This window comes from Callorhinchus milii, unplaced genomic scaffold (genome assembly GCF_018977255.1).
Source record: "Callorhinchus milii isolate IMCB2004 unplaced genomic scaffold, IMCB_Cmil_1.0 Scaffold1, whole genome shotgun sequence".
NCBI classification, from domain to species: Eukaryota; Metazoa; Chordata; class Chondrichthyes; order Chimaeriformes; family Callorhinchidae; genus Callorhinchus; species Callorhinchus milii.
The window spans coordinates 55,237,104-55,381,282 of NW_024704742.1; the positions used below are offsets into that span (position 1 = coordinate 55,237,104).

Here is a 144,179-nt window from a genome sequence, read left to right on the forward strand (position 1 = left end):
CTAGGGGCGTGAGATGGAGTACTCATGGAATTTAATAAAACTGCATGGTTTGCCATTGAAAGCATTGTCTGTAAAGCTTACAGTTGCTTCTCTAGCTAGGACCACCGTGCCCCCTTTGACCAGTCTGTCAATTCATGCTGTACTTATCATCCAGGCTGGCTGGTCTGTTATCAACAGTGCCCCAGAGTACTACGGTCCCGCCTGGCTCAGGAACCAGACAAGCGATGGCAGCACAGAGGGGTGAATTGACTCTGACATTTCATTGCCAAGCACATCACCTTGGAGCCAGTTTAACTCCAAGGAGACCACACTTCCCTCGACCCCAAAGAGGATTATTTAATCAAGCTTATTGATTACTTAATTAATGATTACAGTAACCTAAATGGTGCAATATCTGACTTTATACAGTACTTATCTACCATTAAGGAATCAACAAACACAGTAAGACTCCCCAAGTGGAATTGGACATGGTAATCTATATATTTTGAGGATTTTTAGGAGTTGTTCTCTTTTTTGTAGTCTAAACAAGGAATTCAGGCAAAACATGAATCACTCCAGTGGACAGTTGGGAGGAGTAAGTTGGCCTAAAATGTTGCACTGAAATATTTCAAATGTGCTCATTATAACCAGCAGCAGGAAATGTGAGTTACAGAGATATAAAGAGATTGAAAGAGATACAAAGACATGCAGGCACAGATCCAGAGATTCTGAGATTGGAGAAAAAGAGATGGAGAGAAACCCAGAGAAACTGAGAGGAAGTGACACTGAGCAACAAAGATACTCACGTAGAGAGGCACTATGTTTGGGGGAGAAAAAAGGGCAGTAGGCAATGCTTTACCACAAATGGCTGCTGTAGCTGAGTCCATAGCAGCCCTTCAAAGGGAATTAAATACATTAACAACAACGAGCATTCCTACAGCCCCCGCACATGGGGCAGCTTCTCGGAGCGCTTAACACTGGCAGAACCAGACCAGAGCTGGGGGGGGAGTGACGGTAAGCACGGTCAAAGAGGAAGGTCTTCAGGCCCAATCTGCAAATGGGGAAGGAGGGGGGAAAAGCAGAAGGAGAGCGTTCCCAAGCTTTCGGGGCAGGATAGCTGCAAACGACGGACAAGGGGAGCCAGACAGGGAGAGAGGTGGCGAGCGACCCAGAGAAACTGAGAGACGAGGGACAAGGTGGAGCCGGTGGAGCGGGTTCGGGGGAGTTATGGGGGTGTCAGAGGGCGTGAAAGGAATTTGAAGTGAAAGCCTATGCAGTGAAGGTGTGAGTTAACACCTGCACTGATGGCGGTGATGATCTCCAGCCTCACCTCAGACACGAGCCTTGGTGACACGTGACACCCGGTGCGTTTGCGGATTGGCGGGACGCGCAGGCGCGGTGCAGGCGGCGGCGGCGGCGGCGGAGGAGCGCGCAGGCGCAGTGCTGTCGGCGGAGGCGGAGGAGCGCGCAGGCGCAGTGCTGTCGGCGGTTGGCGGTTGCCGAGGGCGGAGCGCGCTCACGCTGGACGGGCGTCGAGAAAATACCGGCGCCTGGAGCGGCCCCGCGGACAGGACAGCGCGGAGACTCCCACCGAGTGAGAGAGGGAGAGGGAGGGAGGGAGGCCGGCCGGTGCATGTGGTGTGTCAGGTCGGGTGGGCCCGGCCCGGCCCGCGCGGCCCGGCATCAGCTTTGGGGTGAAGAAGGGGGTTGAAGGAGAAACCATCCGCCAAGTGAAGGGGGCGGGAACCGCGTAACGCAGCAGCTGACAGCGCTGTATCCCGAAGCGCTCAGGAGCTAGTCCCTCTGTGAAGTGACCACTGGCCACTCGCTGCTCGTGGACGGAAGGGGGCGCAGGCGGTTGCCCCCTGAGCCCCGGCGGTTGCCCCCTGAGCCCCGGCGGTTGCCCCCTGAGCCCCGGCGGTTGCCCCCTGGGTGTGGGTGGCTGCCCACAGGGTTCCAGTGGTTGCTATTGGGGTTCAGGCGGTTGCCCCCTGAGCCCCGGCGGTTGCCCCCTGAGCCCCGGCGGTTGCCCCCTGGGTGTGGGTGGCTGCCCACAGGGTTCCAGTGGTTGCTATTGGGGTTCAGGAGGTTGCCCACTGGGCCCAGGCGGTTGCTCCTGGGTATAGTCTGTTGCCAGGTGAACCCGTGCCATTGCCCTCAGGGCCTCAACCCACCACCTTCTCCCTCGATCCCCTCCACACCCAACTGCTGACCACTGGACTGCCCCCCTCTGCCTCCTGCTGGCAGATACATGCAGCCTGTCCCTCTCCCCCGGCGCCTCCCCCGTAAAACTTCTGTATTCGTCCTCCTCAAAAAAATTACTTGATCCAATTTCGCCAACTCCTGGCCCATTTCAGACTCGCCCTTCCTCTCTAAAGCCCTGGATTGCGTTGCTCCCACCCAGCTTCACTCACACCTTTCCGTCCACTCCCTGCTCGAGCCCCTAAAGCTGGTTTCCTCTGTGCCCACAGAACTGAGACTGCACTCAGTTACAAATGTTTTCTTTCTTTCTGCCATCAAGGCTCCTTCTGCCTCTCTGCTGTGTTCAACATAGACCTCCGCTATCACTTTCCTCCCTTATCCAATCAATGGGACCCCATTCACCTACTTGAGAGAGTCCTACTTGACCCACTGTTATCACTTTGTCTCCTCCAATGGCTTCTCCAACCTGTGCATTGTCAACTGCAATTCTATCCTCAGACCCCTTCTTTTTCTCATTTACATGTTCCCTCTTGGTGATATCATCCGCACACATGGGATCAACTTCCATATGTATGTGGATTTTAGGCCAACTTTTATTTTTCCACCTCTTGCTGCAACCCAAAATCCACCAATGTTCTGTCCACCTTCAATCAGGTTGGGAAGACATAAAACCCACTCCTCCTCCCCCATTCATTTTCGTGCTTTGCTGTGTTTTTAAAAATGTTTTTGAAGAGATGTAAAAGTGACTTTATTTAAATTTCCCAGCCATTATATTTAAAATAGGAATGAGCTGAATTTGATTTGTTCCAGGTGTCATTGTGTGCAACATCAGTACAATTAATGCTTCCTGACACTCTGTTTATACAACACATTTGATGGTAGGAACAAACTTTTGTGTATATTTTTGGTTCAGCCTAAGTGGTATATAGTATATTTGAGTTCCTCCATGGAGTTCTAGCGTATTGGTTAGAGACTTGCTTCGCAAGCGAGAGTAACTGGGTTTGATTCCTGGCGAAACCTTAGGCAGGTTTCCTTACTTCACCTGCCTCTGTTTACCCAGCAGTATGTAGGAACCCGTTTGTTAGACGATTGGCGGATCACATTTCCAGGGGTAATAATCCCTTCAAAAGAATAAATAAATAAAAATAGTAATTTGGTCAATCAATCTACGACTGTTTGTGGGACACTGTTGTGTGCAATTGGCTGTTGCATTTTCCCCACAAGATATACAGTCAATTCACTTTCCAGGTATATTCTGTGAAGTGCTTTGAGACGTCTCAACGATGTGATAAGGCGCTATATCAAGTGCAAGAATTATTACGTAACTTGTAGAAGGACAACAGAAAGGTATAATTTATTAGAAAATATAATACATTGCCATCCAGTGGTAAGATAGAGTATTACAACTTATTTTGCCCTATTTTTAACAGAAGAGTATAATAACAATTGCATTTATATAAAGCCTTTCACGTTGCGAGGACACTCCGAGGTACTGGACAGTTGAGGCTTTTCAGCGCAGGTGGAGTTGTACTCTCCCCCCTACCTCTCCAACCTCCTGAGCTCCTACCATCCTGTTCGCTCCCTCCACTCAGCGGGCTCTGGCTTGCTTCACGTCCCCCGCCTTGCTCGCCCCACTAACAGCAGACGGACCTTACGCCACTCTGCACCCACCCTCTGGAACTCCATCCCACAGTCCCTCCATCTCGCCCCCTCCCTCGCCACCTTCAAGACCCACCTCAAGACCCTCCTCTTCGACCGTGCTTTCGATCTCCCCGCTTCCCACCCTGCCCCCCCCCCCCTCCTCCCCCACCCTGACCCTCAGCTCGGGTCTGAAACTCTGTCCAGCGACTTGGGACGTCCTCCCGACGTGAAAGGTGCTATACAAATGTAATTTTGTTGTTGTTGTTGTGCTGGCAGGATGAAAGATAACCGAAGGCGTGGACAAAGAGACGGATCTTGAAGGAGGTGAGGGAAAGGGCAAGGCGATAGAACTACAGGATGGAGTTCCAGAGAGTAGGGGTGGATAGGCTGAAAACCTACCTCCTGATAGTGGGGCAGGTAGGACGAGGGACATGAAGCAAGCCAGTGCTTGAGGAATGGAGGGAGTGGGCAGGTTGATTAGATTTCAAAATTATAAAAATTGCAGAGGTAGAATTGAGCAAGACTGGAGGGATTTAAAAGTGAGACAAGGTTCTTGAACTCAGTCCTCTGAGGGATGGGAAGCTATTGGAGCTGGGCAAGGATGGGGATTGTATACTTGCGGAGCCTAGTGCATGAGAGGACATGAACTGCAAAGTTCTGGATGGTCTGCAGCTTGTGGAGGGAAGAGTTGGGAAGTCCAGCAAGCAGAGAGTTGACATAATATACCCTGGATATGTTGAATGTATAGAGAAGCCTTTCGGTAGCCAAAGTCGAGAAGTAATGGCAGTGATGGGCAATATGTGGAGTCCTGTAACTGAGTGGTTAGAGCACTTGCCTCACAAGCGAGAGGACTTGGGTTCTGTTCCCGGGCAGGGCGAAATGGTAGGCAAGTTTCCTTACTCCACACGCTTCTGTTTACCTAGCAGTAAGTAGGAACCCGGTTGTTAGTCGATTGGCAGATCGCTTTTCAGGGGGTAATAAAAAAAGTCACTCAATCCACGACTGTTTATGGGATACTGCTGCCATGTATTGCCCACACAATACAGTCAATTCACTTTATAGTGTATTCTGTGAAGTGCAAAGACGTGATAAGACACTATATCAAATGCAAGGATTATTACTATGATTATTATTATGTTGCAGAGGTGGAGGAAAGCTGAACAGGGCAGAGAACGGATGTGGAAATTAAACGGCAGTTGAGAGTTGAAGGTTCCACACTGGCGCTGTGAGGTGGAGGCTGCATTCGTGTAGATTGATGTTATTGGTTCCTGAGGTGAGATGACTACTGCATTATGAAACTGTTTTAGGCACATAAATATAAAAACAGTCAAAACTTTTTCATCCACATTTATGACAGGATTTTCAGTAATGGACAGACATTTACCTCAGCAACCAGACTATTACCAAGAAATATGATAAACTATCTGGTTCAAATAGCTGCTAGCTTTAACAGCCAAATAGTTACTAACATTGCTCTTTGCTGTTTCTTAACCCTGAGCACCCTGAGGGCAAAACATTGTATCACAGGTTTTTCTGATTCTGAAGGATGTTTCGTTACTGTAGTACGTCTCTGCTCGACCTCCTGGCATGATGGATGAACACTACTTATTCTTTGCTCGTCATTAAACTTGTTTGGACCACCTGCCGAACATTGCATTTGGAGAAAATGGTATTCAACCACTTTCCTTGCAGATCTGTTTCTTCATGCATTGTTAGTTGAGTGCATGATTTTTTGTGGTGAACACTGCTGTCATCCTGATGTTCCACTTCAATAATGAATACCTTTCATTTCCTCTACAATATTAATTTTCTGATCAGCATGTCTGGATTCTTCTTGCCGTTTCAAAAAAATCATTTTCTCCATGCTAAGATTTTAATAATAATAATAATCCTTGCGTTTGATATGGCGCCTTATCAAGTCTTCGAGATGTCTCAAATTGCTTCACAGAGTATATTGTAAAGTGAATTGACTGTGTATTTTGTGAACAAAATGCGGCAGCCATTTACGCACAGCAGTGTCTCACAAACAGTCATGGATTGAGTGACAATTTATTATTTTTTTTAAGGAATTATTACCCCCAGAAAAGTGATCCGCCAATCCACTAACAACCGGGTTCCGACTTACTGCTAGGTAAACAGGCGTGTGGAGTAAGGAAGCTTGGCCAACATTTCACCCTCCCGGGAATTGAACCCAAGTCTCTCCTTGCGAGGCGTGTGTTCCAACCACTACAGGACTCCACAATCCTAGTCAAGTAGAAATAGGAATCTCGAATTAGATACTCCCGACCTAAACTGTGATTATTGCTGCCGAGCTCTGCTTAGTTGGTTTAACTCCCAAGGGTTGTGATTTATTGGTGCTACTAATCAGAAAATTCTGCAGTAGCTGAATGCTTTGGTTGACAAATAGAACCATAGACATATACAGCACAGAAGGTGTCTATTTGGTCCATCGTGCCTGCACCTGGCTCTTCTGCACCTCTCCTTAATCCCATTCTCCAGCCTGTTCACTGTATACTTCTTTATTTCTCCTTTTCAGAGAAACTGCATAAAGTATTTTAACAATTAGGGCCTGGACAACTATGTTGCAAGAATAAACGATTTGAAGAAAAGAATATTTCAGAAAATCATGATTTTGTGCTACAAGTTCTTAGAGAGCAGCTACAATTTTGATTTCGTCTCTTATTCCTCTACAAATTTTGTTGAGTCAGCCTGACTTGGTTAGTAGCACTTTTGCTTCTGAGTAAGAAGTTTGTGGGTTAAAGCTGCACATCTCATATTGTTTATGGCAGGGTGGTCCAATCTTTTGGGCAGGATCCCCTACTTGCGGGCTGCATAAGCAATATTTTGTGTTTCCCTTCCAAAAACATTTACACAGCACCTTGTTCATGTTGGACATCTTGACACTGTCGGCTGGGCACCTTAGCTGGAGGTGGGAGCCGAGAGAGGTGGGATGGGGAAGGGAAAAGGTGACAGAAAGCGTGGTCATAGAGTTAGCTTGTAATGTGCCTTAAAAGAGGGGAGGGAGGGATTCTGAGGGACTTCAGGAATGGAACTCCAGAGAGAGGGCACGTTACTCTGTGTCTGCCCTCGATCCCCCTTGGTGGGAAACTGATCGTCGGTCCTGTTAGTGAACCACGAAACACTGCCTTCAATTCCCCTTTCTCTCTCGGCTCTCCCCCCTCTCCCTCATTCTTCTTCTCCCTCAATCACTCTCTCTACCCTCTCTTACGTACTCTTTCACACACACTCTCTTCTCTCACACGTTCTCTCAATTTCTCTCTCACTCCCCTTCTCACACCCTCTCACATTCTCTCTTCCCTCTCCCACTCCATCTCCCCTTCTCAATCACTCTCTCCCTCTATCCCTCTCTCTCAATCTCTCTTCCTTCCCCCCTCACATAATCTCTCTCTCACTCCCCTTTCTTACCTCTCTTTCACACACATACTACACACATACTATCTCCCCACTCTTCCTCCCCCCTCACTCTCACACTCACACTCTTTCCCACCCCCCCACTCTCACATTCCCCCTCTCTCAATCTCTGCTCTCTTCCTCTCTTGCTTCCGCCCCCCATCACAGTCTCTTTCTCCTCCTTTCTTACTTCTCTTTCACACTCATACTATCTCCCCCTTCCCCATCCCTCCTCCACTCCTCCCCCACTAGAGACTGTAAGCTCAAAATCCTGACACAGGACACACCTGCTTTAACATATAACCTTCTGAGTCAAAAATACTACCGACTGAGTCAGTCTTAAATATTATAAAATCATTTAAATTATTAGAGGTTCTTTGTTTTGTTGGGTACACACATGTGTAATGTTCTGCTATTCTAAATAAGTGAAACTTAAGTCTGAAACAATGTTTTTTGCAATCGCTATGTGCAGAATTCTACCAGTTAATTTAAATATAAATAATATTTGTATGTGTTTGTATGGTAAACCACCGCATTGCACAGGATTGGTATTCTGAAACAAAAGTGGTCACATTTCCCAATATGTTAAGTTTACTCTCTACAGGTTATTTTTGTCTCATGCCCCCTTGTGAGGCTCATTGGAAGGAAAAAAACAGCAAGCTCTATGGACCAAATTACCTGTTGCTATGCTGTAATACTCTATGATTTTACAGGTTAAAATTTATACTTTCAAATATTTGGAATGAACGATCAGAATTGTAATTTATATTGAGCATTTCACAGATGGAGAAATAAACCCTATGTCTGTGGGTTCGGATCTGATCCAACTCCCCCCCAACAATTTTTTTTTGAAAAACTGAACCAGTTTCTGGGAAAATCAATGATCCGTAGAGAGGAGCAGTTGAGTGCATAATAAAAAAAGCGAAGTTGTTCCGGGTGTGAATGTGAATAACCGGCAGAGCGATGCTGGTGGTCGCAGTGTTTGATCTCCGGGTGGTGGAGGCGGTGGCACTACCCGGAAGTTTGCCTCAGGTTCAGCCTGAAATGGTGGCGGGCGGCGGCGGCGGCTACTGCGCCTGCGTGCACCGCCCCCCCCACCCCCCCCTCTTCCGGTTCCGTCTCTATGGTTTCAGTAACGGCTCCATTAGCGGAGGCGAGGAGTTACTGGTCACGGTTGTGGGGTTAACGCGGGAGAAGCCCCGCAAAGCCCGGCAACTGGAGGCCGCTCGGCCGCGACCGTTACTGGCTCTCAGTCACACACACAGAGAGAGAGGGCGGCGGCGAGTGACGGACGAGCTGTGACCGGGGATCCATTCCTCTCGATGTTGGCGGCTGCGCTGCCCCCGTTACGCAGGTACCAGTTGGGCTGAGGGAGGGAGTCCGGGGGCCCGCGGGGCCGCTTCTCAACGGCTTTGTCGGTCCGCCTTCTGTGCGAGGGCCCGGGTTTGTCGGCGGGAGGGCGGGTTCGCTGTCGCCCAGTGCTCCCGCCGCCGCCGCTCAGGCGGGAGCCGCGCTTTGGCCTCGGCCCCACACGGGCGGTTTGGGGAAAGGTCTTGTTCTGCTTTCCGCGCCCTCCCGCTCCAAACTGTCCCAAACTCCACCGTGTTGGGAAAAACATACTTCCTTCCATTGGATTCTTTCCCGTGACAATTCATCCTTCGATGCTTAATAATAATAATAATAATAATAATAAACCCTGCATTTGATACAGCGCTTTTCACCTCTTCGAGACGTCTCAAAGTGCTTTTTGTGAACTTTCATTTTACTGCGCTCTGATTTAGTCCGAAGCCAATGGTGTGAATTGAACGTCTCGTACTTGTTTTTACGATTGAGAGTCGGGTTGTCAACGACGACCGAAACCCCGGCCCCGGAATGTTGATTAATTTTTACTTGTTTTTTAAAACAAACCGCGAGTTAAAAGTTTACGGGATATGTAACGTAGCATCACGTCGGGATGTGTGAAGGATATTTGCGTAGTAATAGTAAACCCTGCATTTGATATCGCGCTTTTCACCTCTTCGAGACGTCTCAAAGTGCTTTTTGTGAACTTTCATGTGACTCTGGTCTGGTTCAGTTAGAAGACGTCTCAAAGCACTTCGCAGAATACACTGTGAAGTGAATTGACCGTATATTTGTGGGCGAAACGCAGCAGCCAATTGCACACAGCAATGTCCCACAAACAGTCATGGATTGAAGTGACCAGTTTAATTGTTTTGTTTTTCTTGAAGGATTATTATTATTATTAATACTACATGATAAATGCAGTGGCAAAACATCATTATAATAGGGTATTGTCACCCCTGAAAACCGGGAAACTTTTTCATGATTGTATAAACATGATGTGAATTATGTTCCCCCCCCCCACCCCCCGCTGTTCAAGCAAGGTGGTTTAGAATCTGCTCTTTCGTTTTACAATTTGATCTTAGCAACTACTGGAAATCCATTTGCTGTTTGTAAATAATACTTAATATTGCATTTCCTTTTTAAGAAGAGATTAGTATGTGAAACCTGCAGGTATAAAAACGTTTGAGAAGATGCGATACTTAAAAAAAAAGGAGAGTTCATTGATTCGGATGATTTAGTAATAGTATCCGTGAAGATATGTATTTAACGCAGCAAAATTGCTAATTAAAGAATATGAAGGTTGAGAAAGAAACCTGGAAAGCAACTTACATGTGACTACTGAATGTATAATTTTTTCAACTCCTCATATTATAATAAGAATAATCCTTGCATTTGATACAGCGCCTTATCATGTCTTCGCAATGTCTCAATGCGCATCACACAATATTCTGTAAAGTGAATTGGCTGTATATTTTGGGGGCAAAACCCACAAGATACTCTTTGAGTTTTCAGCATATGAAAATGCTGGTCAATGAAAAGTTTTATAATAGATTCCAATTTTTAATATCTAATGCAGAATGTTTCTGATGGTATTAGAATATGCTGTAATGATATTGTACTCGCCTGTTAAATATAAAAACTGAAATACTGACTTTGATATTTAGTGAACAAAGATGGCGACAGGAGGCGCTCCCTTGTTTGAAGAAGGCATTGAAGGGCAAGACTTGCCCAACCGTACTGTGAACAGTGGAAGTCTCGATGATCGACTTAATAACAGGGTAAGATAGAATTATTTTATTAGGGGTTTAAAAAAATTTAGGTTAATGTTAAATTAGTGAAACTTTTATGAATCTGTAGTGATGTAGAAATTGTATTAGGCTACTTATTTTTTTCAGGACTTTAAATCTACTGAATTGAAATATCTAAATAAATGCAATCTGTTTAATGTTTTAGGTTGATGGCCTTTTGTCAGAACTGAACTGACAAAAGGTTATCGACCTGAAATGTTAACTCACTTTCCTCTCTTCATAGATGCTGCCTGACCTGCTGAGTTCTCCCAGCAACTTCTATGTTTATTTTAGGACAATACTCCAATGTTACAGTATGTTGCTTGTTGGCATATTCTCTTTCTTTGCAACATCAAGGTCTTGATAAAATCTGTACGTAGAACATGATGAATAATTGTAAAACTTGCCAGTCAGAATCACTAAAATCAATTTCAGTTCTATTGTGCTCCAGGTAGCTCAACTCTCTTAGTTTGGACTTTAGCTTGTAGGGTGGAGGACATGTCTTGCTGCTCCATGTCTTGAAGAATTAGAAGGATCTTTTAGCTGTAACCAATACTTTCAGTTGCTGAAGATCAGCTTGACTTTGTTAGGCATGTCTCATCTGAATCTGTGGCATCCCGTTAACTCCATGGGACACATCGTGGCGCATTTGAGAGCTTCTCTCATGACTCGTAAGTGGAATTATGTTTTGGAACATTGCTCTGGACATAATATGCAGTAGATCCTTTTATTACATAGTGGTGAAGAGAGCCCCATAAACTCTCAAACAGAGCTTGGATGGGGCACAATCGTTGACCTGTGCAATGCACAGAGCTTCCTGCGCATGGCCAGCTTTCTGTGCGACAAAATGGCGATTTTCTGGGTTCAGGTCACTGCTGATATCACTTCTTCCACGTTCATAATGTGCAGGGAATTACTTCAGTAGAGACCCAATCATCTTTTTTAGTATTGAGAAGTTAAAATGATCTACTTCTGTGTGGTTAGATCGCCACTGACTTATTTAAGTGAACTGGCCGGCTTATTGACCGCATTTTCACGCCAGTTTTATTCAAAAGCAATCCTGAATTCTAACTAAACATAATGAAGTTTCACTGTTATTAGTAGTAACTGAGTATTTTTATAACTGAAATAATTAACTTAAAAGAGTTTATTTCAGTAGAGTTTGTAATGTTGAATATTCTTCAGCTGCAATGAATTTTTTGTTGTAGCAAGAATTTTTCTTTTTGAATCCTGCAATCCTGTCTGCGGAGACGAGGTGCAAGAGCAAGGTATAAATCCTTTACTGAACTGCTGCAGCTCAGTCATTGTGTAACAATCTTATCCACTAATGGCTATTATGAATATTCCAGGGTCTGTTGCTCTGAAATGGAAAATTGATCTGTTTAAAGTTTTCGTATCTTATGTTTTAACTCTGTTTGCAATTTCAAAAAGTATAAAATACTTTTAATGGAGTTCTTCAAATAATCTCAGGTGTCTTTTTCTAAAGGAAATTGAAACATTTCATAATATGTTTTTGATTTTTCTAAATATCAATGGTGCTACCATTTTAAAAATCCAGCGTGTTGTAAAGGGCCAAGGTCAAAGAGATGGAACATATATGTCCTATTTTTCACAGGATTGGGGTCTTCAGTATAAGAAAGCGAATCGATCATCTGAGAAGAACAAGAAAAAGCTAAGTGCAGGCAGTGAAAGCCGACTTACAAATGATATCTCTCCTGAATCCTCTCCCGGGGTTGGGCGCCGTAGGACAAAAACTCCAAAGACTTATCCACCCACAAAGCATCCATCTCAGTTTTCTGTTCCGGACTCTGCAGAGTTTGAGAGGCTCAAGCAGCGAATAAACTTCAGTGATTTAGATGAGGTATGTAAATGTAAGCTTTTTTTGGAGGTTTTATTTTGGTAGTTATTTTATCAACTGTTCGAAATGTTAGTGACTGATATCGTTTAAACAATTTGTGTATTTTAAATTATTTTAAAAAATGAATATATGATATAGTAAACTTATTTGTACAATGGGGTTTTCCAATTGAATTCCTAGTTTTGAGAAGTTGAACTAGCCTAAGGCTTAGTTGGGGTCTTGCCAGTTTGAGTTTGCTTTCACTTTGAGAATCAAGGTAGTAAAAAGATAGATTGTGCTAGATTGATGCAAATTCTTTTCTAAAAATGAAAAAAAGAAGGAATTATGCATGCAATAATCAGAATTAACATTCAATAATTTTTATTAATGGAAATGTGTTCTATTAAGGTAGTAATAAAGCTACAGAAATGTCAGAAGTAACATTTTTTGCCATGAGTTGAAAACCTACAAAATCATCTTTCCTGAAAAGTAATGCGTTTGCACGTACCTAAGTAGTTAAGACCAGTTACTGTATTAATTCAGTAATATTGTCAGCTTGTATCTACAGTGTAGAAATGGGAGGTGTGCTGCACTTGCCCAATCGTGCTCAGGTGACTTGTATTCCTTGGCCCAAGACAATTGGGAATGCTGCCAGGAGCTTTACAAATAAAATTAGCATCAGATTTTGGAAGCTGTTAAAATAACGTTGCTATAAAAAAANTTACAATGATTGACTTGTGCCAAAATTTTGAAAAAGTTATTCAGGATAGATTATAATGAATAGATTAAAAAACAGATTGTATTTCATTGCCTTCTTGTGGGTACATATTTTAGGTATTGTGTTCGCAGGGCTCATCGGGCTGACAAGAGTGAATTTCATGAAAGTGACTTTGCTTGGCATGATTTTCAGTCATGGATGTTGATTGGAAGGTGTCCAAACCTGTAAACTTCAGTAACCATCTGGGAATTGATAAGTTGGTTCTGACTTGGACTTTCCACAGTTGGAAAGTTTACATATCTTCTTGTAATTCCATAATTTCTTGTGTAAATGTGTGTAATGATTTACACCCATCACACCATCGATTTTAGGATCCTCACACTTGTTTTCAAATCCCTTCATGCCCTGGTATCTCCCTACCTCTCTGACCTGCTTACCCCCCAACCCACTACCTGCTGCATCCGCTTAACAGGTTCCAGCCTTCTGCGTGTCCTTCATGCCCTCCGTTCCACCATCAGTAACTGCACTTTCAACCACTACGCCCTGAAATTCTGGAACACTCTTCCTGTATCCCTCTGTCTTGCCCCATCCTTCCTTCTTTAGCGAGCTGTATTGCCCTGCGACAATTGGGAAGAACATTTTTAAAGTTTCAGCAACTGAAACTCTTTCAACACGTGGTCATTGACAGTCTTAGAGTGTAGCAAGACAGTAATACAGGATAGAAGATGGCAAAAAACACACAAAATATTTGTTACAAGCAACGATTCATTGAAATCGTGTACATTTTTGAAGTCTATTATATGCAGACTGAAGGAGGAAATAAGTTTTCAGGCGAGCAGTTTTTAGTCCAGTGGATTTGCATGGTTTTGACCTAACCACTGCTGAATACCCAGTTGATTATCATTCCGGAAATATTCAAAAAGCAAAATGCCAACTCTGCAGCTCATGTCCTCTCCCGCATTAGGCCCCATCACCCTCACCCGGTTCCACTGGCTTCTCATCCCCCAGAGGATAGTTCAAAATCCTTGTCCTCAAATTCAAAGCTCTCCACAAGCTTCTCCTTCCTACCTCTACGACCTGCTAACCCCATATCAACTTCTCCGCTACCTCCGCTCAGTAGACTGTGGCCTGTTCCACCATCGGAGGTCAGGCTTTAGCTTCTCTGCCTCCACGCTTTGAAACTCCATCCCACATTCCTTTTACCTCACTCCCTCCCTTGCCTCCTTCAAGGTGCGTCTCAAAAACCTCTTCGGGCACCCTCCATGATCCCAACCCCCAGCATGGGTCCAAATCGGTGACTGTCCAGCGTCTTGGGATGTCCTCCTGACATGAAAGGCGCTATACAAGTGTAATTTTGCATTGTATGCTAAATCTTAAAACTGCTAACTGTTCTCTTCATGTGAAATTTGTGAAGAAACCATTGGTGAAGGGTTTATACATCCACAAAATATGCAGTCAATTCACTTTACAGTATATTCTGTGAAGCGCTTTGAGTTGTGTAGAAGATTCTATATCAAATTGAAGGATTATTATTATTCATTGCTTCAAAGTGTACATGGTACAAAATCTACATTTAACCAGAAATCTAAATTAATTTTATAATAATAACCCTTGTATTTAATATAGAGTCTTATCGTGTCGTTGAGACGTCTCAAAGTGCTTCACAGAATATATTATCTGTATTTTGTGAGCAATTATAATTTAAATTGACTAATTTAAGGGAACACTTGATTAATTCTGTTCAATAACTCTTAGATTACTTGATGACTGACTCGGCTATAAAGGAAACAATAGAAATGCAGATACATCATATTATAGTTTTTTTTAACACTGAATGCATATTGATTGTAACATTTGTTGGTTAGCGGAGCATTGGGAGTGATTCTCATGGTCGAGCGACTGCTGCTAACAACCAACGTCCACCTGTTGAAAATAGGAAGCCATTCAACTTTCTCCAACAGCAGATTAACAGCAATAAAAGCAAAGCACCCATGTTAAGTCCACGAAGCAGAGAAACGAGAACTACTGCTCAAAGACTGGATTTGTTTGTTTCTGTAACCAAGGATTCATTGCAAATTGATCAGCTCTCGCTTGCAGATGAAAGAGGAGAACCTGCTATAGAGAGCAGTCAGGTATGATATTTCAGTGGTTTAATTAAAAGTTTAATCTTAGTTTCTCTTGGCTAATAATAATAATCCTTGCATTTGTGATAGTTTGTTATTTGTGCATTTGCCCACAAATATACAATCAATTCACTTTGCAGCATATTCTGAAACATTTTGAGACGTCTAGAAGACGTGAAAAGCGCTATACCAAATGCAAGGATTATTAGTGCAGTGCTTTTCATTTCATGACTGTAAATGTAGGTAAACGAGGCAACCTAAGTAATGTAAATAGTGTATATTTTCTTTTGACTGGGTGATGAAGTAATACAAATAAATTAGTTTGATTAAAACATTAATTCTACAGTTGTAAAGTGTCTCAGAATAAATTGTGAATTATTGAATATCATAATCCTTGTATTTGAAACTGCCTATAAAGTCAATGTTTCTAAGTGCTTCACAGGTATTTGCTGTAAAAGTGCAATGACTATGTGTTTGTAGGTGAATGCCAACCAGTTTGTGCACAGCAATATCCTACATACAGTGATTATAAGTAAATTACTTTTTTGTAGGGGGGTGTTGGCCAGGACACTTGGAGAAACTTTCTTCAGTTTTCAACCAGTGTGGTCCACCTGGATAGGCAGATGAGACTAGTTTAAAATCTGAAGAACAAAATTTCTGGCGATGCATTGCTCTCCAGCACTTCATCAATTGGCACCAGGCTTACATCAGCATCGTGAGGTTACAGTACAGGTTCACACTCCAGTGAACTTGTACTATGACCTCAAAACCCTGATATAGGGCTGGTGCCAGTTGGTGCTTAATTCTGGGTGTATTTCTGCTGTGGATTCATAACTCTGGGGGGACTCTGCCCAATCTTATTTCATTGAGCAGACAGCAGAGAGATTGCTTTCAGTGTGAGATGGATTAACTCTTAGAGTGCAGAGAAGAAAAGTCTAATTCACTGTCCTACACAAAAAAAACACAGGAAGTTAATTTGTAAATGTCATTTCAGGCAACAATGTGAATAAGATCTATCATTGATGCATACCTCCTTTCATTTTTGGAAATGATTTGATAAGCTAATTCACTGGTGCAAGCTTTAGCAGAATGAGTTTTTTTCCACTTTACATTAACTTAAATTCCGTGAGTGTAACTTTGGGGAGAACTGAAAACCAAAAATCTAGGAGCTTTGTAAAAAGAGATTAACATTTGGAAGAACAGATGTACTGAAAGGCATCTGATGCTCAATTTTACTCTGAATCTTTTCTATGAAATGTTTGCTGAAATAAGTACTCACAAAGCTCCAAAACACATTTTAAACTAAATTCGTAAAGTAGACACATCAAAGGTGATGCGGGAACTCTTGAGTAAATGTTCATTAATAATTGTAAAGCAGTGATACCACTTTACATGTATTCCTTTTGTACAACAACAAAATTACATTTCTGAAACTCCAAGATGGCTGTGAAACTATGTGCCTTACAAGGATAAAGTTTCTATCCTCTTGTATTTGGTAATTATCAGCATAAGATGTTTTTATGAAGCATTGTTCCCTTGCATTTTCTATTCTCTTCTCTCTTTTGCACCCAAGCTTATCAAATTTCCACAGTATTTCCTTATAGGGGTTAACTTATTCTTCAGGGAGGACAAGATGCACAACTTAGTTTGGCAGTTTCTGATTGTAAGATAATAGATTTAATTTAGCATTTGTACAACTGTGTGCCAACTATGCCCTGCTAATTGAGGTGGTCGAGACCGAATCCATGTCGGCTTTCAAGAGGTAACTGGTGGGCTATCTAAAAAGGAATAATTTGCAGGTATATATATATAATGAACAATAAATAATTCTTACGTTTGGAATTGCACCTTTGACGTCGGAAGGACATCCCAAACCGCTTCTCTGGATATTCTCTAAAGTGCAGAGATTGTGTGTGTAGGTGAATGCGGCAGTCCATTTGAACACAGCAATGTCCCACAAATATCCATGAAGTGAATGATCAATCTTATTTGGGAGATTGTTGGTCCAAATTGCAGAAAAGGCATGTAAATTGCGCTGAATGGATGTCTCTTTCAAAGCCAGTATAGATGTGGTGGGCTGAATCGCCATCTTCTGTGCTGTAAATTTAAATTCAAGTGTGCATATATATATATTTTTAATAAATAAATCAGTGATGTGGAACAGACTGCAGCTGAGTGTCTTTGTCAAGCTGTTTCTTAGATAATGTATGGCAATTGATTTAGGGTTGACTGTAATTCAGTCAGTCACAGATATCTAGTAGAAAGAGGCAGGTGGTTAAGGTAATTGTTCCTTGACATCAATGTGTTAGAAGATTGACCATGATGAATAAAACCAACAAAAAATATCACACAACTCCTTTTAAGATATACTTATGTTTGGATTTTGACAAATAGATTGTAAGCAGACTTATTCAGATTCGTGATTATATCTGCAAAGCTCGTTCCATGCGAGATGATCTTATGGAGAAAAATGAAAGATCTGCTAATGTGGAGCGTCTGTCTCAGCTGATAGAACATCTAAAAGAACAGGAAAAGTCTTACATGAAATTTTTGCAGAAGATGCTGGTATGTTTGCTTTTTAAAAAATGTGTATACTTTTCACAATGAAGGCAAAGAGTTCCCACATTGCCTGTACAGCCTGATTTCACCTATTTGTATATGGGTTACAGCTTTTTGTAGCCTCCATTTCCCTTTTCACCACTTGATGTTGGTGGCTCTTGTTGGGTACAATTTCACAGATACTCAGGTGGCTATTCTGTGAATATAGACTTTTAGCAGGTCATTTAACCATGGGATATATTACAACTTAAATGTGATATGATTGCTATCCACATCCACTTATCCATTTCCAGCATTGGTTACTATTAATAATAGTCATCCTTAAATTTGATCTTGTGCCTCTCACATCAGGAGGACATCTCAAAGCACGAGAGGAAGTGCTGTAAAGTGTAGTGACTGGACAAACCACGGCAGCCAATTGTGCATAGCATTGTCCCTCAAACAGACATGGATTGGGTGACCAAATTATCTTTTTTTTAAGGGATTATTAGTCCCAGAAATGTGATCCGCCAGTCGACTAAACAAGTTGGTTCTACTTGCTGCAAGGTAAGCAGAGGTGTGTGGAGTAAGGAAACTTGCCCAACATTTCGCCCTGCTGGAAATCAAACCCAGGTCATCTTGCTTACCAGGTGTTTTAGCCACTAAATTACAGGACACCTGGAATTTAAATCTGACAATTAAAAAACATCCATTACTAATTGAGGTCAATACTATTGTGGATAAACAGTGTGGATAATTAGATATGTAAAATGCAAATTGGTGGCAGTCCTAACTTAAAAAAAATTCTGCCATCAGGAGTTATACTTTCACTTAATACTTAATACATTCAGTGCCCCCCCCCTCTCTCTCTCATCTCTCTATCTTTTATTCTAAATAATAATGAAGTATCCCAAATTAGGGGTAATCTATCCTAAATTAGGGGTAATCTAAATCCAGTGCCTAGTGGGTGCAAATTCACAGCAACATTCTGCTTTCAGCGAAGTAGTTGATTGGTGATCTTGCTGAAAGTCCATGAGAATGAATGGCATAGGAAATGGGGAAAATGCCATTGAAGTAAAATAATTCAGTAGCAGATGTTATTGTTCTGTGTCATTGATAACTAAAATCATTAAATTTATTGCATGAATCTGCTAACTTGATTTTTCAATTTAAAATGTTTCAGGCGAGAGAGAATGAAGAAGATGAAGTCGGCACAACAGATTCAGCTGTTGGTTCTGGATCTGTGGCTGATAGCACATCTCTGAATATAGATGTACAATCTGAAGCATCAGATGCCACGGTAAGTTCTAATGTATTTATTGATAAGCTCCATAAATAACTGGTTTTAAAATACTTGAAGTTAATAGACAATTATAAAATGCAGACTAAATTTTAGTACTAGGTTGTAAGCATTGAGACGACAGGTTACGCTGAAATATTTTCTTCACCTTTTGTTTTTGTTGTGAAGGAAGTGTGTTTAAAGTTAGACCAGATTTTGTGTAAAAGCTGTTTTTTTAAAGCTTTCGTTAGTGATTTAATTATTCACGAATGTCTTAACTAAACTGTTTGATAAAGGAGGCATCTCATAGTCTGAGAGTTCGGCCCCGCATTGAGGACAATCTAGGAAATACAGCCTCACAAGCACAGGGTTCTTCAGTTACTTCAACTCCAAAAAGGGAAACTGACAGGCTTGGTCTGAATGACAGGCGATTCTGGCATAATAGGATTAATGGCCAAGAGCATGGAATTTCCTCCAAGGTACCATTTCATTGCATAGTCTGTGAAACTTCTAATGCATTAATCGTTTCAAATCTTACAGTTAACCCTCTCCTGATCCTTCCTTACTTTGAACATTTTACACTGTTTCTGCCATTAGAGAATGTAAAATTGCATGTTAAAATTAAGAGTGAAAGAGTTGGGTTGAACTAATTTAATATATAAACACTTGGAATTTAAAGGATGGCAAAAATGTACCAGCTGAAATAAATGTTATATCATTTATTTCAAGTTCTCGTTTTACACTGAGAATTTGTCAATATTACAGTCTTCACGCACACCCTACTACATCAAGTATGAACACTTGTACATTGTTTATTACTAAAAGAGAAGATGAGGGAGATGGTCGTGCTGTGTAAACATGGGTACTAAAGTTTTGCAATTGGGATTCTGATTTAAATTGGATTTGAGGTGTGTGAAATTTCCTCTGGAGCCAATCTTTGTCAAAAAAATTGCTTCTTGGAGAAAAAGAAGATCTGTGTCCATTGCTTAATTTCCCCTGTCCTCAGCATTTTATTACAAACATGTCACACCTCCACCAACTAACCTATTCTGCAATTATACATAAAGTGAATTATTGATTCATAACTCATTTTGTTCATATTTGGATCAAATATTGTGCTCTATGTGATATTTATCACTTCAATGCATTCCTTTGCCTTTGCCTTTCCCCCTCCCCTTCCCGTGATGTTCTCAATTGTGAAGCCTGAGAAGCTGGCCAGTTAATTTGAGGATTTTTTTGAGTCAGATTTTCCTAAAAACTGGTATCCTCCGAGCCAGCAAGTGAAGACTGAGCAAGAAGCACAGTCGTTCTCAAACTTCACCATTGAGAAACTTGTGTAGGGAAGCTATTTCCTTTTCAGTGTGCATTGTATGGACCACAAGTTTTGGCTGTAGTTGATTTCAAGGATGTTTTCCTTTCTTGGCACTTTGACCTCAGAGATGAGGCTTCAAGTTCATGAAAAAACTACCACTGCAAAGTACTTCTCCTTTGACCATATCTTTGCCTCTAGGGTATTGAGAAAATTGTTTCATCTTGTAGCAAATCTACATTTACGACACTTGCCCCTTTGTCTGTATTTAATTAACTAATTTAGGTGTCTGACTGAGTGACACTTTGGTCAGCTTTGATGGGTTCTTTTTCCTTGGAGCTCTTTACTCATAAATTGTGAAAAAGACTTTCTGCATTGAAACTGAAGCTTTAGGAAATCAACCCTTTTATGTAGCACTGAAGAGGTCACATAAGTGACATAACAAATAATGGTAAACATCTTAAAAGGCTTGTGTTTTTAAAAGTATTTCCATAGATAACTGAGTGAGCTATATCTCATGGTTACTTACCAGCATTGCTATTTGAGAGGCATAGTAGCCTCCCTATATTCTTGTCTCAAAGTGAGTGTCTGAATTTAATTCAGACTTCAGTTCCAGACTTGTTTCATTTCCTTCACTGGTAAATCAGAAAATTAATGTTTACTATCAGATCTGTGATCCTTTCTCTTTTGATTCTTCACAGCACTTCAAATCTGAGAGCAAATCAAGGATTCTTCTCGTTTATGCCCTATGGTACAGGGGTTGTCGTTAAACATGTTGAACAAAGTAGCTTATTGATTAGTGATTTTTGTTCATTGTTGTGTTGCAGACAACCATTTATTTTGTAAGAAATTAAACAATACAGTATTCTGGTACAAAGTTGTGGTTCATTTATTTGCAAATATTTTACAAATTGCATATTACGTTTTTCGATAAACTGCAGACTGTATTGACTAGTTCATTTATGTTTTTTACAGACAGATGATCAGCGTCATGATGCAAAAGAAGAGTTGGAGAACTTGAAAAAGCAACATGAACTTCTGAAAAGAATGTTGCAACAACAAGAGCAACTAAGGGCACTTCAGGGCAGACAGGCAGCACTTCTGGCACTGCAAAACAAAGCCGAGCAGACCATAGCTGGAATGGATGAGTCTGGTATGCAGAATCAGATTCCAACGTTTAAGTCATTTGGTTAATAAGCTTTCTATAATGAAAACTGGCAATTATGAGAGAAAGCCATAAAAGAGGATTTTGTGGTGGGAAATTTACCAAAAACATGCATTTAAAAATGCTCTTTGTGTGGGTACTGTCTTGGAGTGTCTTAACATGTCGAGGTTGATGTCAAGCCGGGGAGAGTGGGTAGGTGACGATCACAATTGAATACAGTGCTTCATACAGTTCTGTGCCAGCTCCTGAGTTCTTTTGACTGATTTAACAATGCACTAAGTTCCCTCTTGATGCAAGATGAAATCTGAAATGTGGGAGACACTGCTGGAATAGTTTGGATGAGGGAAGAGTTATTTATTTAAACCAAATAATTTTCTTTATCGAGCCCCAGTTTGGAAATTTAAGCTCCTAGATTAAACTAACACTCCAGTGCATTGCTGGAGAAACTGTTGTTGGAGGTGTTCTTCAGACAAACCGTTCAACCCATCTCCCTGTTCAAGTGGATGTTAAAGATCCTATGACATTGAGGCACCAATATTTAAGATAAATTGGTCATTCACTTAGCTGTTTGTGCAGCGTGTGCAAATTAGCTGCTGTATTTGCCTATGAATAAGATCTTGAATACACTTAAAAATTAGTCCCTATATCAAATGCAAGAATAATTATTATGTTGTGCTTGGTTTAATAAGAGGATCAATCAATACATTTCAGTCAGTTGTTAACTGCAATATTATTCAAATGCTGCTGGTTGCCAAATTGAAAAATGCCAACCTTAGTCACAATTTACTTTTTTGGGGTTGTAGTTACATATGTTGTGGCTAGTAACACTAAGTTTCTTTCAGTTCCGTAATATACCACACCAACCTGCATTTATATAACGCCCTTCCCACAGGATAGTGTCACAGTACGCTTAATAGTAGACGGAATTTGACGCTGAGCCAGAGAAAAGGGAAGTGACTAGACACGGTTGAAGAGGGAGAGCTTCAGCTGCAATCTGAAGTCTGGCAAGGAAGGGATAAGACAGAGGGATTGAGACAGAGTTCCAAAGATTTGGGGGAGCAGTGGCTGAAAGCATAGCTGCTGATGGTGAAGTGGTGGGAATGGGGCAGTTGCAGGCTGGAGCCAGTTGAGCAAAGTGGGCGGGTAGAGGAGTGGGGTTTCAGCGGGTTGGAGGGGTAGGGAGATGCTGGAGCATTAAGTGATTTGTACATGAATGAGGTTCTTGAAACAAAACTGTTCTGTCATGGAGAGCCAGTGGAGCCTGGCAAGAACAGGGTATTGGGGGTTTGGAGCCTGGTATGGATGAGAACAGATGCAGCAGAGTTTTCAATCATTAGGATTTTAAGAATGGTAGAGTTGGGGAAACCGGCAAGGAGGCCATTGGAAAAATGTATATCAGCAAAAAAATACTGAGGAATTAGTTGGAGGAAAATAACATTTTGATGGAAAAAAATTATTGAACCTGGAAATTATTTCAGTCAGGTACAGTTTTAAAAAATATTCACTGTTAGACTGAGTAGATTTAGAGAAGTGCTTATTGTCTAGGGGTGACACTGCTCCAGTATTATGTAGAGATTTGCTGAACACCCACACCAGTCCAGACAAGACCTTGCCAAACTTAGTACCTTGGTTCCTTAGCTACTGATCCATGATACCCATGGTGCAGCCATAAATGAAGAAAAATTCAATAAAGAAAAATGTATTTCATTGGCCAACCAAAAAGGTTGGCCCTGCTGCTCTGTTGTGCATATCTTCTTGTTTCTCACGTAGATACAAATTAATATTTTTCTTTTTCCAATAGTTGTAACTGAAACAACTGGAAGTGTTTCAGGACTAAGTATAACTTCAGAACTCAATGAAGAGTTGAATGATTTGATCCAACGGTTTCACAATCAGCTTCGCAACTCACAGGTACAGACATTTTTAACGCAGCTGTCTGGGTATGAATTTGTAACAACTTTCAAAGTTTGATTTGCAGCATTTTGGATGTTGCTGTATAATACTTCCATTTGATATGGCTCCTAATCACATCAAAACTTCTCAAAGCACCAAAATGCAGTTATATAGGAAAATGCTGCTGCTCATTTTCACCATCATTGGCCCACAAACCATGTAGTTTGGTGAGGAAGAAGTATTTGTCAGGAAACTGGAGGAATTTCCTATTCTTTAAAGCCTAATAATTGCAGCAGAAAGTACTGATCGTAAGGTAACATCTCTGAAGTCGAACATTTATGATAATATAGCATTTCCTCATTATGATACTGGAGTGTCCTCCTAGACAATGTCCTCCTAGACAATGAATTTAAGTGCTGATTTGGAGCTCAAATCCACAATCCCCTGACCCGGAGGCGGGACTGCTATCAGTTGACCCAATCCAAATGCATGCTAAACCTTCTATAATATTTCTGGCTGATTGCTGCGCTTTATTCACTTGAGGCTTGAATTCATTTGGGTGTGTTGACACCCCATTCCCCTTTACACAGCCTCAAAATCTTTCTGATGGATGGATGTAACAACTGTTTGGCTGTTTTCCAGTATTTCATAGCTTCTCAAAAGCTTGCTCCAAATTTAGCACAAATATTTGATGTGACTAATTGAAAAATGATCCTATTTACAGGAATGTCCAAGTTCAGTTCTCCCAGAAGCAGAGGTCATTCTGGTTCTGTTCAGGATTAGCAAAGCTGAAGAGCTCCTTTATGGGGTTGATGGAGGAAACAATTAGGGCCTGATCAAAAATGCGAATAAGTTAGGAATAAATCAAATCGTTCAAATCGAGATTTAACATCTGTCTGATTTCACTTTTAGCCATCGGAGCTCTCTAATTGTATCTCCTTTTTTGGATATCTCTACCAGAGGGAAGAGTTGACCACTATCTCACTTGTCACTCCCCCTCATATTAAGCACCTCAGTCTTCTCAAGAGCCTTAACCTCAGATCCTTCCTATTCCTAGAAAATATAGACCAAGCAAAAAGCATGTGAAGGGTATTGACTAGTTTAATTTCTGCCTCTGTATGTTCTTGTGTTTTCTGTTTAGGGAAAACTTTTCTCTTTACCAATTTGGTTATGATTTATCATCAACGGCAAGATAATCAAATTGCTTTTACATCTACTGACTGTGAAAAGCCAGTCGGATCCCTGGAGCGTTTCCTTTATGACTCATCAATGCAGCGTATCGGGAGCTCATTTTCATATTTATAATTTCAATTTAATAATGCTATATTTGGATAAACTTTTATGGTTTAAGGAAATTTTATAAAAGCTTTTCCCAATGGAATTTTCCAAATGTTAACTTTTTTTAGTCGCAGCCCGTCCCTGACAACAGGAGACGAGCGGAATCTCTGTCTTTGACGCAAGAAGTTTCCAGGAGCAGAGATTCCTTAACTTCAGAACATTTGTCTGAAGAAAAAGCCCAACTGGTCAATAAGCTGAAAGTTTTGCAAGAGAAAAAAGAAAGAATGGATAAACTACTGGATGAGTTGCATACACTAAGAGACCAGCATCTTAACAATTCCAGTAAGTGCTTGGACAAAATCTTCAGTGTAGTGGCTTGTATGTCGATATTAGAATGACATTGCATTTACCTTTCAGCAGGAAAGTGAGGTTGCTGTTGGCTTAAGGCTGAGCTCAAAGCTTAAACAGTTTTTTCTTGTTGTCTTCAGGGGCACAATGTAAATGGAGATGTCCAGCCGTTATTGTCAGACTCTTGCAAGCAATGTTGGGTTATGTTAGTAACCACAATGTAGAGGTCTGAGTAGCTGACTTTACTGATTATATAATTGTAACTTGATTTTTTTACATCAAAGAGGGAAAATGGGGCTTCGGGAGAGGATCTAAACTTTTGAGGTGGGTAGGAGAGGAGGAAGCAGAACAGAATAAGGGACAATCGGATGGATTTGAAGTGGAAAGGTTGTGGTTAACAGAACTGACATTAAAGAGGGGGGAAGAAGTCATTTTTGAGATTGACTACAGACTTCCAGTCAATAATGAGTAACTCTGGAGTATCATATTCAAATGAAAATAAAGTGTATAAGGAATCAAATGTAATTGGTAATCTTGACTTCAATTTACACGGGATAAATTGGGTGGTCTATACTGCCAGTGAAAATATGTCTATTGTCATATCTATTAACTTAACATTTTTTGATAATGGACTGAATGATATTTATACTGGATGTGGGGAAGGACAACCTGAAAGCTTTTTAATAAATATATTCAAGGAAAACAATTGTTAGGCAAATTGTAAAACCTTGAAAGGGGAGTCATGCTTTAAACCCTTATAGAGGGAGGTACATAGTATCATCAAATTGTACATACTGGGTTTTAGGGTTGTTTCCAGCTTCTTATGACGACCTCATGCCCTGGAAAATGGTCATTTTGCTTTTTGAGGCACTGATGGGACCAGCGCTAACTTTTTTGGGGCTGAGTAAATGTGTTTCATGCTCATGGGTTTCAATGACGTGCCTTAAGTCAAATTTTACAGCATCAATTTATGTAAGAGCAAAAGATAAACCTGTGAACTGATGAAGCATTATAGGACGTTCTGAATGAGAACAATGAAGTAGCAATAAAAATGTGGAATAATAAGAGGCTATTAGAATGTTTTTATGGAAGGTAGTTGATGTCTGACAAAGTAATAGACTTCTTCAAATAATTGACTTGGTGCACAGGGCACCTCAGCAGATATTATAAAGTTAAAATTTAGGAAAACCTGTGGTAAAGTGCTGCTCAGCTAATTGATTGACAAGGAATAGAATGGGGTGGGGGAGGTAACAAAGTGGATCAGAAATTGTCTGATGAGAGGATGGAAAGAATAGCTATATGTGGAATTCTACCAGTATTAAAGGAGATGGCAAGCAGAGTACTTAAGGTGTTGTTGTTAGGGCTTCTATTGTTTAGATTATACCTTAGAGCAAGGTGGGTAGCCCACCATTAAAAGTAGATGTGCAAAGTAAACATCCAGTCATTATTGAGTTTATTCCAGCGATCCTAAATTTTGGTCGTTGTTCATTTGTTTTCTAGTTCCATCAAGTGGCCCTGTTGCATCTGGCTCATCTCAGAGAAGCATCGATCAAAGCACAGCTGCAGCACCAACTGGAACAGTTGCTTTAATCAATAGAGAACCCAACAGCATGGCCTCTTCAGTCTGTGTTTTGGATTCCATAGCCTCACATCATGAGAGTGACGAGGAGGAAAATCCTAACCCCAGGGAGAAACTGAAGTATGACTTAGAGCATAATTTAGTTAAAACCCATTGAATGCATCAAAAGTTTTGCAGTTACTATCTCTGGTCAGAATACACTCACTTGTGTTGCTATGGCCCTTCTTATACACAATGAGTTGCAGTGAATAGTTCAATTGAGGACTCTTCAGTGTAAAATCTATTTATTATGATTTGCTTCCTGATGACAAATCTCACATGGACAAGTATTCCTGTGTGAGAACTGTTTGAATTTACTTTTGTGGTTTTGTTACATTCAGAATTTATTTCAGGGTAAGTAATGTGGACAACTTCTTAGTTTCTGGTGCTTTCTATCCTTTCCCAGCACCAAAGAAATTGTCCAATTATGTCTTCTAGTGCTGCAACTAGAGCTAAACTTTACAATGCTAATACTATTCTGAGAATAACAAATAACCATAAGATTTTATTTCTGCTTCAAAGAGCTCAACATTCATACAGTATAGATTTAAAACATAATATTTTCTGTTAGGAATCTAGAACTTCAAAACTCATACATTTTAATAACTAGAAGTCCAAGTTATTTTTGGTGCCTTGTTCCTCTTTCTGATTTCTCTCCTCTTAATAGAATCCAAAAGTCAGGAGCTATTGTTGAATTTGCTCAAGATCTTGGTTTGGCTACTGTTGGAATATTGTGCACAGTTTTCGTTACCCCATGACAGGAAAATATAAATGCAACAGAAAAGGCAAAGCATAAATTTATGAGCTTGTAACTAATGATGAGGGCCATCAAGGATGAGAAGAGATTTTAAGTTTATGGAGATTCATTGAAAAGTTAGGGCTGTTTTCACTGGAGCTGAGAAGGTTAAGATGTGACCTAATGGATGCCTTTGTGATTATGAAGGGGTATGATAGAGTAAATAGTAAGAGGTTATTTCTATTGGTCGGTGAGTTAAAAACTAGATGACACAAATCATTTTTTTTAAATTAAAAGATTCAAAACAATTTCTTTACTCAGAAGGTGGTAAGACAAGCATTATCGACCCAAACTGGAGTAGAAGTAGATTTCATAAGTTGTTTGAAAAGGGATTGGATACATTCATGAAGAAGAATATTAAAAGGTAATGGGAGCAAACAGGAGAGTAGGAATGGATTGGTTCATATGGAGAAAATCTCTCAACAAAATTACATTTATATCGCGCCTTTCATGTCAGAAGGATGTCACAAAATGCTGGGAAGTAAGTGTTTACAATCAAGCAAGGTGGAGGGCAAAAAAAATTCTTAATAATAATAATCAGTCTTGAGAGGCTGAATCATTTCATTCTTCTCTGTCATAAAATGCCTGGCCTCTTCTCAATTGGAGCTAATATTAGCAACTCAGTAGAGTGGCAGATCACAGGTGCAGATCCACACCCAGTACCTCTGGTGGAGCTTTAGTCTACACAGATGTGCCATCCTACTGAAGTCTAAAAATATGTTGCAGCTGCTATCCTAAAATTATATTTGAAATATGCCTTGCATTGCTATCTAAGGTGTTTGCAAGGGAAGAGATGTGAGCAAGGTGATCAAATGAGTATCAGTGACTAGCAGTATGTCACTGTCTTGAGACTTCAGAGGACCCCTAACTAAAAAGCTTTTATGGCTAAGATCAGTAACAGCCAAAGCAGCTTGCCTTTTGATGAAAGTGGCTGTGTACAGTCAATTACCTTTTAAAGTTTAAATTATTAAAATGTGTTTATAAGTAATCAATCCATATTTACTTTTGTGTATAGTGTATGAGTGCTCTGCATTGCAGATTTTGAAAAAGAGCAGTAAAATTTGAACAGGTGTGCTTGACAGGTGGAGGCATGGGAATGCAAGCATGGTAAAATGTGTAAACCTAGACCCCAAATTAACAGTGTACAGGTAAAAATGATGAATTGAGTTCATAAAAATATTAAGTGTTTTGGTTTCTTGTCATTAAAGTGATATTGGCCATTGTACTTAATATTTTACGTGGATCAGAAATTTAAAACTGGTAATTTAGAGGAATTGCAGCATATCTGCGGCATTATGGCAATATCTACAGTTTCTCCACAATTTCAAACGGGTTCTGCTCACATTGTTATACTTTTTAACAAAAAAAATATTGTAACACGATATCAGGCGTTTGAGAGAGAATAACTTGCAAATCTACCTATCAAACTTCGTAGTTGTTAAATCAATATTGAGTAAAGAGTTTCCACTCACTAAATTTAAAATAGTTTTTCTTTAATTTGTGATCGAGTCCAATTGCACCATGATGAGTTATATAAAAATTATTTACTCAGGAAATTGAAAGAAGTTCACAAACGGCTAAATGAGTTGCGTGAATTGGTTGATTACTACCAGCAGACTTCAGATATGATGACTGATGCTGTTAATGAAAACACAAAAGAGGATGAAGATGATGAGACTGAGGAAGAATCTATGTACTACTCCGATCAGGAAAATCCAGAAACTGTTACGAACATCAGGTGGGCAAAACTAAAATTGAGTTTGAATCTGATTATTGGATACGTGTTGCTACTCATTCAATTGGTCTACCTTGGAAAAGCAACTTTGATGGGACAGAAGAAATGGAGGGACAATCTATTGCTAGCTATTTTGTGATTAAACTTGCTTCACCAGTGAGTTTAATCATAAATAAAATGTGCTGCACGATTAGGTGTCTTGATTTAAGTTGTTGTAGTATCACCATCATCGTCTCTCTACTGTATCTTGTGATTGAGCTCAGCTCAAATTAACCCAGATGCTCTTGGAGGTTGTGAATCTGACCAAGAAGAGAAGAGCTTGTGCACACCTACTAAGAATGTTTGATAACAATAATCCTTGCATTTCATATTAGTACCTTTCATGTCAGGAACATGTCTCAAAGCGCTTTAAAATATACCCTGTAAAGTGTAGTGGCTGGGTATTCTGGAGGCGAATACTACAGCCAATTAGCAATGACCCACAAACAATCGTGAAGAGTTCATGATTGTTTGTGGGACATTGCTGAAGGGCAAATTGGCTTTATGGGACATTGCCATTGGCCAATGTCACACCAGGTGAAACTCTCCTCAGTTTAACCTCTCTGAAGGATGTCACCTCTGGTAATGTAATACATACCCCTGCACTGCATTGGAATCTCAACCTAGACTTGTGAAGCTTCAACATGGGGCTTGAACCCTTTCATATCTTGGAGGCAGGAGTGCAGTTGACTGAGCCAGGCTGAAACCTGGCAGTGAAGAATTTGTTGGTCACTATTCTTAAAACTTGTTACAAAAAGTATCTTCCATTTCTACAAAACAAGTTTTGTAAAGAGTGTTTAGTGGAGCCACACTGTAGACCTAAATTAGAAGGCGGAGCGTTTACATTGCTGCTATATCTATCCATGATCTGGTTATTTCTGACCTACTTGGATCATGATCACTCATCGGGCTTTATGATCGAAGCCTCCAAACTGATAAACCAACTATATTGCCACTAGGATCTATGCCTACTACAGCATAAGCCTTTTTGTGAATTGAAATATTGGAACATGAGAGACATTTGAATTGATCCCCTCAGGTCACTGGATGTATTCTGTTGGCAGGATTAAAGCCTTCAGTACTTAATATATTTTGATTAGTATTTTTGACTTCATCTTAATTAATTGTAATGATTATGTCAATATGAGCAGTTATTGAAGACTACATTTTACATTCACATTTTAAGAACTAGTTTAACTTTTTCAGAAACCCACAAAGATGTGATAACTGGTCTGAAACCAATACTGCTTCCAGGTTGCCAGCAGTTCACGGAACCAATAACCATGATGATCGATTCCTGAACACCGACTGTGAAATCAACAATAGGCCAATAAATGTACGGAGCCTGAATGTCCCACCTGCATCAGGTAAACCTCATATAATCTCATCTTGAATGTAACATCAGTGGTTACTGGATGCTGTTTTAACACAAACTAAATAAGTAATTCTGTTGTGAAAAGGTTTACTTTATTTTTAAAGGGTTCTGAGTAAACTTTCAATGTTGTTCTTGAGCCTTGTTTTTACTGTGATTGTCTATATTGAGTCTTTACTGAATAACTTGCATATTGATGTGTTGCAATATTACAAGAATGTTTCTACTAATTATACAGATTCTCACTATAATGATAGTGAAAAAGATGATGACGACGATGAAGAAGAAGAAGATAGAGATGTTAATGAAGCACAAGAAGAGATTCAAGGGGAACTTGCAAGTGAGGGAACTGTATCAAGTCGGCGAAGTAGTTATGTTGAAGAAAATGGACAGGATCTTGAAATTCAACAGAAAATAAACAGACTAAATGCTGCTAAGCAGAAGCTGAGGCAATTGCAGGAACTTGTTGCTATGGTACAGGTAAATATCTATTTCAAGTCTGATCTTGTAACTTTTTAAGTTGTTGCTCATCTAGATATATACAAAGTATTGATAATCTGTAAGTGGAAAAGTATTTGTTATTGTACTTTTGCCCTGATCGTGTCTAAAGATGAGCATTCTGTATATATTTACAGTTCGTTGAACAGTCATTATAGCTATGATGATTATTTTCCTTCCCTCACATCACACACGTGTAGTACTTTTTCAACCGGGATTCTAAATAGTCACCAGGAGGGGATCCCTGGCTGAGACTGATTGTGACACCTAGATTGTTATTTTGTAGGGACATATTAACAATGCAGGTTGAGGAATGAACCCAGCAACTTTCTGAACTTTGTAAACATCTTGTGAAAACCTCTTGAGATAAAGAATATAATTAAAAGCAGGCAGCACAAATTTTTACAACAATTTACATTTATACAGTGCCTTTCGCAGTGGGAGAACTTTCTAAAGCGCTTAAAGGAAGGTCGTGTGTAACCAATCATATCAAATTATTTGAAGAACAGATAAAGTAGATAAGGGAATGCAGTGAATGTATAAATAGATTTTCAGAAGACCTTTGATAAGGTGCCACGTTGCTGTTTGTGGTCAAAATAACTGGCCGGTCGTATAGCTTCTCCTTGCTACCTACATTTTCTCTTTGCAGGAAGCTCCAGATGCTACTGGTGTTAATATCCCTAATGTATCTGGGCTTTCCTTAACTGGCGAAGATCAGAATAGTCAGCAACCAAACAACGCTAGAACAAATTCATCTAGAAGTCCAAAAGAAGTGACACTGGATGAAAAAGATAGGTAAGGGATTATTGCATGCTGGTTGCTTATGCTTGTCAGTCTTTTGAATGGAACTACCAATTTGGTGGTTAGATTTACCATAGAGGAGTAATTTGGTGGTGTGGACTTGAACTAAGAATAGCTGGATTGCGAATGATTAAGTTACTAGTCTGTTCTTATTGGCAGGCAGGAAAGCTTAATGTAACTGGACTCGAATTGAATCTAACTCTTGAGTTCAAAGGAACATGTTTCAAGAAATTGCACAATACAGCCCAGCCCTGTACCTGTGTGAAACAATTCATTATTTTCTTAATCGGCCTTGTAGCTCAGTGGTCAGAGTGCTTGCCTTGCAAGCGAGACACCTGGGTTCAATTCCAGGCAGGGCGAAACCTCGGGCAAGTTTCCTTACTCCACACACCTAATAATAATTGTTCCAAAACAAAGCAATAATAAATTGGTCATTTTCAATCCACGACTGTTTGTGAGACGCTGCTGTGCGCGATTGGCTGCTGCGTTTCACCCACAAATATACGGTCAATTCACTTCACAGCATATTCTATGAAGCGTTTTGAGAAGTCTAGAAGACGTAAAAAGCTCCATATCAAATGCAAGGATTATTATTGTGTTGGATCTCGTTTCATTATAATTCATTGTGAAATTATTTCTGATGCAAAGATTTCTACAATGTTCATTCTAATTGCAAAATTCTGGTTATTTCAATTGATCAAATGAGAATAAATCAACAATCTTAGAACATTTTTATATTTTTAATTGATATACTTCTGGTACAGATGAAATCTCCCCTGTGCTGCATCTTTCCTGATTGTCTTGAGGGAATTGCAGCTATCCGTCCATGTCTAAACACTGCACAGTGCAACGCATGGGAATGTTACTGCATTGACACTTGTCTCAAATTAGTTAACATACAACTTTTTCTTATTCTAATAATCCCTTTATTGAGGGGCCATCTTATTACTTTGTACAATTCTATGGTGTGACATTGTCCTGGCTCAGGGTAACTTGAAAATTTTGTATTGAGGTAACTTCTAGAGTTTGTTTCTCAACTGTAAGGGTGTGTTGAATTAAGAATAATTCTTCTCAATATGGATTTGTTATGTAACAGAGAGAAATTCTATGAAGCTAAACTTCAACAACAGCAGAAAGAACTGAAGCAGTTGCAAGAAGAAAGAAAACGGTTGATGGAGATTCAAGAGAAGATTCAACAACTGCAGAGATCATGTCCTGACCTACAGGTGGTTGGAAGCTTTAATTAATTTTAAAATGCACTATATTCAGAAGGACATTTTGGTCACTATTATATGAGTATGGTAATTTTTTTTTCACCCGACTACATTTAATTATTTTTTCTATATCATTTGATAAAATATTCCATTCTTGACTGCTGTTAAGATGTGTGCAAAAAAAGGATTTAAATATATGTTCCCTCTCAGGTTAAAAGAATAAAGTAAAATCATGTAAATTGATAATGCCACTAATTATTGGATTTTAGTGTGTAAGAATGTCATACTTAAACATTATGTAATCATTGGTATGCCAATGATGTGGTCAGATGGTTTCAAAACACATGCATGTTTCTGCTTTATAATAACTTGGCGGTTGTAATCGCTTTAAAGTATGATGGAGATTGTTGTTATATATGATTGTACACTATGTATGATTGTACTTTTTTAATGTATGCAGTTATCAACATCGAGTATAGGAAACCTGTCGAAAATAAAAGTGCCGGTGGTTACGTCTACTCCTGCAGCCAATGGACAAGGTGCAACAGCAAAGGCTTTGCCTGATCCAATTGCTGCACCGCCTCCTGACAATGAGGTAATCTCTAAATTTAAATGTGTTCTTAGATTTTGGTTTGTAAGTTGCATCTGCATTTAGGAGTTAAAATCGGACACCTTTTCAGGTATATATCATATTGTAATATTAGATTGCTCTGCTTCTTGAAATGTTGGTACATAGCCTGTTATTGTTATTCTCAAAATGTATGGCCCTGTAATTTTGTTTGTACATAATAGCTGTGGTCTGAGATGCGCCGACACCAAATCCTTCGTGAAGAGTTGCGCCAAAGAAGAAAGCAACTTGAAGCCTTGATGGCTGAGCATCAACGTCAAAAAACACTGACTGAAACCACTTCCATCACTGCCGCATCTATAAAAAGTGATGGGGCGGAAACACAGGGAACTCAGCAACTCAGCAGGACTGAAAGGTTAGAGGCAAATTTATTTGATTAAGCCTTTAACCTTCGTCACATCCATGTTTCCTAGAATTGTGTTGATTAGACTTGTAACAATTGTTAATCGTAAGGATGTTTAGATGTTCAGTGTCTCTTGACTAATAGTAACACGTAAAACTTTAAAAACTATTCTATGAATTCTGTTCCTTGCTGTATCTAGATAGCTCTTGGAACTATTTATTTTTATTAATTGCTTACAATATAATAGGTCTTTCTAATAAAATGCCCTCAAAATGAGTTGTTCACAAATTGTGCAAATTAGCTGCCATGTTTGCTTCCAATATACAGTCCCTATACTTTACAGTGATGCATACAGCACATTTTCATTAAATAAAGGTGAGCGCGCTTCTTAATGAGTTAACGTGGTGATTATTAATTCAGGCCTCTATTAATGTTGGCAGGACCACAGCTACTTGGGGCGGTTCAACTCAAGGTGCACTGGATGATGATGATGATGAAGAGGAAGAAAACATTGGTGGTGGTGGTGATGATGATGACGACGACTATCCATCTGATGAAATTGTACAAGCAGAAGAAGAAGAAGAACTTGAGACAAGTTCTCATGAAACATACACAGTTTATCCAAGTCCAACTAGAAGTCAAGGAGCACGTAATTCGAGAGGTTTTAGGCACAGGTAAAATAATACTGTGGATTCCTCCAGTTGTTTCCCAGAGATTTGTTTTTTTTATATTACTAGAATTTATATTATTGATATGATTGTACATGATATAGATACACACATTTACTTAATGTTTAAGTATGGCATTCGGCTAAATACTAAAATCCAGTAATTAGTGACATTGATTTACATGATTTTACTTTATTCTTTTAACCTGCGAGGGAACATTTATTTACATACATTTTTTGCACATATCTCAACAGTAGTCAAGAATTGAATATTTTATCAAATGATGTTTTATCAAAGCAATTTTGCTTTAAATTTGTTTCACAATTTAGACTATTATTTTCTCCTTTCTACCTCATTCCAATACCAAAATCGCAAGACTTTTGTGGTATGTACTTGATTGCAGCTTTTAAACCAGTTTTCATTGACATTTAACTGGTGGCTAAATACTTGCTGTGCTTTCCCTTCTCATCCCACACACTCTTCTGTAGGTTAAAGAATAAACAACCATATTCTGCAGATGGGAACTATCGTTCTTTTCCAAAACATAAACAACGGAATGTTAGCATGCGACGTCAAGAGAATCTGCGGTGGGCAGCAGATCTCTCCTATGTAGAGGAACGAGAACACTGGCAGGAACAAGTAAATCAATTGACCAGACAGCTGGAATTCAGTACAAACATGTGTCACACCCTAATGCAGGACCAGCAGGTAAGTTGCTGTACTGGGGGATTGTGTGTAACCATGCCTTCTTCATTCTGTTAGAACCGTAGAAACATACTCCCTTTTCCAGGGTGTTCTGCTGATAATCCATTTAATCATTCAATGACAAAAAACTGTTTTGAAGGTTTGATTGAAAATTGCTAAAGTTCAGTTAAAAGCATTTCTTTGTGATGGCACGAATCCCAACCTTGAATTGCTTTAGACAGGCATTCCTGTCTAAAGCTCCTGTGGAGTCCTGTAGCTCAGTTAGAGCACTCGCCTCGCAAGCGGCAGGGTGAAACCTTGGGCAAGTTTCCTTACGCCACACACCTGACAATAATTCCTCAAGAAAAAAAACAATAATAAATCACGACCATTTGTGGGACACTGCTGTACGAAATTGGCTGCCGTATTTTGCCCGCAAATATACAGTCAATTCACTTTACAGTCTATTCTGTGAAGTGCTTTGAGACATCTAGAAGACGTGAAAAGCGCTATATCAAATGCAAGGATTATTATTCCAAACTACAGTTAGAAAAGAGCCTGTATCATTGCTTCATAAAGCCAGAAAAGGCTGTCTGGCCACAGAACTGTTTGTGAAATTCATTAAGTTTAAAAAAAAATCAATTAAAAAAATTACTACGCCAGTTTTCCCCTGTACTGTCGTTTGTTCCTGTAACGGAAAATAATGTCTGATCAAAGAATTGATGTGCTATTTAGCAATTATTTTCTTTCATGCTGGCTAAATTCCAGCAGTACACAAACACGCAGTCTGAGGTCCCCAAACTTTGACTCTTGACCAATTTGTGGCTAATTCTCAAAAATAGAATCTCCGACAATACAGCAGTACCCCAGCATTGCACTCATGTCACCTTGGACTGTAAGCTCAACCCAAAATAAGGAGACTCCTATTCAAAGTAAATGGCCGTTGCACTCGACAGTTTGTGAAAATGTCTTGTTTGTATCTAAAAGATACACAAGCTAGCAACATAAAAGAGCTGCCAATTATTTTCTTCTGAGCATCTGTAAGTGCCCGATGCTGTATAATTGTTTGCTGAAAGTTGCCATCGAAAGTTTTATCATCTGAACCTTTTTTGTTGACTTTCTCTTGACTCCATGAGATTCAAACAAAATGTTCAATTTACAAAGGGGTACCATTTTAAAAGTTAATTCATTTTACTGACCCTTGATCATATTGCAGTTTAGTATTGTATACATCTGAAAATAATTTTCTTTATTTTTATACAGGCACTTTCTTACCTTCTGCAGACTTTCCTAACTGGTCCTTACAATATAATGCCTAGTAATGTTGGCTCACCACAAGTGCACATCATAATGCACCAGTTAAATCAGTGTTACACACAATTGGCTTGGCAACAGAACAATGTGCAAAGGTGTGTTTATGGTCTTAGATAAGTTGTGCAGAAATATATCTTAACTTTTGCTACTACTTGAAAAATTTGTAACATGGCAATTAGTTTAGAAAAGTAAGACAATTAGCATGTTTTGTAGAAAAACTGATTTGTATTAAAGTAAGCAGTGGCATTTTATAAAAGTTTTGTTTTGCACAGAAGTTTAGTGTGGGTTTCTGATACTTTATTCCTACTGGGAACGAGGAGAGTTGTCCAGCTTTGTGCGCCATTATCCAAGACTCATGTTACTCAAATCCTTATCACATGTACATAGTTAAAATATTAATGAGGACCTTCTGAATTGCTGTTTAGCTAGTAAGGGAGCCTTTTGCTGCTTTTTCATCCCTAGTTTGCCTTCAGAGTTATTGTAATACTTTTGGACTCTCGCATATGTTGCTGGTTTCCATCAGAAACACTTTTTTGGGGATGTCTACTACCCAAATAATACAGCAAAAAAGACCCAGAAGCAAAGCCACCTGATATTCAGACACATCTCGCAGCGTCTAGTACTGAGTAATGAAAATCACAAAAATAAATTATGAGTAGTGGTTGTCTCATGGCATTGCTATACTTATGAGCTAAATGTCAATTAATTTGCACAAATACAGCACATTGTTACAAGGGTCTTCTGGAAGTCCTAATGCAAGGTGAATTACTTAAAAACAATGGACACCTCTATGCTGCAATATAAAACCAACATTACTCATCACATTCATTCTTTAAATTCTTTATGATGTTGAAAAGGAGCTTCTTCCTTTACCTAACATCGACATTAATAGCTAACTCAAATGTCTGTAGAGGAAGGAAAAGAAGAATCAATTAACTATTGTTCCCTTAAAAATGCTTTTATATTACATTGCCTACAGAGGAAAATCTGTCTGCAATCCATGATGAAAAGCAAACAAAGTTCCCACTGTCACATCACAGACTCAGTCACTGTCACATTGCCAGAGTGAGTTGTCTCCATCTCCAGAATGAAAGAGTTGGCGCTGGAGTGAAAGGATGTGCATAATGCATTGTACATGTGCAAAAAACAGTTTATTTTCTGGATTGGTGCTCGGATTGCAAAACTGGAGGGAAAAAAAGGATGGGAGCAAATTGCTTAATATTCAGACACATCTCCTGGCCTTTTTAGTATTTGGTACCAATGATTGGGGAAAATTAAGTTCTGAACATTTGGTGCCTGCTTAATGTGTCTGATCTCCCCATGGTGCAAGCATCCTCTTGGAAGTGCAAGGCAAAGTCTGCAAATGGAAAAAGCGGCATTAGATTGTTGCTTCTCCCTTTGGCAGCAGACTGTGCTGCAGGACTTTGAGATATAGAACGATGATCAAAAGGCAGTGTTAAATGGGAAAGCAAACTTATTTTAGGAGGTTTATAAGGGTAGGGAGAGACCTAGCAAGGCAAAGTAGTTTTAGAAGATTTCCAGTGGATAAGGGAATGGATTAGGTGGCTGAATGTTCAATCACTACTAGTGGAGTGAAGAGGATGGGGAGCAAGCAATAGACAAGTGACAGAATTGCAGAGTATGTGGCTGGAGAAGATTGCAGGGGCATGGTGGGATCGAGTCTGTTTGAAGACCAGGACAAAATCTTAAATTTGGTTAGCGTTTTGGCAGAACCTTTTGCAGGAGAACTTGAGCTGCAGAGTTCTGGATCAGTTGAAGCGTCTGGAAAGTGGAGTTGGGGAAATGTACTTGGTGATGTGCATTGGATGGATGCAGTTCTTATATTTTTATAATTATTTTGCTGAAGATGAATCTCACCTAAGCACTGATCCAGTCTGAGGCTTGATGGTAAATGCTAAAAAAAATGTTATAATTCATCCCAACAGGCTGAAGCAAATGCTGAATGATCTCATGCATCAACAGCAGCAAGATAAGAAGCCTGGAAACCAAAGAGATAGCACAGTGCCACCACCTTCTCCCAGTGATTTTGTCTTTTCTGCATTCAATTACCCTCATAATCCTTTAAATCCTTTGTGCATGCCTGGATTTGCAAATTACTCTCCTTTGACTCCAGGTAAATGTTATGTAGAAATAGCTTTTTGAGATAGTGCAAATAAGATTGTGTAAGCAAAATGTTTAATATTAGTGGAATAGAATAGAGAATTAAAATGTGTTCAGAAGAACATAAGATATTTAAGGGCCAGAAAAGACCTTCAAGGTGAACAAGTTCATACTGTTTTTGATTGTTTTATCACAACTGAATGCGGGAAAAGGAGAGGATTTTTTTTACACACAGTTGATGGAACATTTAATGAGCCTCAAAAATGTTTACTGAAACTAATTCCATAATGTTTTAGCACTCTATTGCTCATGGTAGACGGATTTCTAAGTGAGATATATTTAGAGTAAGATCCGCAAGTGCAACTATTTTAGTATGACCTGAATGAAGAGCAAAGTGCTGTGTGACCAGAAATCTTATCCTCATCAATGAGTATTGCTTTTCCACTTTTCTTTAAGGTACAGAATGGTTTTGCAACTTACTGAAAACTTTTTTTTGCTGTTATAGGTTTCAACTTTAACCCTGTATTCCCTCCTGGGTTCCGTGAACCATCTCAAAATGTCAATGCCCAAGCCAGTGAGCAGCAACCACCTCTATCTGAACATGTCACCTCTGGAAAAACAGATTACTTGGCATTCCCCAAACCATTTGAAAGTAATTCTCCAAACTGCAGAGAGAACATATGGTACACATTATTTGACTTTGCATTGTATTTTGCTGCTTTGGCTTTGTGAAAGTATTCTATATTGTATTGGACTGTATTTGTAGTTTGATGGATGGGGTAAAGATCAGTCACTTATATAGAGAATGGTTGTACTGGAAATAATAGTTGGAAATACAAAACCTGATGCTGGAGAAGGCCAATTTCTTCTTTCTTAACAACCACAAAACACAGATTAAGTCTTAAAGAAATTTCTGTGCACCTTTGTCGCGCCATATAACATTCTCTCAGTGCTCATAAAGTGCATTAACTACTGTATTATGTTTCTATTCGGATAATTATCCAGTTCCTAATATAGATGCAAAACTTGAATATCCAAACTTCATTTTTTTTAAAATCAGGGTACAAGAAGAAGCCAAAGACGAAGCAGAGCGGAGTGAATTGGCATGGCTAACTGATACAAGTGAAAGACAGCCATCCAGACAAACCGAAGCATGCACATCTGTACCACAGTTGAATTTAAGCAATTCAAAGCAACATGTCCACGGCAAGAATAGGAGGAATTTTGAAGAGGAATCACTAGAAAGTTTTAGTAGTATGCCAGATCCAGTTGATCCCACCACTGTAACTAAAACATTTAAATCCAGAAAAGCCTCTGCACAGGCCAGTCTAGCTTCGAAAGATAAAACTCCAAAAGGAAAAACTAAGAAGTCTATACTCAGTGGCACATGAGCCAGGATATTCGCACAGGTATTACTCCTGCTTTTGGTAAGTTTGTTTTGATATGTACCTTTAAAGAATTTTTACTAAGATTGTGTATTTGGTGATTAGAATATTTTAATAGATTTTGATTCTAGTTTAATATAGCAGCTTGAAATTAGAAATATATAAGTGCTTCCTTTCGTTTCTACACTATCCTGAAAATGCCCTATGCTTCGGCAAACCTTGTGGGGCGTTATGTTCTCTGTGTGATTTTTCAGATGAACACGTGCAAGTACCAGTTGAGCACTACCAATTGCCTTAATTGTTCTCACATACTATTAAGGACAAGCCATGCATTGGAGAGGTATTTCATTTTCACCCAGAGCCAGAAAATAATTTGTCACTCCCTAGGTGTCTGGCTGCAAGTAATCCCTCGTTTGAACCATTTGCTCCTTTTTTAAAATATATATATATATATATTTCTGAAATAGTTTTATGAAACAAAGTGATTGCTATGGTTTGTTGTTTTCACTATTGGTATTGAGAGTTGCAAAATAACATGCAAAAAGCTAAACCCAGAATAATAGTTTCAAAAGTGAAACAGTAGCAGGACAAGAGAACCCAAGAAGTTTAATAGTATTCTAGGTTTTATACATAGAGGCATAGAATACAGAAGCACATCAATAATGCAAAGTTTTGTACAAATTACTGGTTTGGCCACAACTGACGTTTTGGGCGCTTCATTTCAGAAAATATGTTAAGATTTTGGAGGGGCCTCGTCTGTTTTTCATTAGAGCATAGAAGGTTGAGAGGAGACGTGATAGAGCTGTAAACAATTACGAGGGGTTCTGACAGAATGAATAGGGAGAATGTATTTCCATTCAGAGGGGAGTCAGTCATTCGGGGTCATAGTTATACAATAGTCACAAGGAGAGCATAGATTAAATAAATGTGGAATGCCAAGTAAGGTGGTAGAGGCAGAGTCCATTGTGAGTTTCATGAGAAGTAAGGTATACACAGTAGAGAGGCTTGAACAGTTATGGGGAGCAGGGCAGTGAGATTGGTGCAGATTTGATAGACTGAATTTCTTGTATTCACAGTTGTGAATGTGATATTTAGGACTCACACCAGGATACCTTTTTAAAATGTATTTTTAAAATCTGAGAGTAATCAATAGCTCGAACATGTTACCTTGAACGATGCTTGAGGCCACATCACTGGTCTCGTTTAAGAAACTTCTAGTTTCTGTCGTGGAAACATGGTAGAATTGTTTTTTGTTTTGGCCAGTCTGGAGTCTGACACATGAAAAAACCCATCAAAGAGTTCCACTATACATGTAAATTTCCATGTGAAATAGAATAGAACAGGCACTGGAGAATTTTGTAGAGTAATTGGTAGAAGTTGGCAAGAGTCGATGCTTTGAGACCCCAGGTATTGGTTTTGGTACTGCTGGTATTCAACCAGCTAAAACCACATTGTTTATCCAGTTGGTAATTGAGAACACTGATTGGCAATCATCCAGCGACTTGTCCAGTATCATTCTTACCTATTAAGGCTTTGATGTCCCTCCCAAGTCCTGCTGACGATCGAGCCTGGTTGGTCTGTTATTGTCCCTCAAGCATGGCATACCTGCTTGAACCAGATTAATGCAGCCACCACTGAGGGTCTGAAATGATATACTGCAATACTGTAGTGGACATATTGATTTCTGAAAATGTTACGGATGGAAAGACAACATTCAGCTCAACTAGTCTGTGCAGTGCTGATACTTCACAATAATAATACTACTTGCATTTTATGCCACTTATAAAGCAAAGAAAATCTAGGTACATGTGGTAAACTAACTCAGTCTCCAGTGCATGCTTCCTTGGATAAATATACTCTTAAATTTAATATTGGGTTTAAAATTTGTATTTATCTAACAACTACCTCAGTCTTCCTTGACTTGTTACCATAGGTCTCCTAAATTGTTAATTCCCTCGCTTCATGGTTTGTAGAAAATGTCTGGAAATTGAATGCAGATGGGCTTCAACATCTCAAATTGGGACTTGAAATCAATGTTTTGCAAACATTCCTATCCACTCTTCAAAATATTATAGAATAATACAGGGTGAAAATGGACCATTCGGCTTAACTAGGCTGTGCCACTGCTAATACTACACATTGCAACTATTAAATCATAGAAAATCTAGGTACCTCTTTGCTCTTGTTTAATACAAATGTATTGGTTGGTTTACAGTTATGATAAGACATGTAAACTACAATGTCTAGAAAATACACTTTTAACAGACCAATCTTGCAATGTACATTGAAAGATTATTAAGCCTTTACTGGAGAGGTGTAGGCCAGAATACATAAGTTATTAGACATGGGGGGATATTTTTGAACTTATTATTGAGCTTATTTGTATTTTATCTATTAGGTTTTGAAACTAGAAGTGCCTCCAGTACTAATGAAACCTGCAAAGATAAGGTCTGTCATTCCACTCAGACAGAAGAATTTCTGAAACTTAGAATTCCAAAGACAACTTATGAACCGCAAGAAAAGTCAAAACGAAAGAAATCAGTTGATCTTTCCTCTGGTATGTTGTTGGGACACAAGAGTACTTTAAAATGTTCTTTTTACATGTATTCTGAATTGTGTCTTGTTATCATTATTAAGCATTAAAGAATATTTCATACCTATACCATAGAAGAATTTATGTAGCTAATCTGGAAGCATGCATATACGGATAAAATGAAACATTTGGAGCACCCAACTTGATTCTGAAGATTTTAGCTTGATTAGTTTTTACTCAAAAAGAAGCCAGGTAAAGAGTGGGAAAAGTCGCCTCCTGTGCTATGATTTTATCATAGATTCAAAATGTTTCTAGGTGCAAGTGGTGATCTCCAAAGAAAGAATCCGAACACCAAATTTGAGGATAGTTCCTACTAGACTGATGATGTTAATTGGTTTCTTGAAGTTCTATGTAATTTCCTCCTTGTAAATGTTGAAACCTAAATTGGACACCTCAGTTTCAGATTACATATCTGCCATTACATTGCCATTTTCCCCTCTTTTATCACCACCCTGGATTGCACGCCTGCTGTTCTGTTTGATTGTTTGAATGACATCAAGTCCTAAAGAGCTGCAACTTCCTACGGCTTAAACTGGCACAAGACTGAAACCTTTTGGGGTCTCACCAGCAACTGATTTTTCTGATTCCATCAACCGCCTTATTTGTTTGTTTGGGTGTAAAATCTCTATGCCTTATATTCAACCCTGAAGATACTGATGCCTTGTTTCTGAGCTGGTTATTTTTCAAGATCCTCATTCTAGCTGTTTAATCCCTGAAATAGGCTTTATGAATCCCAGGCTTTATGAAATTTTCTCCAGCCCTGCATTCCAGCTCACATCTTCTGCTCTTTTGACTCCATCTTATTGATCATTTTTCTGCTCTACCATCAGAGCTGAATCTCTCAGTTGCCATACCCCTAAACTGCAGAACTCATTTTTCCAAAACGGCTTTTCCTGCTCTCTTTGCTTTTAATAATCTCGTTAAAATCTAATTCTGCAGTCACCTAAGAATTGCTCACACATCAATCTCTGTCCCTACTGTTTATTGTTGAGTGCTTCAAGGTGTTCCTTTATATGAAAGCTGCTATAATACAAGTTGTGAGGTAATACTGCAGAGTGACTTTTTCCTTATCCTAATGTTACTTAACTGCTTTAGTTAGAAGGTCTTAGTATTATTTACAGAATATTCAAAAAATTGCCTTGATAACCATGACCTTCTTTCCTGCCACCTCTTTCCCCCTCCCAGCCCCCAGCACGTGTAGAAATCTCCAGACCAAAGAAATTGAATGATTCAGGGTAATACTCCAAACTGGAGAAAACAAAATAGATTCATGAATGCAAAATAAATTTCTTAAGCAACGTGATTCAACGTAAATAAATTCAACATAATTACAAAATAATATTGTTTCATTGATCATTAGTACTAGATTACTTTCTCATACTGGTGGTGCCTTGAACATTTTATAAGACTAATTTTCCAGTTTATATAAAATAACAGAATTTAGTGCTGGAAAAATTAAAGTATGTATAAATGCTAAATGTGCGCATTTCTTAATTAATGTTAAATAAAGTGTCCTTAAAGTTAACGTCTCATTTGCATTTCGACATTTTTATGATTTATAAATATATCCTTGCATTTGATACAGGGCCTTGTACATTGGGAGGATATCTCAAAGTGTTTCATATAATCTAATGTAACATGTAGTGATTGATTTTATAGGCAAATTATTTCTATAGTTTTATCTTTCGGGGAAGTGCGAGGAGGTTTTCCATCAGCCACAAACTACCAGTTTGTCAATAGGAACACAAATTAATGGTTTTCAGTTAAAGAAGTATTTTATTCTCACATGTAGTTTTACTTCCATTGATATAATGATAATTAGAAGAGGTTTGCATGCTGACTTGTGCACTGAAATGTGATATTCAGCATATATTTCAGTGCAGTAATAGATGCTACCTGCACATTTAAATGTAGATTGGCCAATAAATGGCAATATGGGAGCTTTTGTAACTTTTTAGCAAATATAATTACTACTTACAGAAGGGGAAGAGAAAAGACAAATGCATTCAGGAGAGGAGATTTATAATTTAGCAGTGTATTGAAATATTCATTCCCATGCACGAATAAACAAATCTGGTACAAAACATTTAACAAACATGAAAATAGCTAATTAATGCTCGACTTGCTGAAGTAAAACTGATGAATTATCCATGATTCATTTCATGAGGAAATAACATTTCTAGTAAATGAAGGAATTTGAAAACTGGTTACATTTAGGATCTTAAAACCTGTAACATTTTAATAATGCTTTGCTGCTCCATTATTTAAAATGAGTATTACATAACTCCACTATTTTTAATTTTGTGTGCATGTAATATTTCTTAACTTTGTTGAGCTTCATTTCTCACTAACTCCTTTTCTGCAGTACAGTAGATACATTTTCCAGTACAGTGTAGAGTGTTTAGTTTAAATCACTACTTGTCTGTCTGTCCTCCTTTCCTACAGCACATGCTAGGGGAACACTGCTCGAATCTAACAGAAATGCATGCACTGACGCACCAGGTAATGTACTGAACTGTGGACATTTATTAGCTCTTTCTGTTGTGTTGTCTTTATATTTTTTTCTTAATTTACCAATTTCCAGATTTTTCACAAAGCAACAGTTTTGATCTATTTGCAGCTGATTATTTTTCTCAATTTACTACACAAATTGTGAAAATTGTAAAATTTGCAATTACACCAAGTTGAACTAAAATAAGGTATTTGATAAAGCTGCAAAATCAGTGGTTAACACCTAATGTTATTGACCTGGTCTAGCTTCTACAGAAAGTTTTGTCAATTAGCAGGAAGAGTTTAGTGGAGGGCGGAGAGAAGAGGATACTTTTCGATATTGCTGAACCATGTCTTCTGAGTTTACAAATCTACAACAAAATTAAATTTTTCTAGTACTTTTCATATCAGAAAGAATTCACATGGTGCTGAATGAACAGCATTATGTGCACAGAGACCTATGATCACTAAGCCCTACCTTTAAATTAGAGGGATAATGTGGAATATTACTTCATTGGAAGGGGGACAATTGAATACAATTTACACGTTTCTAGCACCTTTCATGGCCTGAGGATGTCTCACAGTGCTTGACAATTCTGCCTGGGCACACTGGAGCTGAGAGTGGGAGCTGAAGGGAGCAAGAAGGAAAAAGATATCAGAAAGTGTGGTCAGAGAGGTTTTTCTTCAGCTGTATATTGAAAGAGGGGAGGAAGGGAGCAAGTTAAATGTTTAAATCTCGTTGAATAATTGAAACATGAAATATCTTCTCATACCAGTTAATGTATTGGAGGTCTATTATTTGTATTGAATAAGAAAGAAAGCTGGTAAAGACGATTATGAACATAGATACTTTGGAAGATGACAAATTCCTAGATTTAACCAAATTGATGCTAATTTGTTTGAATCCTGCTTTCTGTGTTACAGAAACTGGCAGTGACTTTTCACTCTTTGAAGCTCTGCGTGATACCATCTATTCTGAGGTCGCAACTCTCATTTCTCAGAATGAATCACGACCCCATTTTCTCATAGAACTTTTCCATGAACTTCAGTTGCTGAATTCAGATTATCTTCGACAACGGGCTCTTTATGCTTTACAGGTACTGAAGCCTAAATGTTAAATTACAATAAGATTTTGTTTTTGTTCATTTTTTTAAAAACATTGTCATTCAATGCAGGATATAGTAACTAGACATCTTTCAGAGAAGAACTTCAAGGAAGGAAAGCACAATTTATCACACGCCTCAGCTGTATGGATGGCATCAAATTCAGAGTTGACTCCAAGTGAAAGTTTGGTTTCAAGTGATGAGGTAAATATCTGTTAATACATAAAAGGCAGGAAACCATATCAACTATTACTATAAATTAATGCCCGCTCTCTGTCTCCCCCCTCTCTCCCCCACCCCTCCATCTCTCACTGTCAATCTGTCTCCACTCCCCCACTCCACCTTGCCATTTTTCTCTCTGTTGCTCTCCCCTTTTCCAACTTTGTGTCTCTCCTTCCCCCCTATCTCTGTCTGTGTGCCTACAATCTGTCTCTGTTGTCCGTGACTTGTTTGAATCTCCCTATCTCTGTCTGGGCTTCACCGTTCACTAATGACATCATCTGCTTGACGACAACAACACCTTGCACTTATATAGCGCCCTCCACGCAGGGTAGTGTCTCAGAGCGCTTCACAGTGGTGGACCCTGATTCCGAGCCGGGTGGGGAGGTGGCCGTAAGCACGGTCGAAGAGGAAGGTTTTCAGGCAGGACTTGAAAAAGGGAAGAGAGGGGGCAAGTCGGAGGGATTGAGGGAGAGTGTTCCAGAGTTTTGTGGCATAGTGGCTGAAAGCACGACCTCCCGATTGCGGGGTCGAGAGACGAGCAGGAGGCCGGTGCAAATCATGTGGAGGTGCTGGGTCGTGGATTGGGGAGTGAGAAGGTCGGAGAGATAGGGGGGTGCCAGGGAGTGAAGGGATTTGACCACATTTGACTCCTATTAGTGAGCACCATTATTACTTAGCACAGTGTTACTAAGTCCTGCCGATAGATATTATTTTCCAACTAAAAATAACTGAAGTTGCAGTGATTGTGGCAAACACTGCAGCTTTTTAATTTTTTTAGGAAATTCCAGGGTCTACTTTAAATACGAAGCAGACCCACACGCACTTTGGGTGTTTTTTCTTTTATGATTCTATTTCCACTGCATCTCTTTTACTTGTTCCTGTGCAATTCCTTATTTTGGAATCTTAAAATTCTATTAATGCAGAGTACTGATGTAAGTACAAGTTGTGTTCAGTTTTACCAACTCTTTTTAACATTAGGAAGCCTCCAGAAAAACTCCTGACAACCAGGTTATAGATGTTCAGCAAAAGGAAGATGCAGAATATATAGAATCCTTGGAAAATGCCAGCACATTGTCTACTTCTTCCAACTTGGAGCCTTTTGCTAATGATGATCTAGGTAAGTTTTCCTGACAGGTGAATATTAAGTATTTTAACAAGTATAGATAATTACGTAAAGTAGTGCGCTTTAAACACCAGCGCACTACATTTGAAGGCCTGGAGGTCTGCCAAACACCCAAGGTCACCACCTCTTACTTCTTGCGGCTGCAACCGCACACAAAAGCCGAGGGACTCGCACAGACACACACTCAGTTTAAAAAGAGACATTCTCACAGATACCAAGTGACAGGTTCACAGACAGAGAGAGGGACACGGACAATGACCAAAGTGGTGTCTTGTGGTGAGCAAAGCCCATTTCCCGCTCATGCTGCACACAGGCGCATCTAGAGCCACTTCACCCACAGTAGCATCGTCGAGCAAACAACTGGCAGCGCGCAGAGGCCCGGGGGCGCAAGCGACTGTTTTTACAGCTTTTTTTACAACTGAAGACAACTTGTAGTGGCGGGGGTGTTTTTTTTAGCAGATTCTGTGGAAAAATTGCAGCCCACTTCTCTGTTGGCCCAGGTTGTACCTAACGTAGGGCTGGTCATGTTTTTTGAAGATTCTATATTTGAAAATAACCCTGATGAGTTTTTTGTAACTAATCGATACTGTTCTAGAAATGAGGACCAAGTTGTTTTGTAAAATTTTCAGTTTTTCTCCTGAGAATTTCTGCTTGCATACTGTATCAATGCCATGTGACCTCATTTCTAAAGGTAAACTGCTTGTAGAAATGAAATTGACTGCAACCGTTTCATTTTTAGCCTTCAAAAACAGCATTTTTGTGTTCTGCCAATTTATTATTTTTATTATCACCTGTGTTCAGGTTTGAGTTGTATGTGTTTTGTCTGAAATTTATATAAAGGCAGAGGTATAAAGTTTTATTTCTGCCTTTTTCTATAGCTTGTGCTTTTTACAAATACAGGTAATACTGTCATTCATTTAGACAAAGCATTGTCTAGGATGAGGGAGTATGAGCGCCTGAAAATTGAGGCTGAAAATAACCAGAATCCAGAAGTTTCTACCGACACCCTGGAGGGTGCTGCAGGTAACCTAGAAAGGAAAGTTATTAATATCATGCTGCTTAAAATTAGGTAGGTGTGTACCCTAGTATGGAGATTAAAAGGACAGCTGGTACTTTTTTAACTAATTTATTGTATTTTAACAGAATCTGGAAAGCTAAGTTTATGAAGAAGTCATTATGTCTTAACTGAATCTGGGAGTGTACAAGACTAGAAAAGACGATTGCATTCCTTTTGGCTGGTTCTGAAGTTTGATAAATACCTGATGACAGGGTGGCACATTTAGCAGCCCACTGCTGCAGACGCCCTGGGGGATGATTTTATCCGGCCTACGAACACAGTCACTGTGTCCGCAGCCAGGCTTGGTCTGATCCAGCGGGAAACAAAGCGACACGAGATGGCAGTCAGCAGCAGAACCTGTCAATCATTCAAATAGCAGAGAGACATACAGACAGCGATAGACACACACACACACAGGTACAGACACACATATACAGTGAGAGATACAGATATAATAATAATAATCGTTGCATTTGATATAGCGCCGTATCATGTCTTCGAGACTTCTCAAAGCGCTTCACAGAATATACTGTAAAGTGAATTGACTATATTTTTGTGAGTGAAACGCGGCAGCCAAGATGCATATAGATACAGAGAGACAGACACCTCATCACTGGCTGTATTGTTTTAAAATTTGTATGAATTTTTACATTGCCTATTTAAAGTTTGCATTGTAACCAAAATACAGTGAAATTAAGTAATATGTTACACTATTTAAACTATAGGATTTCTATATGATTCTTAATGCTTATGTTTCTGGAAAGGAAGCACAAAAATATTGCTTATGCGGCCTGTGGACATTTCTAAAATCCAGCATCCGCCCTCAACAGCCAAAAGGCTGGACCAACTCGCCTTATGATATATGCCCCTCCATTGTTTCTAGGTTCAAAAATCGGTGGTGGCAATTTAGAATGTATTGGCCTCCACGGTCTTGTTTGATGCTCTTTTATATATTTACCATCTTCCCTATAAAACCTTCACTGCTTAATTCCTGTGTTTGTGCAGTAATCTGGAGTTTATTAGCAGGAAATGACCTTGTTAGAATATATTTTAAAAAAAAACATTCTTTTTCATTATATTTTCAGGTATGGAATCGACTGCAAATGGCTGTACAGCAAATTGCATTACTGATGCTGCTGATGTTCCTTGCCCTCGCATAGACACACAGCAACTGGACAGGCAAATAAAGGCCATCATGACAGAAGTGATCCCATTTTTAAAGGTGAACTGCACTTAGAAATAAAATAGCTTGCAACCATGTGGTGTGTATTTTTGTACATTCATTTCCTAAACTGCTTTCTATCAATGTGTATACCTTGAAGTTAACAATTTACTCTGGTGACAATTTCTTCAAACAATCCAGCCCCATTTATAACTTGGTATTTGGGGTTTATAAAATCAGAGCTGTTTTAACAAGTCTGCAAAATAAAAATGGCTCCCGTTCTGCTTCAGGAATGTCAGGTGGCTGTTAACATTGTTTCCTGCACAGGAAGCCAGCAGGTCAGTCAGCCATAACTGCTCTTGAAATCTTTTTAGTGGCTACTTACAAATAATGTACAGCACGGAAATTGACAACACAACAACCAGTGTATGCCAGTGTTTGTACTCCATATGAGTCTCCTTGTTCCTTCCCATATTCTTCTACTCCCCTCTTCTGCATGTGAAAGTCTAGCTTCTTCTTGAATGCATCTATACTACCTGATTCAACCACTGCTTCAGGCAGCAAGTTCCTTAGTCTCACTGCCGCCTTCCTGAAGTAGTTCCTCCTAAATTCTCTTTTTGATCCCCTAGTCGCCAACTTATATTTGTGTCCCGTTATTATGGACTACCAACCAGTGGAAACAGTCTATTTACATTCACGTTATCAAAACCTTTTATAATTTTAAACATTTTTGTTCGGCCCCCACTTAGTGTCTCTTCTCTAGCAAAAAAGGGCCCAACCTATTTGGTCTAACCTGACAGCAATAACCTGTCAGCCTTGGTATCATCTTCGTGCACCAACAACAGAACAGAATTACATTTACATAGCGCATTTCACATTGGGAGGACGCCCCAAGACACTGGACAGTTAGAGTTTCGGACCCGACCTGGGGGTTTAGGATCGGGGAGGGTGAAGGGCAGAGGGGAAGTAGAGTGATCAAAAAAACAGTCGAAGAGGCGGATTTTGAAGGAGGCAAGGGAGGGGGTGAGGCGGAGGGACTGCAGGATGGAGTTCCAGAGAGTGGGGGCAGAGTGGCAGAAAGCCTGTTCGGTGGGGCAAGCGAGGCAGGGGATGTGAAGCAGCCCATTGAGCAGAGGGAGCGAGCAGGATGGTAGGAGGTCGCAGAGGTAGGGGGCAGCCACTATTCTTTCCATTGCTACTATATTCTTACAGTGTGGAGACAAAANTTGGACACTTAATGCCAGAAGTGCACTAGTGTACTAAGTGTACTTCTAGTACACTTCCACAACTGTCTAAACTGTAAACCGACTTGTGCTATGATGATGCAATTGGTTTGAACTATAAATGCAAATTTTCTCATATTGACTTTTGTTTCCAAACTTTCAATGGGTAATATTTCATGTTTTACAAATATTAGCTAGTGTCAGCAAATCTGCTAGCTCTGAATCAAATAGTGTATTACAAATCCTTTTTCCATTTCTATAAAGACATTTTATTTGTATCCTTAAATAAAAGGCCAAAATCTTTTGTTTTGGACATCACCAAAGGTGATGAGAGAAGGTGAGAAAAATACGAAAGACAGAAAACTGAAGGATTAAGCAGTTCCATGAATTTGAAGTCTTGGATTAGAATGAATTAGAACAGATTTTTCCATAAATTGGATTGCAATGTTGTGAGCAAAGAGGAAGAGAATATAAACAACATATTTGAAGGAAGATGAGAAAGATTCTGAAATATGAACTATGAAAGAAGGATTGCCATCTTTTTATTATAACCTATCCAGAAGTGTGAGATTTGGATAGATTTGGCCTATATAGAGAGTTGGCATTGAGAGGAACAACAGATTTGGCATGAAACTGGGTCTTTTTGAGGTAGTTTATCAATCAACGGGACATGGGCATTCTGTGAGATTATACAGCATAATAGGTTTAAAAAAAACTAATAAATTAAGAAGGGAGTATCAAACGTAATGAATTTATAGTAGTTGTTGATTGGTCTTTTAAAGAAATTACCTTTGAAGAGCTCAAAGTGATGAGACTTTCATTGCCCTATCAAAGGAAGTAATTAATATTGAGGTTTAGTAACTCGACCGTGCCTTTGGTCTCCCTCCCACCTCTCCGCCTTCCCTCACCCCTACACCACCCCTCCCCCATGCTCTGGCACCGACACCTGACTGTTCAGCTCTTTGGGACGTCCTCCCGAAGTGAAAGGCGTTCTAAAATGTAATTTGGTGGTGTTGTGTTTCACTGCAAGAGGATTGAGGATCACATGATTTGAGGGAAGTCAATTGTTGAGTGGAATCAGCTATTTAACTTTTGAGTCATCATTGACACTACTTTATTATATTTTGATATTTACTTATATTTGTGTTTTGTCTTTCATAGAGTACGAGAAATTACAGGACAAAAGGAGTTCATTGAGTGCATTGAACATATGCTGATGAAAGCTATATATTCTAATCCAAATTTCATGTTCTCTTTCCAAACGGTTCTATATTGTTAGCCTTCAGATATATATCCAGCACCTTGTTAAATGTTCAGTCTTAACTTCAATGGCCGCTAGTGGTGTTATATCCTGTTATCGTTGGGTTATAAATAGGTGTTAATCATCAAAAGACAGGTGCCCATGTGCTTATTTGAGCGCAGTCCTCCAATAATAATCCAAATCAAGGAAACAAATTACTTGAAGATGAAACCAAAGGTATAACCATAAATCTCATTATCCAAGCATTTTGATGTCTTGTATCTACTTATGATTGTTTCTCTCTTTCAGCAACACATGGATGATTTATGCTCCCCGCAGCTGCTAATTGCGATCAGGAGGATGGTTCTCACCCTTACGCAGCAGAATGATGAAAGCAAGGAATTTGTCAAGTTCTTTCATAAACAACTTGGTGCTATACTGCAGGTTAGGGCTTTATTTGGCCATTTGTATTCATTATTTATTTGTAGAATCTTGTAGTGTATTGGTTAGGGCACTTGTCTTGCACGCGAGAGAACCTGAATTCGATACATTAGGCAAGTTTCCTCACTCCACACGTCTGTTTACCTAGCAGTAAGTAGAAACCAGTTGTTAGTCGATTGGCGGTTCACTTTTTCGGGGGTAATAATCCCTTCCAAAAAACATAATTTGTACACTCAATCCATGACTTTTTATGGGACACTGTTGTGCTCAATTGGCTGTTGTGTTGTGCCCACAACATACATAGTCAATTCACTTTGCAATATATTCTGTCAAGAGCTTTGAGAAATCTAGAAGTGGAAGACGAGAGGAGAAACTGACAGCATAGCTGGACACAACCAGGACTGCAGAGATGGCATCAATGAAGACATGCCATCCGCAGTCTTGAGAGGAGAAGGCTGGCAACATGGACCAAGAGGAAATGGACCAGAAAACGAGTCTGAACCTCCCAATTGTTCATTCACTAGCTTTTCTCAGTGTTTGGAATAAGCGTGACAGACATTTTGTCAAGAAAGGACTGGACATGCAGAAGGTGAACAATTCTAGAGTGTCCAACAGACAGGCGATCAAGATCATGTCTCCAAACAGCATTGCTTTTTAAGCATTAATGCGCAAGCCATAGGGACATGATAAACAAATACTGTACATAGTTTGTAAAGCATCCATGTAAAGTGTATCTTTGAAACATTCTATGTCCAAATTATACATACAGTTGTTTGATATGCTTAATTTCTTTCAATCATAACTTGATAATGAGGTCAACTCATTTATGTGGTCAACATTACTCAAGTCTTTTTGCTGATTTTATTAGTGGGATTCCATTTCATTTAAAACTGCTTCACTTTACAAATATTTTCAAGATATTCATAGGCGCTACAGTATAATAATCCTTGCTTTATTACGTCATTGAGATTTCTCAAAGCACTTTTCAGGATTTACTGTATTTGTATGAAAAACGGCAGCTAACTTGTACACAGCAATGTCCATAAACAGCCATGAAGTGATTGACTTTTTTTTCCCCCTCTGAGGGCTTGTTGACCACGATACTGGGAGAAACCTTGTTTTGAATAGTGACACTGAATCTTTAATATCCACCTGAAGTTCGGTTTAATATCTCATCTTAAGAATGGCATGTCAAAAATGCTGTGGTCCCTTATCTGTGAGCTCAAGCCTTATTTTTTTGGCTTGAAAGTAATTACCCATGAAGTGCTTTGAGACTTTTGTGCTATAAAAATGCAATTTTTTTTCTTCATAGTGTACTTTTAACAAGTTTAAGATACAAAACCTCAATGCACAGAAGTATAACAGTATAGGCATTTATATTTCATAAAGCTATAAACCAATTATAAACATCTACACCAATTTATTGAGCTGATTTATGTGTTAACTACCAAATGACAGTGCACCAAATAATAATACTTGCATTTGATATAACACTTCTCACGTCTTCTAGATGTCTCAAAGTGCTTCACAGAACATACTTAAAATGAATTGACTGTATATTTGTGGGCGAAACTCAGCAGCCAATTGCTCACAGCAGTGTCCCACAAACAAGCATGGATTGAAGCAACCAATTTATTTATTTTTTTCCTTGAGGGATTATTATCAGTCATGTGGAGTAAGGAAATTTACCCAAAGTTTCGCCCTGCCGGGAGTCGAACTCAAGTCTCTCACTTGCGAGGTGAGTCCTCTAACCATTGAGCTACAGAACTCCACGTGAAGTCCTTCATGACGAACAAGAAGAAAGCCTAATTAGACTTTGCACTGGAGGGTTCCTAGTGGAGCCACTCTACCCAATTTCGGAACAGGAGGGAAGAATATTGGAAGAGAGAAAATGTCAGTGTTTCATAATTGAAATGTACTGGTACATGTAGCTATGTTAATAGTTTGATTGAACTGAGTTGTATTCAAACAGTCAGGACATACACCTGAAGCTTTTGCATTTGTCTATTCAGGATTCTTTGACAAAGTTTTCTGGTAGAAAACTAAAGGAATGTGGTGAAGATCTGCTTGTGGAGATTTCGGAGATCCTGTTCAATGAGCTTGCTTTCTTTAGACTTATGCAAGACTTGGATAACAGCAGTTTGGCCGCAAAACAAAGATGCAAAAGAAAGCTGAAGGAGGTGGCATCTTTTAAACATTCTTTTACATCTGAGGTTTGTATTAATCATTGTATTTTCCAGCTGTTAATCATTTACAATCCAACTGCATATTTCCAAAACTTTCAGCAACCTCCTGTATGTACCCTAAGGGCATCCATCAAGGGAAGGCTATCTGTTGTTTGATAGATTTCATCTGTGAATGTCCCCATACCAAACTCTGGTTAGAACCTCCCAAATTGTTTTCCTTGAAGGCCAATTGAAAAGTGCAGCCGCAAATGTTCTGCAATATCTGCTACAAACAGTCCACTCCGCTATAAAGACACGCACACTGTTTCTGTAAGAGTGTGTGCGCGTCTCTGTGTGTCTTGAGAGAGTGTGTGTGTGTGTGCGTATGTGTGTGTCTGAGAGTGTTTGCGTGTCTATCAGAGTGTGTGTGTATCTGTGTGTGTCTGTGTCTGAGAGTGTGCGTGTGTCTCTTGTGTGTCAATGTGCGTGTGTCTGAGAGCATGCGTGTGTATGTGTGTCCCTGTGTGTCTCCGAGAGAGTGTCTGTCTAAGAGTGTGTGTCTAAGCCTCTCCGCTTTACTCAATCTTCACAGACCTGCCCTTGCCTGGTTCGATTCCAATCTATCTCACCGTCTCCACTTTGTTGCCTCTAACGGTTTCTCCTCCAGCCCCGCACTGTCACATCTGGCGTCCCCCAGGGCTCTGTCCTTGTCCCTCTCTTTAATATCTACAGTGGTGACATCATCCACAGCCATCGGGTCAACTTACATATGTATGTGGATGACACCCAACTCTATCTTTCTGCCTCCACCCTCAACTCCAGGACCACTGCTGTCCTGACAGACTGTCTGTCGGACATCAAGTCCCGGATGAGGGCAAATTTCCTACAGTTGAATGTGAACAAAACTGAGGCCCTCCTGATTGCCTCACGTCAGCGCCTCAGCACCTCAGGCTCTGGCAACATCAACCTCCATGGTTGCTCACTACAACTTACCAAGCCAGTCAGGAACCGAGGTGTCTTGTTCGACCCTCAATTGTCTTTTCTCCCCACATTCAAGCCATGACCGCTCTGCCTTCCCTCACCTCCGGAACATCGCCCGACTCCGCAACTACCGCACCCCTCAGGCCGCTGAAACATGTTCATGCCTTCATCAGCTCCAGGCTCGACTATGCAAACGCCCTGCTTGTCGGCCTTCCCAACTCCTCCCTCCACAGGCTGCAGATAATCCAGAACTCTGCAGCCCGTGTCCTCTCCTGCACCAAACTCCATGACCCCATCTCCCCCACTCTTGCCCGACTCCATTGGCTCCCTGTCCTTCAGAGGATCCAGTTCAAGATCCTGGTCCTCGCATACAAAGCCCTCCATTGCCTCGCCTCACCTTACCTCTGCGACCTCCTACCAACCCGCCTGCTCCCTCCGCTCAGCCGCTCCGGTCTGTTCCACCTCCCCTGACCCACCCGCCCCAGCATTGGCGAGAGAGTCTTCAGCCACTCTGCCCCCAACCTCTGGAATTCCATCCCCCAATCACTCCGCCTCGCTCCTTCCGTAACCTCCTTCAAGTTCCGCCTCAAGACCCTCCTCTTCGACCATGCCATCGGCCACCCACCTTCCCCCCTCCCTTCTTCCTCCCCTGACCCCAGGTTGGGTCTGAAATGCTGTACACTTTCCAGCACCTTGGGATATCCTCCTGACGTGAAAGGCGCTATACAAATTAATCTTGTTGGTGTGTGTGTCTTGTGTGCCTGTGAGTGTGTGTGTGTGTGCCTGTGTGAGTGCCTGCGCGCGTGCCTCTGCATGTTTCTGTGTGCATCTCTGTGCGTGCGCGTCTCTATGTGCCTGTGAATGCGTATGTCTATGTGCTTGTGAGTGTGTGTGTTCGTGTCTCCCTCCCCCGTTTATAATTTGACAGGCAGTATATATGTGTGTGTATGTATATATATATAGACAAACAGTAAAGTTTAACAATCTGAATTCAGCAACAACTCCACACCGGGGTGGCGTGGCATATTCAAACCATATGACCATATAAAAATACAATATAACGACACAGATATATAAATCAAATAAATTAGAAACAACAGCATACTCAGGAATTGCTCATTACTCCAGACAAAACAATAAGCCCGAGAACAGCGGCGATCAGCCTCTGGAAATTCCTCAGGGATAACTGATGCTGTAATACAAAACTTAATAGGTACTGGATCCCGGTAAACCCTCGGACACAACCAATCCTATAAGAACAATACATAATTACAGAACTATCACTCAGAATCACAGAGAGTGGGTCCAGCAAACTCAACAGAAACAATCAGCTCTTAGCCCACCACCTCACTCATGCTGCCTAACCTGACTTCTGCATTTCAAATGGACCAATTACCACTACTGTTATTACTTCTCTGCCTAGCAAACATATTACGTGCTACTACTACTCTTACTTTTTTTAATGGTCACTTACTGGAGGTAAATTGCTTCACCCCTATACACCCCTTCACAAATATACAGTCAATTCACTTTACAGTGTGTTCTGTGAAGCACTTTGGGACGTCCTCCCGACGTGAAAAGCGCTATATCAAATGCAAGGATTATTATTATTATACACATAGATACAGTAGAATTGATATCAATTCCACTGTGAAGTGCGCTGATCCTCTACACAACTCCCAATTATTTCAAAGTTACATCTTTTATTTGTTTCTAACTCCACTTCCCCTTGTCACAGTGATAGCCCCCTCCCTTCACTGGCTCCTTTGCACAGAGAGAGATGTGGACTTCTTCTGGGCAGCCTTCCACAGTCTGTTCGTTTCTCAGCCTTGAGATAGGCAGGTGTCTGAGGCTGTGGCCTTTTATTTCTGTGGTCCATTGTTCTTACATCTATGCTCAAGGAATCGATTGTTCATTATCTCAGAGGAGTGAACATCTTCCCAGGAATATATGAAATGTAATCGGAAGCTAACCTCAACCCATCCAGCAAAGCTACTTTTAACCCCCAATTATTTTGGAACATTCAGTTGCTGCTATCAATATATTAATGTATCTGAGGTGATAGTGTATATTTCAACACCCCTCTCCCGAGGGGCCATCCAGGTTTGTTAAAGAAAGCATTTTTTTCCAAAAATCTAATGTGTTATTTTTTCAGGTTTATTTTTAGCAATAAGGTGAAAAACTATAGATTGACAGTAAAAATGTATCTTTCAGTAGCACCAATCAATTCCCCTCAATTTTCTGCAAAATTTGTCGAATTTCCCCACAATTTTTGACAAATATTTCCATAATTTTGGATTGTCCCTGATCATGACTTGGTTCACTGCAGCAATGGTGGCTGCCTGGTTAATATACCCAGCTTAAGCAGATTGTCATTCCAGGGACCAGACACCTGGAAAAAGGATCATGGTCATGATGGAACACATTGCAACCGCATTCTGCCTCAAGAACCCTCCTCTGTGCCTGCGCTATATCCGAGGCAAATAATATCGCAATTTTTTTATTAGTGTAATTGGACTGAAAAGCACTTATCAGAAAAAGTGTAAAAGTTGTCTTTCTGCAAAATGAATCTCCGAACGTAAAGTGCATCTTCTGCAGGGAATCTGATGTGCAACCCATTGACTAATTAGAACTTGTTACTGACTTGATCACCTTGTAATCGAGTTCTTGTAGGTCAGTTTTTGATTAATAACGAAACTTCTGTAGACCGAATTATCAGTCATGAGAGTAAATATTGTTTGGGAGCAAAAGCATAGACAATGTATGTGATTTTTTGATGAATTAAAATTGCTGAGTACTGGACTCCTGACTAGAAAATTGGAACATGAATTCCAGTCTTAACTAGCCTCAAAACTCTTGGAAGATGAATGGTATCCCCTACTCATGCTTTCTGATGGGTCGTCAAGGGATGGTCATGGAAGACATATATACAAAGAAAACAGCAGGAGATTGCTGTTTGACAAATTGACTTGACATTATTATTTAGCTTTGGTTTGAATTTACTTATCGCAGCTTTATTATAAAATTCATCCTCTAGGAAAAACATTTCAAGAGCGATGTGTCCTCTGTAGAAGAGTTTGAAGATGAAGACAAAGTAAGTTGTTGTAAAAGCCTGTAGAATATCAATACTTGATGTGAAAAGGTTTTCTAAAATGTGACTATTATTGATAATTGTGGGGATGATGAGAAATTTGAAAGTGTAATGTATTGATTTACACTGGTGTTGATTATCACATTGTTGAAATTTGCCCCCTGCTAATAACTGAAGACATTGACTGGTTCGGATATGGACTAGTTAGTGGAGTACCAGTTTTATTTTATGAAAAAATTCACTAAATTCTGACTTTGTAGGATAAGGATGAAAGTGAAGCTGCTATCTCAGAAGAGCCTACAACAAATGAATGTACTGAAGCTAGGATTGAAATAAAATGTGACCTGTCTGACCGAGAGGATGATGAAGACAGTGAAGGGATGCCTGCAGCATGCGTCTCCATAAGTAAGAGTTTGTTTTCTTTTTCTTCTCTACTCTTCTGTTTGCCACTTTGGAATGGTTTGACAGCATTTTTTCATAAATGGTTCTGACGACAACTCCAAATGAGAGAACGCGATGGACATCTTTCCTCTCCACTGAAGAAACACTCAGTGGATCCCTCCATGCTTTCCAGCTAATTCCATGCTTTCCAACTAACTAACCCATCTCCAACCTGCTTTTCCTTTCCATCGTGACCTCCCAGCTCCATTCCTTCACTCACTCTTGATTCTGTCCTATCTGACATCACCAAGGGTACCTTGGTCAAAATCATTAACAATGTTCTCTCCACCTGCGACCAGGCTTCCTCTGCCTCCTTGTGCTCCTCACACATTTTGCTGCCTTTATTACCTCGACCACTGTACCTTTCACCATCGCTGTTCCTCTTTGATCTGTCTCCATTGCTCTGCCCATTCATAGTTTCATTCTTGCCTATCCGAGTCTTTACTTTGTCTTCTCCAATGACTTCTGCGTGGCATCCCTCGGAACTGTCTTCTCCTTTTCCCCGTCTATATGCTCCTCTTGGTGATCACAAAAGGAAAAGTCATGGATACACAGTGAAAATGTTTTTTTGGGGATTGAACATGAACTACGTAGCTCAAAGATATTGAAGCCAGCTGGAAAAAAACAATCATTATTTATTAAGGTTATACAGCTTCAATGGTCATCAAAAAGGGGATTTTTTTTACTTCTATATATGTCGACATATCATTGTCTATCTGCATATAAAAATAAGATTTAAATCATTTTTCTGCGAAGAAACCTCTAGCCAGCTTTATCCTTGAAAAATATCCTGTACGGAACCTTTACTTGAAAAGGCTGCAGGGAGGACAGCAAAAGCAGACTATTTCCTATTCATTAAAAAATGAAGCCTGAATTAGATGTAAGGATTAGTTAAGGCATCTTCTGCAAATAGAGCTAACATTGATTTGAACCACTAGAGTCATATTCAGAGTAGGTCCAGTAATCCATTAATCAATCTTGTAATGGTCCAGATAGGCTACCAACGAAGGCTGATATCAGGATCTGGATAAAATGGCTTGGTAGGTATGGTAGTTGTGAATATAAGCAGGTTGCTTATATTAATGAAACTGATGTTATCAATTTTTCTTCAGTATTATATATTTTAATCTGAATTTTTTGAGGGAAAAGAGCTTCAATTTTAGAAGCTGACCTGCTTTTAATTCTTTAATAATCATCAGGTCTCTCTAAGGCCGAGACTCAAGCGCTGACTAATTATGGCAGTGGAGAAGATGAGAATGAGGATGACGAAATCGAGGATTTTGATGCTGGAACCGTGGATGTTCAAACTTCACTACAAGCTAGTAATGAAGCTGCTGATGAAAACTATAATGAGCAGGTATTAATCTTCATTAACATTATTAATATCATTGGCAAGCAACAGATGCTTTTGCTGCTTTTCCACAGCTGGGAAATTGTTTTCTCCATGAGTGTTTCACAACTTTACATAAATTTAGATTCAAAATGGATTCAAATGAAAATAAATAGTTACTATGATGATAAATTTTATTCAGAATGACTATCTTCACTATGCTTTTATGTGTGTCTCACTATTAGAATTATTTGGGAGATATTTCAGTACTTGTCATTTTTAATTGATAACTTGAAAAGTCACCAATGCTTTTGCTTTGAATGAAAATTGATGGCTTTCATTCTAAGTTATTTGGATCTCAGAATATTAAGCCTGTTACACTTTTTCAGCTGCTGCTTGTAAATAATTCTAGTGCTTTACAGATAAACAGTATAGGGCTTACTTGGATTTATAGGTAAATACAACAGCCAGTTTCCTCCTAGGATGGCAATTCAAATATTGCTACCAGCAAGGAGCTGACTGAGCTCAAATCCCATTACACAGAGGATACAGTTCAAGATCCTGGTCCTCACCTTCATAACCTTGCTTCCTCCCTATTTCTGCGACCTCCTTACCCTCTACCGTCCTGCTTGCTGCCTCCGCACAGCAGGCTACAGCCTGCTTCACGTTCCCCACCTCGCTCGCACCACTATTGGTGGACGGGCCTTCTGCCACTCTGCCCTCACCCCCTGGAACTCCATCCCGCAGTCCTTCTGCCTCGCCCCATCCCTTGCCTCCTTCAAGACCCATCTCAAGACCTTCCTCTGACCATGCTTTCGATCTCCCTGCTTCCCCCGTCCCCCCGCCCTCCACCCTCCCTGATCCTGACCCGCAGCTCGTGTCCGAAACTCTGTCCAGCGCCTTGGGACATCCTTCTGATGTGAAAGGCACTATGCAAATGTAATTTTGTTGTTGTTGAAGCAAGCTCATGCCACAGTAGTCTCAAAAATTTACTTTTCTTAGCCTTCTGGATGTGATTACTTAGTTCATGTTGCAGTAACATAAGTACTCTTAACAGCTTCTGTATTTAAGCAAGAATATAGTGTAACTTCGGTTTGTATACTTTTTTTCTTTATAGGGCAATCATGTTGAAGTTGGTAAGAATGATGTGGTCAGTCAGACAGAGAAAACAAATACAGATGTAGTTAAAGGTAAACCTTTTCAGAATTTCTCTTTTAATACAATTTTTTGGATGTAGATTTTTTTAAAATCCTGGATTAATTTTGTTCAGTTCATCTACCTAAGCAAAAAGGACTAAAACTATAGAACTGTTTTTCTCTCCTTTACAGCTGAAAATGAGAATGATACAACTTTAAGTCTCGCTTCTGAGTGTGAGGAAAGCACCACAACTAGTGCTGATAATGAAAACACTACAGGGGGATTAAAACCTTCTTTACCTTTATGTGAAAGTGTTAACACTTTAACATCAATGCAGATGTCTCTAGAAAATGACTTGGAGGGAACACCAGAGAGTTCATTGGCTGGCAGCCCTGACACAGACTCTCCTGTACTAGTTAATGACTACGTAAGTCCAGATCATCCAATATTGAGCATGTTTTATAGAGTTTTTCACATGGAAGTTTATGAGTGCTTAAAACTTGCATTCTTTTGAACTCTTTAAGAACCACACTCACTCTGGCTTGTAAATAAATGAAGGGAATCAATAAGCTACTTCTTCCCTCTCTTAAAGGGTTCTAAAAAGCATAGGACACAGAAATTTACACTGATATTAGAATTGGGATGTTGGATGGTTGATCGGTTCAGTATTTAAATACCCTTGTTATGCATGGTTAATAATAAAATTACATGACTAACTTTACTGTCTGAATAATCGACAAATATCAAACATTAAATTGATTACATATTTTCAGCTGCGAACCTAAAGATTTGTAAGATAATTATTGTTTTAAACATGGTAGTGTTGCATGAAGGAGTACTATATGGTGCCATGCAATGGTGAGATGTCAGTTCTTGTTCCTCCATGCTGCCAATCCCTAATTTCAGTCTGGCTACTATGGGAAAGTACTAGGTGGAAACTGTGAACCTCACTAAGAGGGTACACAGATCAACCAACAGCATAGACTGGCCATGAGCTTACCTATTTTTTGTATAATAATAATAATACTTGCATATGATATAGCGCCTTATCATGTCATTGAGACTTCTCAAACCTCTTCGCAGAATATAATGTAAAGTGCATTTTGTGGGTGAAATTTATAGTCAATGTTATGAGACCAGAAAATGGGAGAAAAATAAAATAATTATAAATGATAAATCACATCTTCACTTTTAATAGGAAGCTGGATCTGGAAATCTGAGCCAGAAATCAGATGAGGATGACTTTGTTAAAGTTGAAAACTTGCCTCTTAGACTTTCAGTGCTTTCAGAGGTAAGAGCTCATTTAAACACATTGTAAAGTTTCCCATTTGTTGGAAATAACTGATTTGTTGTTTTAAATGTAGGTATTTCAAATTTATTTTGATCTCTCACAGGCTGAATTGATGAGGAGAATTTCAGAAGAGGAACAGAATAATAATTTAACTTGTGCTCTGCTGGATGCAGAGGTAGATGGAGCACAAGAGCTTGCAGGCAACTTGGAAGCTCTAAAGGAACCAGGTGTGAGAATGCCTTTCAATATTATCTCTTTTGTAAAATTATACAGCAATTCAGCTTCTCTATCTTGCCAGTTTATAAAAACTTGTTTTGTCGACTTTAAGCTGAAGGAAGTTGAAACTCATCCAGGACTTGTTCAGACTTGCCTATTGTGTCAGATATCAGTTGACCTCCTGCATACTGTTGATACTATTCCCAGATTTGTGGATGATATCACCAAGTGGGAGCTGTAGATATAGGGAATTGTTGATCAAGCCCTAAGGTACACCGCCACAGGTGTAGGGGTTGGATGAGAAGCCATTGGCGGAAACAAAGTGGAGGTGGTAGGACAAGCAGTAATGCAGATGACTTCCATTTCCACTCTTTATTTGAAGTCCACTGATGGACCTGTCCTCTTCCCTATCAGACATCAAGGCCTGGATGAGCTGCAATTTCTTGCTACTTAATTTGATTAAGATGGAAGCCATCCGCCCTACCAATCAAAAAGAAAGTTAGTCATTTTTGGAAAGGAATTTTTCTTTGAAAAGAACAGGAATTTGGAAGATCTTTTGGGTGGTGTTGCTGCTGTAAAAATGTTTCTGCACTTTGGGATTAGGGAATAGGTCTACAGCTATCAAGGCCAGTGTTGTGCTGAAGTGGATTAAACAAAGCTGTTTTTGTTCTTGTTTATTGTGAATTACCTTCAGCATTAACCCATTTTTTTCCCTTTTGTTACAGAAAATGGAGCCAGAAGTGCATAACTGAGTATTCTCTGAAATTCATCAACTTCTTGTTTATTTGACTGTATGAAATGTGATTTCTCTTTTATGGCTAAAGAGTTATTTTTTTTAAATAGCCTTTTGCTAGAATTGTTGCTCCTTTATAGATTGTGTTAAGTCTGACCAGGATTTCTTGGTCGGCTCTTGTGCAAGCTACTATGTAAAGAACATTTAATTATTTTCTAGGTCAATAGCCTAATTAATGTTATTAAAGCAACTTTTTTAATGAAAAGCTGAAGTCCCACGACAACACTATGATTTGATCTTTAGACTGCCTGTGATGCAATTCATTTTCACTTCTCGGTACCTTTTAGATGCATTGGGAAGATCAGCTTGTTTCTGAGGCAATTGATCTTTCATGTAGTCCCAGCTGTGAACCAAGACCTAGGTTTTATTGTGCCTGCTCTCAAAGTGGAGATATTGTTTTGTAACAGTTTATTGCATGTAAATAGTTTTACTGTCAACACTGTGCTTTTATGCAGATAAGTAACCATATAACCATAGCAAACCTATGGCTTATGTTGACTTCAGCATAGCTATGTATACTGCACATCAACATGATGATTCAAATTTTAACATGGACAGTTGCATTCCAGTATAAATAAGACCCTCTGTGGTTGCTGAAATGTCCACTTCACGTACTGTCCATTTAATAAAGCTTGCAATCAACCAAATGCCTCTGCAGATCTAAAGTGGTGTTCAATTGACAGTCAGGTATATTAAAGGAAAAGCTTGCTGCTCCTTCGTGAACAGTGAAAAGGACCCCATAGCTTTTATCTACTGGGGGTGAAAATTAATCACAGGTTTTCCACATTCAGTGAATTGCTGATATTAAAGTTTAGTCTGTTTTCTTTTATATCCTGTTACAAATTTGAAATGGACAAAATATGATTCACATTTAAGAGAGCTGATTGCTGTTCTACTGTCAACAGCAACAAAATTACATTTGTAGAGCGTCTTTCACATCAGGAGGTCGTCAACAGTTGCTGTAAAATCCATTCTTAAACAACACTATTTTTATGCACGTCATATAAACCAGGCTAATGGTATGTATATCCCTCTGCGTCTTCAAAAGTGTCAAAATGAGCACTGCTACCAAATTTTACTCAAAGGCGATTTGCGATTGTATCATAATGGAGGTGGGTGGTATTGCATGTTCATGGTATTTGTTGGGTGGGATGCAAGCAAATTTTACATATGTTCACTCTAAGGGATAGTGAGTTTATGATTTGTACATATAGAACAAAGTTCCATAAACCCTAGTGGCTGAGATACATAAATGCTGTGTTCACATTTGCAATACCATTACATTGTACAATCTTAATATTTGAACAAAGATACTTTGTTGCAACAAATGCTTTCTCCAAGCCTGTTGTCAGCAGATGAGCTCCATGCTCCAAAACATGAACCCCCTCGTAAGAAATGCTTTGTTGTCACAATTGAGTCTTGAGATTTGACTGTGGCCCCAGATTGTTTGCAGAATTACAAAGGGTGTAGCGAAATGTGTTTTAATCTAATTAATGGTTACATCCAATTTGTTACTCCTGAAACTGGTCAAGTTATCTTGAACCTAAAAATATGAAATAATATTCAACAAAGGCTTTAGTTCAACCATTGTCCCTACACTGATCCTTTACAAAATATTTTAAATCGCTTGAAGGTAATGCATTTAACCAGATATCTGCAATTTGGTACAGTATAAATCAAAAAAACATTTCAGTAAGAACTGCCTGGGAAATCTTATTAGGAGTAGAAAAGGATTACCATGAACAAGGATTATCTTATTCAACACTAACCTTTAGACTAATTGTGCTATTTCTGCTGGTTGCAAACAGACACAAAAAAGCCTTTGCAGAATTAAACCAACTAAGGTCATCTTTCAATGATTTGTATTTTTGTCTTCTTAGATGGTTGTGGTTTTGCATTTAATTTAAATTTAAACTGACAGGCATGTTAGTGTTATGTGGTCAGTTCTTAATCTGTGTTTTGTAATGTATGATTTAAAAATGTTTACTATGCAATTTCAAAATAAAGCAACACTCTTGATTTGAGTTGGAAGGGCCCATTAGTTTATTGTTGTGAGGAGGCTGAATCCCAGGATTGCATATACTCTACTGGGTTTTGTTTAAATAAACCATAAACCCTTATATCAGCACCTAATATTCTTAAATTGTTTGTGAAAAATATGCTTATAAGGTTTCATGCTTGCAAAGCAGTTGACTAAAATTAATCCTGAATGCAACAATGTACATCTACATAGCACATTTTGTGTTAAGAAGATATCTGCTTTACAGGATGAACTGGGAGCCTGAACAGGAGGAGGAGGGGGGAAATGAAACATAGAAACAGGAGTAGGTCATTCAGCCCCTCGAGGCTGTTCCGCCTTTCTATAAGATCATGGCTGATCTGTACCTCAACTTCGATTACCTGCCCTTACCCCATATCTCTTGATACCCTGATTGAACATATCTATCCACCTCAGGAGGCTAACAGCAGGTGAAAGAAGTTTTAAGGTAAATTTTGGAGATTGTGATCAAACAGAATGGCAGAAGACTCAGCCATCCATAGTGAGGCAGAACATTTCAAGGAAATGTGAATCAGGCTCCTGTTTGCTGCTTGGAGGAAGTGGCCGTGATAGGAGGTCACAGACTAGTTGGACATTTGGAAGCGAAGACAAAAATCATGAATTTGATCTGCTGGAGGATGGAGAGCTTGTGTTGAGCAAGGATGAGAATAATGGTTGGAGTTCTGGTTGATCTTTAGTCAAGCCTGGAGGTGGTATGGAAGAAGGTCAGAGGAGGGGAACAGAGATTTTGAGGTGAGGGAAAGCATCGTGAGAACCCAGTTGTAAGGTTTGAAAGATCATTGGGAGGTGAAGGGTTGAACAAGACACCCAACGTTCCACACTGGTGCCTTGTGGAGGAGTGAACCCCTGAGCCTCAGTCTTATTGACACTTAGCTGTCGAGTTTGAACATCAAGACTTCCTAACTGAGGGCCATCACCAGTCAGCACAGCAATGGTCCTGGAATTGAGAGATAGTCGAATCATCTGCATACATGCGGAGGTGAACCCCATGCAGGACCACAGAGGCCTGGAGGGATGGGAGGAGGAGCCAATGAAGACAACTGGCATTGCCAAGAGTGAAATCAGGAAAGGACAAATCAGAGTATAGAAGTCAAATTGAAATTGAAATTTGCAGAACAGCAGCTAATTTCCTGGTTAGAATTCTTATGGAGTTTCATGTGACATATTTGGTGGTCACAATGTCCCCTCCCAAGTGATTACAATCTTAGAGACCCACTGCCAGTGCATCAATCTCTGGTATCTGTAATTTCAACATATAAAAGGTGGAGTAGTATTAATGGACATCCACACATCTATATGCAGCACTGCTGCTCCCTGGGATCAGGTAGTTTCCTAGTTAGAATTCTTATGCACAACCACCAAATGCACCTGTACAACTGCCACTTCACATCTCTAGTCAGTTATACAAAAAGCCATACACAAAGTATATAGGTTGTGGCAGTAACGAAACAAAATTTGTTGTGTGGGTTTTAGCCACAAAATAGTCAATTCACAACTTTAAGGTGTATTCTGTGAAGCACTTTGAGATGTCTCAAAGACATGTTAAGTCATTATATCAAATGTAAGGATTATTATAAGTGTCAAATAGTTTTGCAACTGAAACATTCATTCAAAAATGGGATTTGCAAAATCTACTGGAAATTCCAATCTCATAACTGGGCCAACTCCTGCGCCACATCTAGTAAAAAGTACTTGTAAAAATAGTTTGAAGTTTATTTAAAATCTAGTAAACATTTTTTACTTTTGGAGTCTGCATAGTTCCAATGAGCTAACCATGGAGGGCACTGAAGAGGTTTCCTGGAAGTGCAAATGTTGCAGGAAGGGGTGTGCAGTGTTCTTGAGGTATTTGTAGACCATATAAGATGCATTCATGCACTCAAATAGATTACTAGTGGTAAATTAAAAAGCACGACAGCCTCATGATAAACCTGAAACTTGGTGGAATCTTAATTACTGTGAGCTAACTACATACTCTTGGGCTTCGCCCATAACTGCTAAACACTGATGCATCCATCCATTTACACTGGCAACAATAATACTTCATTTGATATAGTGCCTTATCACGTCTTCAAGAGGTCTCAAAAGCGCTTCACAGAATTGCTGTGAAGTGAATTGACTTGTGGGCAAAACACGGTAGCCAATTGCGCACAGCAGTCTCCCACAAACAGTCGTGAATTGAGTGACCAAATTATTATTTTTTATTTATTTTGAAGGGATTATTACCCCAGGAAAAAAAAGGTGGATAGCTTCTGTAACTTAATTTCCATATTGATACATGTATTTCAATATAGTTACATTAACAGAAGCAGTGAAAGCAAATACTACAGCTTTTTTTACTCATATTGCTTGAAACATTTCTTGGCCAATATGAATGTAACTCTCTCGCTCTTCATCATTCATCAAGGATACTAAATCAGGGTTTTGGCTGACTTCACTGTAGAGGTGGGATTTTCCAGCAATAAAGACTGTTGGGTCATTTTCTTCAAACTGATATTCTTCTTCTTCAAGATCCAAATTTGAGCCTAGTTTTGCATTCTTGGTTTCTTCCTCCGATGCACTCGTATCACTGTCTGCCTCACTTCGATTGGCATTTGATGTGGAAACAGCTTCAAAAGACACTTTTTTCTCATGAACCAGAAGTGTTTTGATGACTTCATTATTAAAGGAATCACTCTTGGAATTTGCATTTCTATCAAGGGTTTCAGGCATTTCAATAACAATTTGTTCTAGAGTATGAAATCAAGAAACAAAATAGAATCAAAACACATTTCATTTCTTAACTTGCCAGTTGCTTTGAATGTTGACATTATGTAGGAGGATCAAAGTTTTCAGCCTTGTGTAAAAAATAGTTAAGATGTCTCAACATTTATTGTTATAGTCATTCAGAAACATAATTTCCAATGTCAATATCTGAAGTGCCTTACATTACAAGTAGCACCTTACTACGACTATTACAACAAAGGAGACAAGGGACTATTATATATAAATATGCACAGTAACACATTGGTATAGCAATTTTTGTAGGCCATTTGCACACAAACTCCTTTAAAAAACAATAACCAATTTAATTTTGTTGGCCAGGAAATTGTGAGAAAGCCCTTTTTTAAAAAAATAAATGTGTCAATTGAACAACTCATCCAAAAGACATAGCTCAAATAATGCAGTGTCCTCCATTTATTGTAACAAAGTAAGATTTAGCCTGAATATGGATCATTGCTCAAAAAATACATTTCAAATGAAATCACAATAATCTTTAAATTTGATATAGATTTCTCAGACGACATGTCAGATATTGTACTCACCAGGCCAACTGCTCATTGCGCCCAAATTGTGTTCTTCAACAATATTTTCAGTCATCCATTTGAGCTGTTCTTTAATAGGGTTTTTAATTTTTTTAGTTTCAGGGTCTTGGACATTGATGTCAACATTTTCCACATACATATCACCATAAATGGAGGCTTTGCTTGACCATTTTTCCACAGAGCCATTGAAATTTACAAAAGAGTATGACTTCTGATTCTGGCTGAAGGAAATGTGACCAACAATTTTTCATACATTAGTATTTTTCAGTTATTCCTTACATAGATGTTTAAGGACAATTAGTCATATTTAATGAATAGAATAAAAACATTGTTTTTTCAGGGTCAACTAGTCTATGCCATATACCTTCATTAACAAATAGTAAGCCGAGTTATGCCATACTGGTCATGTTAAGTGATCTTCGTAGATTCTGTATATTAGCATCACTGAATTCATGTGGGCAGGGATATTACTGTGATATCAATCTGAAAGCACATGTTATCAGTTATCTTCCATGCTCCTGTGCTGAACTAAATTACTCATCTACTATTGGAATACAGAGAGAATGCATTGTAGGAAAACATAGTAAAAAGACCAGGAAATATTTAGCTTAGGGTGTAGCTTTGGAATGCTCCAATATAAAATACCTTAACTCTGGAATCTCCATTGGCTGTGGTTCCAGAAGCACATATGGAATTGTAATATTTTCCGTTTCATGCAGGAGTGCATAGATGGGTTCAATCTGTTCATTGAAAATTGCCAGAAGGGTTTGAGCATCTCGTTCAGTTAACACTGAGGATTCTTCCACTTCAGTCTGGCAGTAAGTGCAATTTAAGTTGCCTGTAGACATTACAGAGACAGAAATGGACAAGGAGAAAATTTGTAGAACAAATCGTTAATTGCTACTTTACATAATGAGTACAGTTCAACAATTAAAACACATTTGTATAGCACCTTTCATGTCAGGATAATGTCCCAAGATACTGGGTCAATAGATAAATGCATTTTTAATGGTCCAGTCCCAAAGTTCAACATACCTGTGTAAGGATCAAACAAATGATTAACTTCCAAATCGGAGAAGATGCTGCTACATGATGGACAATTGAAAGACAATCTAGTGGATGAATTCCTCTCATCAGCTTCAATCTTTCTGCGTATATGGTCTAGTTTGTACTTCACAACATCCACCAGCAGTTTGTAGTTGATATAGTAGTAATTGTGCCTGAAGCTTTTCCCATCAGCGCTCCTCTCAACTTGTGTGCGACTTTTGATGAGCTTGTCGGATTTCAGCGTGTTCAGGATGGTTCGAAGCTGCTTCTTCTCAAACTTCAGGAGCAGCTGCAGATCCTCCTCCTTCACACAGGGGTAGCGAATGAGCAAGTCCAGGGTGAGAGAATACTCCACTCTGTAGAAGCCACGCACCACATATTTCGCCAAACGTTTCAATGCCACAGGAACCTCCGTAATTACTTCCTGGTCTCCCATGACACCTTTCACTAACCAACAACAAAATAGTTTTGCTGTTCAGTTAACTTTAGAAACTATTCAGTTTTGCACCACAAAATATACAGTCAATCCACTTTACAATATATCCTGTGAAGTGCTTTGAGACATCTCAATGTGATTAGGCATTATATCAAATGAAATTATTATTATTATAACTTGCGAAGGGTCCATTTTGGGAGGGAGGAAGATTGATGCAACCATCTCTTTACTGGTTACATCACTTTGCTGTCCTAAAAAAAAGGTACAAATGCAGCTTAAATTGTTCTTCAGGAATTATTAGATTTATCAATAATATTTATTATTATTTCTGGAGATCCTACTGACAGACAAGGTGACATAATGGAAGCAATGATTTAAGACCTCAGAATCGAACACTCATTCCAGACTTCAAAATAGCAGGAACCTTTCCCCATACGCCTATAATTTACTACTTTTGAGATATCCATCTAAGTCCCTTAGGAAAGTTGATATGGATTCAGCCTCAACCACCACTGCCACAAGGCATTCCATATCCCAAGCACTGGGTATGTTAAAACACTTCACCTATCCTCCCCACAGGCCAGTAGAGAAGTTCATAATGGTTAGTTGGATTGGAGCACTAAAGCAGCAAAATGGCAAACAACCCTCCAGTTAATTGGTTATTCACGTCAGTGAGCAGCAAAAAAAACAGCAGATATATTTTACCATGGTGATCAGATAATTGCATATTTGGAAAGGGTCACTACCAGAGGTGGATCAGAAGAAAAAATAAATATGTTGGTCAGGACATCAGGTGCAACTCCCTTCATGGGATATCCAACATTCACCTGAACAAGCAGATGGGACCTTAGCTTTTTAAACATCTAACACCATGTAGCACTCTCCCAACACTGCTCTGGAGTGAAAAAATAAAATGCTTGAAAGTTTCCAACTAAAATTCAGATAAGAGATCAGAGTCAAATAAGCAATCAAGTTTAATCCAGTTTTCAATGTGCAGATAGGATTTGCAAAAAGTACTAAAATATATATATTTTTAAAAGTCTTACATAAATGAAAATTCAAATGAAGCCAGTTACTTTAGTAAAGGAAGTGAATATGACAGCAAGAGAGAGAGTACAAATCTTGTGGAGTCCTGTAGCTTCATGATTACAGCATTCGTCTCATAAGTGAAAGGACCCGGGTTTGATTCCCAGCAGGGTAAAATGTTGGGCAAGTTTCCTTATTGCACACACTTCTGTTTACCTAGCAGTTATTAAGAACCCGTTTGTCAGTCGATTGGCTGATCGCTTTTCTGGGGGTAATAAAAATTAAATAAAATAATAATTTGGTCACTCAATCTGCAACTGTTTGTGGGATACTGCTGTTCACAATTGGCTGCTGTGTTTGACCCATAAAATATTCAGTCAAATATATTTACTGTGCATTCTGTGAAGCACTTTGGGATGCTTCAAAGATGGGATAAGGCACTATATCAAATGCAAGGATAATTATTATTACCTAAAAAATACATCAACATTGACTCAAGTCCTTCCTCTACCCTACACCGCACCACACTCCTCCACCTCACCGGTTTAAAATCAAGTCCAGAAAGATTCTAAATAGATATTACTTTAAAATTTTCAAATGAATTAATTAAATGTTAGAGTATTCATACAATTAAATCTGTCAGGAAATTCCTAAGTCTCCTCATTAAAAGGAGTTAATCCACAGCAATAGTGAATTTTGTTAGGGCATCTCCTCCATGCAGTCTTCAGGCTGGCTAATTCTAAACTTGTATTCATACTCTAGTTCTGTACTCACTAAACCAACTCAAGTCTTGCACCACAAAGATAAACAACATAAACTGCATGACAAATCCAAGTTCTTTTCCACTGCAATGTAAAGGAATGGAAAAATTACATAAAAGCAAACAGCAGGTTAGTATTAAACCCACATTGAGGAGAGGAATGCAGTAAAATCAATACCTCAGAAGTAAATATACCAACGAGCTAAGGCAGGCAAGAGGGAGAGGACTAAATAGGAGACAAGAGTCTCAGGTGAAAGGAATAAGGAGGACATTGGTTTGATTCAATTAAATTAATTGTTGAGTAGTTGGCAAGATAATTTGCATAGCCTATGATCTTTGTTGATAGGTTATTTTATTCCTGATTTAATTGCTTCCTCCTGATGTGAAATTAAATTAATGTTTATCAGTTTGAGGAATTTGAATAGCACTTTAAGAGCTTTATTGGTATCAATGGACTGGCACCAGTGCAATGTTGTTCAATTTTTAAGTTGCCTCTCGTTTTCCAGTGGGGTTTCTTGCCTTCACATGTTTAATGGTTTTGTTAAACTTAGCCTGTGGGCCCTTGTGACCTGCACTAAGTCATGTCAGCTGGTTTTGCTGGTCACATTACTGCAAATGGAAATATGGTTCCTGGTACAAGAGAAGTTCAAAGGATAGCGATGAATGAAAGATGGCAATGTCAGGGTGTTTAACTAGGCATCTAGCTGTGCCACAGCTATTTTGGGAGTGCTTCAGGCTGACATTGGTTGCCAGTGTAAAGTATTACATTCCCAGCTCTGATATTGCTCACGTTGCCAAACACAAACATCCAATTCTACTCCAGCTATTTAAAGTTATACATCATGATGTTAATTTGGATATTTTCAATGTTGCAATTCCAACTTCTCTTTTTAACAACTATTCGTAACTTGTGTTCCAGTCTCACGACACTGTTGTGTACATACAACTTCGTAACAGGGTTGAAAATGGGGTATTTTTAACAGGTTAAAAATTAATTCTAACAATCACTGGATGTGCATTATGGTGACTTGAGAGAACTCTGCTCTAATATGGCCAGAAAATCAGGTCAAAGTGGAGCTCCTGTTCGTCACTGTTGAGCTCCTATAGGTCAACTGCATTGATGTAGTATATTGGGTTATTTTAGGTGGTGAACTACAAAAGCATCCATCATGTCAGTGTGGTGATGGAGGTTAGTGTGGAGCTGGTGTAGACAGTCTGGAGGAGCTGGAGGCCAGTGTGGAGCTGGTGTAGACAGTGTGGAGGAGCTGGAGGCCAGTGTGGAGCTGGTGTAGACAGTGTGGAGGAGCTGGAGGCCAGTGTGGAGCTGGTGTAGACAGTGTGGAGGAGCTGGAGGTCAGCCCGATGCACATCTGGCTATTGGCAGGTTTCAATATTTAAAATTCCTATTCGGATCCTAGTGTGAATTTTGCATTTTCAACCTCTGCATCTGCATCATTAAAATAAAATTTAAAATAATAATAATTTAATTAATCAATCCACGACTGCTGTGCGCAATTTACCTGCCGAGATTCGCCCACAAAATACAGTCAATTCACTTTATGGTGTATTCTGCGAAGTGCTTTGAGACGTCTCAAAGACGTGATAAGGTGCTATATCAGGTGCAAGGATTATTATTACTAGTAACATTACCAATGTTTCAGACAATTGGAAAGTGATAGATTGAGACCATTTATAGGATACGATGGATGCTTTTGTAGTTCGCCGTCGAAAAGAACCCAATATACTGTATGTGCGTCTACATCAAATGTAGCAATAGAGAAGAATTAAAAAAGATACAATATCAAAATATACTGAATGGGTGGTAGAGAATTACAGTATGCAATTATTTTTTGATATATTTAAATCTGGCAAGTCAATATAAAGTAAAAACGTGGTTATCCCAAATGTAACTCTGTACTTGTTACGGTGATGTGCAGCTGGACAGCTTATTATTGAATCCAAGAAACAAACAGAGATGGACGGTTGAAACTTGACTGCAGATATAAGTTCGTTTTTCGCTATGTATTGTAGGGAATGAATCAAATTGCTCTTTGAAAGATAGGGTTTAAAATGGGGATTACGTTATATATAAAGGGTGGATTGTTCTCCCTTAGGTCTAATGGTCCATCTGTCAAATGCAGGCCAAGGTAATGAAAACACCGAGAGAAAACACATATCTCAAAGGTTTGTCTTTGCAGTGGTCACGTGATAACCCCACTGTGGGTGTGAGACTACTTCCCATTGTCACCTTCCATATTCCCCCCACCTCAAACCCTGCAAGGCTGACATCTGATCCCAGGAATGAGTGATAACTAACCGTACTCACATAAAGGTTTTAGTCTGTTTGCCTATAGTATCCGTCAGGTGAAAAATACTATACACGATGGTATAATTATTGCCAGCACATTGATAAAAAGTGTGATGCAAACCAATCTCTAATGAGCAGATTTGGGGCTCTCTGAGCAAACATGTCTGACTTCAGTGCATTGCGATAAATTGCCCACCTGAATCCTCAGCCTGTGTCCTCTCCTGCACCAGGCTCTGCCAGCTCATCACTCACATGCTCACTCTGCTCCACCGGCTCCCCATTTCCCAACAGGTCAAATATAAGATCTTTGCCCTCACATTACTATCTGTGTGGGCTTGCCCCAGCCTACCACTGTGTCCTGCTATAACTCCACTGATCTGGCTACTTTTCTCTCAGTGAACGCCAGCCTGCTTCATGTCCCTCACCCAATCTGCCCCATCATTGGTGGGCAACCTTTTTAACCATTCCATCCCCTCTATGGAACTGCGTCTAGAATCCCTCTTCCTCATCTCCTGCCATTCCACTTGAAAGCCCCCCTTAAAACCTACCTTTTCAACTGTGCTTTTGATCATCTTTCCTTTCCCCCCCACCCCAATCCACCTCAGCTTTCCCCCACCCACATCAGGCTCCTAGTTAGCTCCTTGAGATGCTTTAAGATGTCCTCATGTGAAATTTATACATAATGGAATTTTATTTACAAAGATAGAAAACAATATGCGAGTAATACATAATTTATTAAAGGTCTCCAGTTGATATGAAGTTACTATTTACTATAATAAACTTGAAGGTACATTTCAAGAAGTTGTTTTTAAGCCCAAACAAGTTAATTCTGAATTTAGCATGGATCTTTGGTGAAACCATTCAGTGTTTGGATCTTACCTTCCAAAAGACATGGATTTGGTAGCAGAGGAGAAACCAGTATGACTCATAGAACTCGAACTGAAAAAAAAACTCAAGTCTCTAAAACCATGAGGATTAGATATTACATTAATAATCCTTGCAATTGTGAATGAGGACTATTTTACACTTTTACAAAGCACAGAATTATGTGCTACGTAAAAGTGAGCATTTTGTTACTTGTACAATGAAGAGATTTACACTCAAGTGTTTGTGTCCTGCGTACCATCTAACAGGGGTCATTCCAATGCAGTACTGCACTAAGACTCAAGTCGTACATTGCCTGGCCACAACCATAACCAGGTCTTCTCTGCCTCCCTGACCCCAGCAGTGCTTGATGGCAACAAATAAAAAAAATTGTGATTTCCAGAATCCTATGAACCCACAGCTCATTTGCTGTGTTATTAACATTCTCCCATTATATGAGTTAACTACTCAACACTTTTTGGCCAAAAATATTGCTTTTTTGGAAAGGAAGCTTTGTTCTGATAAGACTAACAAAGTGTAGGAACGTTGGAAAACAACAAACTGTGTTTATATAACACCTTCACATTGGGAGGAAATTGGAAAGAACAGGAAAAGAGTAGGCTATTTAGCTCATTGAACTTAGTCCACAAGTTTACTCATTTTAATCCCCTTTCACGTCAGGAGAACATCAAACTTTTTAAAGATCATAGACTTTGAACTAACAGTCTAGGCTGATAATCTACTGGAGTGCTGGGGCAGCATTCCAATGTACTGGAGTGCTGTCCTTCAGATGAAACGTGAAACGTTAAACTGAAATCCTGTCTGTCCGTTCAAGTGGATGTTAAAAATCCTACGGAACTCTTCAAAAATATATTAGTAGCAATTCACTTCATGGCTGTTTGTGGGACACTGCTGTGTGCAAATCGGCTGCTGCATTTGCAAAATATACATACCTACAAAATAGTCCCTATTATTGTGCGCAACTGGCTGCCACGTTTCGCCTACAAAATATTTTCCATTATATTCTGTGAAGCGCTTTGGGACGTCTCGAAGATACGATAAGGCGCTATATCAAATGCAAAGATTATTATCATCACATGAAGCGCTCTGAAACGTCCTCCTGGTGTGAAAGGCGATCTATCAAATACGATATTACTACCCAAGTGCCCGTCTTTTGATCATCCTCATTGACCTGTGAAGCCTTTTGAGCCAAAGCAATCCATGTCTTTACAACTGTGTGTGATGAAATTGTTCAGATTGATCTGATTACTCTTATTGCCGACTGGATTTGAGGTGTAATGTAACTGAAAGACAGTGAAGTCACAGACAGCAAATTGACAGTGCCCTCTTGTGTTAAGGAGCATGCGATGCAATAACAGACCATGGGGCATTGGAATAGTGTTTTACTGCAAACGATTGACCAGGTTTCAGTGCCAGAAAAAGCAGGAGGCATTACCTGGTTCTTGATGCCCTGAAACTCTGGAACTCTCCCTCAATCCCTTTGCCTTGTCCCTTCTATCCCCTTTTTCAAGTCCCGCCAGAAAAACCTTCCTCTCTGACCGTGCTTATGGCCCTTCCCCCCACCCTCACCCTGGAGTTCAGCTCCGCTAATGTTAAGCACTCTGAGACTCGACCCTGGGTGGAGGGTGCTATTTAAGTAATAATAATACTCTCGCATTTGATATAGCGCTTTCCACGTCTTCTAGACGCCTCAAAGTGCTTCACAGCATATTCTTTAACCAAATTGACTGTATATTTGTGGGCAAACGCGGCAGCCAATTGCGCACAGCAGTGTCCCACAAACAGTCGTGGATTGAAAATGGCCAAGTAATTATTGTTTTGTTTTTGGAGGGATTATTATTAGGCGTGTGGAGTAAGGAAACTTGCCCAAGGTTTCGCCCTCTGCCTGGAATTGAACCCAAGTGTCTCGCTTACAAGGCTACAGGACTCCACAAGTCCAAGTTGTTGTTGCTTTCCTGTGAAGCAGCAGATTGTAAATGGTTATAAATTCCAAATTTATTGCAATATTTTACATTTACAACTTCTCTAAAGTGAAACCTTTTACATGGTAATATAACAGTAAACGTATTACATTCCACAGGTTGGGTGCAAGATAAACTTTAAAATGAAATTGAACAATTTATTCCCAGACTTCAAATTAAACAAGTTAACACCAAATAAAACAAATGCAGTATTCTTTTAAAGAGAAGCCAAAAATGCCCCAAAGCGTCACATTGTTGCTCTAAATTAGTAACGTCAAATCAAATAAAACAGAAATACGCCATCAGATTTTGAACATGCTACCACAAAAATGAACCAAATGATATACTGTATGTGGTTTCAGGATTGGTTTAATGTCTGATTTGACCAACAGGAGCAATATTATACATACAGCAGAACACTGTGTTAGAACAACCACCCCATGAATCAATGTGCAAATTAATATATTAGATTTAAATGTGCTTTTACGCTGGGCTACTTTATCTCCCCTTTGCAATTTTATTGTCCAATGACGAAGAGAACATTAAATTCAAAAGTTAATAAAAGTTATTAACACCTCAATATAAATACAAACAAATTACTTCCACTGGTGAGATTAAATGGCGACACCATCCTTAAGTGCATTGTACCAGATTAAAAGATAAAATATCAGTTAAAGATTTTGAAAAGTTTAGATACTGAACCAATGAAATTCACACGTTTGAATGTCAGAACATTAAAAGTGTAAGAGATTCTGATCAGACATACAAAGCAGCTCCATTATGTGTTTCATTATAGCACAAATTAGCTTTATATTACGGTTACACCGTTCAATACTCAACTGGAAGTGATGTTGATAGTTATCCAATTATCCAGACATCAGCCATTTCAGCTTCATCTGTTTAAAAAAAGTTTAACTTCTGGATATCAGGTTACCCCCATCATTTTCTGCTTTGTGCACGCAAACAAGACCTCAAATACCGCATTATAACAGGCTTCCAGTGCGTCTTATTACATCAGTGCCTTGGGACGTCCTTCCAATGTAAAAAGCGCTATATAAATGTAATTTTGTATTGTATTGCATTCTGTATTTCAAGGCCATTAGGAATGTGACATGGTATTCCAGTAATATGAGTTTGCAGCTCAACTGGCTATTATTTGGAGACAGGCCAGTGAAATTCCTTGCTACATTAGGTGTCAGTTCTACCACGGTATGCAGGGGTCTGGACAGTCACGTAGATAGGCTTCAAATGTGCCTGACGACACTTCCATCAGCGTAGTATACGTGGTCAACTGCGAAATGCAAAACAGGATCTTAATCACCATCTAAAACTCACTACTAAATTAACTAAATCACATCCTTTTTTCATAATTGTACAAATGTTTACCTGGCCTCCAGTGATTGAGAAGCACCTGAAGAGAAATATCAGGGTCTCTCCCTCGCCTCCTCACTACTGGGAGGACTACTTTGGAAAATCCCAGTCGATGGGGTATTAAGATTAGATCCAAACCTTTCTTCCTGGTTATGGAAATTTGATTCATTACATAGTTTGCGTTTTTTAAAAAAATGAGGGGAATTGGCTGAAGGAAGGGATAGGGGAAATGATATTACACCTCCGTGGGACTTCTGTCAGGGGAAGTTCAAGCATGAAATTATGGGTACAGTTATGTATCAGTGATGGATTATGTTTTGGATGAGAAACAGATAAATTAACAAGAAAAACACTGATGGTGGAAATTTGAGATTGTGTATTGTATTGAGATTGTGTCATGTAAGTGTGAGGGGAGTTGCCAAGGTTACAGATGGCCTCCAAATGGAAACATAGGAATCGCTCTCATCCCTGAGCTGCTGGTTATCAGACCCTCATCTGAATCAACTGAGGTTGTAAATAGGCAATTGGGTATCGTGCTCTCATGTCTTTCTTGCAATTTAACTTAATAGTTCTTTTACATGTGCTTTCCAAAATAAAATCACTTGGAAGATAAATTAGCCGGATTTGTCAAGCGCTTTGAGACGTTCTCCCAAGGTGAACGTAACGAGTGATTTCAATGGTCAAGACATTACAAACTAGGCATTTTTAAAGTGAGCTGAAGGAAGGGAGTCAGGAATACACCATCGCACTGCTGCTTTCATGAAGCCGAGAATGATAGTGCAAACTGCCTTGTGTACTAGCAAGTAATTGATCATTGATTACCAAGCGCTGCAATTATTTTTTCAGGGGAGGAGAGAAGAGAGAAGCTTTAAAACGTTGGCAGTCATTCTAACTCACCTTGTTCAGAACAGGCTTTGTTGACAAAACATCATAAATGGCTGGTAAGGAAATTTTCTGGAAAAACAAATACACATAAAGCAACATGCAAAAACATCTCCACATTAGATTTGAGCTCATAATCTATCCAGACATTCCAATGCAGTGATAGGGGAAGTCACTGCCTTGTTGGAGGGTCCGTCCTTTGGATGAGACATTACACTGAGGTCCCATCTGCCTGCTCAGGTGGACGTTAAAGATCCCATGGAACTACTCGTACAAAAAGGGACAGAAGGACAAACCTGGGAACTACAGGCCAGTCAGCCTAACATCAGTAGTGGGGAAACTCCTGGAGACTATAATCCGGGACAGAATAAATCTTCACTTAGAAGAATATGGGTTAATCAGGGACATCCAGCACAGATTTGTTAACGGCAAATCTTGTCTAACAAATCTAATAGAATTTTTCGATGAGGTAACGGAGATGGTGGATAAAGGTAGTGCAGTTGATGTAGTTTATATGGACTTTCAAAGGCATTTGACATAGTGCCACATGAAAGACTTGTAAGAAAGATAGAAGTCCAAGGTATAAAACGGAGAGTGGCAGCATGGATCCAGAACTGGCTGGGAGACAGAAAGCAGAGAGTTGTGGTGAACGGCTGCTTTTCTGACTGGAGGGAAGTGTACAGTGACGTCCCCCAGGGATCGGTATTAGGACCACTGCTCTTCTTAATATACATAAATGATCTGGACTTGGGTATAGCAAGTACCCTTTCCAAGTTTGCGGACGACACAAAGTTAGGTAGGGTAGTAAACAGTGAGAAGGATAGTAACCAACTGCAGGAAGACATAGGCAGAATGGTAAAATGGGCAGACACGTGGCAGATGAATTTCAATGTAGAGAAATGCGAAGTAATGCATTTTGGTAGAAAGAATGAGGGGAGGCAATATAGGCTGGTAATACAATCTTAAGGGGGGTGAAAGAACAGAGAGACCTGGGGGTGCAGGTAAATGAATCCTTGAAGGTGGCAGGATAGGTGTAAAGCTGTAAAGAGGGCAAATGGGATTCTAGGCTTTATAAATAGGGGCATAGAGTACAAGAGTCAGGAGGTTATGATTAACATATATAAAACACTGGTTAGGCCTTAGTTAGAATACTGCGCCCAGTTCTGGGCACCACACTATAGGAAGGATCTTAGAGCATTGGAAAGGGTGCAGAGGAGATTTACAAGGATGGTACCAGGAATGAGGGATCTTCATTATGAGAAAAGGTTGGAGAGACTAGGATTATTCTTATTGGAGCAGAGAAGGTTACGAGGAGACCTAATAGAGGTCTTCAAAATCATGAGGGGATTTGATAGGTTAGAAAGGGAAAAAATGTTTCCATTGATGGGTGTGTCGGTGACTCGAGATCACAGATTTAAAATCGTCTCTAAAAGAAGCAGAGGGGAGGTGAGAAGAAATTTTTTCACGCAGCGAGTTGTTCAAATCTGGAACGCATTGCCTGAAAGGCTGGTCGAGGCCGATTCGATAACTACTTTTAAAAACGCGGTGGATGGGTATTTGAGGAGGACGGGTTTGCAGGGTTATGGGGAAAGGGCTGGGGAGTGGGATTGACATTAATTGCTCTATTCAAAGAGCTGGCACTAACTCGATGGGCCGAATGGCCTCTTTTTGTGCTGTACGATTCTACGATTCTATTTGAATAGAGAAGGGAGTGTCTGCCAGTATCTGGGCCAACAATTCTCTTTTACTTTTAGTATTTATCCAAATTGCTCTTAATGCCTAAATACATTCAACTTCAATGTAAGTCATTCTAAGACCCCCCTGTACAAAAATATTTCTAATTCCAATTTCCTGCCGAAAATCCTCAAATTGTTTCCTCTTGTTCTGGACTTGTTGATCAGTGGAAATAGGTTCTCTTTATTTACTCGACAATGACTGTTAATTCTTTTGAAGATCTCTATAGATTGTTCTTCAATATTCTCTGCTACAGAAAAATAGTCCCAACTTTTCAAGCCCTCATATAACTGATACAAGAGAACCCAGTTATTGTGCCCTTTTCTATAGTATTGCCTTCAGGCAACTTGCTTACGGACATCAACAACAAGAAGAAGATTGCATTTATAGAGCGCCTTTCACTTCAGGAGGACGTCCCGAGGCGCTGGACAGTTGGGTTGGGACCCGAGCAGGGGTGTCAAGTCCTGGATGAGGGCAAATTTCCTACAGTTGAATGTGAACAAGACTGAGGCCCTCCTGATTGGCTCACGCCAGCGCCTCAGCACCTCAGGCTCTGGCATCATCAACCTCCATGGTTGCTCACTTCCCTCACCTCCGTAACACCTCGGGATTAAAGTTCAGATTGCTGCTGCACACTAGAAAAGTAAGTTACCTTTTGCGTTGTTTCGTTCAGGCACTTCATGGCAGGAGTTCTGCGATTATCCAGGAACAGCGGGTCCTTCCAACGATCATAGTTAGTTTCCAGTACATACCAGCTGCCATGTTTAAGATCAAGCCTAGGAGGTGAGGAAAAATTAACTGAGGATTAAACTCCAGCACAAACACATTTAATGATAATCGATGTTCCACTTCATATAAGACGGTGAAGGACAGTCGAAACTCAAGACTCTACTTTGATAAAACTTACTCCCAGACATCCAGACAAGCTTTTCTCGAGCGTGTGATAACACAGCCTTCCCCTGACCGGTTGCCTCCGAGTATGAAGTACGCTGGTGCCAGCATTTTTGTATTAGTGAGTTGGTCCTTGGCTTGTGCGTAACTACAAGATAAAACATTAACATTTGGTGACCCTATGGTTATCAAATTCAAGTCTTCAGGTTCACAATTTCTGGCTTAAAATGAAGACAGGTAGATATGTGAAACGTTTGTATCATAATAATCCTTGCATTTGACTTTATCACGTCAAAATGTCTCAACGTGATACAAAGAGTGAAACAATTTTCACAACTACCGATGCAGGCTTAAAGGAAATTGCCATCATGCCTCGTCACCTGGGCCTATAGAAAAGTGCGTCCGCTTCCTTTGCTACAAACATCCCCTTTGCTACACACCTGTACACAGTGAGCTCGGCCCCACTACACACCTGTACAGTGAGCTCGGCCCCACTACACACCTGTACAGTGAGCTCGGCCCCACTACACACCTGTACAGTGAGCTCGGCCTCACTACACACCTGTACAGTGAGCTCGGCCCCACTACACACCTGTACACAGTGAGCTCGGCCCCACTACACACCTGTACAGTGAGCTCGGCCTCACTACACACCTGTACAGTGAGCTCGGCCTCACTACACACCTGTACAGTGAGCTCGGCCTCACTACACACCTGTACACAGTGAGCTCGGCCCCACTACACACCTGTACAGTGAGCTCGGCCCCACTACACACCTGTACAGTGAGCTCGGCCCCACTACACACCTGTACAGTGAGCTCGGCCTCACTACACACCTGTACACAGTGAGCTCGGCCCCACTACACACCTGTACACAGTGAGCGCGGCCCCACTACACACCTGTACAGTGAGCTCGGCCCCACTACACACCTGTACACAGTGAGCTCGGCCCCACTACACACCTGTACAGTGAGCTCGGCCTCACTACACACCTGTACAGTGAGCTCGGCCTCACTACACACCTGTACAGTGAGCTCGGCCCTGGGACTCTGCACGGTGTTTTCTCCACACCATTACTGTGGGTGGCGTATGTGTGGGGTGGGGAGTATTGTGATGGCGGAAGCGTCGCAAGCGGGAAATCGACTGTGCCTGCCGCCCGACCTAAACTGTGGCGAATTCATAGTAATTGCTGTACTATTCAAAGTTAAATTTCTTTGTGAAAATACATCTTCACAAAATGTATGCCTATATTTTTAATTCGGGTTGTTTCACAAAATGTGTCTCTCGATAGCACCAATCAACCTTATGGAACTTTCCACAAAATCTATCAAATTTCTCTGTAATTTTCAGCAAAATTTGTCAAACTCCCCATAATTTTTGGCAAATTTTTCTACCGGTCATCACCTACAAATAGTCACTGCACTTCAAAATAAAAATCCTTTGAAGAGCTTTGAGATGTCTGGAATCAGCTTTGGTTGTTTTTGACTGATGACTAAAAAAAGTTTTTTTAATTCTCCTACAATTCATTTGATAAGTTACTATATCAAATTCAAGGATTAATATATTACAGACTTAATATCTCAATCTCAACAATTTCATATCAACAAAAGCAGATTGGGATACATTGTACATGAACACATTTTCAGTGAATTTTGCCCTGAAAGGGATCAATTCCAATTCCCAGTGAAAGTTCTACAAAGTGAAAATGAAGTATCCTCAAAATAACACTTACTCCATTTTCAAAGGGGTTAGTGATACAGGAACACTGGGATTCTGAATTCAGTGTGTGAAATGGTTGCCCTCTTACACACAAAATATTTGCTCGCAAATACACACAACATGATACGGTGCTAAATCAATGTAAGGATTATTATTTCAGAACAGTATTCTATACCTGGTAGCATTCTCCAGCACCGACCGAGTAAGAAAACTCATCCAGAAGCCATCTCTTTTACCCAGGATCCATTCAATGATACCTAAAGAATAACTTATTTAATTTTTTTTTACCAATAATAAAGACTATGCGTTTCAAAGTCACGTTAGACAGGCTCAAACAATCCACTGAATCAGCTTTGGTTGTTTTTGACCGATGATGATTAAAAAAAGTTATTTTAATTCTCCTACAATTCAGCCATGAGCTCCAGTGATGCTTTTCACTCCCCCCCAAAGTTCTTATACTCCAAAATCTGAACATATTGACATTTTAAAAACTTCAATCTTTCTATGTTGACATACAAAGTTCCTATATAAACTAGACAAAAAGGGGTAGAAATAGAAAATTGGGTTAGGGTGTTTCAACTTAATATTGTTTGTTCTGAATCAAATTAAAGGAGTTCCACTTGCACAATATTTCAAATACACCGCGATTGAATAGATGAGCTATTTACCAATATATCCTCCATCAATGTTGAAACGCTCATTCATTGTGAGTGTGAATATCCCCTGCAAATAAACAGATACTTATGTTACAACAAAAACAACTTGCCTTGATATATTGACCTTCGTGTAGGATAACGTCTCAGAGTAATTTCCAGTGAATGGGTCAGACGCCAAACAGAAGGGAGGGGACCAGTGCTACAACACTGTTATTTGTTACAACACTGAAGTATCACAAAGTAAAATACTGCTATGGTGGTCAAGCTATGGTGCTACAAGAACAATTTAGACTTATATAGCACCTTCCAGATCAGTAGGATGTCTCAAAGCGCTTCACCAAACTCACTGGGAACGAGGAGAGAGGGGAGAGAAAAATAATTGCCAGTTTGTTCGAAAAGATAGATCTTAAGGTGGGCTTTAAAGGCAGGAAGGTAGGGCTAAAGCAGGTTGCATAGGAACAATATTTTTAAAAACAAAACCAGAAGTCGCTGGGAATACTCAGCAGGTCAGGCAAAACAATATTTTTAGATGCTTATCCTCAAACAAATGCATCTAATTTATTCTGTCGGTTCTAAATACGGTCACTATACTTTACAGTATATCCTGTGAGGCATTTGGGGATGTCCTCCCGACATGGCAAATACAAGTATTATTATTATGAAAATACAATATACAGTATTATATGCAAAATATAATATATATGCAAATGCATAGTCCCACACCATCTCAGAATTGTTTAGTACTTACAGGCCTCATGCCAGTCAACATTCCAACATATCCAGCAAAATTAGTGGATTTAAATATGGTTTTGTTGTTCCTCTGGAAATCTAGATTAACTGTTAAAGGTCGAAGATATTCTGGAATCTCCCAACTATGTTTTTTTATATCCCAACTGCAAAAGAAGAAAATGGAAGGACAATTTACTCACAAAAGTCCTTTTTGTTGGAGTTATAACAGATGAGGAAATTATTACATCTCCTCAAACTATTGGGTTAATGCTTTCACAATGTATTTGATTATTGTCCTTCCCTCCCTGCATTAGCTCAGCACCACTTACAAAAGGTGAACATTGATTATCCACCAATCTCAAGTATCCACAGTCAGGCCTCTTCTGTTATGGGAGATAATCAAGGATTCAATGTTCGGGAGCCTTTTTAACAACATCTTAAACTGGGGGTTTCAATCTTTCAAAATAAGCATCTTCATGTCTCACATTTTTGAAGATTCACTTAGGCATTTTCTGCAATTACAGTTATACAAGTATAAAGATCTTCAGTATAAAGTGGGTTTGCTTATATGATCCTCAACATTTACTTAACCCTGTCCCCCACACCCTAAAAAAAATACAAGCACCATGTGCACTGTCATAGGAAAGTTAAAAATTGTTGACTTCCATGTCATCAGGTCACTGCTGAAATGAGTGGTTTCGGTGATGATGATCTGAATGTCAGTCAATTTGACACTCTGTGTGCCTGCCTGGCTGGCTGCTGGGGTTTCATCCCTTTGCACTCAGGCACAACGACTGCTGAAGTGCTGATCAGCAATCGTGCCCCTTTACAGTGCTTGTTTGAGGATACATTTGTTTAAAGAGCCTAACTAAACAGGCTACAATTGTAGTTTTCATATAAAAATCACAATGCAACACTGTAAAAATACACTACAGTTGGAGTTCCTACACAAAAAGATTCATTCTTTCACAAAATTACAGAAGAGCACTTTTACTAAATGTAGATGTTTATGCTGATTACTGCTGGGATAGAAACCATTCCTGACAGTTGCCTCGCAGTGACATTTATGAAGGTAATATCAAAATCAAAAATGCTTTTTAAACTATCTGAAATATGATAATACGACATGACCATATTTTAATCACTACCAATAAACCAACTCGTTTTGCATGGATCTTGTACTTACCCAAGAAACAATCCAAAATCCAGATTTCTAGCGTGGTATAACTTGCCTGGAAATAAACATAATTGTGTTCAATTCATGTACCATGTTGTCTCAACAACATTGGAGTCCTGTAGCTCAGTGGTTAGAGCACTCGCTTTGCAAGCGAGAGACCTGAGTTCAATTCCAGGCAGGGCGAAACCTTAGGCAAGTTTCCTTACTCCACACGCCTAATAATAATCCCTCCAAAACCAAAAACAATAATAAATTGGTCATTTTCAATCTACGACTGTTTGTGGGACATTGCTGTGCGCAATTGGCTGCCGCGTTCGCCCACAAATATACAGTCAATTCACTTTACAGTGTGTTCTGTGAAGCGCTTTGGGACGTCCTCCCGACGTGAAAAGCGCTATATCAAATGCAAGGATTATTATTATAACAACATTAGTCATGGAATTAGAGAACTCAGCATAGCTTACCTCAAAGATTCGTATATTATGATGCATTAAAAAGTGACCCATATTGTTTTATATTATAGAAAGACCCACATTATATTAAAAAGTGACTTATGTTATATATGTTTTTTCCCAGCGAGTTGTTACAACCTGGAATGCACTGCCTGAAAGGGGGTGGGGGAAACAGATTTAACAGTAGATTTCAAAAGGGAATTGATAAGGGAAAAATTGCAAGGCTAAGGGGTAAGAGTGGGATAGTTGGGTAGCTCTTTCAAAGAGTCAGCACAGGCACAAGGGGATGGTTCTGTGCTGTAATATTCGATGATTGTAAAGTGACCTATATTATTAGACAAAAAGTAAAAGCTGACGATTATTTCTGATCCATCTTCCTCTGAATGCTTTTAAATTTTAATTTTTAAGTTTTTTTTAATTTTGCAATATTTTAACTAAAGGGCCGTTTTAGTTTTCTTTCCCCATATTTCTTCCTGCTCTCACCATAAATATTTACCAGGACACCCAGTTAAGAGACTTCATAATTGCAAACATACCAGTTGTATCTTCAGCTACAAGTGATGTACACACTGTGAATATTTCATAGAAGACATTGAAGAACATAACTTCCCCTGTAATTTAAACAAGAAACTGCAATGGTTAAGAAATAAGAGCACTCAAACCTGCTATATGCATTACTTTAAACAGACTTACTATGTTAAGAAAAGCAGTCACAACATTCTCCAGCCTAGAAATTTATTGAAGCCGTTTCACAAATGTTACAACTGAAGTGAAGAATTCCTGTGTTGGAAGTCAAATATTTCACACCTGGGCCAGTCAGCATCAGCACCAAGTACTCTCAAGTAGGGTGTTGAGTAAAGCTCCTGTTACACAACTTTATAAAGCGTCTTAAGCGACTCTCTACCCCCTCCTCGCTCCCTCCTTTCCCTCCCCTCACCCTGACCATTTCCCCCCTGCTTGGGTCCTGACGTAAAAGGCACCATACAAATGTAATCTTGTTGTTGTTGATTCTAGGCTTCCTTATGGCAAGATCAGCAATTTAGATGCAATTAGTAACTTTATGTTGTGGGCTCCTTAGAGGATGCCAAACATCAGTTTAACACAGACCAGGGTTTAAACCTGCAGTATTTGAGTCTATTCGGCGCAGTATTGCACCAGACATTGCCTTTATCTTATAAGGCCTTTGGGAGGATTTCCTTAACTTTTAAAAGTCTGATTAGCAATCAGATGCAGATGTTTATAACACTATGCCCATTAACCCAACACTACGTGTTACAGATGTTATCTCTTAACAGCCACCACAAAAGGATGTTTCATGATGATTGGTTTCACAGCTATTTTACAACCCAACACTTTTAGATTATATATGCAGGATAGCTGTCTAGGAGAATTAATAAATAGAATTCTTACTGAGAGGTTACCCTCCCACTCCCCACAAATTGTTGTTTATCATTCGGAAGTACTTTATTGCAACCAAAAATACAACATAAAGCTCTTAAGGAAAATTCATTTAGTTTGGGATCCAATTTACCAGTGTTGAGCATCATGAATTGTCCCAACAGCCAGTGAGCTCTGATACTGATAAGTAGAGACAACCCCACCAATGAATCAATTATTATGATAAGATCACTATAATAAGGATGATTCAGATGAAGAAGGCCCTACGGTCCATTTTATCTAATCTTTCCAGAATACCCACCGCACTGTCCCACATCAAAATCGAGCGACAAACAGCTGACTAATAAGTAATAAACATTTGACACATATTATAACAATAATTGCAATACCCAAGGGCAGTCCAGAAACATCTGCGATTCCCTTTATTTCTTCATTAAATGGAAAAGGAAGTGTGTCTACCAGCGGAGCCTGGAAGAAGAGGAAAAGGGTGTGAAACAATGTTACAAGGATTTCTAAAAATGTTATTGAGGGACACACTGCCAGAATTAATTCTTGAATTGGTACTCTCAAACAAGCACAGAGAGTTTAGCCCAAGAACAGGAAAAGATACCAATACCAACTTCTTACTTTCTTATCTTGTTCCATCTCTCGCTTCAGAAATATAGCTCTGCTGCAAGGCAGTAATGTAACATAACACCATGCAGCTCATACAATATGAAATCTAGTCAGTAGAAAAAATGAACACATGATGTATAGCCACCCAAAGCACATTCAGCACTACTTTATTGAAAGTCAACATTACAGTTAACATGGAGGTTTTAGCAACAAAATCAGCATTTTTGCAACATAGTCTCTCAATCGTGTTATAAGTACTATCGAATATCATCTTAACAATGAAACGTCTAGGTTATAGAACATACAATTCTATAAACTACTGCATAAAATGGGCCAGGATGAATCTGAGGCATACAAAGTGCCTCAGATTCATCCTGCTCCACTTTATGCAGTAGTTTATAGAATTCTTTACCTAAGGCATAAATACAGAGCAATGAAGGCAAGTAACCACTTGGGTTTCAAACTTTTGAGGACAATAGACAGGACAAAATACAACCATATGCAAGACAGTGCCTGGCCATGTTTAGAAGTAAATTAGAAATAAACTGAATTGCATTCTTACCAGATGTTTGTCCACGAGCTCAATCAGTTTGCCACTCGGGAAGAAGTCGTTTGCTAAATTCTTGATTGCCTGGATTAAATTTGTCACCTGAAATCAATCAATAAAACATATGCTTTAGAAGTGTTGTTTTTAATGTAAATGTAAAATTTAATTGAACACCATCTAATATCAAATTAAAAACAAGTCTTGTGTAGTCTTCCTCTCTCCCTGAAAATATTCACTTGTGTTGGGAGCATATTTCTGTAAGTGCCTGGTGCCCTATACGTTGCCCAGAGAGCTTTTCTTTATGTATGAGTTTAGACATTAGATATCAGCAAACTATTTGACTGAGGGAAGAAAAAAACATTAGAGAGGAGTCGGATCCTATCCTGACCCTACGTTGCCATTACGGATTCCTGGATGATCAAATCTGGAGAAGGAAACCTTGCTCGTCTCTTTAAGTACCTTTGAATCTGTCTCCCGTTCCTCTCTCACCATCACTAAAACCTACATGAAACCGACCACCTGCTCCCTCGAACCCATCCCTACCCCTCTTATCTCTCAGCTCCATCTCCTTGCTCCCCCTACTCACCGACATCATAAACCTCTCCCTGTCCACTGGCACTATTCCTACTCCTGTAACAATGTCAGTCAACACTCCTATCCTTAAAAAACCCTCCTTCAACTCATCCCTCTCTGAAATTGCCATCCCATCTCCAACCTCTCTTTCCTTTCCAAGGTCCTGGAACAAGTCATTGGTTCCCAGCTTCGCTCCTTCTTCTCCCGCACACCCTCCACAAACCCCTCCAATCGGGTTTTTGTGCCGCCCACAGCACAGAAACAGCCCTGGTCAAAGTGACAAAGGACATTCTGTCCATCTGCGACCAGGACTCCCTCTGCCTGCTTGACCTCTCTACTGCCTTTGACACTGTGGACCACTCTACCCTCCTCCACGTCTCCGCCTCGCCCATCCCATCATTGGCGGGCAGGCCTTCAGCCTCTCTGCCCCCAACTTGTGGAACTCCATCCCGCATTCCCACCGCCTCGTCCCATCCCTTGCCTCTTTCAAGACCCGTCTCAAGGCCATCCTCTTCGACCGTGCCTTCGGTCACCCTGCTTTCCCCCTGCCCGAAGAATTCTGAATATAGTGTTTTCAATATTTTTTCAAACATTGGTTTACAAATATTTCCTGTTTCAAAACATGATGTAAAAAATTGTTGGAAGTAAGACACAGCAGAATGAAACTGAGTGACAGTAACAGATAAGAAATGAGGTGCTCAAAGATTAAATCGGACCCAGATTTAATTTTCTTCCAGCTGTACATACCCTTTCTAAAATACGTCAATAAGCTTAGCATCTTGCCATAACAATATGCTTCAGTTGCCTTCTTCCTCATAACACTTGTGCAAATTTGTGCTTCTGACATTTGTGCATTAAGTACTCAACTGGAACATAGAAGTTGAAGCATGTTAAAGTAAGCTATTTTCTAAATGTTTAAGGAGAACAAATTATCAGTCTTTTTATTCACAACGTTGAATAACATCTGCATTACACCTCATATCAGTTTTCAGAAATGTATAAAAAAGGAGCCATAATTATCTAGCTGCATTCTTGTTTACAAACTTCTGATTTAGTACAACTATAGGAAATGACATTACGTCAGTATCATGAACAAAAGAATAATATTCCTTGCATTTGATATAGTGCCTTGTATTGTCAGCAAAGGATTTTACTGTTAAGTGTAGTGACTGTATATTTGTAGCGAACATGGCAGACAATTTGAGCACACTGGGAACAACTCACTTCTCTTCAAATAGTGCCATAGAATCTTTATCGTCCACCTGAACAGGCCTTAGGGAGGATCTAGGGTTTTATGCTTTATCCGAAGGTTGACTGACACATATCGAAATTGTAGAGCTCCTCCAGCAGTGTAACGGAGTAGAAGCCGACACCACAATCTTGGGACTTGAATCCATAACATTCTGACTCAAAGGTAAGAGTTTTATAAACTGAGCCAGGCTGTGACTGAGCACTGAACCACGAGTGTCAATCACCATTCTTAAAATGGTTCAACGATATAAAAAAATCATTGGTTTCTACAGAAGATATGCCCACACAAGAGATTGATCACATACCTCTACTTTCTTGTCACTGATCAGCTGGTTCCACCTTTTATGTGGTGCAGAATCAAGATTTATTGTGTACCAAGGAATTTTTCCTTTAAATCTGTGTATGCAAGAAATCAGGACATTAACACTAATTTATGTACAGTATTACATTGAAGCAGAAGCGTTTATTCTCACTATGCTGAGAAGCAGAGGTCATTACATGAACGTCACACAGTTCAGCTGTCACTTTTGCTGACTGAACAAAAGAGCAGTTGTACATTCTTATTCTTCCTTTAAATGAAGGTGTTAAACCAAGGTCCCATGTGCCTGTTTAGGTGGATATTAAAGATACCATAGCATTATTCGAAAAGAGAAGGGAATTTATCTCAGTGACAATCCCCCAAATAAAATTGCTCATTCACTTCATGGCTGTTTATGGATATTGCTGTGTACAAATTAGGTGCCTTATTCGCCTACAAAATACACAGTCACTAGATTTCATGGATTATCATTTGAAGAGTACTGAGATGTTTTCCTGATATAAAAGGTGCAAAATATAAGGATTATTATTATTTAATAATTAAGTTAGAAAGTGATCTGAGTAGTAAAAATTATGGCAAATGACGACATACGTCACAAGGTGGACCTATAAAGTGATACATTATTATTAAATTCTTGGTTATGTCATTGTGCTGGATCTTTTTTGTACAGAGCAGACTGTGAATGGCAAACATGTAAAAACCACATTAAGCCTTACTGTTATAAATATAATTGAACTGTAATATATTGCCAAAAAGTAAAACTAAGAGCCCCTACAAACATTTTGCATAACATTTTGAACAGTTCATGCAGCATTTTGTAAGAGTAGATTAAAGTTTTCTGGTAGAGCCTTTGTGAAGCTGTTAAAAACAATTATATTCTTGGTACAACCTCCTTACTCCAGTTCCCAGGTCATAAAAATACACATTAAGGCACTGAACCAGATTATACTACAGTTAAAAGTTTCCTTTATACAACCTGTGCTTTCAATTCATTGCCATCTACAATATTTTACTTCTTACGTTGGGCCATGTGGAGGGTAAGTGCCTTTTCTGCATTCTTCAGAATACTGTGTAAAGAAAAGAAACATATGAACATTAAAGAGGTTCACTCTCTATTACACATTAGCAGCAATAGGGGGTTGTGCCGAGGCCGCCAGATATTCTGATATTTCCTGGCTTTTAGGAACAGAAAGGCTGACATTTAAGTAATTAAGTGTACCAAAGGTCGCTCCCGATTTTAGTATCAGAAATTCTCAGTTCCTTATTTTGGAGCATTTTCCTCAACACACTCGTTGAAAATTGGCATTTTCAAGCAAATAGATTTAGAATTCATTCACTGATGATGTCTAAACGTCTCATCTGATCAGAGTACACTAACTCCACCTATCCAGTACAAGTAATATAATAATAATCCTTGCATTTAATACAGCGTTTTTCATGTTTTCTCGACATCTCAAAGCGCTTCACCGAATAGACTGTAAAGCGAATTGATTGTATATTTGTGGGCGAAACGCGGCAGCCAATTGCGCACAGCGGTGTCCCACAAACAGTCATGGATTGAAGTGACCAATTTATTCTTTTATTCTTGAGGATTATCAGGCGTGTGGAGTAAGGAAACTTGCCCATGGTTTTGCCCTCCCAGGAATCGAGCCCAGGTCCCTCACATGCAAGGCGAGCGCTATAACCACTGAGCGACAGGATGCACCCCTCCTGGGAACGAGTGCGCATTCCAACAAATATCTTGGGATGCGTAGAGCTCTCAGTTTGGTTTGGGTATTCCTAGGCACGGTGGTGGGTTTCCCGCGTGTGCGGGACGCCCGGCTGACCCGACAAAAAGCAATAAGCCGACACGTCTTTTTTTTTGTCACTCGCACAAGAAAAAGACACAATTCGAAAAAAGAGTTAAATTGCGCCTTTTTTTTTTGAGCCTCGAGCCACCCTCCTTCCCCCCTCCCACCTCCCCGATCGGGTCCGTGAACACCGACCGTCCGGCGCCTCGGGACGGCTGCCTGAGGCGAAGGGCCCGACGCCAACGGACCGGCGCCGCTGCCGGGTCAAACCGACCCCAGAAAAAAAAGTTCGAGAGGCGAAGCCCTGTCCAATTTCCTAACGCGTTTACCGGTTTTTGAAAAAAAAAACCACACACACGCACACAAATGCCACTCCTCCGGCCGAAGGCAAAAAAACAACAACGACGACGACAAAAAGAGACTCGAAAAAACGCTGCGGGGCGGACCCGGGAGGGAGGCAGCGGGAGCGGTTCGCAAGGCCGCGGGCGCGAGAGCTGAGGTCCTCACTCAACCTCTCCTTACACATAAACTCCCCCACTCACAGTCACCCACTCGATTTGGTGATCACCCGGGGCCTCAGTGTCTCGGATGTCACTATTACCGACAAGGCCATCTCTGACCACTACTTCATCTCCTTCACCACCTCCACCAGACCCACCACCATCTTCTACCGCCCCTGGAAGAAGTTACCCCCACAATCCCTAACCGCTGCCTTGGAGTCCTCTGAACTCCTCTCCCTCTGACCTTCAACCCTCACCGACCACACAACTGGCACCGCCTTCCATCACCTCCGGAACATCGCCAGACTATGGCACTACCTCACCCCTCACGCTGCTGAAACCCTGGTCCACGCCTTTATCACCTCAAGGCTGGACTATGGGAACTCTCTCCTCGCCGGCCTTCCCGCCACCTCCCTCCACACTGCAGGTCATTCAGAACTCTGCAGCTCGTGTACTGTCCCGCACCAGGACCACATCACTCCCACCCTCGCTCGCCTCCACTGGCTTCCCATCCCCCAGAGGATCGAATTCAAGATCCTCATCCTAACCTACAAGGCCATTCACGGCCTTGCTCCCTCCTACCTCTCCAACCTACTATCCCCCTACCTACCTGCCCGTACCCTCCGTTCCTCTGGCTCCGGTCTGCTCCACATCCCCCGCCCCAACCGCCCTACCATCGGTGGTCGGGCCTTCAGCCTCTCAGCCCCGAGGCTCTGGAACTCTATCCCCCATTCGCCGCTTCCTCCCTTTCCTCCTTCAAGGCCGGTCTCAAGACCTTTCTCTTTGACTGTGCCTTCAGCTCCCCTCTCGACTCTCTACCCCCTCCTCGCTCCCTCCCTTCCCTCCCCTCCCCTGACCATTTCCCCCCTCCTCGCTCCCTCCCTTCCCTCCCCTCACCCTGACCATTTCCCCAATGCTCGGGTCATGACCCAACTGTACAGCGCCTTGGGACGTCCTCCTGACGTGAAAGGCGCTCTATAAATGGAATCTTGTTGTTGTTGTTGTTGAGGTCTCCAACAGCCGTCGCGGCGGCGCCGTTCCTTTTCCGCCGGTCTCGCCCTTCGACCGCTTCCCCCCCACTCCCCGGCCCTCGGCCCCCACCCCCTCCGCCCAGACCCCCCCCCCTGGACCTTCCCCCAGACCACCCCCCATGATTAACGAGGGGGTAACAGGGCTCCGGCTCCCACCGCCCTCCAAATAACCGGGGGGGGGGGGGGGGATTGGCTGCCGCGCGCGCCGCCCACCGACGCACGGTCACTACACACAGTCACTACACTTCGCGGTCTGCGCTCTGCGAAGCGCTTCGGGAGACGTCGAGGAGACGCGCTCTGTCAAACGCCAGGACTGTCGCTGCTGCTGTTATTGTTGTTGATGCCGCCGACGCCTGGTGGTGGGGGCGGTGGTGGGGGCGGCGATTGTGGGAGAGACGTGTTGGGAAGCGGAGTCACTCACGGGCGGTAGGTCCTGAGCCACAGAGGAGAGCGCCGGGAGGAGGAGGAGGAGGAGCGGCGCCATCTTCGCTGTCACTGACTGTCACTGGCGGCGGCGGCGGCCCCGCGCAGGCGCACTCTGCCACAGGGGCCCGGGAGCCGTCACTGCGCGCGCACCGCGTGGGGGGGGGTCAGCACTCTCTGCTGCCGCCACCACTGAGCGAAGGACTCGGTTTCCAGCAGCGACAGCGGCGCTGACGTGTACTGTGTGACGGCCGAGGAACCACAGGTCCGGGCGGCAAAACCCAGGCCAGGAAATTAGAAGTTGTGAATGAGAAGCACTCCCTCCCCCCCCCTCACCCCCCGTACACATGGGCTGTGCCGCCCAGCGAGCGGCACGTGACTTGAGCGCGTGACGCCGTTGTTCCAGTTTTAGTGGAATCAGGTGATAGCGCTCAGTCAGTCATGTGACCAGAGGGGGGGGGGCATGTGACCAGAGGGGGCATGTGACCAGGGGGGGGGGGCATGTGACCAGAGGGGGGGGGGGGCATGTGACCAGAGGGGGGCATGTGACCAGGGGGGGCATGTGACCAGAGGGGGGGGGGCATGTGACCAGAGGGGGCATGTGACCAGGGGGGGCATGTGACCAGAGGGGGGCATGTGACCAGGGGGGCATGTGACCAGAGGGGGGCATGTGACCAGAGGGGGCATGTGACCAGGGGGGGCATGTGACCAGAGGGGGCATGTGACCAGAGGGGGGGCATGTGACCAGAGGGGGGGGGGGCATGCGACCAGGGGGGCATGTGACCAGAGGGGGGGCATGTGACCAGAGGGGGGCATGTGACCAGAGGGGGCATGTGACCAGAGGGGGCCATGTGACCAGAGGGGGCATGTGACCAGAGGGGGCATGTGACCAGAGGGGGCATGTGACCAGGGGGGGCATGTGACCAGGGGGGGCATGTGACCAGGGGGGGCATGTGACCAGAGGGGGATGTGACCAGAGGGGGGGGGGGGGGCAATGCGACCAGAGGGGGGGGGGAGCAATGTGACCAGAGGAGGGGGGGCAATGTGACCAGAGGGGGGGGGCAATGTGACCAGAGGGAGGGGGGGGCAATGTGACCAGAGGGAGGGGGGGGCAATGTGACCAGAGGGGGTGGTAGCAATGTGACCAGAGGGTGGGGGGGGCAATGTGACCAGAGGGGGGGGGGCAATGTGACCAGAGGGGGGGGGGCTGTATTGTAGAAAGTTGATATCAACTCAGGTTTCTCACATGCAGAGGATTTTATTTTGCATTTTAAAGTTACATTAGATAAGATGTAGGACACAGAGGATTTCACTTTATGTAAATCCAGTATGAAATAAGATCGTCAACAGTGAAACCACTTGCAGATATTTTACATACAACTACACAGGAAGGCGTTTGTGTGGATTTAGCATTGGGGCCAGAAGTCAGCTGTTACTTTTTCTTCCCTATTCCTCTAAGTATCTCCATTACAGAATGTCATATTCATTCAAGTAATATGTTGCACCTGAATATAAAATCTATTTATACAGCAGAAATTAAAAACAACATTAATTGTATATGCAAGCACACCAAAAGTCCTCAGAACTTTTTTTAAAAAAATGGGTTGTTTTAAGTTACATATATACAAACACTGAATGTTGCTGGCTCTGCAGCAATATCTGCTCACCAAGCACCACAGAAAAATAAATCCTTAAAAGATTCAATTAAACAAAAAACATATTAATTCACTTCATTTGCAGTATCTATCAGCTTTCATCTTGGCTCTCCTGCAAACCAAAAAACAGAAGTTACATGTTTGAAAAAAAACTCATGAAGAATTTCTAGAATGTAAATAACAATAATCCTTATATTTGGTATAGTCGTTCATGTCAGGAGGAAGTCCTGAAGCGCTTCACAGGATATCCTATAAAGCGCAGTGCCTGTATGCTCTTAAAACCTTATTCGTACCTACCTATCTAGTAAAGCCTCATGGAAAGTACCATCTTCCCTGGCTTTTTTCAGCATTTTACTGTCCTCCTCGTTTACTCTCAGTTTCCGATCTTGAAAACTCTGGAACTTTTTTCTGCAACAGAAGAATATATTACATGAAAATTCAAAAATTAATCTGTAAAACATGCCTACGGTATAATAATTCAACATAAAACAACCCCCAAATTTACGTTAGCTAGGAAGGCTTTTTAAATTTAAAAATCACAGTTTAAGGGCAATGATGATTTATGCATTACATAACTAGTAATGGATTGATTTATGATTATAAAACTAGTAAATGGATGAACAACAACAACAACAACAACAACAAGATTACATTTATAAAGCGCCTTTCACGTCAGGAGGACGTCCCAAGGCGCTGCATAGTTGGGTCATGACCCGAGCAGGGGGGAAATGGTCGAGGGGAGGGAGCAAGGAGGGGGGAAATGGTCAGGGTGAGCGGAGGGAAGGAGGAGCGAGGAGGGGGAAGAGAGTCGAGAGGGGAGCTGAAGGCACGGTCAAAGAGAAAGGTTTTGAGACCGGCCTTGAAGGAGGAAAGGGAGGAGGCGGCGAAGGCACTTGGGGATGGAGTTCCAGAGCCTCGGGCTGAGAGGCTGAAGGCCCGACCACCGATGGTAGGGGTTGGGCGGGGGATGTGGAGCAGACCGGAGCCAGAGGAACGGAGGGTACGGGCAGGTAGGTAGGGGATAGTAGGTTGGAGAGGTAGGAGGGAGCAAGGCCGTGAATGGCCTTGTAGGTTAGGATGAGGATCTTGAATTCGATCCTCTGGGGGATGGGAAGGCAGTGGAGGCGAGCGAGGGGAGTGATGTGGTCGCGAAGCCTGGTGCGGGACAGTACACGAGCTGCAGAGTTCTGAATGACCTGCAGCTTGTGGAGGGAGGTGGCGGGAAGGCCGGCGAGGAGAGAGTTCCCATAGTCCAGCCTTGAGGTGACAAAGGCGTGAACCAGGGTTTCAGCAGCGTGAGGGGTGAGGTAATGCCGAAGTCTATTTGTCTCTACAAACACCATGATTAGGTGAACTTTTAGTTGCAGAATTTGGAAAATATTGCATACATTTGAAGCTTTAATATAATTCAAGAATGCCTATCCGAACTACTTTTTCCAAACAGTTTTACAATCTTGGATTATATTAAAGCTTCAAATGTATGCAATACTTTACAAATTCTGTAACTAAGAGTTCACCTAATATTGATGTTTGTAGAGACAAATAAGACTTCAATCCATTTACTGGTTATATAATACATAAATCATCATTGCCCTTAAAATTAGTTAGCTTCACTTTATAAAGTGAAAGGGGCAGAAAATATAGGCAGAGAAACCAACAGGAATAAGAATAGATGACAATGTTCAACAACATTAAGAGAGTACAGAATCCACAAAGGATCAGACCAGAATGAAACTATAAAGTATACATTAGTCATTTAATAATTCATTTTGTTTCTTGTCAGTGGTGATTTATTGCTTAAATTCATTAAGAACTATAGAATCAAAAATCAAATTAAAGCCACCAATAGAACCATGAAAATAGAGCTGTATTTTCTGTCACTTTGCTAATGCCCCAAAGTGTTATAAAGCACTTTGGTGTCAAAAACTTCTATTGTCACAGTATAAAATTTGTAGATGGAGCTCAGTGAACCTGTCCTCTTCAATCAGTGAAACATTGCAGACAGTTAGAAAGGTAGTAAGAGAACTTTCCTTTAATTTTTGATTCTTTGGGTCAAGTTTGTGCAAGTCAGTTTCTTTCTAGTTTAGATGAGGTTTAAGAGTTTCTTTAGGATGTCACAACTCTAATTTTTGAATATCAGCTCTCTATTGCAATATTCTTGCAGGTTGAAGCTCCGAGTAGTGTAAGAAGCTGAGAAAGACTGCCTTATCAGCCTAAAATTGGGGCAGTTTTCTACTGTCAACTTCTCCCCACCAGAAACTACCAAAAACTGCACAAAGTAATTTCTATTAGAAACTAGTCACCGACAATAGAAAGATACTCATGCCAGCTGGACATGTGAGCCCACAACCAGATGATGATATGATGATATACTGCAGCCATTGACAACCGTTGTAATTCTTATTTCAAATAATCTTGAATTGTTAGATCTTATTCTGATAGTCAGAAGTTAAGCACCAGTCTTGTACATACACATAGTTGATTTCACACTGCTTCACATTGCCCTTGTCTTCCTCTATAAGTTCATCTTTCTTCTTTCTTTCAATTTCAGCAGAGGAACGGATCTGTTTTAAAATAAATGTGTTGGTTACTGATACAAGGTAAAATATACATAGGAGCTGCAGCTACAACTTGCTACTTTGTATGAGATATCAGTCTATCTCAGTTGGTAGCACTCTCTGAGTCAGAAGATTGTGGTTTCAAGTCCTATGATGGAGTTTGAGACACTCCAATGCAGTGCTGGGAAGCACTCCATTGTCAGAGATGCATCCTTCAAATGAGATGTTAAACTGAGCTCCCATCTGCCTTTAATAATAATAATAATCCTTGCATTTGATATAGCACCTTATCTAGTCTTTGGGATGTTTCAAAGCGCTTCACAGAATACACTGTAAAGTGAATTCACTACATATTTTGTAGGCAAAACACGGCAGCCAATTGCACACAGCAGTGTCCCACAAACAGTCGTGGGTTGAGTGACCAATTTTTTTGTGAAGGAATTATTACCCCCGGAAAAGCGATCCGTCAATCGACTAACAACCAGGTTCCTACTTACTACTAAGGAAACAGAGGCGTGTGGAGTAAGGAAACTAGCCAGCTTCGCCCTGCCGGGAAGGCGAGTCTGGCTGGGTGTGTGTTGGAGGGGAGATTTGTTGGCTGATCTGTGACTATCAAATCCAAAGTCTTCAAATAATTTATTTAAAGCTTCAAATGTGTGCAATATTTTCCAAATTCTGTAACTAAAAGTTCACTTAATTGTGGTGTTTGTAGAGACAAATAGACTTCATCCATTTACTAGTTATATAATCTGGAGAGGCAAATGCTCTAACCACTGAGCTACAGGACTCCACGAGTTTCAAGGTGAACGTTGGCATTGTTTGAAAAGAGAAGGGAGTTGCTCTTAGTGTCCTAGCCAACAATCCTCCAGATAAAAATGGGCTATCTACAGCATTTCACTAGCTTGCTGAGTACTTCAGAATGGTCATATGGCACTTGTGAATTTAGTAAAAAAAAGAAAGCTTTCATCTCTTGGCATGAGCAAGTGAAACAACATCAACTCATCATTCCCAGATTTTATACAAAATAAATCCACGTGACTGACCTTTATCATCTCTTCCTCTCCAGCGGTTTTTTGTTTTGCCACAATGTCACCTTCTTCATTACAGGAGATGAAGCGGCTGTTTGAAGCCATCAACGCCAACTTTCCCTGAAAGAAGGTAAAGTATGTAACAGAGATGCACCCTATACAAAGAACTTCCATATGTATGTGGATGACACCCAACTCTATCTTTCTGCCTCCACCCTCAACTCCAGGACCACTGCTGTCCTGACAGACTGTCTGTCAGACATCAAGTCCTGGATGAGGGCAAATTTCCTACAGTTGAATGTGAACAAGACTGAGGTCCTCCTGATTGGCTCTCGCCAGCGCCTCAGCACCTCAGGCTCTGGCAACATCAACCTCCATGGTTGCACACTACAACTCACAAAGCCAGTCAGGAACCTCGGTGTCTTGTTCGACCCTCAATTGTCTTTTCTTCCCCACATCCAAGCCATGACACGCTCTGCCTTCCCTCACCTCCATAACATCACCCGACTCCACTACTACCTCACCCCTCAGGCCACTGAAACTCTTGTTCGTTCTGTCATCACCTCTGCAGCCTGTGTCCTCTCCCGCACCCATCTCCCCCATTCTCACCCGACTCCATTGGCTCCCTATCCTTCAGAGGATCCAGTTCAAGATCCTGGTCTTCACCTACAAAGCCCTCCATGGTCTCGCCCCACCCTACCTCTACGACCTCCTAACCCCTTACCAACCTGCCCGCTCCCTCCGCTCAGCCGGCTCTGGCCTGCTCCACCTCTCCCGCCCACCCGGCCCACCATTGACGGGAGAGCCTTCAGCCACTCTGCCCCCAACCTCTGGAATTCCATCCCCCAGTCACTCTGCCTCGGCCCCTCCTTAACCTCCTTCAAGTCCCGCCTCAAAACCCTCCTCTTCGACCATGCCATTGGTCACCCCCCTTTCCCTCGCCTCTTGCCCCGATCCCAGCTCGGGGCTGAAATGCTGTACACTGTCCAGCGCCTTGGGATGTCCTCCCGAAGTGAAAGGCGCTATACAAATGTAATCTTGTTGTTGTTAACAGAAAGTATTTCAAAAATTATGCGTTGCTGGTTGTAAAGGCATCACCATCCAATGTAGCAATAGTCCGTACAGGCCAGTAGGTACAGGCTTGAATCCTCGTCTCTGCTGAGTTATCTGATCATAGTCAGGATATAGCTATCACTGATCTTAATAAATAAATAATTTAAAGACTTCGGATTTGATAGTCACAGATCAGCCAACAAATCTCTCCTCCAACACCACTGACTGGCAATTTTGCTGTTTGGGATACTTGAAGAAAATGTGACAAAATACTTTTTAGGATTATTCCTCTCAAAGAATAGACACGATGAAAAAAACAGCAAATAACCATAAGTAACTTACTTCCTGGAAAACTGGCTCCCACTGCTCTCTTGACCCAATTGCATCTGATCGTCCAATAACTACTGCATCGGAATTTATTCCCAGATATTTTCCATAGCCAGACTTTAGTGCTATTCTGTTGGAAATAATGTCAAATATAACAAAGCTTTTAAATGGCTTAGATTGAGAATTATATTTAAAAAAATGAAAACAAGAGTTCTTCCACTGTGTCACAGATTGTGCCAGTCTAGTAATCTAATTATTATCTAACTTCTGTCGAATTGGTTCATTAAACATCATCCTGTCATAAATTTGCCTAATGTACCATACAGTAGTGCCATCAAATACCTTCATACTAGAGTAAAAAAAGAACATTCGCTTTCCCTCTAATAACCCTGAGAAAATATAAAAAATAGAATTCATATCAATGTCATTGTGCAAATATGAAAATTTCACCAGAATCTGTCCCTTTTTAATCTTGCTGCCTTGACTTACCTGAAGGTATTGTGGCAGGTTTACCTTTTTTAAAAAAAACTAATTTAGCATCATATCCTTTTAAGGCCTCCTTTTTAGGCTTAAAAAGATTACCTTATCCAATCATTCCTTCCACATCCTCTCCTCACAACACTTATCAATTGCATTTCTCACCTGCTGTCCGACAACTTAATTGCAGTGAATTGCTCCGGAGGATCTGGGCCTTCATCATCTGTTATAAAATATCATAAATCAAATGTTTCACTAAACTTAAAAAAAATTGATTAGCCATGCAGCAAATTTAGAGGATAAATGATCTTTAAAACAATGATTCACTACGAATGCAGTCATTTTCAAACCAAACCATCCGTCTGAAATTGCACAGAAAAGAATTATATTTAAAAAATGATCATAAGATCATAATGGAAATATAAAATTCAATAGTATTAATATCATATATAAAGTTCAATAGTATTAATGACCAGAAGAGTAGCTAATTCTAGAAATCACTAAGTTGCATTAACTAAAATTTGCCAATTAAGTTTTCTTCCAACTCATATTCAAAATCCAAACCATTTTGTTTGGTCAGCCTGGTGTCTGACACATGAGGAAAACTATCACCGTGCTTAAGGCTATTCAAATCAGACAGAGTTCCACATATGCACGCCACCTATGCATAGAAATTTCTGTGTGTTTGGATGGATGCACTTAGCTTACCGAATTCTGCAAAGTATTAGGTTGCAGGTTACTGAGAGCCGAGGCTGAAACCACATAGTGGCCACTGGCAAGCATCTGACTGCTTCTCCAGCGAGGACCACCCTACCCGTTAGGGCTTCAGTTTGCCATGATATCGCTGCAAGAATCCCTTCGCCAGTTGACTTATGAACCCATTGGCTGGTCTGTCATTACTTGTGCTTTGGAGGTCCTCAGACTGAATCAGATGACCCACTCCCGACGAGTACGATTCTATTTGAAATTCTCAGACAATAGCATTAGGTTTAAAAGCATTAACTATCACAGACAAAGAATTACAAATCATGTGACAAACCTTTATGTGGTGCTCCAAGAGAAAAAAGACCATTGTCAAGGGCATGGATGAAGGTCCCTTTGCCCATCTCTATCGCCACAGTTCCTGTGATTGATCCAAAACCCTGGACTGCCCACCATCCTCCTATACAGATAAATCATTCATGTAACTTTGTGTAAGAGGTACTGTACCAAAGAGGACTTGGACAAGAACACAATGCGTAATACAGGGTGACTCCAGCATAAAATGCCTCGCTAGAGTGCGAGTGCCCTAAAATGCAGGTGCGCTGTGGTCTCTATGGATTAGCCGGCTTCCTGCACAATGCATGGAGCAGTCCATTTGGTCAGCTGAGCATTTTCCATCTCACAAGAGTAAACTTCCTGTGCAAACTAACCAATATCCTGCACAATCGGTGTGATCAGATGTGACCAATTTCATGATGGAAACGCTCAGCTTACCAACTGAAATGCTCTGTGCGTGTGCAGGAAGCCAGCTGGTTCATGCTCCAGGAGTATCATCAGTGGCAACCTGCTGACCCAGAAGAGGACTGGAGGTCATTTTCTCCCTGGATCTGTTATAAATGGTATTTAATTCTATCAACTGAGAACACTATTCCGCAAACCAATCAGCCCCGTTCTTGCCTGGCTTCATTGGCTCCCTATCCCTCAGAGAATCGAGTGCAAAACCCTCGTTCTCACCTTCAAAGTCCTCCACAGTCTTGCTCCACCCTACCTCTCCGACCTCCTAACCCCATATCAGCCTCTCTGCTCCCTCCGCTCGGCGGACACCGGCTTCCTCCAGGTCCCCTGCACCATTCCACCATTGCCAGTCGAGCATTCAGCATGTCCCCGCACTCTGGAGCCCCCACACTCTGGAGCTCTATCTTGCAATCTCTCCGCCACCCTCTCTTGCCTCTTTCAACAATAACAAAATTAAATTTCTATAGCGCCTTTATAGGGGACGTCCCAAGGCACTGGAGGTCAAGTCCCGTCTAAAGTCCTTACTCTTCGGCCACCTTCCCACTCCCAACTCCCCTGCCCTCCATCCCTCCTGACCCCAACTCCAACCTCAGGTCCAAACCCCTGACTGTCCAGCGCTCTGGGACGTCTTTCTGACGTGAAGGGCACTATACAAGTGTAATTTGTTGTTGTATGTTATAGTGGGTTTCCTTGTAGCTTTCACTAAGCTTTTAAACATTGTGGTTCAATTATGTATTTGTAAGCCACTTACCAACAATGTCAACTGCGTCCTCCTCATCCGCTTCTCGTTTCCTTTTGCCTTTATTTTTCTTCTTTTTGCTAAAATAAAAATAATTATGGTCAGAAAGGTGAAAGGAATACAAGAGTGAGAACTGCAGAAACTATTGTACAACCTTAAGTTGGAAATAATTCTCGGGCCAGAAAAAATCAACCACCACGGGCCCCCCTAATGTAAGTGAATGCCGTTGACAGGACTGACTGAAACCAAACTGCACACAGTCACCCCAAGCTAAACACAGTCACAGTAACACCATCGCCTCGCACCAAAAAATACTACAATTTACATTTCTATGGCGCCTTTCAGTTTGGGAAGACATCTAAAACTGTTCGACACTGCTGGCTGTGTACTGGGCCTGGGGGCTGAAGGGGATGGGGAAGAGAAATATGACCGAAAGAGTGATTAAAGAGCAATGTCTTGAGACGGGCCTTGAATGAGGAGAGAGAGGGAGTGTGTTGGAGAGATGAAATTCAAGGGAGCGAAGGAAAAATGACAGAATGTGGGGCGGATGAAATGGAAAGCATGAAGCAGGGCCAGTGTTAGCTGAGCGAAGGGAGTGAGTGACTCTGTCAATAGACTGAAGGAGATCTGAGGTGGAGCGAGGCCACCGTAGGGATTAAGAGGTGAGAACGAGGATCTTAAATCCGATCCGTTGGAGGAGAGTGCACAGTGCAGCGAAGCTAAGACGATAGGCTTGTGAAGTCAAGTATGGGAGAGAACATGGGGGGCAGAGTTCTGGATAGTCCAGCGAGCAGGGAGAGAGCGTAGCCAAGCCTTGGGAGTCCTGTACCATATTGGGTAGAGCACTCGCCTTGCAAGCGAGAGGACGGGTTTGACTCCCGGGCAGGACGAAACTTTAGGCAAGTTTCCTTACTCCCCACGCCTGTTTACTTGGCAGTAAATAGGAACCTAGTTGTTGGTCGATTGACGGATCGCTTTTTCGGGGGTAATAATCCCCTCAAACATAAATAAATTATAATTTCTTCGCCCAATCCAGGAGTGTCTGTGGGACACCGCTGTGCACAATTGGCTGCCGGGTTTCACACACAAAATACACAGTCAATTCACTTTACAGTATATTCTGTGAAGCGCTTTGAGACGTCTCGAAGACGTTAGACTCTAATTCAAATGCAAGGATTATTATTATTATTATACATCCACAAACTACACACAGTCCTCCCCCCAAAACTACACACAGTCCTCCCCCCAAAACTACACACAGTCCTCCCCCAAAACTACACACAGTCCTCCCCCCAAAACTACACACAGTCCCCCCCAACTACACAATCCCCCAACTACACACAGTCCCCCCAACTACACACAGTCCCCCCCAACTACACACAGTCCCCCCAACTACACACAGTCCCTCCAACTACACACAGTCCCCTCCCAAAGACTACACACAGTCCCCCCCAAAGCTACACAGTCCCCCCCAAAGCTACACACAGTCCCCCCCAAAGCTACACACAGTCCCCCCCCAACTACACACAGTCCCCCCCAAACTATACACAGTCCCCCACAAACTACACACAGTCCCCCCCAACTACACACAGTCCCCCCCAACTACACACAGTCCCCCCCAACTACACACAGTCCCCCAACTACACACAGTCCCCCCCAACTACACACAGTCCCCCCCCAACTACACACAGTCCCCCCCAACTACACACAGTCCCCCCCAACTACACACAGTCCCCCCCAAAGCTACACACAGTCCCCCCCAACTACACACAGTCCCCCCCAAAGCTACACACAGTCCCCCCCCAAACTACACACAGTCCCCCCCAAGCTACACACAGTCCCCCCAAACCTACACACACCCCCCAACTACACACAGTCCCCCCCAACTACACACAGTCCCCCCCAACTACACACAGTCCCCCAACTACACACAGTCCCCCACAACTACACACAGTCCCCGCCAACTACACACAGTCCCCCCCAACTACACACAGTCCCCCCCCAACTACACACAGTCCCCCCCAACTACACACAGTCCCCCCCAACTACACACAGTCCCTCCCAACTAAACACAGTCCCCTCCAACTACACACAGTCCCCCCAACTACACACAGTCCCCCAACTACACACAGTCCCCCCAACTACACACAGTCCCCCCAACTACACACAGTCCCCCCCAACTACACACAGTCCCCCCCAACTACACACAGTCCCCCCCAACTACACACAGTCCCTCCCAAACTAAACACAGTCCCCCCCAACTACACACAGTCCCCCAACTACACACAGTCCCCCCAACTACACACAGTCCCCCCCCCAAACTACACAGTCCCCCCCAACTACACACAGTCCCCCCCAACTACACACAGTCCCCCCCAAAGCTACACACAGTCCCCCCCAAAGCTACACACAGTCCCCCCCCAAAGCTACACACAGTCCCCCCCCAACTACACACAGTCCCCCCCAAAGCTACACACAGTCCCCCCCAACTACACACAGTCCCCCCAACTACACACAGTCCCCCCAACTACACACAGTCCCCCACAACTACACACAGTCCCCCACAACTACACACAGTCCCCCCCAACTACACACAGTCCCCCAACTACACAGTCCCCCCCAACTACACACAGTCCCTCCCAACTACACACAGTCCCTCCAACTACACACAGTCCCCCAACTACACACAGTCCCCCCCAACTACACACAGTCCCCCCCCAAACTACACAGTCCCCCCCAACTACACACAGTCCCTCCAACTACACACAGTCCCCCCAACTACACACAGTCCCCCAACTACACACAGTCCCCCCCCAAACTACACAGTCCCCCCCAACTACACACAGTCCCCCAACTACACAGTCCCCCCCAACTACACACAGTCCCCCAACTACACAGTCCCCCCCAACTACACACAGTCCCTCCCAACTACACACAGTCCCTCCAACTACACACAGTCCCCCCCAACGACACACAGTCCCCCCCCAACTACACACAGTCCCTCCAACTACACACAGTCCCTCCAACTACACACAGTCCTCCCCCAAAACTACACACAGTCCCCCCAACTACACACAGTCCCCCCCAACTACACACAGTCCCCCCCAACTACACACAGTCCCCCCCAACTACACACAGTCCCTCCAACTACACACAGTCCCCCCAACTACACACAGTCCCCCCAACTACACACAGTCCCCCCAACTACACACAGTCCCCCAACTACACACAGTCCCCCCCAACTACACCAGTCCCCCCCAAACTACACACAGTCCCCCCAACTACACACAGTCCCCCCCAACTACACACAGTCCCCCCAACTACACACAGTCCCCCCAACTACACACAGTCCCCCCCAACTACACACAGTCCCCCCCAACTACACACAGTCCCCCCAACTACACACAGTCCCCCAACTACACACAGTCCCCCCCAACTACACACAGTCCCCCCCCAAACTACACAGTCCCCCCCAACTACACACAGTCCCTCCAACTACACACAGTCCCCCCAACTACACACAGTCCCCCAACTACACACAGTCCCCCCCCAAACTACACCAGTCCCCCCCAACTACACACAGTCCCCCGAACTACACAGTCCCCCCAACTACACACAGTCCCCCAACTACACAGTCCCCCCCAACTACACACAGTCCCTCCCAACTACACACAGTCCCTCCAACTACACACAGTCCCCTCCAACTACACACAGTCCCTCCAACTACACACAGTCCCTCCAACTACACACAGTCCCTCCAACTACACACAGTCCCTCCAACTACACACAGTCCCCCCCAACTACACACAGTCCCCCCAACTACACACAGTCCCCCCCCAACTACACACAGTCCCCCCCAACTACACACAGTCCCCCCAACTACACACAGTCCCCCCAACTACACACAGTCCCCCCAACTACACACAGTCCCCCCAACTACACACAGTCCCCCCAACTACACACAGTCCCCCCCAACTACACACAGTCCCCCCAACTACACACAGTCCCCCCCAACTACACACAGTCCCCCCAACTACACACAGTCCCCCCCAACTACACACAGTCCCCCCCAACTACACACAGTCCCCCCCAACTACACACAGTCCCCCAACTACACACAGTCCCCCCAACTACACACAGTCCCCCCCAACTACACACAGTCCCCCCCAACTACACACAGTCCCCCACAACTACACACAGTCCCCCAACTACACACAGTCCCTCCAACTACACACAGTCCCCCCAACTACACACAGTCCCCCCCAACTACACACAGTCCCCCCCAACTACACACAGTCCCCCCCAACTACACACAGTCCCCCAACTACACACAGTCCCCCCCCAACTACACAGTCCCCCCCAAAGCTACACACAGTCCCCCCCAACTACACACAGTCCCCCCAACTACACACAGTCCCTCCAACTACACACAGTCCCCCCCCAACTACACACAGTCCCCCCCAACTACACACAGTCCCTCCAACTACACACAGTCCCCCCCAACTACACACAGTCCCCCCCAACTACACACAGTCCCCCCTCCCCTCACTGACTGTCCTGTCTGTGCTGGAGGCCGGGCCGGGTCAGGCCCGCGGGCCGCTCCTCCTCTGATGAACAGTTCAAACCGCAAACCTTTTCACTCCTTTCAGCACCAGCTTCGTGCTCTTCACCCGCGAGTACTCCGCCATTACCCCAACCCTCCCTCAGCACAACACAGTCACTACACCCACCCCGGTCCCCGCCTCAGCACAACACAGTCACTACACCCTCACAGCGCCCTCTGTGGTCACACCCACTCACTACACTCACACAGGGCCCTCTGTGGTCACACACCCTCACTGCACCCCCACAGCGCCCTCTGTGGTCACACACCCTCACTGCACCCCCACAGCGCCCTCTGTGGTCACACACCCTCACTGCACCCTCACAGCGCCCTCTGTGGCCACACACCCCCACAGCGCCCTCACAGCGCCCTCTGTGGTCACACACCCTCACAGCGCCCTCTGTGGTCACACCCACTCACTGCACCCTCACAGCGCCCTCTGTGGTCACACACCCTCACAGCGCCCTCTGTGGTCACACACCCTCACAGCGCCCTCTGTGGTCACACCCACTCACTGCACTCACACAGGGCCCTCTGTGGTCACACACCCTCACAGCGCCCTCTGTGGTCACACCCACTCACTGCACTCACACAGGGCCCTCTGTGGTCACACACCCTCACAGCGCCCTCTGTGGTCACACACCCTCACTGCACCCTCACAGCGCCCTCTGTGGTCACACACCCTCACAGCGCCCTCTGTGGTCACACCCACTCACTACACCCACACAGGGCCCTCTGTGGTCACACACCCTCACAGCGCCCTCTGTGGTCACACCCACTCACTACACCCACACAGCGCCCTCTGTGGTCACACCCACTCACTACACCCACACAGGGCCCTCTGTGGTCACACACCCTCACAGCGCCCTCACAGCGCCCTCTGTGGTCACACCCACTCACTACACCCACACAGCGCCCTCTGTGGTCACACACCCTCACAGCGCCCCCTCACCGGCCACAGAGTGACTGCACCCTCTCAGTACACTTTCTGGTCAAGACAGTCACTACACGAGCGGTTTGGGAGATTCATTCAGATTGGCTGCAGTTTCGACATTCAATTCCTGTATTTCCAGAGACACACCGTCATCATTCACTCCCCGGAAGTGATCAGTGTCACTCTCACACTCTGTGAAAAAAAATTCACTCTCTTAAGTTCAAAACCATTTAACTCTTTCGGGGTAAATTCACTAAATATTAAATCCTATATCCTATACCAAATAAAATTGGTCAATAATTCCTCCAAAAAAAAAACCAATAATAAATTGGTCATTTTCAATCTACGACTGTTTGTGGGACATTGCTGTGCGCAATTGGCTGCCGCGTTCGCCCACAAATATACAGTCAATTCACTTTACAGTGTGTTCTGTGAAGCGCTTTGGGACGTCCTCTCGACGTGAAAAGCGCTATATCAAATGCAAGGATTATTATTATTATTATTATTATTTGCTTCACGGCTATTTGCCAGACTTTGCTGTGTGTAAATTGGCCTACAAATTATACAGTCACTACACCTTACAGTATATCATGTGAATCACTGTGAGATGTCCTCTTGATGTGAAAAGCACTACAGTATATCAAATACAAGGCTTACTTTCCGAGCACAGTTGAATTTGTAAATTTTACCCAATAAACATGAAAAACACAAGGTAAGTAATAGCATTGAATTGAAATACATTAATTTGATATAAATAAAAGTCATACAGTCTCATATTCCAAACACAAGGGTGCACTTCCTGGTGGATGCATTTTTACTGAAGGTAAATATATTAATATGTTTGCCCTCTTAGGGGGATAGCAGAGAAACTAAAATTAGGAACAGTGTTGACAACTTTCCTTCATACCATTAGTAGAGGTGAAAACTACACATGAAACAAAACTGAAACTTCATAAGTCTTATACTAATAACAATTATTTGTGTTCGTGTTATTCCTTTTAATGTGGTGTTCAGTGCCAGGGTTTACACATCTGAAACATCTTTGCTTGAAATTTTGACTTTGCATTTTTCTAAATAGTGATGAACTGTTTGCATTTGATACCATGCAAACTCACTGCATCCCCAACTCCTCCCTCCACAGGCTGCAGATCACCCAGAACTCTGCAGCCCGTGTTCTCTCCCGCATCAGGCTCCGTGACCCTATCTCCCCCATCCTTGCCCAACTCCACTGGCTTCCCATCGCACAGAGGATACAGTTCAAGATTCTGGTCCTCACCTCAAAGCCCTCCAGGGTTTTGCTCCCTCCTACCTCTCCGACCTGCTAATTCCCTACCTAGTTTGTTCCCTCCGCTAAGTGGGCTCTGGCCTGCTTCACGTCCCCGCCTTGCTCACCCCACTATCGGTGGGCGGACCTTCCTCCACTCTGCACTCGCCCTCTGGAACTCCATCCCGCAGTCCCTCCATCTCACCTCCTCCCTCGCCACCTTCAAGACCCACCTCTTCGACCGTTCTTTTGATCTCCCTGCTTGCCCCTCTGCCCTCCACTCTCCCTCACCCCGACCCTCAGCTCGGATCTGTAACTCTGCCTGTCCAGCGCCTTGGGACGTCCTCCCGACATGAAAGATGCTATACAAATGTAATTTTGTTGTTGTTTTCCTGTGCAATTTCATTGCTTGTCATTTTTCTAAACAGAAACAATTTTCTGTTTATTTTTCTCCAGAAATAGTAAGTACTGCGCATATGAATGATACAGATCAGAATGTGCATATAAAAAATTTCACAATGTTTTTATGGAATGTAGTTAATCAAAACATGGATATCCAGACAAATTATCCTTCACTTTAGTGCCCAAAACATAAAATTGATTTCTACTATTCGAGATCGAAAACACAAACCAAGTTTGTGGCGTGAACTGCAATGGTTAGTTTGCAAATATCACTGTGTTACATTTTTGACTGATAAATCATTAATGGCGAGCTGCCAAAGTCCAAAGTAGTCATTTCCCATATGCTTTCCTTTTATTTGACTTTTCTAGCTTGGAATTTCCAATTTGTCACTGCAAATTTCACAACTTCATATTACCAAACTACAAGCCAAAATTAATGCAGTTTAGGTTAGTAGTAAATAATAATCCTTGCATTTGATACAGCAACATATCAAGACCTCTCAAAGCGCTTCACAGGATATACTTTAAAGTGGTGTGATTATATATATTTTGAAGGCAAACACAACAGCCAATATGTGCAAAGCAATGTCCCACACACAGCCTTAGAGTAAGTGACCAATGTTTTATTTGGGGAATTGCTGACCAGACACTAGGAGAAACTCCCTTCTCTTTTCGAATCATGCCATGAGAACTTTGACCTGAACAGGCAGACAAGACCTCGGTTTAACATCTGATCCTAAGGATGGCACCTCCGACAATGCAACACCCCCAGCATTGCTTTGGAGAGTCAGCTTAGACTATATGTATTTCAAGTCCTAACATGTGTCTTGAACTCACAAACATCTGACTCGAAGTGAGAGTGCTAGCAACTGAGCCAAGCTGACAAATGAATACTATTTTAGATCCCTCCCTTCTCCCATTATTGGTGAGGAATGAAATGAAATATTACATTAGGAAAAATCGACAGTTATTGAAAGATGAACTGTTCAGCTGCTTAAAGTTTAAATTATTATCAATTGATGCCTGGACGGTTGATCCTACAGAATGTTTGCTGGCAGAAATTAGAAGGAAATTTCTAGCGACAGAAAAAATTATCTCAACTTATGCCTAATAATGTTCTTTTCAAAAAAGGAGAAAACAATGTTACAGCTTTCATAGGAAAATTACAAACACGTGGATTTACATAATTAAGAAGATCCTAATAGAAAACGAAATGCCCAGATAGAACTCTGGATGAAGCTCAACATGCAAAACATGAAAATTTTAAAGATGCCTTGTTGCAGAAGTCTCAGCGAAATTTAGAATAAACATTAAACAGCAGGTGAATCTGCTTGGATGGATAAAAAGTACACCTTAGATTAAAAATGGTCCACAGCAGAGAAATGAACCATGCTACACTCGTAGATGTAAATTTATACACATAGCTCCTCAACTGATCATTTTCTTTTTACCATTGATCACTTTCTGTGTTGTCTCCTTAACTAATACCTTTCTGTAGCAATCCCCTATTTTACCCTTGATTCTCTCCGCAGTAGCTAATTCTAGTTCAGTATGTAACTGTAACCCAAGCTCTTTTATTCAATTCTTAAATTAGGGCTACAATATCTGCTTCAAGTCCATATATCAACATTTGCAGTTTACACACGTCTTCAATTACATTCCCAAATTTTAACATTTGAAAGTGGAAATTTGATCTTTCAGGCTAAGAGTTTGTGAAAAAATATCCACCTTCAGCATTTACTTTCTATTCCTATTACTTACCCACTATACAGAGACCCTCATTTCTCAGAAGGCAACTTGGAAACCATTTCAACTGTCTGACCCGCTGACCCCCTATCAACCTGTTCGCTCCCTTCGTTCAGCGGGCTCTGACCTGCTCCATGTCTCCCGCACGACCCGCCCTATCATCGGTGGCCGGGCTTTCAGCCTCTCTACTCTCACGCTTTGGAACTCCATCCCACAATCCCTTCGCTTGCTCCTTCCTTTGCCTCCTTCAAGGCACAACTCTAGACCCTCCTTTTCGACCATGCTTTCAGCCGCCCTCCTACCCCTCTGCCCTCCCCCATCCCAACCCTGCCACCACGCTCGGGTCCTGATCCCTGACTGTTCAGCACCTTGGGACATCTTCCTGACGTGAAAGACACTTTACAAATATAATTTTGTTGTTGTTGTCATCATAATATTAAATAAATATTTACATTCATATAGCGCCTTTCATGTTTGGAGGACATTTCAAAATAATTCGCACAGTTTTATATTAATTTCCCATCCAGCAATATTCCAAGTTACAAAGAATAGAATGATATATGTTGAATTCCTCCCTCTTTCCTGTTTCCTCGCAACTTCAGCAGTCTCTAGATATGACTCATGAAAAATGTAATAGGAGCTTTCATCACCCAGGTTTGTTACCTCTCGACAGTACACTATTACTACCCCATCTGCTCTTGTATTTCTTTCCTAGGCTTTTGCAATTTATTGGTTATACATAACTTATAGACTACAAGAAATGATTGAAAATCTGCTCCTCCTGTTATATAAAGATTTTAGCCTCCATCCTTTTTTGTACAGCAATATTTTTAGAAACAGTTAAAATAATCTTTGCGTTTGACATAGCACCTCTCACGTCAGGAGAAAGTCTCAAAGCTTCACAGGATACATTATAAAGTGTAGTGAATGTGTATTTTGTCTTGAAGGAAGAGAACGAATGGGCCAAAAGGCCCTCTTCATTGAAGCTAATCCTGTGATCTTGTGATAGTGCCTCATACGTTGAAACTTTGTAAAGTGTTACTGTCTCACTGTCACTGTCTCAGAATGTGGCTCAATCAATAACTTGAAAGCAGTTTGCTGGAATATTTAATGTTTAACTTACTGAGCAGCATTAACTAAGTAATAATGGAAGCAGCAGCATGAATGTACTCTTTAGTTAACTAAATGATTAGGAATTATACAGTTGATTTCGTTTTTGTCATTTGTTAAAGTCAATTAAGGGATGCCAAAACGAGTTTAAATTAATTTGAACAATATTTTCAATGGAAACTGCGGACCCATTATATATGAACTCATATGGGTATAATTTAAAGTGTTTCTTAACCCATTCTTTGTCTTATTTAACACAAGGAATGTATTAATTATGACAATCAGCAACCACCGCCCCACCATCGGAAGGTGAGGTTTCGACCAGTCTGCCCCCACTCTCTGGAACTCCATCCGACTATTCCTCCATGTCAACCTCGTACCCATCCCTTCGAAGGACTTACATATTTGATGTTGAACAACAGATGTATTTTGAAACCTAGAGTATTGGAATCAAAGTTTTATTACAAAGTATAGTTGATCAATCTACATAAATTGTCTACACTAATTACTGTAGCTGGTCAGTAATTCGCATGGCCTTCTAATAATAATAATAATCCTTGCATTTGATATAGCGCTTTTCACGTCGGGAGGACGTCCCAAAGCGCTTCACAGAACACACTGTAAAGTGAATTGACTGTATATTTGTGGGCGAACGCGGCAGCCAATTGCGCACAGCAATGTCCCACAAACAGTCGTAGATTGAAAATGACCAATTTATTATTGTTTTTGGTTTTGGAGGGATTATTATTAGGCGTGTGGAGTAAGAAAACTTGCCCAAGGTTTCGCCCTGTGCCTGGAATTGAACTCAGGTCTCTCGCTTGCAAAGCGAGTGCTCTAACCACTGAGCTACAGGACTCCACTCCCCGTAACTTACTCTAGTTAAGTATTGCAGTGCTGACACATTTGACAACTCGCAATCTCTCTCTCTCTGCTCTCCCCCTCTCTGTGAATAATTCTCTCTCCCTCTTTCACAGTCTCAATCTCTCTCACTCAATCACTCTCTCTTGCGATGGTTCTCACCTCTGTTGCAACATGGAAATTGGCCTCTGTTTCAGTTCTATCTCTGTAAGTACAAGTCCCTACACTTGTGGAAACTTCACCAATTAGAGAAACAAGCCAGTAGGTATTCTCAATTGGCTTACTGCTCTTGCAATTGAAATGCCTTTGTTATAGGCTTGCCGCACTACCAGGCCTATAACTCCAGCAACTACCTGTTTATATGTAAATCCCTGCCTCCCTGTGTAGAATATTACACAGTATTATACTCCACAAGATAAAACAAGACAGTGCAACTAGATAGCCTAAACACTAAACGGTAATACCAGCAGCACTTAAACTAAAGTTAGTAAAAACAAAGACAACTCTCAAAACCATACTCGATCCAATTGTATTCCCACAGAGATCGACATGTACCAGATGTTGACCCAAAAGCGAGCAACCATGAGGTAGGTCGAGAGGGAGAGCAGAAGTGATGGTAAGCACGAGGAAAATGTAAACTATTTAAGCAGGATTTTAACGTGGGGAGGGAGGGGGCAAGGCAGAGGGTATCGAGGCAAAGAGTTTCAGAGCTTTAGAGCATAGTGGCTAAAGGCATGGCCACCAATGGTGGAGCGGAGGGCACGAGGGACAATTAGAAGGTCGGAGCCAGCTGAGCAGAGGCAGTGGGTGGTGGAGTGGGGGTTAAGCAGGTTGGACAGGTAGGGAGGTGCGAGGAAATTAAGTGATTTGAAAACGAGTGAAAGGATGTTAGAAGTCAATCCGTTTGGTGATTAGGAACCAGTAGAGTCTGGCAAGGACTGGTGTGATGGGGTACGAAGTTTCAGGTGGGTGAGTAACAGTTCAAACTGCAAGTCTGACTTCATCTTATGAGGACTGTATCTAGCTAGCAAAGTTTAAGAAGTCATTTAGAGATGCTGAAATGGTAAAAAATCATGCAGCCAAAATGGCTCGTGCATTTGATGATGTAAAAATGGCCAAATTTTTTAAAAGTGTGCCACTGTCTCACCAAACTGTGAAAAGAAGAATAAGTTGTTATGTTCTCAACAAACAATGTGTAGCACACTCTTTATTTCAGATCACCAGATACAAAATCAAACAGTCCAACTAAAAACCCTCCACTCAGTTTTCCCTGCTTGCTGCTTTTCTACCTCCTGATCCAATCAATTGGTCCTTATTGCCTTAATGAGTATTCAAAATCTTCCCCTTTAATCTTTTTAATATCTACATACTCCCCCTTGGTGACATCATCCGCAGACATGGGGTCAACTTCCATATGTATGCGGATGACACCCAACTCTATCTTTCTGCCTCCACCCTCAACTCCAGGACCGCTGCTGTCCTGACAGACTGTCTGTCGGACATCAAGTCCTGGATGAGGGCAAATTTCCTACAGTTGAATGTGAACAAGACTGAGGCCCTCCTGATTGGCTCACACCAGCGCCTCAGCACCTCAGGCTCTGGCAACATCAACCTCCATGGTTGCTCACTACAACTCACCAAGCCAGTCAGGAACCGAGGCGTCTTGTTCGACCCTCAACCGTCTTTTCTTCCCCACATCCAAGCCATGACCCGCTCTGCCTTCCCTCACCTCCGTAACATCGCCCGACTCCACCACTACCTCACCCCTCAGGCCACTGAAACTCTTGTTCATGCCTTCATCAGCTCCAGCCTCGACTATGCAAATGCCCTGCTTGTCGGCCTTCCCAACTCCTCCCTCCACAGGCTGCAGATAATCCAGAACTCTGTAGCCCATGTCAATAAATACGGTGGATTTAATCATGACAGATGGTGCAAAATCAAAATCAAAGACCGGCTGTAGAAATAGTTTGCTGAAACAAAATGGAATTGAATATACTACCTTCCAATGCATAATACACTAGTTGTTCCTTTGTGGAATAAAAGTGACAATTAATTATAATATATTCAAAATTATAATGTATTCAAAAATTCAAAAGAATATATATGTTCCTCTGATAGTTTTACAATTATGAATTAATCTTTTGGGGTTTTGTTCATCATTCTCTATTGGCAACTCCACGAGTTGATATCTTGTGTTTTGACTTTAATATATGAAAAAAAATTGTTTTGCATTTATTTCCATTTGAGGTGATCATTATTGCAATACAGTCAGTCACACCATTTAAAACATAGGATTTCTATATGGTTCTTTGTTTCTGGAAGGGAAAAACAAAAATACTGCTTATGTGGTCCGTGGTCGTCTCTCACATGTGAAATCCGGCCTTGGACAACCATGATGTGGACCATGAGAAGTTGTTTTATCGTGTACAGAACAGTCAAACCAGTAGTCGTAAGTGAGTGAGTGGGTGCAGTGAGTGAGTAGTAATCTTATGGATCAGGCTCCCAAACAAGAAAGCAGAAAATGTCACACAACAGCAATGTCAAGTGCATGCCAGGATGATCTACCCAGCTGGCCAGCCCGTGTGGTCATGCTGCACAGCACCCCCATGTCTGTCCGACAGCGCCCCCCACCTCCCTCCTGTGGTCAAGACAATAAGTGCACCCTCACAGCACCACCCTCTGGCATGCATTGTGTACTACAAACCACATTTGTAGAGCAGTACCTTCAGTCGAGATTTCTCTTGAACTCATCCCTCCAACCCCGAGGATCAGCCTTATTGCTCCTTGTATTGTCCAGAACTGTTTGCAGTAGAATACTAAAGATGCTTGATCAGCATCGAGCATTGACTCAAATGAGAAAACATGTGTAGAATCAGAGTGAACTATAAACGGTATGTCCGGAATTGCTTTTGGATATAATTCTTATATCAATACATTCACCAAATATTTTTTTCATAATCTTTTGTTTTTTGAAGTTATGTGAAAATCCTATCTTATAATCTTGTAACCTGGTTAGTTAACATTATGCTTCTAGCTTATTCTTCTTGGGTGCTTTGCCTGCAAAATATATAGTCAATTCGCTTTACAGTATATTCTGTGAAGCGCTTTAGACATCTTGAAGACGTGATAAGGTGTTTTGTTTGTCATTGCAAGTTTATACTCCATTTGAAAACTAGTTAGCTGACGAATATGCATTTCATCTAACAAATACATATTTCATCTGAGTTTTTAATCAAATAATCTTAAATAATAATCTTATTGGGATTAATACTCTGGTAAAATCACAGCCAGTGAATGTTATCCAAAAGATGCAGAAATGAAAGTAATCCAACATGTGCACAGGTAAATTATGATATACCCACTCTAGTGCGATATATATTGTATTGCATAAAAAGTTAGATGAAACTATCTTGTATGTAAGATATAATAGTTGTTAGCTACCAGTTATTCCTGTTATCTGTCTTTCATACAAAACTTTAACCTGCCCAGGTGGATTTCCAAGAACATATGGCACTATTGGAAAAGAAAAGAGAGTTTCTCCCAGTGTCCTGGGAAACAATCCTCCGGTTTCAAAAAAATTGGTCCTTCCCTTCATGGGACATTGTTGTGTGCAAATTGATTGGTGTATTTGCTTACAAATACACAATCAATACACTTTACAGTAAATACTGAGAAGGCATTTGAGACAAAGATCACTGCTTCTTTATCTGGTTTGTGTACATAATACAACTTTTCGCCCACAAAAATACAGTCAATCCACTTTACAGTATATCATGTGAATCATTTTGGGATGTCTAGATGATGTGATAAGATGCCACATCAAATACCAGAATTATTATCATTAAGTTATTCCTCCTCGTGCTATGTATGACACTGCACATTTAAACTCTGTTTCTCAACTAGTTAGCTCAATAATCTTTTCAGTTAATAAAGGAGCATTATTGATTTTTACTTATCTATCAGTCCAGGACATTGTAGCAATAATGAGCAAGAAGGCAGATGCCTATCAGGATTTTACTTTTATTGTTGCTTTGATTGTTTCAGCATTTGGCTTCGCCTCATGTCAAGACAATGACAAGTTGTTGGATCCTCGACATATGTATTGTTATCTCCTTGTTCTCTGTGCCTAATTAATAATATTGGACTCTAATCGGCTCACTGTCATAGCCACTATTAATTCCTGGCAAAGACACTGGGATTGATGGCCCGGCCTCAATAGGAATGGGGCTGATAGAGGCTGATAAGTTGGATAAGACTAAAGTGGATTGTTTTAACTGCACACTTTCCAGTGATGAATAATTCTTCTAACTAGGGAGAGAGGGAGAAACATAATTGTCCTAAAAATGAACTATACATTACAATTGACATTTATGTAGTGCCTTTCATACCGGAGGATGTCTCAAAGCGCTTTACACAGCTGGCTGAGCACCTGAGCTGGGGAAGGGAAAAGCTGCAGAGGATGAGGAGAAAAGATGATCTAATGCGCAGTCAATGAGACTGCCAAATAAACTGGACATTTAGATGTTTGTATTCTTTAATTGTTATTCATTTTAGGTTCAGTCTGCCTTGTCATTCAGGGATGTATGCCCCACCATTGATAGGTGAGTTTTCACCATTCTGTCCCCAGTCTCTGGATCTCCGTCTTGGAGTCCCTCCGCCTCGCACCCTCCCTCTTCGAGTCTCTCCAACTCACTCACTCTCTCTCCACTCTCAAAACCAGCCTCAAGAATGACCTCTTTTTCTGTGCTTTCAATCATCTTTCCTTTCTCCACCGTTCTCAGCTCCCATTCCCGTTCTCAGGTTCCCAGCCAGCAGAGTGAAGTTATTTGAGATGTCCTTCTGCCATGAAAGATGCTATATAAATGTTAATTATATTGTATTTGTTTTTACATGGTAGGTGCTATAGAAATGCAAGTTATTATTATTATATACATACTGATTCTAAGTGTTGTGTAAGGTACTTCCATTAAGACATGTGAGTACTCACCATGCTTTACTAACTGTTAGTAACAGCAAAGTTACTAGCTTACTTTAAATGCTCAAAGACACTACCTGTGGGAAGGGCAATATTGTTGTTTTAAATTGATGTTGTAACTACTTTATATTCACAAAGACTGCACTTCATAAACACAATAGAATGAGATACAGTTGATTGTCTCTTCTCATGAACTGTTGACTTTATGTATCATCACACTTTTAGTTAGTCTGCAAGTTGAAGTCTTTTTCCCCAGTAAAGAAAGCATGTATTGATCATTGAAAATAAATGAGCCGATTGACTAAGAGATGAGGTATAATATATAATGCACAGCCTTCATATTCTTAAAAGCAATGCAGCAAATCGATATACAGCATTGATCTAGTTTATACAGGACAGTATTGGCAGAGACGATTGGTGTCTGTCCTACTACAGATTTAACAACAAGACAACAACAACAACAACAACAAGATTTCATTTATAGAGCGCCTTTCATGTCGGGAGGACTTCCCAAGGCGCTGGGCAGTTGGGTCGGGACGCGAGCATTGGGGGGAAATGGTCAGGGTGAGGGGAGGGAAGGGAGGGAGCGAGGAGGGGGTAGAGAGTCGAGAGGGGAGCTGAAGGCACGGTCGAAGAGAAAGGTCTTGAGACCAGCCTTGAAGGAGGAAAGGAAGGAGGCGGCGAAGGCACTGGGGGATAGAGTTCCAGAGCCTCGGGGCTGAGAGGCTGAAGGCCCAACCACCGATGGGAGGGCGGTTGGGGCGGGGGATGTGGAGCAGACCGGAGCCAGAGGAACGGAGGGTACGGGCAGGTAGGTAGGGGATAGTAGGTTGGAGAGGTAGGAGGGACCGAGGCCGTGAATGGCCTTGTAGGTGAGGATGAGGATCTTGAATTCGATCCTCTGGGGATGGGGAGCCAGTGGAGGCGAGCGAGGGTGGGAGTGATGTGGTCCTGGTGCGGGACAGTACACGAGCTGCAGAGTTCTGAATGACCTGCAGTGTGGAGGGAGGTGCCGGGAAGGCCGGCGAGGAGAGAGTTCCCGTAGTCCAGCCTTGAGGTGATAAAGGCGTAGACCAGGGTTTCAGCAGCGTGAGGGGTGAGGTAGTGCCATAGTCTGGCGATATTCCGGAGGTGATGGAAGGCGGTGCCAGTTGTGACGCGGATATGAGGAAGAAAGGACATCTCAGGGTCGAACAGAACCCGAGGTTCCTGACGGCTTTGAGAGGTGGAGAGTGCAGCCTTGGATGTTGATGCTGTCAGCGCCTGAGGTGCGGAGGCGCTGACGCGAGCCAATTAAGTACCTGATCCAGTTTTATTTATGCATCTAATTTATTTCTCCACCATCATTTCTCCTCTCAATGCTACCATTACTTTCCCCCTCTCTCTCCTTTTAACTTCCCTGCCATTTTTCACTTCTACTTCTCAGTTTATTTGTGTCTCCTATCTGCAACTTTCTCATTCGCCAGCAGAGAGGTATGAGTCGCAGACAGCAAAGCTATTTCTTACCTGGCCTCCCGACATGAAAGGCATTAACCGAACATAAGGATTATCATTGTTTGATTATTATCTCTTTTTATTTACCGCTCATCTAATCATATGATCCCATCTTATGTCAACTCCAATAATTAGGAGTTGCACTCTAAACCTTCTTCTCCAAATAAGAAATAATAATAATAATAATAATAATCCTTGCATTTGATATAGCGCTTTTCACGTCGGGAGGACGTCCCAAAGCGCTTCACAGAACACACTGTAAAGTGAATTGACTGTATATTTGTGGGCGAACGCAGCAGCCAATTGTGCACAGCAATGTCCCACAAACAGTCATATGGATTGAAAATGACCAATTTATTATTGTTTTGTTTTTTTGGAGGGATTATTATTAGGCGTGTGGAGTAAGGAAACTTGCCCAAGTAACATCTCATCAACAACAACTTGACTTATATAGAGCCCTTCACACAGGGTAGCGTCTCAGAGCACTTAACAGTGGCGGAGCCTGACTTCGAGCTGGGGGGGTGGGGGGGTGGTTGGGGTGGGGGGGCGCGGAGGTGGATGTAAGCACAGTCAAAGAGGAAAGTTTTCAGGCGGGACTTGAAAGAGGGGAAGGGGGCAAGGCGGAGGGATCGAGGGAGGGTGTTCCAGAGTTTGGGGCTGTAATGGCTGAAAGCACGATCTCCGATGATGGGGAGGAGGGTGCGAGGGATGAGCAGCAGGCTGGTGCCATTGAGCGGAGGCGCCGGTTAGCGGATTTGGGAGTGGAAGGTTGGAGAGGTAGGGAGGTGCCAGAGAGTGAAGGGATCTGCAGATAAATGACAGAGACACAGTGTATCAAATATCTGGAATAGCTGGAAGAGCAAACAAGTGTCAACACGTGCAGGAGATAGCAAACATATTAACTAGCTATCTCCTGGAGGTATTTTTTTTAATAGCTAAGACACTAAAAACAAGTTGTAAGGGGATTGCCTTAAGAAAACACTGATTATGTTCCAGGTGCTGTTGTCAGTAGCCATATGGTGGTGATACTATTAAAGAATGTTTTAGACTCCACTCACTGTCCTAACAAAACCATTCAGAATATTGAAGACCTCTATTACTTTCTTAACCTTGTCTTTTCCAGAGAAAACAGATCCAATAATTTGAGCCTATACCCGTAGCTTTAAGCTACCATCCATGTGAACATACATGTTCTACAGAACGGATGCCTTTTCTATAAGTTCCCTGTCAAGAGTAAGAGAATAACTAATGCTATTTCATATTATTTTGTCTGAGCACTATCTGTTCAAAAAACAGTCCACCAGTAGCTCCAGACAGTTATTTGACATGTTGTGGCTGATAAAGATCAATTCAAATCTAAATGGTGGTAGGATCACGAATTGCACAGAGGTACGGGTCTGATATCTGCAGCAGTTTTAAATTATTCCTGTGCTACATTTTGAATAGAGTGTTTTCGCACTTGACTGTTTTTTTTATTCATGAACAATATAGAATACTAATAAGGGAAGGCTGAATGAAAGTTCATGTCCAGGTTTGACAGTAATTGTTATGAAAGTTACAGTGGTCGTCATGTAGTAATACTTTACAGACAGATAGCTCCACAAAAATGACAAGATAATGTTTGCTGCAACTGTACCATAATTGCACAAGCTCCCTGTGATCTACTATTACTTTGCTGGATTTTGTGAAGCTACAAGTCTCCAAATGCAAGCTTGTAAAAGCTTTCTATGAGCAAAGATGCTTGAAGATCTGAAAATAGAGAGAGCAGATGGTGAACCGGGAGTGCTGTACAAATACAATTTGTTGTTGTGGTTGTTTCTTTACTCTCTGGAGGTCAGCTGTAAAATAGACTAATTTTGGTACATTTTACAACAAATCAGTTCAATCTTGCAGTAATACTTTGGTGAGGTTAACCCAGATGAACCCTTTCGCTACCAGTTCTAAGACCATAAATTAACATTACCAAGACTACTTACTATTATTATTGATAATAATAATCACAAGAAATCCTTGCAGCGTGCAATCTCTGTGAATACGGAGAAAACAGATTTCACTAAAAAAGATACAGTTCAAGATCCTGGTCCTCATCTTCAAAGTCCTCCGTGGCCTCACTCCTCCCTACCTCTGCGGCCTCCTAACCCCTACCATTCTGCCTGCTATCTCTGCTCAGTGGGCTCCAACCTGCTTCACATACCTGCCTCGTCTGCCCCACCATTGGCGGGCGGGCCTTCAGTCACTCTGCCTCCACCCTCTGGAACTCCATCCCCCAGTCCCTCCGCCTCGCTCCCTCCCTTGCCTCCTTCAAGACCCATCTCAAGACCCTCCTCTTTGACCGTACTTTCGATCACCCTCCTTCCCCCCACCCTGCCCTCCTCCCTCCCCAATGCTGACCCCCCCAGCTTGGGTCCGAAACACTGACTTTCCAGTGCCTTGGGATGTTCTCCCGACATGAAAGGCGTTATACAAATGTAATTTTGTTGTTGTAGTTGATCGCTTGAAACTTCTTCACACTCATAATAATAATCCTTGCATTTGATATTGTGTTTTTCACATCTTCGAGACGTCTCAAAGCGCTTCACAGAATATACTGTAAAGTCAATTAACTGTACATTTGTGGGCGAAAAGCGGAAGCCAACTGTACACAGCAGTGTCCCACAAACAGTCGTGGATTGAAGTAACTGATTTATTATTTTTTTCACTTGAGGGATTATTATCAGGCGCGTGGAGTAAGGAAACTTGCCCAAGGTTTCGCCCTGTCAGGAATTTATGTTATATAAATTAACATTTATATAGCACCTGCCAGGTCTCTTGCTTGCCAGGTGAGTGCTCTAGCCACTGAGCTGGAGGACTCAATGTCAAATCCCTTCACTCCCTGGCACCTCCCTACCTCTCTGACCTCCTCACTGCCCAATCCACCACCTGGCACCTCCACTCGACTGGCACCGGCCTCCTGACCGTCCCTCGCGCCCTCCGCCCAACCATCAGTGGTTGCGGTTTCAGCCACTATGCCCCATAACTCTGGAACACTCTCCCTCAATCCCTCCGCCTTGCCTCTCTCTCCCCTCTTTCAAGTCCTGCCTGAAAACGTTCCTCTTTGACCGTGCGTACGGCCACCTCCTCCCTTCCCCCAGCTCGGAGTCAGGCTCTGCCATTGTTAAGCGTTCTGAGACACTACCCTGTGTGGAGGGTGCTATAAAAGTGCAAGTTGTTGTTGTTGAAACAATAGTAGCTTATTTTGAAGAAATTTACTATTTGGCGAGGGATAAGCATGAATCAATAACTAAGAGTTCAATATTTGCCTTCAAGCAGAAAAACCCATTGCACCATTGCAGTAAATCTTTTTGCTTTGCGGTAAGACTTTAATGTGATTGGGAGCGCAGATTGTTCAAATGTAAATAAATGTTTTTGTCAGTGACTGGAATAATAATATTTTGAGTCCTGAGTCTATAGTCATTTCCTTTTTGTTTGTCTACGAATACACAGTAACTACATATTACAAAGGGATCCTTTAAAACCCTTTGATACATCTCAATGATGTGATAAAGTACTATATCAATAATAGTATAATAATAAACCTTTCTTTTGATGTAGTGCCTTATCACGTCGTTGAGACATCTCAAAACGCTTCACATACTGTAAAGTGGAGCGACTGTGTATTTTGTGGGTGAAATGTGGCAGCCAGTTGCATACAGCAATGTCCCACAGTCAAAATTTTATTTGGGAGTTTGTTGGTCAGAACACCGGGAGAAACTCCTTTCTGTTTTCAAATAGTGCCATGGGATCTTTAACATCCACCTGAACAGGCAGATGGGATTTCGGTTTAATGTCTCATCTGAAAGACGGCTCTTCCGACAATGCAGCAGACCCCAGCACTCTATTCGAGTGTCATCTTAGACTGATGGTAGCCAAGTTTTGGGTCGGCCAACCATATATTTTTTCTTTATTGAATGTTTCTTCATTTATGGTCATGTCATGTATATTGCGATCCAGTAGCTACTGGTAAGGCATTGATTTGGCAAAATACAAGGATTATTATTGTTATTATTACTGTATAAAGTTATGATAGCAGTATAGTGTTAACAGTCTTGCATTTCATTGTTAAGGCAGATCCTATGAGTTTGACCACAGATGTTGGCCTCGCTCAGTTGATAGCATTCTCACAGCACCAACCAGAGTCAGTCCCAAATTGGGACTTTAAACTCATATAGATTGTAGTTTAGACTTAAACTCCAATGGAGAACTAGGGTGAGTGCTGCAATGATGCTACCCTTCAGCTGCAATATTATACTAAGTTCCCATCTGCCTTTCAGCTGGGTATTAATAGATCTCATTGAACTATTCAAAAGGAGAAATAAATTGCACTTATATAATGTCCTCCATGCAAGGTATCGTCTCAGAGAGCTTAACAGTGGCAGAGCCTGACTCTGAGCTGGTGGGAGGGGGGAGGTGGCCGTAAGCACGGTCAAAGAGGAAAGTTGTTAGGTGGGACTTGAAAGAGGGGAGAGAGGGAGCAAGGTGGAGGGATTGAGGGAGAATGTTCCAGAGTTTTAGGGTGTAGTGGCTGAAAGCACAACCTCCATTGGTGGGGCGGAGGGTGCGAGGGATGAGCAGGAGGTCAGTGCCAGTCGAGCGGAGGAACTAGGTGGTGGATTGGGGAGTGAGGAGGTCGGAGAGGTAGGGAGGTGCCAGGGATTGAATGGATTTGAAAGTGAGTGTGAGGATCTTGAAGTCGATCTGTTCGGTGATGGGGAGCCAGTGGAGCCTGGCCAGAACTGGTGAGATGTGGGTAGAGAGTTTGGTCCTGGTAAGTGTGCGGGCAGCAGAGTTTAGAATGAGCTGGATCTTTTGAATTGTGGAACCGGCAAGGAGTGCGTTGGAGTAATCCAGGCGGGAGGTGACAAATGCAGTACAAGGGCTTCGGCTGCATTTGGCGTAAGGTATGATCGGAGGTGGGCAATGTGGCAGAGGTGGAAGAAGGCGTTCCGGTCAGGGACCGGATGTGGGGGAGGAAGGACAGCTGGGGGGTCGAAATGGATGCCTAGATTGCGCATTGGTTCGGTGATTTTGAGGGAGAGCCCAGGGAGGTTGAGGAGTTTAGATCCACAGGACTGAAGATGTTGACGGGAGCCAAGGAGTATGGCTTCCGTCTTGTCCACATTCAGCTGCAGGAAGTTTACGCTCATCCAAATCTTGATGTCTGCCAGACAAGCTGATAGAACATTGGCAGACCTGGAGTTGGTTTTGGAGGAGGCAAAGTAGATTTGTGTGTCATCAGCATACATGTGGAAGTTTACCCTGTGTCTGCAGACGACATCGCCCAGAAGGAGCATATAGCTAAGGTAAAGAAGAGGTCCAACAATGGAGCCCTGGGGTATCCTGCAAGTGATTAGGTGGGAGGAGAAGCCATTTGCTGAGATGAAATGGAGGCGGCTGGTTAAATACGACTCAAACCATGCGAGTGCGGTCTCACTAAGGTAGATGAGGGAGGAGAGCCAGTGGAGGAGGATGGCGTGGTTGACTGTGTCAAATGCAGCAGAGAGATCCAGTAAACGAGGAGGCAGAGGGAGTCCTGGTCACAGATAGAGCAAATGTCGTTTGTGACTTTGACAAGCGCTGGCTCTGTGCAGTGGGCAGGGTGATAACCAGACTGCAGGGGCTCAGGGAGGGAGTGGAGGGAGAGGTGTAAGCGAAGGTGACTTGCAACAATGCGTTCCAGGACTTTGGCAAGGAAGGGTAGGTTGGAGCTGGGACAGTAGTGTGAGAGATTAGAGGGATCGAGGATGGGTTTTTTGAGGACGGGTGTGATAACAACGGTTTTCAGGGAGAGAGAAACAGAGCCTGAGGTGAGAGACGTGTTGACCATGTTGGCCAGCAAGGGGAGAGGAGAGGGAGTTAAGTGACCAACAGCTGGGTGGGCAGGCGGTTGAGGCAGCAGGTGGTGAACTTCATGTGGGTGATTGTGGTTGAGAGGGAGAAATGGGGGCAAAGGAGTATAAGGAGGGGGGACTGGCAGGAGCCGGGGCGGAGGGAGAAGGTGGTGTGGATCGTCTGGGTGTGTTCGAATGGGTCATGGGTAGGGAGGATGATGCAGCCAAGCGAATGTTTTCAATTTTTGAGGTGAAGAAGTCTAGGACCTCTTGGCTGTTGTGTTTGTCCACAAACGGTCACTACACATTGATATTGTCTGATGAACTCTGATATGTTTCAGTATTAATTGGACTATATCAGATGTAAAAAAATATTATTTATGTAGGCCACAAAAGAACTATCCTGAAGTGAGAGGAGGCATTGTTCAACACTGTAATGGTCAGAATGCTTCAAGCTTTCAGATTCACTGTTCAGATCACACACAGAGCATTTTTTAATACTCTTTATAAAAGGATTTTGTTCTTTCCCATGCTGAGAGCAACCCAATACCACAGTGATGGAGCAATTCCTTTGATTTTTAAGTGACTGTGAGAAAGAATATGCCTCAAAAGTTCCAGTGATTTCACACAAAATCAATAAACTAACACATATAGGCCACTCGCTCTACCACCAGGGAGGGGAAAAGAGCTGGAACATTTTATTGCAATTGTGTCACATGTAAGTGACGTGAGGATGGTTTTGAAATGCTCCTTTTGATACTTTTCTCATCATTACTTTGCGTGTTTGGTAAACAAACAGAAACGGTTTGATAAACACTTGCTAATAAAAGCAGTGCTCCTTTAAAGTTACCTCAAGTTTCACAGCTCAACTTGCTGCAAATTTGAAGCCAGCTCCAGTGTTTGGGTTAGTTTAGTGCTCTGGCGTGTTTATCATTGTTTCCACATGATTGTTGTTTCAGCTTCACACGAATCAATCCAGCACTCCAGAAGCTTTATAAACACCATGCACTTCTCAGTCGACCAGGCTTTTGTTTGAACCCCACCTAAAGTAACCTCTCACGTATTAAACCTGGAACCTGAAGCCTAACAATAGGAAGTAAATCCTCAAAACAGAAATACAATCTGCTATTGCTACAGAAACTGAATAATCTGAGGACCAGGAATAGTTCCAGCAGCCCACACAGGGTGAGAAGGTAGCAAGAGAAGCTAACACATGGATGTTACTCCGCAAGTTGGTTAGTCAGTGCACTTCTCAGTTTGACAAACATGGATTGGAATTTGTTCTCACTGGGTGTCAGATAGAATTTTCTTTCTCAGAAATAATCCAGTGTTGATTACAGTCACGAGAATCCCGACTATGAGAGCAACTATTCAACCCCGCTTCACCACACACTCTCCTCAAATTAAAGTTGCAAGTTAAAGTTCAAAGTTAAGAGGATGCACTGGCCTGGATTCAGCAATCTCGCTAAAGCACAGTTTTGAACGGTGGATGGAGAGAGTCTGCAGACGTCAGGGGCGTGGGAATACATAATCCCAAACCTGTCATTAAGGACAGGGTTTTAAGGGACACAAAACAATTCCTTCAAAAAAAATTGGTCACTCACAACTGGCTGCTGCGTTTCCCCCACAAAAATATGCAGTCAATTCACTTTACGGTACATTCTGTGAAGTGCTTTGAGATGTCTTGAAGACGTGATAAGGCGCTATATCAAATGCAAGGATTATTATTATTATAACCACATTTTCTGACCTTGTGATAATGATAATCAGAGTTAGTTAACACATTACATGATGCAATTTCCCTCATCATCCACTTCTGTCCACATGAGGCAGAAAAAACATACCCCACAATATTTCCAAATCTCCAGAGTCTGCACCCTCTCTTCCTTTTCAATTTCATCACTTTAATTCATAGCCTAACTGGTTTGGACACAGGTCTGATGAGCTGGGGTAATGATAAGGTATCATGCTATATTCTAACACTATTTTGTAACCATACACATTGATTTAGAAGCTAATTTTGCACTAAGGTTATTCATGGCTTGCTCTATTTACAAGGTTATGAAAGAAATGTAAAGTTTATAATTTGTTGTTGTTTTGTTGAATTTAACGATTTTAATTTAAAATTAGTTTAACTAATTCTTCACTTGTTTGCATTTGTTATTTTCATCGAATTGTATTACCTCATAAAGGTAGTTGGTGATGTGGAACCAAATATCAATTCCCAACCGGGTCATCATCATAAGTTATTTAGCAATATTCATTCAGTCATTGTTAGCTTGGTAACAATAATACTGTAATACATTTTAGCTGCATTGTTATTTGATTTGTACTTTAAACAAAGAAAATTTGGTGTTAAAATTTTATTCAAAATAGAGCCATCTAGACGTTGCACCCCAAAGAAGAGTTAATTATTGATACTGATTCAAAAAGTATTTGAGTCATTATTTACATTTATGTTTAGCTGTGAATCCAAATGATGATTTATTATGGTTTAGCACAAAGAAAAAAAAGTTAATTTTAGATCAGTTTACATATTCCTAGCAATAACAGAGCATTGATTCACATGCGTTTGTCTCTTGTACTTCATCATAATTTGCTGGATTTAATGTTCTTTTGTCCAAGGTGAACATGATCCCTTATCCAGCAGCAAGGTCATGTAAGACAACAGACAAAATGTGGCGAACTTTCTGAGAGCTAAAATGCATTGCATCTCTAAAACAGTCAAAGACCATAAATTAACAGGCAAAGAATGAACATACATTTTATAGTGCCTCACATGTCAATACAGCTCAGTGATTATTGTCACAGGAAGTGATTTTGTTTTGTAGAAAACAGGATAACCATTTGGCAGAAAATAAGGTCCCATAAAAAGCCAAGAGGTGAATAATAATAATAATAATCCTTGCATTTGATATAATGCCTTATCACGTCATTTGAGAGTATACTGTAAAGTGAATTGACTGTATATTTTGTGGGTGAAATGCGGCAGCCAATTACGCACAGCAATATCTCACAAACAGTTGTGGATTAGAGTGACCAATTATTCTTTTTTTTGAAGGAATTATTACCCCCAGAAAAGCGATCCACCAATCGACTAACAACTGGATTTCTTTTTACTGCCAGGTGAAGAGAGGCGTGTGGAGCAAGGAAACTTGCCTAACATTTCACTCTGCCTGGGAATCAAACCTGGACTCTTGCTTGCGAGGCGAATGCTCCAACCGCTAAGCTATAGGACTCCACAAGGGAAGAAATCCTTTTCAACGTATCCAGAGAATTGTTGACCAGGTCACTTGGAGAACCTCTGTTCTTTTTCCAAATAGTGTCATAGGATTTTTAATATTCACCCGAGGACAGGCAGAAAGAATGAGGATCTTTTGATAGCCTAGAATTCCTCATTATATAACTTTCAGATCTAAAAGATAAACATGTTCTTTGTTACCGTACTTTTGATTGTGCATCCCTCCCCAGCTTCCCCATCCCTAGCTCCGTCTAGGACTTTGTGATGTGCTCCCAATGTGTGTATGAATGTAAAATTGTTGTAACATTTTGTTTCAGTCCAACACTATATATGGGATAATATTTGTAGTATTCCTTAAGGAATGTGTTAAGGAACATTACAAATTTTACCCCAATATTCCTTATAATCCTTCTCTCGGGGTACTGACTTTTTAGTTTTGTCCTAATTGCAGTTGGCAATGGTTCAAATATAATTGTAGACAACAGACATCATTGCCTTTTCTCTCTTCCCAATCTAACAATGCTATTTCAATGTGACTGATGTTAATAGAATTGTGAACAATAGTCTTTCTTAAAAATAATGTTTGAACTAAGATTACATTTCTCCAAGCTTGCTGAGTAGTTCAGCCACTCTGCCCCCAACCTCTGGAAATCCATCCCCCAATCACTCCACCTCACCCCCTCTTTAGCCTCCTTCAAGTCCCGCCTCAAGACCCTCCTCTTCGACCATGCCATTGGCCACCCCCCTTCCCCTCCCCTCCCTTCACCCCCCCCAACCCCAGCTTGGGTCTGAAATGCTGTACTCTGTCCAGCGCCTTGGGATGTCCTCCCGACATGAAAGGGGCTATACAAATGTAATCTTGTTGTTGTTGTAGTTACCCCCACTCACTGAAGACCTTTTCTAAACTTTATGGAATCACGAGTGTCGGGTGACAAATGTGTAACGCATTCAAAACATTTACAGAGTGTGAAGAGGACATCATGCCTTTCACAAATCCCAGCTATCTCTCATTAATAATATTTGAGAAAACCTTCTGGCCATAATCCTGTAGTCCTCATTCAGCAGGTATATGGATCTTTAGTTGCTGCACAGTGTTAGTTTGGCTTGGTTTGTAGCATTGTCACCTCTGGGTCAGAAGGTGGTTGGTTGAAACCCCACAACATGATTTAAATTGTGTATGTCCTACAAAATTGAGCTTCTGCCTGAGATGTTGATCTATATAGAGATTTATAACCTTACAGATAATGCATTAATAAAGTGCTATATATGTTGAATCTGCTAAAAAAAAGTTTAATTTTGAACTTCAAGGATAAAAGTTGCAGCACTGCCTTTTTCCCAGCTGAATGACCACTATTGTTTCAGTCTTATCCCCATCAACATAATGTTTCTGCTAAACCATAATTGGAATTAGTTTTGCTTGCTTTTTGAAAAGAGCATTTGGAACATATCATCAAGTATTGGATTCCATGTAAATTGCTAGAGTACATAGTTATTTATTTCCCTGACACAAAATTAACTTAAAAATATATCTTGAGGCTATTCTGGAACAAAATATACTGCACTCTAGTTTAGACTTTTCCTGTGTTCATTTCCAGTGTGTAGGTAAGGGTCGGCTATGGTTTTGGCTGCTGACAAAAGTCATTTCCACAGAACCTTCCAGTCAGTCACATGGTTTATATTACATGCTTTAGGTGACTTTTAAATTGTTACACAGCACTAATTCATTTTTAACAGCACAAACTGCTCTTTTCTCTTACAAATACCCTTGTCTAATATAATTTTACCTGTTATTTTGTCTCATTATTTCCTGTATAAGACAAAGCCAATTACCTGCCTTATTAGTACCTTTTTAAGCACTTCCCAGTCTACGGTCACCTTAATATCTGCCAAACATTCATCCACCATTGCGCATCCTTTCTGAATTTTGCTAATGATGTAGAGTTTGAGATAGAGGCATGAACCGAGTTGATAATCTATCACCCAGGCAGTAATCTTGTGATTTGAAACAGAGTCAGGCACAGCACCAATGGAAATCTAAGTCTTTAAGTTGAAAGAAATGAAGAAAACTTATAGAGGTTCAACCTCAGGCCATATCTCAGTGCTCTGCTTGCTTACCACAGGATAGCTTTGCAGAAGGTCATGTTGCTGTCTTCTCAGAGCCTTGAGGGTACTGTCCGGGGTAGTTATAAAATGGGAATACAAGCAAAACCTTTGATATGATTTACTCCATAAAATCAGGTGAAATGATCGTGATTACAATTACAAATAATGTTTAAACAGCATTTGCAAGTCAGAAGAATGTCTCAAAGTGCTTCAAACGGCTGACTGGGAGAGTCCAAACAGTCTGCAGAATTTTAGATAGTTTGGAGCTTTTGGATTTGTTACAGCACCTTTCAAGTTGAGTGGATGTCTCAAAACATTTCACAGGATTTACTGTAAAGTGGAGTGTGTTTTGTAGGTGAATGGGACAGCCAATTTTGCACACAGCAATGTCGCACAAACAGTCATGAAATGAATGATAATTTTTTTATTTGGAGGATTGTTGACCATGTGCTGTGAGAAATTCCCTTATCTATTTGAATAGTGCCATGGGATCTTTAACATCCATTTAACAGGAAGATGGGACCTGCTTTATTGTCTCAGCTGAAGGATGCTACCTCTGATAATGCGGTATTCCCTTGGCACTGCATTGCGGTGTCAGCCTAGACTATGAGGTCATGGGGCTTGTACCCACAACCTTCTGACTCAGAAGTGAGAGTGTTGCCAACTGAGCCTGGCTGACACACCTTGCTGGGTTTAGGCACTAACTTCTACAAAAAATAATGCAGACAGGAGAGTTGCACCTTGGACCTGTAATAGTTCGCTCCTCTGCTCAAACTGTAATTGTATTGTATGTATTACGACTCCAACTTCATTTAAGGCTTTGGGGTGTTGTCAAAATATATGCATGTGTCAACTAAATATTTCAAACGTATTTTGAGAAGTGTGCATTTTAAATTTGTTAATATAACCGGAATAAATTTTGTCCTCCCGACTCGGAAAGCACCGACTCTAATCACTGAAGTATAAAATACCAAGCTCCGTGACAGCAGCAATTTAGTAACAGGAGCATTCAATACAACAACCCAAATGGACCTTAGATCCATATTACAGACAGATAACTGTTGGAAGAGAACAGGCAAAAATGTACACACGGGTACATTCACTGAATAATTAGTAAGGTTCAAGGACAATTTTTCAATATTTCTTAATGAAAAAATAGGAAAACAGGAACGGAAGGATACCATTCAACCCATCAGGGTGTTCTACCAGTTTATTAAATCTTGGTCATTCCTTTAATCCCAATGCCACCACCTCTTCTGCACAATGTGAAAGTCTGGGTAACAGGGCACCACTACCTGGTCATTTGATGCCATTCCTTCTGGTAACCAGAGGTCCATCACAAACATCATGTTGACCCTGCCCCAAACATTGATCAAGTTGCAGTGATATTCCCTTGAGTCACTGTCATGGACTTGTAGATATCTGAATTGAAAAATCCCAATGAGAGAAGTAACAGTACTTGGGTAAGAGATGTATTTCATTCCATCTGTAGATTGAAATTGTTTTCTTCTACAATGCCCCACTTTCCTTTGATATGAAAAATGACCTTCTTCAATAACGTGTTAAACATCTGAACGGAACAAACAAATTGATTTAAGAGGAATATTATTTTGTGGAGAACATCATGTAACATGGTATAACTAAACTTTCACATTGTACTTTCATTATGTACTTTAGGACAAAATAACATTCAAATTGGGCTGAACATTCAATACAATGTGAAATTGAAACTATTGGTCCACTCTATTGGAGACTCAGTTTTGTATCATTTTCTATAGGAGATCTAGGAGAAAATCCCAGGAGAGAAAACAGTGTAATGGGTCTGAATTCTGTGTGTGTGTAGCAGGCCTATCAGCAGGTAGAACATGTAATAACAATAATAATAAACATGATATCTTTGCCAACTTTTCCAGGATTTCTGTTTTGAGAACTGTGGCTTTCATGTAATTGAGGCATCTCAAAACGCAACACAGAATATATTTTAAAGTGGATTGGCTGTATCATATTATATTAAATGTGCTGGTCCATTATATTGTGACATTGGCTAGGAGACTTCCTTCTTCAAACTGTTCCCCCTTCCCACCAATTGGGAGGTCCAGGTGTTTGAGGAATTAATTGGGGGTGATATAAAACTGAGCCTCTCATATGGCTATTAAGCTATTTACTACCTCCCACCCATTCTCTCTTGTTCTCTCTGGGCTCCAGGTAGGAAGACCTATCCCAGGGCCAGAGAACAAAGAGCTCTAAAGTCTAGGTCACAATATTGACCAGGCGGTGGCAGACAACACAGTTGAGACTGCCCATGGCAGACTTGTGAAGGTGAATGGATGTAAGAGGTATTGCAGGAATCTGACTGAGTGTCAGCCTAGACTATACAATTTAAATAGAGGGAGGCAAATGATTTATATGAATATGAAAAATAATTTGAGATGCTATCCCTCAAGGAACAGCATAGCGATTTTTGCTTCTGAAATAGAATTACATAGAAAAATATAGCATGGAAACAGGGCATTTGGCCCAACTAGTCCACGATGATGTTTATACTCCACACAAGTCATGATCCCTCTATACATCCCACTCCTATACCACTCCATATCCTTCCTCCTCATGTATACATCAAGTTTCCTCTTAATTAAGTTGATGCATTTTGCTTCAAACACAGCTCCTGTCAGTGAGTACGTTCTCCAGTTCTGTAAGTAGGTCTGACACTTAGAACTACTTCATACTTGCAGTCTAGAGTGAGGGTAAATCGATTTTCTTTTTTGTTTTTTTTTCACTTCAAATTACAAGAAAGCAATAACATTTTCATCACCTTAGAGCAACAAAGAAGAACAAAAATCATTGTAAATCTAATGTGCCTCACCTGAGCCTTTGTACAGCGTTTGTCAGAATCAGTATTGAACAGCCTTTTGCTTTTGGTTTAATTTTGAAGTTACCAGTGTTGAGATCAAAAGTACAATATTTTCAAATGAGATTTTTTGATAAGGACTCTGAGTTGTAAATGGATATGCCTTCTGGTAACAGGAGGTATGTGACTTAGACCCAGAGGAGCAACATTCTGATCTACTTTTGGAATTTTTTGAAGAGGGACCTTTTTCCAGTTATTGGCAGAAATGCTCATTTGCAACTCAAAGTGCATGTTAAAGAAAGCCTGTTTGAAATCGATGCCAATAGAAAGAGTCATCATTTCCTGAGTTTGAATCAATAGCCCCTGAGCTAACAACAACAAGTTGCACGTATATAATACCCTTCATGTGGAGAGGGGAAAGCCATAGACATGGACTGAATTAGTTCTAAAGGTGGGACTGAAAGACAGATAAAGAAGTGGAGGGAGACAGAGCTGTCAAGGGAGGGAGTTCCAGAGGTTAGGGACATAGATTTGAACATTGAATATAAAAAACATATTGCGTTCCCCTGAAGAGACACTGTTCACTGAAGTACCAGAGGCTTGAAACGTCACCTGATTGTTAGCATGTAAAACCATTTTTTTTGTAGTCTTAAACTGTACGACCATGCAGAATTGTGTAAATTGTTAAATTGAGTCTTAATTTAGAAGACAGTTTTCTGCAGTTTGTTAAAAAAATCTGCATCTAAATTAAAACGGAATTAGAGAATTTTCTGAAATTCTGTGCCATCTTAAATTTTAAGCCCAAATGATTTTACATAAGACTAGGTAGAATTCAAGTTTCGGGTAGCTGACTGAATGGCTCTTCTTCAGAGAAAAAACGGTAGATCTTCAATATCTTCTTAACTGAGCCACTTTGATGATTTAAAGGAATACGTGATTGGGAATAAATGTCTTTTTCTGCCTGTCAAATTACTTGCATTGTTCTTTGGTTATTGTATAAGGAACACACAAATGTCTTGGACCTGAGTAGACAATTGTGGTTCATCTGCCTGTTTCCAGGGTGAAAAATAATCCTACATTGCTCTATGTATCCCACCCAGCAATCAATTTCTTCGTCAAATAACTATCTAATTCTCTCTTGAATTTGTAAAACACAATATGTTTGGTTTATGAACATTAAATGGCTGGGATCATTTTGAGCTAGATATGGCTTGCCATTCTCAGCATTTCAACCGGCTTAAAGTCTCAATTTTGTTACATACTGTAATGGATCCTGCTTTAGATCACCTGATAAAAATGTGGCAATAAAATAGCTGTTGAATGACCATTTTATTGTATTCTTCTCGCTGGTTTATTGAACCATCTAAACAAATCATGTAAACAACATCAGGAGAACTTTTATTGTTGTATGAAGGGAAAGAAAGCCATTCTGGGGTTTGTTACTTTCACTTGTTTTTTAGGTGGCTACAAGTCAACTGCTCATTCACAGAGAGACCTGGCGAGGGCAGCAATAACATTTGATTTAAAAAAAGGTGGGTGGGGGGAAATCCTTTTATTTTTTGGCTCTTTTATACTCTTGACTAACATTTTATCAAGGGGTACGTTCACAACTAATATCATGCTCCGGAATGCTCAACATAGAGTGGTAGGATCCTGGATTGAGATTATTCACACAGTGAATTCTCTCTATGTCACCATAGGAAGTTGCCAAGTGAAGCCAGGCACGTATCAGCAGGAAGACCAAGAATTCCATTAAATATTTTAATATAGCGACTTCCCTTATTTATCGGAGCTGGGTCATTTAAGCCTCCTAATAACATTCCTTAGCTTTATGCTGCAGAAAAAGAGGAGTAATAAATGAAAGAACAACTTTTATAAGCAATTTTATAATTTTTTTATCGAAATGTGTCAAACAGCTTCCTTCACAGGTAATTATTGTCAAGTATAGTGACGGGTAGACAACTATAATCTCAGGTCTGAGGTCTCAGGCAATCACCGTCTGTATCTGAATGCTAAGGGATGTTAGAACATGGCTGCAAATGCCTCATTCTCTCATTTTTCATTTTTCCCCTCTCCTTTGGGAGTATTTGCCCTCTACTTGATGCCTCCTTCTGATGCTTCAGTCAAGATCGTGAACTCAACTGCACAAATAATCACAGATATGAATACATGTGTTCCCGGTCATGGTGCATGAATGATTACTTCTTCAGTTGAAAACACTTTCTAAAAACAGACACTGCACTTGAAAGTAATTACTTGGGATGTACGTTGAAACATTCCAACATGATGAAATGCTATAAAAATGTGCACATTCTTTCTTTCTTTGAAAGCTTTATATGTTTGATCAAAATGCAGTATCATCTGGGACTATCACAGAGTCTTTGCTGTTTTCTTGATACCATGTGTGATCTTGAATCAGATGGCTAATGCCTTGAACTCCTAGATCCAAGGAAGATGCAGAGAGAAAATACTATAAAGTATTTGCTGAAAATCTCTGGATATATAAAGATAGCTAGGTTTATGTGTGAACCTATGAAATTTGTTAAATTGATAATTGATAGCTACCATTATTAAAGAGGGAGTGAAATTTACAGACTTTTAACTCACATAGTCTAGGCTGACACTTCATACAATACTGATGGTGCTTTGCATTGTTGGAGGCGACATCGTATAGATCTCACCTCCAACCAAAGCATGGTTTAAGCAGGTTCTCCTTTGGGCTGAACTGGCTCCAAGGTGACATACTCTACAATGTAACGTCAGAATCGAGCCAGCCCTCTGTGGTGGTCTCGGTGGTTCGGTTCCTGAGCCAGGTCGGTCTGTAGTATTCTAGGTACGGAGTACATGTGGTGGGGAAAAGGGAAGTTATCAACTGGAACATCTCTAGGAGCAGGGTGTCTCATGATGTGATAATTCATACCAGTAATATTCATCATATCACACACTGTATTACTGTATTTCTATGTATGGTAAGTGAGTTATGTGTGCGTGTGTGTGTGTGTGTGTGATTACATCCAAGGAAAGATTTCCTGTAAACACAATGTTGTGCAACATGTGCAATATTATGAAATCGTATTAAATCCAAAATATATGTGAAAGTATTTTCTGCTCTTTACACTTAACTGTTATTTAAGGTTTGTATGTGCCAAGTAATGTAAATCAGTCACTTTTTATGAGTTTTTTTATATAAACCTCTCAGCTTCGGGGGGAAGAATAAATGTAATAATAAAACATTTTACAATCCCATTGTAGATTTTATTGATTTCCTGCTTGTTTTGTCCCTCTGCTGCTGCATTCGGCTACCAACCCTTCTCCTGCTGGCTCGGCACATTGTTCATACACATATCCCACCACACTGCCACAGCTTGTCAACAATTTCTGATTGTCTTATCTTTTATCGAATGACCTCCAGATCGCTACCCTGCATGAGGGGCACTAGGATTACTATTATATAAATGCAAGTTGTTGTTGTTGTTGATCTAATAAGCAGTGACACAGTTAATTTTTAGGCCATTTTATTTGGTGTCTGCCAAGCGTCAAATATAAATGAAGTGGTTAAGATTTTAATGAAAGGAATGTGAAATAAAGGGATAGATTTCTCTCCCTATTAAGTGTTTACAATATCTGGGCAATTACTTGCAAAGTATTGATGACAGCGGCAATGAATTTGCCTCATTTTCACCGATTTATTTTCCCTGCATTTGATTTATTTTCCCCAACGTTATGATCAGTGAATCTTACATGTCTGTTCACAGCATCTGAAAATTCTCCCTGAGTCACCCTGGGGCATGCCACTAACCAGCCACAGCATATTAACTGGGTATAATAATAATTGTCTGATGGATGGATCACAATTGTTTGTCATGCAGGGCCCGCTGCATAAATAAAGTAATACAATGACACTTACAGCTCTCTAACAGCTGCCATCAGAGAAAATACACATCATGTACTGTCAGCCTGGAACCATCCACAATTAAGGGTCACTGATGCTTCTTCTTATGCACTGCTGTGACTGGGAAGAGATCACAGCACAATTTGATCATTCAAAATGATGCCTATTTAAAGTGTCATCCCCCTTTATAATGACTCCCCTTTTTCATGCACTCCAATCCAAACTGATTTATTGTGTTCATTTGTTCTATTTTCACTGTGTAACTGAATGGAGCTTGACACAGAGGGTTAGCCCCATTTAAATGATAGTCCATTCCTCTGATCATTTAAACTACATTCTTATGATATCTATCTGGAATGCCCAGAGGGTCGCTTTCATTAACGCTGTTTGCCTGTGATGTTTTCATTGCATGGAGCTCTACAGGTTCTTTTCACATAAAAGGCAACTGGCTGAAACTCTGTGCAATAGGATAATAGGATCTAAAGTATATCATATGATACGGTTTAGGTTCAGAGTACTTGTCACTCAGCGGAACACTGCAGACACAATTCCCTCATTAAATGTTTAAACCCTTCTCCTAATACATATATAAAAGAAAAAGCAATCTGTTTCACCAAATTTTCAGTCAATGTTTGTAGCGCATATCATTAAATTCTATTGTAATGTGCTTGGGCTATAGGATTGTTTGTGTTGTAACAATCATCACATACATTTTTGATGCTTTCTTTGATGTTTGCTAAGGTTCAATGTAAATTAGGTGGTTTGAGATTGTAATATCTGGAGACACTCACATTTACAAGAACATAAGAAGGAACAAGGATTCCATAACCCCCTCAGCCTTCTGATGGAAACAATCTTCAAGAAGATGTATCTCTAAGAAATGTCTCCTTGTATTCCAAAGATAGACAAGTGAAGCACCAGAGGGATATTAATCCACCCTATAACTTATATCTGCAACAACATTTATGGAATGCCTTTCACATGGGAAGGCATTTCAAAGCACTTCACACAGTTTACTGAGACCACCTTAAATCCCACACTTACAACAAGGACCAGTTGTATTTCACAGAATCACAGATATTGCTTCCATGGTCCCAGTGGCACAGGAACGATTGTGTTTCAAAGGGTATTTAATCACCTGTGTCTACTCTTATCAACTCCAATACCATGCTAAATATTGCTTTTCTTTTAAAAGAGTTCATAGCTCAAATGGCCAACAGCTGCAGCAATGGTCATGCCAGTGACAGAAAGTCAAGTTTACTGTCTGAATTAGAAACTTTATCCATTTGAATGCACCATGTGTAAGCTTGACATGTGTGTTTAAAATAATGTTTTAAATAAAGGAAGATGTTGATATCTGTTACAGATACGGGATGACTCCTCCCTAAGGCAGAGAGATCTAAATCAAGGGAACATAATGGTCTTCAAATTAGAGCTAAACTGTTTATAAATCAGAAACAGTTCTTTACCCAATGGTTTGTAGGATTGCAATGCTCAGTAGATTCAGAATCAATCGGGTTGTGTACTTGGATAGTAATGCAATTATACAAGGGAGGACAAGTTTGCAGGGCTACAGGAAGAGAGCGGAGGAGTGGGATTGATTTGGATAGCTCTTTTGAAAGAGCCGGCACAGACATGATGGGCCAAATGGCCTCCTTCTGTGCTGTATAATTCTATGATAGAATATGGAGAAAAGAATGAAAATGTGATTAAAGATTTGGCATGATGTAATAAAATGGCAGAATCGCCTCAACAGGCTGCATATCATTTTTTTAAAAAAATAATAATTTTTATGTGATATAGCATCTTTCAACAACAACAACAAAATTACATTTGTATAGCGCCTTTCACGTGGGGAAGATAATAATAATACTAATAATCCTTGCATTTGATATAGCGCTTTTCACGTCGGGAGGATGTCCCAAAGCGCTTCACAGAACACACTGTAAAGTGAATTGACTATATTTGTGGGCGAACGCGGCAGCCAATTGCGCAGAGCAATGACCCACAAACAGTCGTAGATTGAAAATAACCAATTTTTATTATTGTTTTTGGTTTTGGAGGGACTATTATTAGGCGCGTGGAGTAAGGAAACTTGCCCATGGTTTCGCCCTGCCTGGAATTGAACTCAGGTTGTCCCAAGACGCTGGACAATCAGAATCAGTGTTTCGGACCTAAGCTGGGGTTTGGGATTGGGGAGAGTGGAGGGCAGGGGGGGAAGGAGTGTGACCGAAGGTACGGTCAAAGAGTAGGGTCATGAGACGGGTCTTGAAGGATGCAAGGGAGGGGGTGAGGTGAAGGGACTACACTGCAATGTCCAAAGGTGCACCCAGACTCATTCAAAAAATACTGTGCACCAGTAGAGGGGCTAGAGTTTGTATGGAAGGTAGGGGAGGGGGGCAGAGTTTACCCAAGAACTGCCGGTGTAATTTTCCGAGATGCTTTGGCTAGAATTTACTTAGGAATCTCAGGCACTGGTGCATGAGGCGAAAATACTAGTGCCAGTTCATAATTGGTCTAGTCTTCAAAATGGGATGTGGATGGGATAAGCATGTATGTGGGGTACGAGGGGGGAAGGGTGTTTGCATGTATGTAAATAGACCCCTGGGGTGTCTCTCATAAAATCAAGACCTCTATTTTATTATGGAAGATGTGCACTTTATTACTACCCTCGTGGTATCCAATCCATCACACCATTAATGGTTACTTTTGGAGATTTGACAATTCGTCCCAGTTTCACAATACATCCCGTATGACCTCCAAAGGGGACAAAGACATTAGATGAAAAGAAAACAGACATCAAACAGAAGCCTTGATAGTCTTACCAGTTGTCAACCAGAGCCAATTCTCCTTTTATCAGCTTACTAGCAAGTCTGGAACTGACAAGAATAGAATAGTTGCAGATGCTTTACCAAGGATATTTGCACACACATCCGTGATGATTATTCTGTCATCAATGAATAGGTAATAAAATGGAAGCTCTTCTGTTAAGACTGAAGTTCACATGAACGTATACACAGGGCAAGCCTCCTAGGGGGAATATGGCACTTGCTCGGAAGCCACACACTGTGCAATATGGATTTAAATGTGCCGCAGAACACAAACTATGTCAAAACCCAGTGGTATTGAATCTAACCTATAAATAACACACAGAAGCAAAGGACTGATTATATATTCATAAGTGACCCTTTTACCTTTTTATTCACTTTTTGTTTCTTTATCAGAAATTCGTACAAACCACTTTAGTAAGAATAACAATCCTTGCATTTGATATAGCATCTTATCACTTCACTGAGAAGCCTCAAAACGCTTCACAGAATATATATTGTAAAGTGGTTTGACTGTGTGTTTTGTGAGGGGAACCCCATTCAAGTTCAATGGATCTGCTGTATAGATTATGGATAAACTATCCTCCATCAAAGAGAAGTAAATTTGGCCTCCGCACAAAAATAAAACAATCTCCATTTAATTCCTATTTTCTTTCCTCCAGCAAGATTAA

The 144,179-nt window shown here is 41.1% G+C and overlaps 4 protein-coding genes across 10 annotated transcripts; 1 reads left to right on the forward strand and 3 right to left on the reverse strand.

Annotated features, from left to right (window-relative positions):
- The first annotated feature begins 1,458 nt into the window (after nt 1–1,458).
- Nucleotides 1,459–66,191, forward strand: pcm1 (pericentriolar material 1). Of its 7 annotated transcripts, XM_042342278.1 has the most exons (44): nt 1,459–1,573; nt 2,992–3,059; nt 4,099–4,146; nt 4,966–5,095; nt 10,242–10,355; nt 11,980–12,225; nt 14,785–15,051; nt 17,437–17,607; nt 18,764–18,880; nt 19,156–19,338; nt 21,144–21,321; nt 23,135–23,244; nt 24,633–24,846; nt 26,353–26,551; nt 28,819–29,004; nt 30,247–30,407; nt 30,651–30,892; nt 31,560–31,705; nt 32,808–32,937; nt 33,386–33,520; nt 33,718–33,908; nt 34,337–34,570; nt 35,053–35,272; nt 36,512–36,657; nt 38,509–38,696; nt 39,189–39,366; nt 39,744–40,052; nt 41,776–41,794; nt 42,381–42,402; nt 46,076–46,248; nt 46,327–46,458; nt 47,455–47,593; nt 48,500–48,622; nt 49,742–49,878; nt 52,591–52,725; nt 54,735–54,935; nt 58,906–58,962; nt 59,220–59,364; nt 60,600–60,757; nt 61,848–61,920; nt 62,059–62,294; nt 63,066–63,158; nt 63,262–63,385; nt 64,100–66,191. In XM_042342278.1, the coding sequence occupies exons 5-44, from the start codon at nt 10,251–10,253 to the stop codon at nt 64,120–64,122; spliced, it is 6,246 nt and encodes a 2,081-aa protein (XP_042198212.1). In that variant the 5' UTR covers nt 1,459–1,573; nt 2,992–3,059; nt 4,099–4,146; nt 4,966–5,095; nt 10,242–10,250; the 3' UTR covers nt 64,123–66,191. The 7 variants fall into 7 exon arrangements, with proteins under 7 accessions (XP_042198212.1, XP_042198203.1, XP_007890999.2 ...); XM_042342269.1 differs by lacking the exons at nt 41,776–41,794; nt 42,381–42,402; nt 46,076–46,248; ... (12 more) ...; nt 63,262–63,385; nt 64,100–66,191 and adding an exon at nt 42,467–42,522 and having other exon boundaries at nt 39,744–40,092; XM_007892808.2 differs by lacking the exons at nt 41,776–41,794; nt 42,381–42,402; nt 46,076–46,248; ... (12 more) ...; nt 63,262–63,385; nt 64,100–66,191 and adding an exon at nt 42,467–42,521 and having other exon boundaries at nt 39,744–40,110.
- A 2,372-nt stretch (nt 66,192–68,563) lies between these two features.
- LOC103178231 (general transcription factor IIE subunit 1-like) lies at nt 68,564–71,011 on the reverse strand. The gene is made up of 4 exons (XM_042340680.1): nt 70,564–71,011; nt 70,174–70,366; nt 69,538–69,749; nt 68,564–68,952 (listed from the first exon to the last, which is right to left on the reverse strand). Exons 1-4 carry the CDS (start codon nt 71,009–71,011, stop codon nt 68,564–68,566), a joined length of 1,242 nt encoding a protein of 413 aa, XP_042196614.1.
- Nucleotides 71,012–78,302: 7,291 nt separating this feature from the next.
- Nucleotides 78,303–96,126, reverse strand: asah1b (N-acylsphingosine amidohydrolase (acid ceramidase) 1b). The gene is made up of 14 exons (XM_007892813.2): nt 96,008–96,126; nt 93,286–93,332; nt 92,252–92,342; nt 90,138–90,224; nt 89,350–89,428; nt 88,099–88,173; nt 87,120–87,165; nt 85,953–86,097; nt 85,217–85,271; nt 84,724–84,805; nt 82,846–82,977; nt 82,591–82,714; nt 80,220–80,276; nt 78,303–79,242 (listed from the first exon to the last, which is right to left on the reverse strand). The coding sequence occupies exons 1-14, from the start codon at nt 96,068–96,070 to the stop codon at nt 79,153–79,155; spliced, it is 1,173 nt and encodes a 390-aa protein (XP_007891004.1). The 5' UTR covers nt 96,071–96,126; the 3' UTR covers nt 78,303–79,152.
- A 1,121-nt stretch (nt 96,127–97,247) lies between these two features.
- Nucleotides 97,248–110,083, reverse strand: frg1 (FSHD region gene 1). Its single transcript, XM_042342281.1, has 9 exons — nt 109,976–110,083; nt 105,356–105,423; nt 104,147–104,269; nt 103,273–103,330; nt 102,646–102,760; nt 101,266–101,370; nt 100,137–100,228; nt 97,962–98,072; nt 97,248–97,776 (listed from the first exon to the last, which is right to left on the reverse strand). The coding sequence occupies exons 1-9, from the start codon at nt 110,029–110,031 to the stop codon at nt 97,740–97,742; spliced, it is 765 nt and encodes a 254-aa protein (XP_042198215.1). The 5' UTR covers nt 110,032–110,083; the 3' UTR covers nt 97,248–97,739.
- Between the last annotated feature and the right edge of the window lie 34,096 nt (nt 110,084–144,179).

What these genes read in the sequence shown, in the direction of transcription:
- pcm1 (XM_042342278.1), top strand. Translation starts at nt 10,251, where the DNA reads ATGGCGACAGGAGGCGCTCCCTTGTTTGAAGAAGGCATTGAAGGGCAA. An exon ending in TTACTCTCCTTTGACTCCAG is followed by an intron (nt 38,697 to 39,188) that starts GTAAATGTTATG and finishes TTGCTGTTATAG; the next exon opens with GTTTCAACTTTAACCCTGTA. An exon ending in CTGTACTAGTTAATGACTAC is followed by an intron (nt 62,295 to 63,065) that starts GTAAGTCCAGAT and finishes CACTTTTAATAG; the next exon opens with GAAGCTGGATCTGGAAATCT.
- LOC103178231 (XM_042340680.1), bottom strand. Translation starts at nt 71,011, where the DNA reads ATGGGAGACCAGGAAGTAATTACGGAGGTTCCTGTGGCATTGAAACGT. An exon ending in ATGGAGATTCCAGAGTTAAG is followed by an intron (nt 69,750 to 70,173) that starts GTATTTTATATT and finishes CATTTCCTTCAG; the next exon opens with CCAGAATCAGAAGTCATACT. An exon ending in CAATTTGGGCGCAATGAGCA is followed by an intron (nt 68,953 to 69,537) that starts GTTGGCCTGGTG and finishes TTCATACTCTAG; the next exon opens with AACAAATTGTTATTGAAATG.
- asah1b (XM_007892813.2), bottom strand. Translation starts at nt 96,070, where the DNA reads ATGGCGCCGCTCCTCCTCCTCCTCCTCCCGGCGCTCTCCTCTGTGGCT. An exon ending in TACCCTCCACATGGCCCAAC is followed by an intron (nt 92,343 to 93,285) that starts GTAAGAAGTAAA and finishes TTGCATACACAG; the next exon opens with ATTTAAAGGAAAAATTCCTT. An exon ending in TGTTGACTGGCATGAGGCCT is followed by an intron (nt 85,272 to 85,952) that starts GTAAGTACTAAA and finishes GTTTATTTGCAG; the next exon opens with GGGATATTCACACTCACAAT.
- frg1 (XM_042342281.1), bottom strand. Translation starts at nt 110,031, where the DNA reads ATGGCGGAGTACTCGCGGGTGAAGAGCACGAAGCTGGTGCTGAAAGGA. An exon ending in TCTTGGAGCACCACATAAAG is followed by an intron (nt 103,331 to 104,146) that starts GTTTGTCACATG and finishes ATTTTATAACAG; the next exon opens with ATGATGAAGGCCCAGATCCT. An exon ending in ATTAAGTTGTCGGACAGCAG is followed by an intron (nt 102,761 to 103,272) that starts GTGAGAAATGCA and finishes TATTTCCAACAG; the next exon opens with AATAGCACTAAAGTCTGGCT.